Raw genomic sequence first — 144,179 nt, 5'->3', positions numbered from 1 at the left:
AGAACTGTTTATGGTGAGAGTAGTGAGACATTGGAACAGGTTGCCCAAAGAAGTTGTTGAGGCCATTCACTGGAAATGTTCAAAGTCAGGATGGACAAGTTTTTGAGCAACCTGATCTACCAAAAGTTCATTCTGCCCATGGTGTGTAGGCTGGGACTTTTAAATGTCCTTTTAAAGGTCCTTTTAAACACCCCTTCCAGCCAAGTAATTATATGATTCTGTGATATGTTACCCTTTTCCTCTTGTGAAGCACAATTCAAGACACAGCTTGAAACACAAGCCTAATGAATCATATTATGAAAATTAACTGGTAAGAGATAATATTTTTATTGGTTGCCTGTACTACATCCAGTACCTCAGTGGCTGGGGCAAGAAAATTTATATCGTGATAAGAATGACTGAGGTGAAGCTTAATTTTAAGACAGCAAATCATAAAATCTCTTTTAGAGGAACTGCAAATCATTTAATGGCAGTGAATTCAGACAAGTAAATACCACGCTGCTTCGGAGGTTATTGAGGTTATATTGGTCAAAAAGGGTTTGCCAAAACTATTTTAAATTATCTAGCCCTGGCTATTGATCAGCTGCAGGAGTCTTCCATAGACTGCTGAAAATGTGTGGCATTGCCGTAAGTAGATGTTATGGCAGAGGGATAAGCTAGTGTACAGACATTTTAACCTGGAGGAAAACCTTGATTATTTTGTGTGGCCAGCTATGAATACAAATTGCAGTACTGTGATTGCTGCTATGGGGAACATTCAGTCCACCTTGGCCAGACCCAGTACATTTGGCGTCAGAAGAGTAGTTATCCACTGACCTGGCATTTCAAACTGACTTGTCCCTTCTTCCTTTCAAATTTTTAGCTGATCTAAATTTATTAGTGATAACTCACTTTCATACTGTATTTTCATAGAAGGACATAGAGTAAAGTAGCCAAACTTTCCAAGTATTTAGAAAAATAAGATCCAATTAGGACTTCTCTACAATCACAAGAGAAACTGTTGGATTTTGAAGCTTTCTTCAAAAGGTAGGAATAGTGTACTGACTGCATTTGGAGCTGCTTGGTTCTCATTTTCTAACCTGATTTTAGTTTTCAAAGGAAGCAAAAAAACCCCAAGATTAGGTAAGCTGCCTTCTTCAGTTTAGTAAGGTTTTTCCTCATCAAAGTTTGGTTTAATTCATCAGTCTTGATGCTGCATACAAACACAGTTGATGTCATTAAAAATATTCCATTTCTAAAAAAAAAAACTATCTCCCCTTACCTTCAGGAAGCACAACTGAATATCTGCCCCTTTGTAAAGCAAATATTTGTTAATCTTTGATTTTAAATTACTGGAAAGAGTCCTCTGAGTCGTCCTCTTACAGAGATCATTCTTCACGAAATACCATAATACAACCAAAGTACATTCCACAATGCAAATAGAAGGTTACATTACCCTAATACTGATGATGGTTTACTTCAATGAGCAATTGTATAGTACAGTTTGTAACTTTTTTTTTCTACAGGAATATCTCAAGTAAACACCCTTAGATCTAGAATAAATAATGTTGAATGTTAGTCTGCCTATAACTTTCCAGTATTTAACAGGTTTTGCTTCAGCTCCTGAAGTAATTTCAAAAAAAAAAAAAAATCAGATCTTTATGGATATGGTTAAGTGCTTATCCTGGGAAAACTAAATTAAACCTCTGTCATATGATGAAAAATTTGGTTCACCTAATTGAGCATCTAATGAGTATGGATGGATTTAAGCCACTCACAGAAATTTTGTTTTTCAAAGCCTTACTCTTTAACATCCATTCAAATGGAGAAAGAAACACATTGAAATTATGTATAGACAAGCTTTTGAAAGAAAGGTTAGAAATAGGATTCTGATCTCTTCAGGAGGTTTCACTTCAAACTGTTGTGTCCTATATTGATAAGTGTAATTATTGCCAAAATACCCTGGCCCACTTTTGATTCATACAACTGCTTCTTATTTCTCTGGGCTTTTCTGTACAATATTGTGTACATTCACTAAGAAGCTGTGCTCTTCACAAGCTTTACTATTACTCTGATCAAACCAGCATGTTGTTTTTTTCCCTCTAGAATATTCAACTGGAGACTAGATATTGCTTTTTTACCATTAAAATGTCAAGCAACCAGGGGAAGGGGTGGATAAAATTTTGGACTCTTTCCAGATTACTGAAAGCTTTAAACCCTTGACCTTGCTCCTTTTGATAATATGCCTCTATGAATTCTTCATTTTAACAGTGTTGCAAAAGCCTGAGATGGGCACTTTAATCTTTTATACTCATTATTACACACCAATAAAGATCTGGACCCATCTTGTCTTTTGGGTTAGGATAAAGGAAGAAATTCTTGTAAAGTAAAAAGTCAGATATTTTTTTTGTCCTAGAGATCTCATTTTGTGGAAACCCACAGGCTTTTAGACAAAGGATTTTGAATGACGAGATTGTGTCCAAAGAAAGTTTCCAGCCAGTTTTTCACACCACACAGCTTGGTCACGTTCCGTTACTAAGACTTCATGTGGTTATCTATACTTGTTTCCTTCAATTCCACATTAAAAAAAAAAAAAAAAAGCCCTCTTGTACAGCAAAACCCTGATTTGACCATGTCTTTTTGAAGTTTGCACTAGCTTTTTGCCTTCAAAACATTTTGTTCTGCCTTCCCCTTCCTTTTAAATCACTACACTTTGTGATCCTGCCTACATCCATACCCTAATCCCTTCTTGCATCACCCTACTGCTTTTGTTTGTTCAGGATTTTTTTACTATTTCCTTTGTCTTGAACCAGGTGATTTCATTTAATGCTTTTATACCATTATCCATTTATCCTATGCCCACACTGAATTTGAAGATGTGATTGAAGGACATGGAGGCATGCTCATACAAGCCCTAATCTACCTGGTTGTGTTATGAGGTTTTCCCCTTCGGTGCAAACCTGTCAGTGATTTGAGTGACATGCTCAAGATGTGACTCTCTTCACCCTGAAATCTATGAGGCTACTTTCTCCCCTATATTGCTTCCAAAATTGCGCATTTTAGTGCTAGCACAGATATATACATATATATGTATCCCAAAGTGTGCCAGTCACCCTAATTCTGGCTGCATAGATTCAGGTACAGTGTATTTTTAGTCCAGAGTAATATGTGTCTTATTTCATTGAAATGGTTGTGTTCCTCAACACAAAAGAAAAATTTGACTCTGTGTCCTGCTTCCACATGATTCCAGATTATTGGCTAGGATTTCTTTAGTTCTATAGATACTTCTGAAAGTAATTTGGTGAAAAAATAAGCTTTTTTTCTATTTTCAGAAGAAATCAGATACTACACACTGGTCACCGATGTCTACTCTTTCTGAGTTTCAAAACATTTGGTAGCTGGAGTAAGACATAGGTGTGAACCACTGCTGGGCAGACAAACTGGATCTTTGATGTGATGAGTTGTGTAGACAGTGAGTTGTGCTTCATCTTCTCCCAATAGCTGGTATCGTCTCAGGCATGGGAGTATTTTCACACAGAAATCTAGATTTAGTGAAACACTAAATCTAAATAAATTTATATTTGCTTTACTATAGAAGACAATTTCTTTCCTGTGGCACTGATGTGGGCTTTCACTTGACTTGGATTGTTTAGCTATAACAAAGTTCAAAAAACTCAACACTGTTAATCTAAGGTTCAAATAAAACAACCTTAGACTTTCTCAGAATTTCCCATCTCTGAGGACTTTCATTTATCCTTTTCCGCAAATTATTCCATAACACGTACTGAACCTTTGTCCTTTTATTGAAATGAAATAATAGTAAAAAAATTAAACACACCATCTTCTCCTCTCCAGCTTGCAATGTAGCCCAGCAATATACTTTTACAGCTTAACAGTGCTAAAAGGTATAATGCTTTCTTTGTGGTCTCTCCCAGAGCAGAACCTTAGTCTTTGAGACCTCAGTCCTATGCTTTTGTTTAATCTTTACTAAATAAGTCAACCAGTATTATGTTTGGACTTTTCTCCACATATTACTCTTATATACAAGAAGGGCTGCAGCTGCTCTCAGGTGTCTTGTACCCTTTCTTATATTTTGTTATAATATTCACAATAAATGCCACACCATGGACTAGGAAGAATTTTCAGAGGTGGAAAAGGGCTTCAAATGAAATGATTGGAAATGATTTATGTATTGAATGTTATTGTTCTCATTGATTTTAAGAATCTCTGTCAGCTTATAAAGATGGAAAAACAATCAATAACAAACCCTTTCCATTTTCTCTAGGGAAAGGAATAGAGAACAGTGAGAGTGCCAGTCTCCAAGTCCCCTGCTGGCAATAACAGTTCAAGATTCTTGTTCCATTTGGGGAATACTTGCCTCCCAGATAGACTTAAAGCCTCTTGTACTCAGAGAGTTCCTCTGTATTTAAGATGCTTCATTTCTGTTGTTTGCCTCACACACAGACAAATGATCTGCAGTTTTGAGCTGCAGTTTTCACACTCCTGAAAAGAGGATTATGCTAATATTCCCTTTAGAGTAATCTGTAGACAACTGAAATTGTTCTTCCTAGTATTGTTCCTGACCACAGCTGCTTCCTCAACTAACTTCTTCTGCTTCTTTTATTCTGTGTTAAGGTTTTCCTTTAATGTTCACAGTTCAGAGTAGCATTCTCAGATTACTGTGCTAAACAGCTAGACTAGGCACACTTCTTATGAAGCATATTACTCCAAGGGATATTTGCTGGAGCAAAAGCATTATGATGGCAACAACTGTACTCCATGCTACTCCTAGGCTTTCTTCTTTTGGGGGGGATTTTTTTCCTAGGTATGCTTTCTTTTATAGAATTAGCTGTGCAATACCCATTTTCGTTGTTAATACTAATAAGAACCACTTCTGGCAGCACACTCTTTTGTACATCGGTCTGAAGTTTAAAAATAATTTGATAATCTATTTCCTTTCATGCTCTTATGGACAATATGATTGTGGTGCTATTGGCACTTTTCTCAATTTTGTGCATACAGGAGTTTTTACAAACTCCTGCAACATTATATTTCTTACAAAATTTAGATACATGCTGATCATTGTCTTGGCTCCAATATCCTCCTGAGCAGTTGTTAGAGCTCTGTCTTTTTAAATTAGTTTCATTTGCATGAGATATTTCATGTTTATTTATTTAAACCATTCTTGTTGCTTTGGAGTAGTGCCCACATGTTCCGGTCTGGAGTGTTTCTGATGCCTGCCCAACTTCTTTGCTTTTTCTTTCACTCCTTTTCTCTTCCCCCAGTTCTTTTGTTCCAGATTGAATCAAAGTCTGGTCCTCTTTGTAGGTTACTGTTCAGTTTTTAATTCTTAAATAAAATCACTAGTTTTTTGTAGTTTCATTAATTTTAAATATAACACCCTCAAAGACTTTGCTGTTACTTAAAATATAAAAATAGTCCTTAAACTTTTTCTGCAGCTTCAGCTAGCTTCCTGTTTAACTGCTGTGCCCATCAAGTGTGCCAGAGTTAGCCATTTGGTAAAGATATGGTTGATAATCAAAATATCTTTTGATTCTTGCAGATACAGAGTGCCTCACCAGTAAAACCTTTCCACCTTCCTTCCCTCCATACGTTTTTTGGTTATTACCCACTTCAGCTTTTCATTCTGGCAGTTTTCTTAGCTCCATTAATTCATTGCCCTGTGGGATTAAGCAGCGCACAGCGTTTCTAGTGCTTTATCCTCTGTGGGCTAAGCTCCCTGTCTGAAGCCAGGATGAAAATTCCTGTACTCAAATCCTGCTGTGGATGCAGCCAGTCCCCTTGCTGTGGTGGAGACCCTGTAACTTCAAACTGGGTAGTGAACAACAAGATACCAACTTCAGGCTGGTGCTACAGTTTTAGTGGTGTGCATTAAAGGTTTCAGAAATTTCCCAGGCTTCCTCCCTGCAGGGTGCAGCATCAAAGTATCTCACCTAGGACATCAGTAGCCATGTCAGTAGATTCATGGAGAGGAAGTATGTCAGGGGAAAGACTGTGGCAACATTCTGGTCTTGCCTTTGATGGCTGTTGCCTCCACATCTCTTTCTCTGTGTTGAGTGCTGTCCCCAATGATTTATTCTCATTGTCACTGGGATCCCAACGAAGACCCTTAGTTCCACATGCAGGGCCCTTTCATGGCCCTCAGATAGGAAAGTAACCACAGCAGAGCCAGCTTTCTTCCTCACAGCTGACTGAGTGCGAGCTTAGAAGGGAGGGGTAAACTGCTTGTAAGAGTGGAAGAGACACAACAGAGCCAAAGCTTCAGACAAACCCACAGTGTCTGCTGCACTGCTCACTGACTCCCTGCACGGGCATAACTTTCTGTCTCCTCTTTCCATCACCTTCAGCACTACCAGTTATTACATTAACCTCCTCCCAGCCAGCAGCACTGGTTTTCAAGCCATGTGTGACCTGCAAATACTGTAATGAGCAACTGCATTTCTAAGAGTTCCCTCAGGTGAAGTAGGGAAGGTTTGCATAGCAGCACTGTGCTCAGTAGGTTCAGTCTTTTCAGCTGCCTAATTTCCTTCCCCAAAGCAATGCAAACGTAAGACTTGGAAGAGTTAGTCTCCTTGTCCTTTGTTAGAAAGACTTCATAGAAAGAATATTTGATCACTTTAGAATTATGCACTGCATCAAGCTGGTGCTTTACCTGAATCAGTAGATCGTGTTGTATCTCTTCATGTCTTCCAACATATTTCTCTGCAGAGCATGGTCTCTTTGGTCTCTTGTTCTTTGGTTTTGTATATATAATAAAAACAAACAACTTTTAATAAACAACCATGTTAAACAACCATGTGTGGCAGGAAGAATGTAGCAATGAACCATGGGAGTTGTGGTCTCCCGGGTTCTCAGACAATATTTGATTGTCATTGGTTAGAGGGTCACGTGACATGTTCAGGTGTGGTATTTAAACCTTGGCAGTTTGAATAAACGGTAATTCTGCTCTGGCACCTGTTCGTGTCTGAGTGGGGTTCGTGCCTTGAACAGCACCTCAAATGGCCGTCCGATAAGGGACTTCAGCAGGTTACCGGCAACCAGGAGCAGAAGCTCTGGGGAACCTGTCCGGGGGTGTCCATATCGCCAAAACCAAAAGGAAGAAAAGAAAGAATTCAGCGCGCTGGGTTACCTCTGCAAAAAGGAACAAAAAAGGAAGAAAAAAGGACCAGAAGAAAGGACAACAGAGCTTCAGCACAGAGGTAACCAAAAATTGGCGAATATGGGAGGGTGGTTTACCCGTCAGGAGGGAAATACTCCAAAAATCAAACAAACAGCTGAAGCTATCTCTCAACTTTTACAAGAACAGAGCATAACCATAGAAGAAAGTAAGTTATGGGACTTGTTATATTGGATTTCGTTGCATGAACCTGCACTACCTCTGACTGGACCTTGTCAAGTGTCATCTTGGAGGAAAATAGGGAACAAAATTATTGAAAAAGCCAGTGAGGGAGAAACAGACGCCCTCAAGAATTTGGCTACATGGAAGGACATTATGATAGCCTTGAATAAGCACTACAGAAAGGCAAATGCACCCAGGAGAGTGGACTTCCCCCCCCTCACTCTTTTCCCCTCAACCCCCCCCCTTCAACCCCAGCCCCCCCTTCGACCGAGTGGGGCAGGGGGAGAATGCACGTTGGTCAGGGGGGATGGGGGGGAGGAGGAGCCCTTGGGGGGAACAGTGCAGTGGCAGCGTGTGGTGTGGAGGAGCATCGCTTGGGGGCTGGTAGCATGAGCATGGCAGCAGGGGGGGATGCTGGCTTTATACCAGCGCCCATGGCTGCAGTTGAGACCATGCCATACAGAGCAGCAAGCAGTGCTGCTGGAGCCGGGGACCGTTAGAGAGCAGCGCCTAACCCTGGACTGTTACGGAACGACTGTTACACAGCAGTTGCACAGTCAACGTGCAGAAGGAGAGTGGCACCGGAGGCACCGCCATGTTGCCCCTCCCGCGCAGCGGAAGTGAGGCCGCCTCCCCCAGGTTCAAGTGTTTCGCCGGGAAGGGGGGAGAATGACTATGATGGACAAATGGACAGCGAGTCTATAGAGGACACAGAAGGAGAAACAGCTTCAGGATTGGGTAGAGGTCCCTCCATAGGTTTATGGGATAAATGCAGGGAGGAAGCATCTCGTGCGGGTGATTGGAAAGTGGTAAATGCATGCCCTGTTATAAATCGACCCCGGCAAGGCCCCCAGTACCAAGCTTTATCATACGAGGTGATCAAGGATTTAAGGCAGATAATTAAAGAGAGTGGTGTCTCCTCACCATGCTGCCTTCCAGGCACTTTGCTATTCACTCAAAGCACATACTATTTTTTCCTTAACATCTGTTACTTTTTATTGTTTGTAACTAGATGTGAAAAGTTGGAAAAAATAAATCCTTTTTCAGAATTCCATAAAAAAAAAAAAAAAAAAAAAGGGGGAAAAGAGATATGGGTCTGTTCCCTATGTGTGTAAATCTACATTAACATTTCCTTAAAACAGGGATAATCACAAAGAAGCAATAAATGATACAACAGAACCAAAATAAACATATAAACAGTAACCAATACAGAACCAAAACTCCATGAGTCAAACACAATAAAGGGTTTAAGAGTGCATGTGTAAGGAGAGAATGAAACGGTGGCCACCGGAGTATGAATGGGAAAGTTGAGTGGACGCATGTATGTGTGTGTGAACGCAAGTACACTTTATAGCAAGACGTCTTAAACACTACTTCAAACAACACCACGTCAGACACAACATCTACAACCCAACACATTTCCCTTTTTAATAAAAATGATGCCATTACACAAAGTCACCCTCAGATAAAAGGTTATCCACACCTACAAACCCTGGGTAATTTGAGATTGTTTGAATATTTCACGAACCAATAAAGTTGTAAACAGTTCAATAAAGGCCTTGTGACGATAGGCCCTGTTTTTTATAATTAGTTGAAATAAGATTGGTTATAATAAGAATGTTAAAAATGTATTGTTTCTCAACTTGTTAATAAAAAGAAGGGGGAGATGTGGCAGGAAGAATGTAGCAATGAACCATGGGAGTTGTGGTCTCCCGGGTTCTCAGACAATATTTGATTGTCATTGGTTAGAGGGTCACGTGACATGTTCAGGTGTGGTATTTAAACCTTGGCAGTTTGAATAAACGGTAATTCTGCTCTGGCACCTGTTCGTGTCTGAGTGGGGTTCGTGCCTTGAACAGCACCTCAACCATGATTAAATTAAAATAAATATAAATTATCTACTTCTCTCCAGACTAGAAGCTGAGAGGTAGGAAAAGAATTATGTGTTATCTAGATTGCTGAATCAGTGGGAAGAAATATTCTTCCTCAAGAAGTTTTTCATTGTATTTCTGTATTTCAAATGCTTGTAGAAATAAGAAGATAGAATGAGTTATTTCATTTACAAAGATCCAGGGAAGATTATCTCCTTTTTAAATTGTGAGACTAGTAAATAAGATTAGCTGAATTGGTAAGAGCATGATGTTAATAACACCAAGGTTGTGGGTTCAATCCCTGTATGGGCTATTCATGCAAGAGTGGAACTCAGTGATCCTTCTGGATCCCTTTCAACTCAGAATATTCTGTGATATCTGTGAAACTTGTCTGTAGATTTCAGATTATTGCTTAAATGTCAAGATAAAATCAGTGAACTATCATTGAGTATACCATGATATCTTTTTAAATCACACTTATTTTGGGGTTAGAAAGCCACTTACTCTCTCTGCTAAGGGAACTCCTTTACGCAAAATAGATAAAATTAGGTTCACATGTCTTTATCAGGCAACATATCTGATCTTATAAAATAGTCCATGAGAAATACTTAGGTTTTTTTCATCAAGTTTGTCTGTAAAAACCTATTTTTTTTTTTTTGCGCAAGCACATTATTTAATGTAAAACATATCTGCTTTTAAAATAGTTTTTTTGCCTTCCTGCACAAAATATTGGTAAATTTTTAGAGTTCGGATTTCCATTTTAAAATTAGAGCAGAATGAATTGGAGCAGAATATAAACTGCTTTTCTGTTCAAACTTTAGAAGAAATACAGTTTGTCTAACTCTTAATAAAAAATGATCGCTCTTTCTGTAAGCTAAGATGCAACCAGCCTCCTACACATTCCTCCTACAAAACATTCAGTTTAGATTTTTGTCAACAACTTGCACACTGATTTGAAAACTTCCATTCATGTACAGAAGAACCCCTCATTTTCAAGGCGTTGTTTTAAGCGCATACTGCACAACCACCAGCAAAAGTTGGTGTTGCTTATAACTGACATGGTGTTGCTTATAACTACATCTCTATGTATTTATACATATGTGCACAGAAAATGGCATTTTTTGTGTTTAATGTTTGACATGAAGCCCTCCATTATTCCATGGATTTCAGACTGGGAATTGCAGTTCTTTATTAAATGAATGACAAAAATTTGAACTACATTGAACAGAAACCTTAATATAAAGACTAATCTGTTTCCTTTTTTGTATGACTTTCATTTACAAGGTCTCCCTTTCTTGAATTAGTCTCCATGAATTGATTGTTTAATGTATAACCAGTCTTGAACTTGTTCTTTTTTTGTGATGGGAAAATTAAAGTTAATTTTGTTGAAGTCATGGTGTTGCACATTTATCAATTGGTGATATTTTCAAAACCCTCATAGCAGCTGTTCTGCTTCTCCTTAGCAGTACAGAGAAGTCAATTTTATTTATAACATGCAGACCTCTACTCTGTTTCCTGTGAATAAAAAACTCAAACAAACATCTCCATCAATACAAAATTTTTCCTTTCTGGTTGTAGGAATTGTGTTCCATTTGCTGCGTTACAGTAACTTAAAACATACCACTTAGGTTGGAAGCTCTGAGCTTCTGGCAAAAAGGGATAGAAAACCAACAACAAAGGATTATTTCTCTGTAGAAGGCACACAAAAAGAATAGATGTAAAGACCTGTGATCTGTTTATTTGCTACAGGAGTTATATTTTAACCAAGTAACACAATACCTGTACCATACAATTACTTGAAATGTATCTGAACTTCACCTCTAGGCCTTTTGGTGGTACGTAGTGAAATTCACCTTTTGTCAGTGCCCTAGTTCAAGATTTATGTTTTTGCAAGGGAATTTTGCTCTATAAAGCACAGCTCAGAACTATATACTCATTCAGAATATAGTTAAAGCTTTTGCATTTACCTTCCACAGATTTTCAACAGACCTTTAGTAAAAGGGTTATCAAACACAAAAATCATATTAAGTCTTCCAGGGTTGTAAATCTAAATAAATGGATAAAGGTACATGGAATCATATAAACAGTATCAAGTGCTTATTATCAAATCAACTGCACAGAGGCTGTAGATTCTCGTCTACAGCCCAAACATAGATTGCTGACCAGTTGCAGAGCTACAACAAGCTACAACAGTAACTAAGCAATAGCATAAATTTAGACCTATTGTACTAATTTTGAATGGATCTTTACCCCGGATCTGTACTATCCAAATCCTTTCAAGCCTACTAGGATCAATTCAGTCATTCATAGCATTTTTTTTTTCATGCTCAGATGCCACGGATTTTGTTTCACTGGATGAAGTGGAATTTCACTGGAATCCACCAGTGAAATTCTTTCCTGTGCCAGCTTTGTTTTGTGCCCCAAGACAGAGCAGAGCATCATATGCCAGCAGGAGGATGGAAGAGATTCCATTCTGTTCACTCAAGTTTACCCACAAAATTATTCAAATGTTCTGAGCATTGAGCTTTCGATTTCCCAGTCCCTAATCTTGACTACATTTTGTCAAGCAGACAATTTCATTAACTATAATGAACTATATTATGTGAATTTCCTCTAATTTAAATAAGGGGGGGGTACCATTTTTTTCTTTTCTATTTTTTACTTGACTTGTTAGGTTTTCTTAGCTATCACTAATGGGTCATATTAAGTTTAGTTAAATCCCTTGACATGTGTGCTTAGGCATCATAGGAGTCTTGGTGGTTTAACATACAACAAAGAAGCTTTTCTCATCATTTGGGGACAGAAAAATAAATATAGATGTATAAGCATACATGATTGATGACATCAAACAGCCTGAAAGTACACAATATTAGTGAGCATGGGGAATTAATACACGAAACTTAAAAAAATTATTGAAGAATTGCGTGAAAGGGAGATGGCAAGGAGCTCTGATGAAAGAACTAGTTTTCTGGAAAAAGTCAAATAGGGAATTTTCCAAATATTGGTTTTAAAGCTGATGGTATTTAACTATTTTCATCAATGACCTTGGCAAACAGAGTAGGAGTATACTCTTACAATGTGCCAGTACCATGTATTCCTGTTTTATCATGTCATGGCTACATTCCAGCTAAAATATATAAAAAGCCATATGGATTTCTTTTCATTATATGATAATCTGCTGCTGCCAAAACAGTTTGGCTTTTGGCCCACTCTACGCCACTGTCCTTCCCAAGCACCCACACGGGGAAAGAGACCAGGACACAAATCTGATGACTGTTTTGGGAAGGCTCGTGAATATCCTGGGAAGACTGCAGCCTCTTCCATATAATTTGCTTTCCCAAGGGTCTCTTGGTGTCTCATCTTGAGATGACCAGATATCTGTATCGTGTGAATAAATTCAGTTACTTAGTTATCCCTGTTTACACACCAGACGCACCAGTTAAAGAATGGAAGCATGCATGGATTTCAGTCCAAAGAGGAATAAAGAGCATGGGTGCCCTAGCTTATGACCCACAGACAAGCTAAGGGAAGACATTCATGCCAAGGCAAAGAACAGGGAAGAAATCCTGTGTTCAAGTATAAACTGCCTCTGCTGCCAAAATTAACATAAGTTAAGCTACTTATTAAGACTTTGGGGGATCTCTGAGGACACAAGAAAAACATTTTCTATTTTTTCAGATGATGGTTTCCAAGTTTCCAAGTTTAAAATTATGAATAATCAGAAACAGGAGTGGAAAAAATAAAAAGGAGTCAGAGTCACGGTTTCTTTCCATTCAGGCTTTAAAAATAACCACAAATCTTTTTTCTCTGTATTTTTCAGGTATTTTATTTTCTTTACACCAAAGATTCAGATGTACCTGGACTCATACCTCTGATCTGGAAACTTTCTATGCGCTCATTCCAAATTACAGTGGGCAATTAGTTGGATGAGCTTGACTGACATGATATACAAGTTGATTACTCTGCACAACTTTTCTTAAGTTTTTGCCAACAGAATGAGAGGGTGATGAGGCATTGGAATAGGTTGCCCAGAGAAGCTGTAGATGCCCTGGAAGGGTTCAAGGCCAGGTTGTAAGGGTCTCTGAGCAACTTGATGTAATGGATAGTGTCCTTGCTCATGGCAGGAGGGTTAGAACTTGGTAGTCATTTAGAATCCCTTGCAACCCAGGCCATTCTATGATTCTGTGATTATATTATCCTATATCAAGCATGTTAAAAACATCTGTAACTCTCTATTCCTAAGTAACAAGAAAGTTTTTTTAGTGATTCACCTATTGAGTCATTAGAATGTATTTTAGTAGTAATGCAAAGAGACAACATGCACTCTTTCTTTTTATATAAAAGGGACATTATGCTTATTTATAAATTTTTATCTATGTATCTGAATTGCGCCTATTTTCCTAAAACCACTAATTCTCTTACCTGAGAATTATTCTGCATTATTCTGCATAAATTGGTGCTATTGATAAGAATAGTCATACAGTGGTCTAGGAAGTGGAATACATGTTTTACATCTTGTGGAAACAATTTTGCATAATAATTTATCGGATTGGTCAGATTTGGAGTGTATGTAGTGTAACAAACAGTGATCAATATATTATTTTTCAGAAGAGCACTACTACAGGACTTTATAAAAAGATCCCTAACCAGCTTTACTCCCCTGACTTTCAATAATAAATGGCTTAGGGTTTTCCAGAACTTTGTGAAGTTACTTCTTCATTTTCTACTCTGTGTTGAGGAATCCCAGCTTTTTACTCTTTCCTCATGTGGAAGCCACTCTAATCATCCCTGTTAGGCATCCATTAGTTTTAGTAGTTCTACTGTCTCCTTTTAAAGATGAAATAATTAGAATTTAAGACAACACTCAAGACAGAGACTTACTGGGTTTTTGTGCAAATTCTCAACAGTATTTTCTGGTATGTCTGGACTGTTGGTTTCGTTTTTCTTTTCTCTCCTTCTAACAATAAAGTCCAATGCTGTGATTTTATTCCTGTCTGCCGCTGAGCACTGGATCTGACATTTTCAGAGAAATGCAAGCAATTTTCTCAGTAATAGCTAATTTAGAGCCCATAATTTTGTGCATATATATAACTTTCCATATTCTGAAATTTATTACCCAGTCCATTTGTCCTGTTTCTGGTATATTTATTGAAATGCTTAATCCTGAATAGTATGTTTGATGCAAAAAGAATGCAAACCCATAAAAATATAGAAAAAACTTCAGTAGATATATATGTCCAAAATGAAAGAAAAGTTTCTGACTAATGGTATTAGCATGCCAATAAAGAAGATATCTTTAAGGGAAGTATCAGGTTTTAAGGGAAGTATCAGGCTTTAAGGGAAGGTAAGTTAAGGCTGAAGTATCAGGTCTACTAACATTGTTGATAGGTTAGTTAAAATCTGGACAAAATGTCATATTAAACCCCAGAATTATTTCACAGAAAAGACTCTATTTTCAAAACATCCAAGACTATGGAAATATTCATAGGATTTTAATCTTCATGAAGGCCTGAAGCTACTGAAAACAGAAAAGTCAAGACAGAAAGATTTGATACCACAGGAATCAGAAAATCAGAAAAATGACAAAACCTAGTTGAAATGAAAATCTTTTAAACATTATAATCAGAAGATCAATTGAATTAAACCTTAATCTGCATACAGAGAAGTAAGTGTACCATCATAACAACCATTAGCTTTGCAGTATCTCTGTTCATCATGTGATGCAAATATTGACATGAATTATGCAGTAAGCCTTTGAGAAAACTAATGAATGTTTCATACCACAAATAAGGTATTGCTCTATCTTTTCTTTCAATTTTTTTCCTAGGACTAATTACTAGCTAGGTGCCTACAAAAACATTAGCAGATACATTTTGCTAAGTTATAGATTAATCATAGAGAAGTACCATTGCTTATTTATGAGTCTAAAAAGATGAACTCAGAAATAACCAGTCATGAATCTAACAGAAATAGAACTGCTCTGGAATAATTTCTGAATATGATTAATTTGGTACCACAGTGTTTTCTTTTTGAACATACAGGCTTAGTCTAATGACAAATAGACACAGAGCTTGAAAGAAGCAGGGAAAAAAGAAAAGGGAAAAGAAACCAAAATAACGTCTTAACATCTCATTAGAAACAAAGAGCTAACAGAAAATCTTACAAAAGGACAAGGGTAGTGAAACAATAGAATAGAAAGACTACTGAAATATTTTTATTTTTTTTTAAAGGAGGAGAGGTTGGCTGCTGTAGTAGCTCTTATAACGACCTGTTGGGAGATCTGAAGATGGTAAGACTTCCAGGGAATAGGAGGATAAATGTAAATATAACAGTCTCTCTTTTAAAATCTTTGTGCCTTGTTCTCACCTCTATTTCTCACCTTGTATCCATTTATATACATTCGTGCTATGGGTACAAGTGTACTGATATTGTTGAGCAGAGACTTTTATGCTCTCATCATGGAGTAACTATGGCTTACTGGTTTTAAACCACATTTGTTAGGAGTTATGGATTGCTCTCATTCTCCTAAAAAATTTTCAGAAGGAGAGTTTTTGTGGTAAAAAGAACAGGCACCTGATGATGCTAACTAACATCTCCTCAATAGCTTGATCATATTGTTGATCTGATCTGTTATGAGAGGCTGGTGCCAAGTATAAAACTGTTGAAAAAGAAAGCCAAGAAATAGCAGTTAAGAATGAGGAAAACCTGAAGAAGGCAAAAAAAAGCATGATATCAGCTGTAATACTGATAACAGATGTGATGGGAAGAGTTCCAAACAAACAATTAAAGAGAACTAAAGGATGTCACCATGCAAGGGGACAATTTTAAATTATGCATACTCTGTAGAATGAAGCAGATCAGCCATCTAGGCAGCTGATACCAGGCTGATATGTAGTAGCTCACTTTTAGGTGTTAGTCATGCCCCCACAAGTCAGGATCAACTGTGTTCAGCAGGAACATTAGAGAATGCCACTTGAATGAGTCATTCACCTTTTAGTGAAATAGAGAATTAGCTTTTTCCCCACAACTCAAGCAGACTGTCAAATAGAACAACAAAGGTAAGTGATGACCCCTAGGCCTTTCTGGGTGGGCTCCCTTTGCACCAGAATTAACCATATTTTGTCATTTTTACCTACGGTGGAAAAACCCAACTCATCCTACTAGAAGATAACTGAGAATTATCCATTATATATCCCATCATCAGTTTCTGTCATCATCCCAGATGTAGACCTTCAGTAACCTATGACAAACATTCTACCCAAATTGGATAGTTGGTGAACAACTGCAAATCTCGGGAATCCATGACACACCAGCTAAAGTTAGGGTATACATGATAGCCAAGGCATGTTTGTGAGGCTGAAGAGCAGAGTCTCATGGTAAATACATACAAGTATAATACATGTATAAATTTATTTTAGTTTACATTCATTTTCTAATATATGTGCTATTTACTATACTGCTCCATCACCACCCTGCTGGCTAAAACAAATTGTCATAGAACAGAGTTTTCAGTAATATCTCAATATTAAATTAAAACCTTCTTGAGAGCCATACAACAGGCTGCTATTTCTAACCCAGCTCACATAATTTTTCATGTTTCATTGTTTTCAACAGCCACAAGACAAAATGAAGCGGGGACACCCCGGTATTTTTATACATTTTTAGATTTTACATATTTTGAAACTTCAATCCCAGGAAAGTACACATGAGACAAGTATCTCCTTTGAATATTCATCTAGATATAGGAAAATTTGCAAATTTGGATCTCTGACCTAGCCATTTGAGCCAGAATGCCTCCCACAGTTATGCTACATATGCACATTTGTTTGTTATAATTGTCCGTTCTCCTCTGCAACCCTAAAGCATCCCTGTGTATTCCCAGCTAAGGAACAGATGTGGTTTGTCATCTACAATAGGTAATATTCTAACTTGAACTGACAAAAAAAAATTAAGCTCCACTGTATAAGAGCTTAATATTAATAGATATTATTTACAAAGGCAATAAAAAATATCAGGTTTGCAATACATGTCAATATACATGTGGTTCTGCAGAGTTATAAGATATTCTGCTTTTTAAAAGTGGGATATTCTAAGAAAGAGAAAACTAAATTGAATCTGCAAAATCATCAGATAGCTTTCCAAGTTCTGTATAGTTGGCTTTCTGGTACCAGACAGGCTGACAGAGAAATAAGAGCTTTGTGTACTGGAATAGGGGTGGTATTTTATTGATGTGTACAGGAGGAACTTTTCTTAAAATTCACAGTCTAACATCCTTTCTTCTAACACTAATGGCTCATTGGAAACCAACTTCCCCTAAGTGGGGCACTTCTGTTACCTTGTTTACCTGTAAATTAATAACTGTATAAGAATGTTTATTAGATAACTAATGCTAATTGTATTAAGAATTACTTCCACATATAATCTTGAAATATATCCTGAATCTAATGATAATAGAATGATAAGATGGAAAAAATACTAGTTTCTAACTAAAAAGTGTTCCTTGGGGAAACCCTACATCGGTTTTATACTGGGATTTCTTTTAGCATTCTTAAAGGAGATTAGCAGAATTAAATTCACTGTGAAGCACACAGAAAAACAGCATGAATAGAGAGAATTAAGTTTATGAGGTGGCTAAAATGAATTGTAGGGGTTTGCAGTTTACTTACCCTACAGCCCTTAAAGTTAGGAGTAGCCACATCTGAATCCCTAGAAATTCCTGCAGGTATCTGGAATTACAAGACCACATATCTCTTTTGAAACCAGTTCAGACCATCTTGTCAATCTTCAGCTAAAGAATCCTAAAATCACAAAGGTCTGGCTGAAATAGGTGAACATTTACAATATATACTTACTACCGACTAATGTGAATATCAAATTGAAGGAGTCCTCTGAAAAGTGATCTGAGTCTTCTCACAAAAAAACTCCCACGATGTATGCCCTTTAGGATAAGGAAAAGTAGACTTATTCTCCACACGGCACTTGCATAATGACCTGTAATCTCCAGCACAGCTGAGAATGTCAGCACATAAGCAGTTTTACACTGCACGCAGCAAAGTCCGCAATGCAGGCTGCATCATCTTGATAGAATGGGAGATGTGAGAGGTAACAAATGTGGTCTAAACTCAGAAGAAGCCAAGAAAACCTTCATGCTAAAGAGCAACACTGTCAGCATCTCATTTATTTGAGGGGCAGCATGTTCCAGTTCCACAGTTTGAAATATATTACATCAGACTTAATTTGGAGAGAAAAATATAACTAGCCATCCCAACACACCATGTTTCCAACACAGAAAATGACAGAGATATTTCCAGCACACTGAATGGATGTGCCAAATGCTCCCAACTTCCTTGGAACCAGAACTAACTTGTTAAAATGCAAGTGGGTATGATCACAACACATAAGGCCTTTCTGGCTTTATTTGTAGGAGGCGTGTCCCAGGGATGCAGGGGACATACCGAGGGCAGGGGAGCCCAAGGGGACATATGCCTAAATAGACAACCCCATTGGTCACAAGGTCACATGGTGTTAGGGGATAAGAGGGAGCGCCGAGTTTGAATAAACCTCTTTGATTGCCATCTCATGGGAGAGCTGAGTCCATTTCTTTATTATATAAAGACCCATGCAACATTTATTATTGCAAATTATGGTTTTTTAGCTGCATTTTCACATCTAGGCTGTCAGATACAGCAATATTAAAGTGACTTGGAAGCTAGATTCTTCTATTTTTACTGGATGTGAACAGAAGGTTAATGGTGTTGCTTTTATATTGCATACCCTCTTTGTGAATCCAACAACATCTTGCCGTGATAGCTGCAAGCACTGATTATTATTCTTAAATTTGTAGGATGCATCTAAATTAGACGAAAATTTTTTACATAGGCAGTTCAACCTGTGCAGCTTTCTCAGGAAAGTTTTGCCAAGTGATAATAAAAAGTTGGAAAACCAGGCATGCAAATACCAGTAAGCATAACTGATAACAAGCAAGAACTCCTGTTATTTGCTACTGAAATGGCTGTAATACTGTACTGAATATACTGAATGCTACTATTGAGAAGACTCAGAGATTTTTGCCATTGAAATGTTACATTACTTGCTAAAAGATAGAGGACACTGAATTAAAGAGTCTTAACACAAAGAAGTAGAAATGGTAATGCTTTCTGTCCAAAACTCACAATTGCATTTACAACCCTGGAATATCAGGGGAATAATTTAAGGCATGGTTTTTCAGATGCAGTGATGACGCCACTGCTCTGGAAGACTGCTTGTGTGGTTGAACACAAAGGTTTAAACAGGTAACAATTTAGAAAATGAGCTGGAATAGCAAATCTCTCTACTATTCGAAGTGTCAACATGAGGACACTGACTTTACAGCTTCAGGAATGTAAATGTCACTTTATTTTGGCCTGCTGGCTTCAGACATAAACCTCATCATGTCTTAAATTACGATGACAACCATATCAAAATTCTCACATCCTCCCCTGAACTATATTGTTTTTTTTACAAAAACAGAGATGTGTAGTCATACAAGTTTGGCCATGTGTAGGCCTATGTTTAAAGAAATCCTGCACTCATAACTTTTTCTCAATTGCATTTGGAGGCATACTTACATTCACACAAGTCTTCTTATCTTGTTCGCTGTTAGTCTTCTAGCTGTTAGCCTTATCTTATCTTTCTTCATGCAAGGAATTTGGAGCAAACTGAGCATCAGGCTTGGAGAAAGAAAGCAATCCATTCCAAGCACAAAACTGGGACCAAAGCCATTGTCATGGCAACAGGAATCAAATGTGAATGCTCCTGTTTTCTATATTCTAGTATATATGTGAAAATAATAGAAGTCTAAACTGGAGGTGCAATATTCCTGGATTCAACCCCTAATTTATCAATTAATTCAGATAAATTGAAAGGAAAAAGTATTTAAACTGATTTGTGCACTAATTAATCTAAAGATACTATAACTTTTAAGAATGTGGAACAGTGTACAGGTACTATATAAAAATCAAATCTTTAAATTTCTTGTTTTCAAATAATCATCCACTATGAAGAGTTGTCTCTCTATATTATGGTGACAAAATATCCAGTTTTCCAAATAGTATGTGCTACATAAAATTATTGCCTGCAATTCAAAATCCAAAACAAAAATCTATGTCCCTGCACACTACAGTATACAAAACCATAAACTGAAAAAAGGTCACTGTAATCACTTCACTGAACACTCTAATAGTCACATGATTTTTAACTGTGTTCTTTCCCTTTGTTATTTCAAAAGCAGATTACACACATTTGGAAAGGCTTTTGGAAGAGCTTAGATGCAATGATCCTATACTGTAATCAATATTTGCAGAACACTTTCAAACACATTAAATACTTTCAAACACTATATTCTGAATGTATAACACATTAAATACTCAGACAGTATTAGAAAGTCTGAAAGTGTTTTAATTTAAAAGCTGGAACTCTTATTTGTTTCTCTTTCTACTCTACTTACCATTCGTGGTGATAATCACTGAAATGCTCCCATGCTTTAATTAAACCAAGTATCGAATGAAAAACTGTGATTCTGTTCTGCTGCAAGATGAAAGCTGTGCTCACAGAGAGAGAAAAAGTCATTGCAACAACTTTCAGCCACTGCTCATGCCTGTGTGCAAGAAGGTACATACATACAATTAGTCAATACAGACTATATTCTAGCACTGATCTTACAGTTCTCAGTGACACTGAGAATTGCTATATCACAGCCTCCAAAAATATTTCTTTTTGACTTTTGTCTTTATATCCTGTCATATCCTTTTGATCATTTTTTTAAATTTTTTTAGATGATCTTTTGACTCAAAGACTGCTGTGTCAAACCTGTTTGATCTCTTGATGTGAGATGATATTCCAACAGATAAAGCTGAGCCCCAAGTGATTAATCTCCCTGTGAACAATATATATAAATATGAGAAAAGGCTGTACAGGGAATGTTTCAGTGCACCTAAGAGCAGAATTCTCTGAGTCACTCTGAAGAAGACCTATTTATTCTCCTTGAAAGCAGAAAACGAGAGAGAAACTAGCCTTCTTTGGCTACAATTTGCCTTCCCACACTCGTAGGTGTGGTTGCTGCCACAATGGAATATGCTCCTGTATGAGACTACTGAATACTTTCAATACTTCTGCTTTTTGGTACAGTCTGCCAAAAACACATCAAAACACATCCTCTGCCTTATGCACAAGTCCCTTATAGTATAGAGACATATGTTCAAGGTCTCACTCCTAATTTTCAAAATTCCAATGACTTCAAACAGTATATCTAACTAAATTATTTCCATAGGAATTTGATGATAAAAACAAACTTATAATTTCAACCAAGATGAAACATTCAAATACCTGATGGAGATTAGACTAAGCTCTTTCTGGCTTCACCCACCAGTTTAAGACATCATTCAACGTAAAACTAAGGAAGATTGTTTTTTGAAATCTGGTTTTTATGTCTTTTCTTTTGAGTTCACAGGTACAAATTTTTGTAGCATTTACTCAGATTTCAGTAGCATTGCCCTTATATTAGAAAACTCCTTAATCAGACTTTAATGAAGATATTAAGATAAAACTTTGAGATCTACATGCAATTTAGACATTGTTTTGCTACAGGCATCAAAATAGCTATTGGTTTTTATCTCCCTTTTTCAGGCAGGGGCTTGTAATGGTTGTTCTTCTCAGAGGGAAACAAATCAAATAACCCCTTTTTGTAAAGGGCTTGTGAAAAGTTATAGTCCCATTTTCTCTACTCAAACCAAAACAATGATCACTGTGAGCTGGCGGAATCCATACACTGTTCAAATGACAGAAATCCATTTGTGCTTTCCAAGATCTCCAAACAAGAGTTTTGAGGTTGTCTGCTACTGCACAGCTCTGTGAAATGTTGCTGTTTGCCTACTAGATTGATGCTGGCTGTTGTTAGGCAACCAGATGCTGTATCCTCATCTCATCTTTACACCACTAGCTTGTGAAAGTCATCATGCCAATCCCCACTGTCCCCTCTACATCTGTAGAAGACCAAATGTTTCCTAAAACAGTATGAATTTTTAGATTCCAAATATCTCATCTTGCCAGGGAATTACAGGTTCACATTTCTCCCCTGGTCTGTAGCAGATGGAAAAATATGCATTCACTATAATCTTTTCTTTATATTTGCTAAGTTTCAATCCTCTTGTACAATTCAAAGTCATAGGTACGTTAACAGCAGTGCACTTTGTTACTCTCCCAGTTAGTTGGTCTTGGCTAAATGCTCAACTGGACCCATTATCTGCACATTTTCCACTGCCAAATTTACCTTTTCCCCAGTTTAATTCAGTCCGACTGAATTTTTTAGAAGTGCAGAATGTCTAACAATTTAAAATACTGACATAATCTTACAACCTTCCTCTTCCTTTCATGAGCAGTGGAGCCATGCTCTGGTCATCTGGTGTTCCTCTCTCCAGTCAAATACTTTACCTTTGACATTCAAGCATTCTCTCAGTGATCAGGAACCATTTTATCATGGATTTGACGGTGAACTGCATTTCTAGGATAGATTTCCACCTGTTGATTTTCCAGTTTCATAAATCTACTTAATTGACTCTTTATCTGAAAAAAATCAGCTGTCTTTGAGTGCAAAACATCCTACACCTTTTTTCCATCAGTAGAAATTCAAATATTTATATTTCTTCTAATCATTAGAGCATAGACATAAATCTCATCTTCCAGAGTAAAGTAAATCTTTTTCATAGGAAATATATTGTTATTTTCCAGAGGGGAAGTTACTCAACAAAGACTGAATTCAAAACAAATACAGCAGAATTTCAGATTTGCTGATTAGCAAGTGTTGACTTGTTCATTAGATTAGACTAAAGATCTCTGAAGTAACTGCAGACTTTCTCCCATAGTAACAGCAACTCAAACAGTAAGGAAAATATCTGTGTACTTGATTCTCTCAATACGTTCTTAAAGTAGATTTTAGCTTATTATTATTATTATTTTGTAGCATTGACATCAGCTTTGAAAACAGCCTTCAGACATGGTTTGAAGCATTATTTAATACAAGAGAAATCACTTTGTATTATCACAGCTCTGGCAATACCACAAAAAGGTTTTCCCTCTGCTCTTCGGATTACCTTCCATTTGCCAGTACCTACTTTTAAAGCCAAGAGTAGAATATAAAATTAAACCTAACACTGGCACCAAACTACTGCACATCAATGCCAATTGATAAAAATTCTTTTAATCTCAGTCTCCAACTTAGTCCAAATGCAAGGTAGCATTGAATTAGTGACTGCTTTCATTTTTAGAGGAGCTGTAAAGTCCTACCCTGACCACCCACAGTTCCACACTTCCCATCACAACATAACCAGCACCTTTTCAACTCCATTACTCTGTGACCTGATACCCAAATTGCAGCCTGTCACCATAGTCACGAGGCTTTGGGCACCTAACGACTTAGGCAGTGTCAATGTGAAAACAATGTGACTAGAATGCCAAATAAAACCCATGTTTTGATCACAGTTTGCAACATAAAAGAGAACTGGAATTCTATAGACTATTAGACATTTAAAATTAGACAATTTTATTGTCTAACTTTAAAAACCATGACATTCTCGGAGTCTGGTGAAATATATGTGTGTTGGGGCTGGAGAGGGAGGCATTTGCTTGGTGTTTTTAACTGAAACACAGGAAGATGACAAGGACTTCTATAATATTTCATACAGACTTTGACAAAGCCCTGAGGAGTGAGATGTCAATGCTGCTTCTTTTCTTTGGCTATTGATGTTTACTTAGGTGGTGCCTGCTTCACACTTACACCTCTACCACACTCTTATCAGGTCAGTGAATCATAAACATATATTTTTTTCTTGGATTTAGAAGAATGATCTTGAACCCTAGCTTGGAAGAGTTCTTTTGTTCTCCCTACTTAAATGTATGTCATCACCAATGAATGTTTTTAAGCATCAAGGAGGGAATGCTTTTTGCCTCTTGACTAGCACTTAACTTGATCCACTGTTTCACATTTTATATATAAAAAATAAAATACCCCACCACCTGGGTACTAGTTGTCAAAAACATTCAGAAAATGAACATAGATCCATTTCTGATCCATGTCTGCATGACCTTAATGGCTAAAATCTTCCAAACTATAGGTTTTATATTTCAGCTATGCTTCACATATTCTCTCTGGAAAGCTGTGAACAGCTTGCAAATCATGAGTTTCCCACAGACCATATCCTTAAAATATAACTTCCACAAACTCAAATTCTAAGGTACCTTTCCTAGCAGCAATTACACATTTATTAGCTATATTAAAACACAGTTTAATGTAATTATTAGCATCTTGGTTTATCTATCAAAAGCCCAATATCTGATAAATTCATTTTGTCTATTTGGAGACCAATTAGGTGAATAGGCTGTGGATTCTTGCGTCAAAATCATTTCAGCAAGTTTGCCTTACAGTTGCATTTGAGCTTTCACAGTTTCTTTCCCATGTCTACTAGCCAAGCAAGTAGATTTCACTTACCAAGATACAAGAAAAAGCAGTGGGACTGATTTTGTCACTGTCAAAACACACAAATCCCTTTTGGTGTGCAAACCTTAATCCTTTATCGAGGTGAAGGACTTCTACTAGCATGCTCCATTAAGAATGGAGCTGCGTTCAAACTTTTTACACAATCACTGTCTGTCTGAATTGCTTCCATTGAACTCATTTTGTTTAATTTATTTTAGCTTGGAATGGGTTACTCTTTTAAATAATTCAAAACATAGAGAACACAGATAATACTTCCTTTCACTGTCACTATTAAAGTGTTTTGTGTACAAAGGTCATCTTCTGTTTACAGAGCTGTGTGTCTACATTGCTGGCTGCAAGTGATTCAGAGAGCATCTGAATCTATTTTGGGTCTATTTTGCATTTTAAACTGCAAGACCAAACTAATCTTTAAACTTGCCAGTATCTGCATTTTTTCCCCCTGGAAATCTTCAGTGCTGCACAGACATCCAGGAACAACACTTCTGGTAAAAAGTTGTTCCTTCTCTCAGTTGCCAGCTATCACTGGCCTCCCATCTTTAACCATACATGTGAATCTAGTACAAGTTCTTGTTATCTAATGAAACCTTCCTTCCTCTTCACCAGAACAGGCCATGCAGAACCACAGAATGTGGCTGGGGTTGGGAGGACCTCCTAGAGCCAGTTGCCCACGACCATGTCCAGACAGCTTTTGAGGATTGCAAAGGATGGAGATTGAACAATGACTATGTGCAACCTGTGCCAGTGCTCGGTCACCCTCACAGTGAAAATGTGCTTCCTGAGGTTCAGGAGGAACCTCCTGTGCTTTGGAATGTGCCTGTCACCTCTGCCACTGGACACCACTGAAATGATCTTGGCTCTGTCTTCTGTGCCTCCTCCCTTTGTATATTTACATGCACTAATGATATCCCACTGAACCTTCTTTTCTCCAGGCTGAACAGCCCCAGCTTTTTGTTGGCCACTGATGTGAACAGGTTGACCTGAGAGGGACTGCAGCAGCCAATAGTGGGCACTCTCAAAAAGCCTTTGATTTCTTATTACCCAATCAAGACAGATAATTATTAACTTCTGGAAGATAGGTTACAGGTAAACTTGTGAACTGAAAGGTCCTGAAATGGAGATTGTATTATATCATGAAACTGAGGAAGAGAAAAACAGAGAATGCCATTGGAGCCTGTTCAAGTGGATTTTCAGAGGAACAAATATGTATATTTCTGAAGAGCAAGCTAGTGATGTGAGACAGTTGTGACAAGCAAGCAGGGCATGTGCACCATAAATGCTCATTGATGTAGACTTAAAACATGTAACTCTTAAGAATCCAGCACAACTCAGGCTTTGGCTGGCACTGCAGGTAGCGTGACCCCAGAAAGCTCTGTAGAATGCACTGGCAGGGCTGGAAGGCTGTGTTGTACATATTGGAGCTACAAATGCCTACACATTTAGCTGGCATGCCAAGAAAGGAGAAAGTAGGACAAAAGAAGTAAGAAAAATAGAAATAAAAATTGACTAGCTATCTGGGGAGACCACAAGTTATGCTGCAGGTCATGATTTGAGAGGAACAAAGGCATGTGCTTTCCTATGTGGTGGATGTGTATGACACATGGGGAGTGGTGGTGGTGGAGATAAAGCTGAGATTAAAGTCTCCAATTTAGTGATATCCAAAACAAGAATGATTTTTACATTGTCAGTCAAAGGCCATCACACTAACAGACACTGCATATCAGGAAGAAAACCTGAAGCTCTGAAATGTACAATCAAAAATATTCTTGCCTTTATAGTCCAAAGAGCACAAGTTTACATACATGATGGAAAGCTTTTTTTTATTTAACTATTTTCTTATTACTCTTACTGCTGTTAAATAATTTACTTAAAAGGAAGAGTAATGGAAATAATGCATTACTGAAGCTCTGTAGAAATTCTAGCATACAAAGGTTAGGTGATGCAATATGAATTTTTAATATCTATTAGTTCATAAAATCTGTATATTGAAAGACCAACAGGTTCACAACTTAATATTATAATTTACAGAGAAATTGCAGACAGAGAAACTTTGTGTCAGTAAGAGCACTGTCTGAAAATCCCAATAGCTCTCCATTGACCATGAGTTTATTCTAGACAGTATATTATTTTGATTTGTTCTCTCTTTTAGAAGACAAAATTAATACCTTTGGCTGATTTTTGAAATTCATAGTATTATGAGAGAGTAGTTAACCTAAAACAAAAAGTACAAAAAACTGAATCTCTGTTTTATATTTTATCACACATATATATATATATAACTCATCACAAATCAGATAACCCACTAAATCTGAGCAATAGTGTCACCATCAGTAAAGATATGTACAGAGATCTAGCATCTGTTTTTTCAAAGGCATACATCAGATATAGTTAATATAATTTCAAAAAGTAAAAGAATACATTATTGGTTGCTGAAATTAGTGGAATATGTTCTGCCTGCATGGTCGTGTTGATATTAATCAACTCCAAAGTAGGATGACCATGAAATTGTGAAGGGGTGCTTTAAACCGGACTCATACCCTTTTTTTTGCCTGTTACAGTTACATGTGCAAGTTACACTTGCATCTTGAAACATCAGCTTTAAAATTATAGGGATTTACACAGTCTGCGTACATGCATACTTTCATGTTTGTAGTTAAGACTGTCCAGTCCAACATCAAATAGCTTCAGGCACTGACTAAGAGTTATACTTTATTGTCTTTGCAAGTCATTATGCTCAAGCTCCATCAGTACTTTGGGAAGCAAACCTGTGATGCATCTATGCCTGTTCAACTTGCCATATGTAATTACAGTATATTATATTAGCATTATGTTATTTATTTTAAAGTGTTCAGTCTCATTACAGTTGAACTGTTATTTTGACTTGTTATCCTCTAATGGTATGTTTGTTAATTTACAAGAATAGCTTCCATTCCATTACTGTCAACTGTTTCAAATATAAATACTAATTCAAGTAAAAAAAGGAAAATTCTAGAATTTTACAGCTTCTACTATTTTCTGGCAAGTCAGTGCAAGATTTCTTTTGCAAAAGAGCAACCCATTTCCTTTGCACACTGTGCAGTGTCACTTGTTTATATCCTTGAAGTTAGCATCTATCTTCTTTTCTTTGGCAGCTGTGGAATAGATCGCATCTTTGATCAGGAGTTCATCTCACTACAGATCACTGTCATTCCCAAAAGCTACTGATACATGAGCCTTCTCAAATAAGGTGTTTTTGTTGTTTCTCTCTTTTTTTTTTTTTAATTTTTTTAAATTTAAATTTGCTACAGCCAAGGCATTAATGACACTAGCCACATCTCACAATAACATTACCTTTTATTAGAGATCTTATTTTACATATCCCCATAAGATATAAAACCTTCCAAGAGAAAATAGCAAAAACCTTCGGCTGAAATCAGTTTGTGTCAGACAATATGAGCAAGTAAACCAAAGACAATTACGATAATGGAATGTTAAAAAAAAAAAAAAAAGAGTACAGGTACAACTCTGGTAGGAAAGTAATTACAAGGTTTTAAACCATTTCTTAAACAGCATTGTCTTTAAAACCATATTGAAAGGTAAGGATGCTTGGCTCTCTTAACCAGTAGTTACAAACCCAGCAGGGATAAAAATCAAAAGAACCCCCAAGATAATAGAATTTAATTAGATGGCCAATTCACAAAAATACAGCATAAGAATTCATTAAGACTTGTTGGGGAAAAAAACCCAACCAAAAAACCAAAAAAACACCTGCAAGCCAACAACCCAAACCACCATCCTCACTGACAGCCACAATCCGAGCAAATTAAAGCAAAATTTATCATGAGACTTTGACTGGAGTTTTGACTTACTTAAGGATTTCAGGAAAGGATCCCGAATTGAAAGCTGTTGTTACACAAAAAATGCAATACAAAGGAACAAAGATTAAATCTGCTGGTTAAGGAAGATTCAGGCATCATGATTGTACAGCTAATGAGGAAAAAAAAGATTGAATGCTATACAAAGGATCTTTTGAAGGAATTCCAAGAGGCAAGATACTTTAAAACTTTATTGCATCAAAATTTTACTTTTCCGCCTAATAAAACTGAAATAGCATTTTGAATATTTTCTTGCACAGAACACATAAAAGTCCCTTAAACATTTTAATTCTGAAGATGCAACAAAATAAATGTTATGAGAAATTCCTGCTGGAAAGTCTACCAAGCTTTGAGTTCCAACAAAAAATAGTATTTTCAAATACTATATCTAAGAAAAGTTACAGTACATGTTTATTGCATGAAAACATCCATTTATTGGATCCATCTGATTCTTCTATTTGTGGTTAGTGTTCTTATATTCTTGATGTAACTTGCACCAGATCCTACTAAGTATTCACATTATTACAAAGCACACAGTAGATTGAATTAAGTAGGAAAATCTATACAATCTCAGAGATCCAACCTGGGACAATGCATGAAATATAAGTATGACCTTCATTTTCTTATAAGATAGCCTGTAGCTACATGATATAATTTGATGATCTTTGATATTTGATACAATTGTGGAACAACAGTGATGAAATTAAATACAGGAGGTGATATTAGAGCAAGCACATCTTTTTACCAATTATGATGACTTTTCATGCATTAGTACTGAAGGTAAGCAACGATGAATGGAAAAGTAAAGCATAACAGAGATATAGAAGAATGAGCTATGAAAATAAATGAAGACTAGAAAATGGGATCATATTCAAGTGACTGTTTATATATATTAACTGTAAAACAGCAGCTCTACTTACGGAAATGTTTTTCACACTTGGATGGCTTAAGCACTAAATGTGAATTAATATGAAACAAAGTAAAATTAAGTCTCCATTCTTCAGCAACATGAACACTGGCAATGTAACTGAGGTTGCAAGTTTGCAAGTTTGAAAAATGTTGTTTAAAATATAGGCACATGATTCTGAATTAACAGGTCACCACAGTCTGTGACATGCAAGTACATGTTTTGATAGGTTTGCAAATCATGTCCTGCTTACTATCAACTCTCTGCATCAAGTTGCAATTTTCTTGAAAGCAGCTGAATTTAGCCTTTACAGTAACTCTTTTTTGTCTGTGTTTCAGGTTATGATATAATATTAATACATTCAAATAGTCAAAATGTTCAGAATAAGATAGCACAATCTTGGTGCAGGAGTACGTAGATCAGAGGGTGGCCAGCATTGTCAAATAGGAGATACACAGTTTAAGTATTATATAAACTACTTTTTCCCCAAAAACACTAACACAGACACCAAAATTGTAACAAGACATATCAAAAAATAAGGCACATTTATTTTGATATGGTAATCTTGAAATAGAAAACTCATTTCAGAGAATATTGGTATCTAAATGAGTTTTATAAAAAATTTTGTATTCATGATAACTATGGACATTTCTCATCATGGTAATGGAATAATTGCACATATCCCAGTGTGTCAAGTAACAAAATGGGAGTTTTATTAAACATTTCCATTGCAAAATTACTTCATAGGTTCGTGTTTTCCTATTTACATAACTCAGGTGGAATGGTAGCAGTATTAAAATCTACCATCACTTATCACAAGTACTGCAGGCTTTCATTTTACCACAATTAATAATCCCCTTTGTGTTGAATAAATTGAAATTAATTGTGGAATAAATTGAGATTATTGTCATTTATATAAATGATTGTAAATATTTGGACATTAGCTACTACACAAGAACATTTTATCGTATTTTATTTCCAAGCTGCATCAGGACTTTCTAGATTGAGTTATTCATACATAAATGCATCAAGAATCAGCAAAGGAAGGCTGTTTAAAATCCAATCCCCTCTTTATGAAACTTAAAACACCAAAAGCATCATTAGTTAGCATTTAACCTGAGATTTAATCTGTTGAGAGGTTAACATCCTTAGAAATTTCTTCACTTGTTGTATTAACTTATACTGATGTTCCTATTTTATGGGGGGGGGGGGGAACCTGAATAAACAAAAAAGTTGCTTGCAACATGGCTTTTCACTGTGTGGTCAAAAAAAATTATAGAATGCATTTTTTTCTCACAGTATCCAGAAGCTGGAACAATATTAATCTGCTTCTTATTGCACATGAAAATAAGAGGAGATGTAATTGCAGATCCTTCTTCTCTGAGTATTAAAGCAAGATTTCATTTTAGCCGAATCCGGAACGTATTTATCTCCATAGAACTCATATTTATTTCACTTATATTTCTGCCATCTGGAAATGAATGCATCAAAGATAAAGATGTGGGTGTAAGACTTTCCACTCTGAATTTGTTAAAGAGCTTATGCACCTTTATCTGGAGGGGAAAGAAAGAAAAAAACAAAAAGCAAACAAAGAATTGTATTTAGAAAAGGCAGTATATATCTTAAAATTATACATCTCCTTACAGGTACCAGCACAGCAATTCACTCACTAAAGACTATAAATATTTTTAAGTACCATAAACCAAATACTATATACTAATTCAGAACTTTTTAAAAGCAGTGTTCACTTGCTACATTTCAAAGGAAGTTAAATGAATACATTAAAAACTACTAGAAATATTAAAAACCTTCTTGTTTCTTATTAAAACAATATTTACTCTTCTCCCTAAAGAAAATCCTAAATCTATTTTAAAATTTTATTACAAAATTGCTACAGATTAATTACCTTCCATTCCATCTATAACCTTCAGAAAAAAATTATTTATATTTCATAGTTTTACACATCACATCAATTCTATAAAAATCTTAAAATACTTAGATATTTGTATTGGGGTAGGTCATTTAAGAGAGAATGGGCAGACAAAGAACATGCTATAATAAGAAACAGTCACATAACTTGTGGGTATATTAGTAATATTCAAAAGCTGCACTTTGGAATATGTAACTTGATTTCTTTTACTTCATAAAGTTCTAAAAGACTATTAAAAGTTAATGAGATTAAAACTAGTTTACTTCTTGATGGTTACAGGGTTATTCCCACAAACCAGCAGATTCACAACTTTATCAAATGGAAAGCAGCTTTCAAGGTAAATTCTACCATTATCCTGAAAGTATAACTCTTGAGAAATAAATACCTAGCCTTCACCTACAATATGACTAAAGTATCAGTGTTTATGCAATACTCATAAGGTAAGCTGCCCATAAAATATCAGCATACCTTTCCCTGAGTAGTGGAACAGAGCAGACCCGTGTCTCTGTTTGAAAATCTACAGTCAAATCCCTTCCTGTGAAGAATCAGAGCAGCTTCATCCGATGGCTCGGTATCTACCTACAAATAAACAAGATAAAATATTACTCACAAAGTAGAAGTAAGAAAGACATTTTAGACCTCATAAAATTATCATTATCATACAGTGATACAGCCACTTATACCTTAAAAAATGTTCAGCCTAGATTCAACCCTCATGGGTTTTTTTGAAATTTATAAGACTAAACACAGAAAGAACCGAACTGCAAAGAGTTGAGACATTCAATGTACTACAGAACATAAATGTATGTTGTCGAGGTTAAAGCTCACTTATACAGACTTAGAATTGAAGTGTAGTCATCACAGTTGTATTAATTGACTTTCCACAAAAATTATACAGCAAAACTGAAAACAAAATGGAAATCATGTGAACTACAATAGTCATATTTAAATACTCAATGTGACTATGTTGAACAAACTTTCATGTTGCAAAGCTGCTCTCTAACACAGCTTAAGGTGTACAGAAAACTGTACACTGAAATAAAAATATGGAATAAATTTTATGGTTATCTATAAGATATTCAGTGTTCTTGAGCTTCAACAGACGTCAAAGAGTAACTCAAAAGTAACCAACAATCTTAACGTCCTAGTTTGGATCAAATCACTAAAACCACCACTTAGGGCAAATCACAGCATAGAATGCCTCAAATCAGAATCTTGTTTTCATATGTCAAAACAGAGTCACAGCCTACAACTGGATAGAACTTCTTTCATTTACACTAAAATGTAGAAAACCACTCTTGTACAGCAGGAGTAACAGCAAAAAATTCTTCACATTTTAGATCAACTTGCATGTAAACCAACTTCACACCACATGAGTGGCACATCACAACATACCCTTCATAGAATCATAGAATTGATCAGCATGGAAAAGATCCTTAATAATTCTAAGTCTTAACATTAATGTAGCCACTATCCAAAGCCATGCCAGTTCTTCAGGCTATTATCCTCTTACTTATTTCTGGTTTACTTGCTTTTGCACTGGTGCTTTTTCACTAAAGCTTCTGCCATGAGTTCGGTTCACTTCTGGTACTTCAGAAACCTATGCCAGTGAGCACTAGACACTTTGTCATGCTTTAGTTCTTGAAGGTGTACCAAATGAGAGGTCTTACCCTAACAGACTTTCCATATAGTTTTCTTCTCATAAAGGAGTTCTTGAATCAGCCTGAACCAGCTTCTTTGAAACCCAGCATGACACAGATTCAAAGTGCAACAAATCTGTAGCATTAAGTACTCATTCAAATAATAAAAAAATGGTAAAAACTGATAAACTTAGTGGTTTTAATTTTCCCATTTAAAATGGTAAAAAATTATTCAGCAGTATTTGGAATTGAAATGAGTTCCTTTTTAGTAAAACACTGACAGTAAAAAACTTGGCATAGTTTACAAATCATGACTAAAACTCAGTTTGAGAAGATTTCATGAACACAAAATAATACTGTCTGTCTAAACATCGGATTAGTGAAACATTAAAATTTAGACTGAAAAAGCCTGACTTCCTATGGGGTAAATTAACGTTAAAAATTACAAGCTAGTAATGGGTATCAACACTTCCTCTATTATCTTTTACTAATCTCCATAACAAATGCATGTATGCATTTCAAATTACGGCATGAATATTTAATCTCTCAAATTTTTAAAATTAAATATTATCTTAAGATTCAAAAGATTTAAAGCATAAAAGTAACACACAATTAATGACAACTTGAGAAAAAGGGTTTACTATATCTATGATATAGTATTCAACCTTTTATCATGCATATAGCAACCATGTGCAAAAAAATAAAGCTATTTTAACTCATTTTCAAAGCAGGTGTAAAACTAAGTCACAGCCTTCACATCTACTTCAACTTACCTGTTCTTATGTCATCTCTAGGTAAATCAGACTTATTGCATGCAAGCCTAAGGAATGTCTGAGCAAGGGTGAACTTAATTTACAGCAAATACACCTTCTAAACACAACCATGCTCACTGCACAAAACTCTGTAACCGATTCCTCAATTTTCAGTAAATAACAACATTCTTTACCTTGTAAAACTTCACAGCACTGTTACATAGTACAAAAATCCTGACCACTGCACTATTGAATCTCTGACTAGCTTTCTTGGAAGAGCTGCCAAAGTTTGATTTGATTTTGATCTCTCAGAATTGAAATGCAGCCTCTCATTAGGCCTTTAGATAGAAAAAAAATAAAATTTCTAGGTTTTCTCATAAGCAGTATGCCAGGGCAATGCTGCTAAAATTTTGAATGGAAAGAAAAAAACATTAAACTCTTTTTAAATCCAAAAATTTAAGGCAACATGACAAAATTATGTATTTATGTTTAGTATAAAGTGACAAATGTTCTCAGTTTTAAATCTTGAGGCCCAGTTTATTACACCAGGTAAAATCTGTGCCAAACTTCTTAACTGGAGATCTATTAAAAAATTCTTTAAATGTCTCATTCATAAGGGATTGGACTCTTCCACAACAAGATCAGATATCTTACATAAATAGCAATATTCTTTCTGATTTCTACCTTAAATCTTAATAATATTTTATTTTAATTTGGTACCCTTTTATGTGAAATTGTAATGGATTATGGAAAATCAACAGCTAAAGCAATGGAGAAATTCATATTTCTGGAAAAAAAAATTCATTGTGTCAATTAGCCAGAATTATGATACTTATCATTCAAATTCTGGGAAGATATAGAAAGGAAGCAGAAAGTGAGGAAAGATTTACAAAATTATTTGCAAAGCATTTTCTGCTGTGGGGAAGGACTGTTCTGTGCCTATAATGATGTGCTCCTCTCCTATGACTACTGCAAATGTTCACTTTGCAGTGGACAAAGTGAAGCTGCAGGCTCAAGAGCTGTCAATCAGTAATCAATGAAATATACACTTGTAGACAAGGAAGAGATAATAGTCTTAAATATCCTTATACCAATTGGGATAGTGGGGCCACTACAGCTCAGATAAAATCATGGAATTCACCTGCAAGTAGCAACATTGAACTAAAAAAGCAGACACAGAGCCACCCTTTATTTTCACAGGTTTCACAGCCAGATGATACAAACAAGAGGGGGAAAGTTTAGGCCTCAAAGAGGGAGAGGGAACATGTTCACGAAGGTCTACACCTGAACTTGATACGTTGAAGCAAATCCTCACATGAAAATCCTCACAGTGAAGTGTGAAACATCACTTCATGTGAAGACTTAATTCAATATAAGGTTTTCTCCAAACTTTTCAAAGGTATAAGACCCACAAAGTATAGGTTATTCCACTTTGAAATTCGAAATAAGAATCAGTCACAGCTGAAGGACTGTAGGTGAGACTGAACTACTAACAGACAAAGCATGAGAAAGTAAACAAATTCTTTAAGTTTTAAAATGAGGATTAGGACTTACAACAAAGAACAGATAAAGGGAATATAACCTGACGTTAATATAGATGAGTAGTTTTACCTCAGCCACCATGGAGACTCTAAAGGAGAACGGACAAGTAGTTTGTAACTATCTAATTATGGCAGAATGAAAAAAGAGATTTCATTGTGGTAACAGCACTTGTGAGTGACAATGCAATGCAGCATAAAGTTAACAGATTCACATTTTAAAAGGTGTTGAAAAACTGAAAAGAATTTATAGAACAGTTGCCAGAAGAAGGATACAAAACCAGTTCCTTTAGTTTAGGAAACAGATCATTAAATTATGGTAGTTACATGCCTTTCCTGCCTTTGCAAGGAAAAAAATATTGAGAACAGAAGAGGCTTTTTTTATTTGAGTTTTTTTATTTTTTCATTTGGAGTTTTTTTTGTATACCTACCAGAGATCCTGTATACCTCACAGGATCCAAGCATTACAAGATGATGTTAGAAGAATTAAACAAGGTCTTGTAAATAAGCTTAGAAGTGCTTTAACAATACAAGTTGAGTTTATAACCTTTATTAAAAACACACTTAGAACAAAGTCCAGTGATCTTAAATTTAATTCTTCTAATACAGAAAAGGCTGAAGTATATGAACTGTTCTCTCTTAAACTTTCGGAACACGTTGAAATGTGCCCCCTCCGGAGACAGAATACTGCACTATGCATATTCATATGTTGTGAAAAAACAACCCCTGCATTTCATATTACTCAGACACAAGCCTTTAGTTCTTGCAGAATTAACAAAAGATAGTTATCACATAGCAGTTTACCATATCACATAAAACCTTCAATAAATTACTTCCAAAGAATAAATTGTCTATATTAAAATGCTACATCATATTTTTGCTCACAAAAGCAGTGGTTTGACCTTACCTTTGACTGGATTGTCCTCAGATTGACTATATGCATGTCACAAGGCATGGACAACATGAGTGGAGAAAACGTATTTATCATCTCTGGGACACCTGACTCTGCATTTGTTGTCATTGGAATTACAGGATGATTTAAGAAAAGAGAGGTCATGTGGCTAAGAAGTGATGGAAAACTGACTGATGCCTTCTCTTCACTCTGCAAAATACAAAAGAATGAATCCAGTTAAGATATCTGAATTTTTAAACTCACTTACTTTATAAATTATTCCATTCATTGCCTAGAAAATTTTAATTTTTAGACTGCCCATTTAATTACGTTTGGAAACTTTTGATTGTCAATTAGTTTTCTTCTATTACTAGGTATACTTTCCTGTACACCATTAGTACATCTTCCAAAATTATGATTAGATGACATCTCATTTTACACCATTCTTTACCTTTCTGTGTTAAGACTCTGATGTACAAACAAGGTAGTTTAGAGAAAGAAACTAGCAACTACTTTAGCAAGTTGCTCCTATTTATTCAGTATCTATTTGAATATGGAGAAAAAAAAGCTAGTTTTTTGTAGGCTTCCTTTTCTATATTAATTTTCCGACTTGTATTTCTTACTTTCTTTAACTTGTATCCTAAATCCTTCATTCTATTCTAAATCTTTCTTCTTCAAACTATTCGCTGGAAGAAATAACAACTGGCATCTTTGTCTTGGTCCACACTGAAAAAGATTTCTTTTCAAATTTTTATGTCAATGTCATGCCAGCAGCAAGTGAAGGGACTCTCTCCCAACATTTCACAAATTTTGTACTTTCCCAAGTTTTGTATTTGCAGTGCTTTTACACAGCTGCAGAAGCTGCTTTACAAATCTGAAATTGCTTAATCCTACATATTCACAACAACTAACTAAACTCCATAGAAGCCAAGGAAAGAAAACAAAGGAACTTAAAAAAGGCAATTTCTGTTTTGGAATGTCAGTGAAGAAAAGAGTAGAAATGGATGAAAACTTCTTTTGCTTTTATTTTTCTTTTTTCCTTGTGTACTTAGTCAGATAAAATCCCTGCTTGTTTAGAGTTAAACAGGTGACATTTAATGAAAACTTTGCAGAAAGGTTACTGAAAACATAGTATCTTAAGCATTGTTATATTAAACATACATTTTATGACAGGCTAAAAAAATAGAAATAAAAAACAAATGGGTGATACTTTAAGCAAAGGGGAGGATTATTTTCCATCTTATAACAGGCAACCATAATGGTAATTTCTGTTTTGGGGTGTGTATGCATGTATGCATATTTATTTATACCTCTGGAGCAGCACTAAGTACAGCTGACAGTGAAAACATACCAGAGCTGAATCAATGCAAGATGGTAATTTCTGTTTTAGTCTTGGTGCTTTTCTTAGTAATGTCTAAGACTGTGCCTCTTTGGTAGCTACTAAGCACTGAGGTTAGTACTTTTAAATACCTATTATGACACACAAATTACTTTACAGAACTGATAACAGTTGATCGTTGCAGAGGATTGCTTCTCTATGTGTCTCACTACATTTATTTACATTGAATTCCATCTGCTATTTTACATCATCTTTAATCAGTCATGAGTTTTCTATTCCTCAGTTAGCCTTGATTTTTTTTTTTCATTATCTTAAAAAGTTCAGCATCACTGGTCAACTTCATTGTCATGATTTTCTTATTTTCCAATTACAGTATGAGCAAGCTTGCTCTACATACAACTAAATCTGAAAGCCTGCAGTTCAAATGACTGCATGCATGCTCTACCCACAGGGAAAATCTTCTTTCAAAGCAGAATTCACTTTTTGGCCCCAAGAGGAACACTGTTCACTCTGTTGCCATAGATGTGCTAAAGTCAGTCAAAATATTTTATTGTCATTTCTCTTTATTATTATTATTCCATCTTTTTTCCCCCTGTAAAATGAGTTGATTGCTTATATCTGAGAACTTGAAAACAGGTCTCCTAAAATATCTCACAAATCACACATGAATCAGAAAAATACTTTACCCATTCTATTTAAAACAAAATATGCAGGAAAAGTCCTTGCAAATGGTTCCTAGTTCTAGGCATGTTACCTGAGAATACGCAGAAGAGACAACTGCCATCCAGGAACAACAGTTATTCAAGATAAGCTTTTCATTTTAAACAATGGGTATCCATACTCATTTGAGATCAGTAAATTTGCCTAAACAGAATTCACGTTCAGCCATTTCCTCCTCTGCTTTCAACCTCTGCCTAACATACACTGCTAACATGTTCAAGGAAGAAATGCCTGTCCCATACCCTACACAGTTGCCTTCAAATCCAGATTTCTCAGATTTAAGGGATTCCAAGGAGATGGAAAGAGAAAGAAGGGTGAGCCTTCACAGAAATAATATTTCATTTTGTCTTGTCTTTCTTTAAAATGTTTTATTTATGTGCAAATCCTCACAGTAAGACATCCCAGATATTTGGAGAAGGGCCACAATTTGTTATGTGAAGAGTGATTGAAAAATCATTCTATTGAGCGCAACTTTATGCCTGAAAGAAGGTGCTTGCTGAAAACAAATTGAACTCATTTAGATGTCCTCATAATTTCAGTAGCAGATGTTCCTCAGAAAACGCCACCAAGGTAATTTCAGATGAAGAGAAGTGACATCTTTCTGAAAGCTTCTGCTATACGTACAGAAAACCACTGTGTATGGAAACACAAGCATGCCATCCATGAGTCAAAACTTTGCCCAAATCCCAGAGACCCAAGTGTAAATAAAAATGGGAGGCAAGTTTGCATATTGTCTGACACAAAAGTAAAAGACTGCCCATGGTAAAAGTATCAGATGAATCCTCAGCCTTGTCAAGGAAAGGATAGCACAGGGAAGGTCAATCTTCTAGGCCTGAATCCTTAGCCTTCTCTAAGACTAACAGAAGCAATGAGAATAAAAAAGATGGATTTAATATAAAGATATAGTAGGTTGTATTGCAGTTGAGAATCCAGGAAAGCTGGAAGGAATGTCACAGGAAACTTTGAAAAAGAATGTGGTTGAGAGAGAATATGGGCAGTGGGACAAAATTGTCAGATAACCCATAGCAGAACCAGAAAACTCGCTCCTCAGTTCCTAGATTCTTGAAATAACTGAGGATTGCTGAGAAACACAGCCTTGAAAGACTCTAGCAAATGCTAGAACCAGAGATTATTCAATTTGGCTGATTTTTGTTCCCAATACGTCTCCCCATAATAAAACATAATGGGCATTATCCCTCATGCATTATCCCCTTTGAAACTAAGACTTAGGTGGAGATTTTATCTTGAGTCCTGTATTGCTACATGTGGAACAGCAGTCCATTTTGGATGATTGCACTAACAGAAGTGCAGTCATTCACTGAATCTATGTAATAGCAATGGGAATGGAGAGTACGGAAGGTGTCAAAAGCTGCCAGAAGACCAAGGGAAAACTGTTTTTGCAAACACTGTGAAGACAATGCTATCACAGAAGATTGAGAAGGGACACTTCGAATCACACTCCCCCCTAGGTACATCACAGTCATGAAAGGATTGGAGTACATCTTTCCCCTCTCAATCTACTGATCCAAAATTTAAATAGGACTCTTGGGAAAGAGACATGAGAAGGGTTTGCGCATGCAAACAATATATTTCGAAGAATAATTACTCTATACACACCTTCACCATGTGGATGGCTTTCAGCAGTATCCTGCTGATGCTAAGTAGAAGATATAGTCCCACAGTCTCCATCTAATTAAAGTACTACTCTCTCAAAAGTGACATTATTTCCTCAACTTAAATGACAGCATTTATCACTCAAAGCGTGAACGGAGCTCCTCTGGCACCCTTACAAACATTAAGTACTGGTAACAATCTGACGAATGCCAGATCATGATGCGTCAGCTTAATGAGCTCTAATCGAAGTAAATACTGCCTTTTTAACCACCCTACAGTACATTCATATACACTTATCCAATTGGAAATAGTCCATGTTGAAATACAATCACTTGAGTGACTCTGCAATACATGTAAACAAATAATTTAGGATTTTTCCTTGTCATCAAAAGTAAGGTGAATAATTTTAAACTTTTTGTTTTGAGGAAAAATAAACCATACTGCAGTATAAAACTATCTTACAATTTGCAACAAGTTCTAAGAATAGCCTCATCTATAAAAAGTGCCTTTATATCAGAAATGAGTTATTTTACTGATAATCACAGAAATAATAGAAAGGATTGGGTTGGAAAGGATGTTCAAGTTCTGACCCCTCTGCCTTTGGCAGGGATGCCACCTACTAGATCAGGTTACTCAGGGCCCTGTCCAAACTTGCCTTGAACATTTCCAGGTTTGGGGCATCCCTGCCCTGGACAAAGCATTTCAGTGCCTCCTTATCCTCTGAGTAAAGAGTTTCTTCCTAAATCTCCCTTCTTTTAATTTAAAACCATTCCCCCTTTTCCTATCATCATCTGCCTCTGTAAAAAAAGTCACTCTCCCTCCAAGAAAAGACTCAGAGTGTTTTCTGGAAAGAGTCTAAATTGAGGAACTAATGCCTTTAATTAGGGGACAAAACCACTAATCGTTCTTGAAAAATCACTTATTAATTGAATATAAGAAATAAATGGAAAATAATGTAGAGAAGAAAGTAAAGATGACGCAGTTGATAACTGGACATGAATTGAGCTAATAGAAAACCAATGAACTTTTCAACACAGACAAGTAGTCTAAAATTTCCCATATAAAAGGAGAGAAACTGAGGCAGACAGTATATCAAATACATATCTTGAATATTTGCTCCTCCTCTAGACTTTTCTCTGCTATAAGAAAAGTCACAAAACAAATTTAATTATAACAGTAAATCCCCACTGGCACCTGAACTACCTGATCAAACATGCTGAAATGCAGATGCTGACTTTGGGTGTAAGTTCATTCAAATAAAATCTGGAAATAGAGAGAATTCTGGGCCTGCAAGATCAAGGGATGCAGACTAAAACAGTTTGATATCTAACCACTTAGATTATTCCTGGAAAGAAAAAGTCTCTCATTCTCTCTCATTCTGTGTGAGGAAACAATTTATACCAACTTTCCCTCTCACCAACACACAGCACTCTTCAAAGAAGAATGTTCCTGGACTGGAAAATCTAATCTGTGGAGTGAAAGACTTTTCAGAGCATCTTTAGTCCCAAAACATATGGAGACAATATTTTTAAATATCTCTTAATCATAAACTAGCAACTGAAAACAACCAAGAAGGTGAGTCAAAGAATCCCAAAGACAAGTATGGAAAGAAAAATTTGTTTCTTTCTATACAATTCAAAGATTGTATGAATCAGGATGTTTGATGAAATGCTGCTTCTGCATGAGAAACTGATCCTGTAAGACTGTGCTAGGCTGCTTATAGGTGAGAAACAAACAGCTAACAACATTACTGATGATGTGAACTTCAATTTTACAGCATGACAAAAGTAAGTGACAAGTAAGGGCAGATACCTGAGCTTTGAAATTGCATACACTTTACCCCAAATGCAAACATCTTGAATCCTTAGCTACAGTGCTCACCACTTGAGGAAGAAGGAGTCTTTAAACAGGAACAGAGTGAGAAAATTGCACAACATTCTATACACACATTGCCCTAAAACTCCCAATTTAGAAGAGAAATTCAGATTTTATTTTGGACTGACACTAGTCAAGTTAATGCAATTGACATGAAGCAGCGGTAAATGGTTTCAAGGTAGCTACAGGTTTTACATGCAAGACTGCCTGGCTGTTATCTCACCAAGTGAAAATCAGATGCAGTTGCTTTAAATTCATTCAAAGTTGCACACTGTAATACAAAAAGAATAATCAAAGTCTGACAAGTTCTCAAAGTGCTCCTGATATGGATGAATCATTCCCTTTCTTCTGAGGTCAATATCTGGAGCTAGATTTTTGTGTAAAAACTCCTTGTGAGTTTGAGAAGGAAAGGAGAAAGATGTTGGACAAAGGGCCTTAGGCCCATGACACAACAAACAGCAATTAGCCACTGATGAAAATTGGATTAATTCTTCTGAGCTGAGTAATTCCTTTTCAGTCCCAGAGTGTGATGTTCATGTATGCATCTGTCAAAGAAAGCACTGACCATCACTTCAGGTAGCTTTGAAAATGGCTAGTGGTTCCAGAGGGAATTTTGTATGGAAATCAAATGAGGTGATAACAAGATCTTCTCTGAGCAGTGGGATTCAGAACATTTAAAATGTCAAAGCTCTGCAAGATTCTTCAACAGAGCAATCTTAAGGTAATCTCTAAAAAAAAAAAAAAAAGCATGTCCTCTGCAAAAAATTAGACTTTTAGGAAAGGCTGGATAAGTTGCAACTAGACATAACAGCCACAAATGTGAGTACTGAACAGGCAGCTATCCTGAAATCTTAAAAAGACTATAAACAAGAGTACTGATGCCTGATTATCTTCTGCTACACCAGAGTATCAGGTTTTCCTGAAATACTGGGGGCAAAAACCCAGATGAATATAAGGTTAGAATTGTTAATCTGTACATTTTTGTCAACAGTGACATATCCATCAGTTACGGTACATTTTTGCACATCAAAGCATTTTTAATTTTTTTTTTGGCCATATGTTTCATGTCCTTTATTGAGAATGATGATCTGGAATGCTGAGGGTCTTTTGATAGCTATTGAAGTGACCAGCAAAGGAGGACTCATCTAAGCAGAGTAAATCTGATATTATCTCTTTACTTGAAGGAATGTAAAATTTTCTATCAATTCACTTGGAGGGTGTTACACTGGAAATGCATGTCTGCCACACTAGGTGAAAGGAGTTTTTAAAGAAAAAGTGGAAATTCCGAGGTACCATAAAATATCCACAAGACTGCATGTTCATTTCGTGACTAAAATCACAACAGATTTTCTGTACTGCCTGTGCATTCTCAGCTGGCACTAAGACTGCAGATGAGGAAACCTGGGCCTCCTACAGATAACCAAATCCAGGGAAATTTGGATCCACAGGAGGAACTCTTCCCAGTCTGCCAGAGCCAAATATGGTAGTCTCCAACACCAGGGGACTCCTCTCGTTCCAGGCTGATAGATGGGATCCTGCTGTGGTTCTGTGCCTCCAACATCAATCAGGAGAAAGGCAGAGCATTATTCCCATTAAGGCATATATGTAAAAACATGGCCAGACATACACATCAGCACAGAGCAACACCTTTGCCAGAACCCACATAAGCAGAGCACTTGGGTAACACAAGCAGAACAGACAATCCAAATCTGATTGTGCCTTCCAGCTGATCAGGTCTGGAGTTCACTGGTTAAAGACCCTCACTTTCTTGATTTGTAAGTTAACTCAACAACCACTGATCCCTCAAAAACCAGGACTTTAAGCCTATTTGAGATGCAGCTCTGGACCTTAGGCCTCCAGATTCATCAGCTCAGACTTCACACTCTTCCAGGTGCCAGCCCCTTACCCGTCAGCTTGCATTTTGCTAGCTGTTTACATGCACACATGTAAATTATAGGTCTGACCAGCAACTGGAAGCCAGTCTAATGGCCTCTCTCCCTCCAACAACTGTCACACAGACCTCTTAGTCTAGCTGTTTCCTAGTCTACCTGATGTTGGCTAATGGTTCACACAGATTCAGAAAAGGTTGGGTACTTGCAAAGAAAGTAGATTTAATAATACAGAATGAGCTGTGGTGATCAAGCACTGGTCCTAATCAGACCCTTTTTTTCCTTTTTTAACCCCTTATTTTTCACACTCATTACTCCTCAATCCTTCTCTTTCCTCTCCTGTGTCACGGCCACTGAACATTCCATAACAAACCTCTTGTTTGAAAAAAAAAAAAAAGTCCCAAAATTCTCTTAGACTAGGGTTATTTCTGCTGATCCATCTTGTTCGGTTTCACACCAGGAACAGTCTCATTTTCTCCCTTTCATGGTCTCAGGAGCAGTTAGTGCTCCACTGCTCCACCTATCACTGTTCCTTTGGTGACTGTCAGTTCCTTGCTTTTAATACAGTTAGTCTTTTATCAGATGCCATAACAGAAATCGTGTTCTATAAAGAGATCATTTGAAGAACAGGTGCTTGCTGGTCTATGGAAAAGTGCAGATGGTGAAGAAAGTATCTAGTCACTATGACCATAAGCACATCACCATAATTCCTGAGTTCAGTTAATATGCAGCCATCAATATAGTTAGATGAAAGCAAAAATACAGCATAACATGCTTTCTTTGATAATAAAAGTAATAAAAATAATAATAATAATAGTAATTTGTACTTCAGTTAGAGACTCTCCAGTTTTATTTGTTCTCCTCTAATTCTTTTTACAGTGCTTATATTGTTAATAATGGCACAGGAGAAGGGACTTAATGCCTAAATAAATAACCCATGCTAGCTCTGTGAAAGGGGCATGGTGCTAGATCAGAAATTTTCCGGAGTTTTGATGAGGAAGTAGTCAACACGCTTGCAACAAACATGGGTAGAGCCCTCCCCAAATCTTCGTTCGTGAAGCCTAGCCATGAGTTAAGCAAACTGATGATAAAGATAAAAACTACACAATATCTACTAACTTTTGCCCTGCAGAGGGCATTGAAAGTCTGTTCCTCATGTAAAGTTCTTGCTGCTGATGGAAACTGCTTGTTCCTTGTGCAATGAGTTTGTTCCTGGGGAGTTATTTCATTAGAGAATTTAAGAAGAAGAAGAAGAGGGAGTTGCAGACTTTCTCTCTCCTTTAGGGAGGATCAGAATCCTACCACCAGAGTTTGCAGCAGGCATGAGTAGGCCCTCCTCGAAGTGGTGACATAGAAAAGTTTTTCAGACCTCAAACTGCACCAGCTTAGATAAACTCACAAAAGACTACAAAGAAGTCTACCCTCTGGCTTTGGTGAATTATATGAGCTAAAAGTAGAGGGGAAAAGCTTGAACACTATGCATACTACTGAGGTTAAATTCTTTCTAACCAGAACTAGCAGACAGATACACACAAATGAAGACAGATAAAACCAAACCAAGGAAAGTGATTCACTGTTGAGACGTACATAATTTATGAAAAAAAACCAAAAAAGAGACATAGCTGAAAGCCCAGAAATAAGGAGAAGGCAGTCCTATGTACTACCTACTTGAGCCGTGAGCCAGCTACAAATGGTTGATGCCTTTTTACAGGATGAGAATGTTTAGCCCCTACACCTTTGCACAGTAACACATGAATGGAGCTTGCAGACAAAACAGCCTTTATTTAAAATCTTTCTGCAACACATCTTTGTCACTGTTTCATTAAAAAAAAAAGATTGTTGAAGGGAATTATGCTATAAAGTGCCCTGACATAAAAAAAGGACAGTGTTTGCCTGAAAGCAGATAGTATTTGTAGATAAATAAGAGATGGAAACATTATTCTTGACTAGCAGACACAAAGTTCCTGCATAAGAAATACAGTACAACCTATATAGTAGTAGCAGTAATAATAATTTAGTGTTTTAAGCAAAGCTGTAAAGAAGTAGCGTATACCTGAATATGTCTCCAAATGAAGCAAGAAACTAGTGTTCCCTCTTTACTAAATATATGTGGTAAGGCTCTAAAGAAGATGCATTGGGTTCTGTGTGACACCAAGAGGGAATGCCTTTTTTTTAAAATTTCATTCTATATTTTATTTCATTCACCATAAACCCCTAAAACCTTAACATTCAGGATTTTCTATACATTTGATGAGTTCACTGTGGTAATTACAACTAAAAATGATATTGGAATATCTGAGCTTGTCACACATGGGCTTGAAAAAGCTTTTAAATTGTAATAATTAGGCCAATGTCAAGTTTCTGCTTTTTTGAAACATTAAGTAATTATGTTTGTTAAGGTGCAGTTACATATAGCATAGCAATGCACAGTATGTAGTATATAGCTACCATGTGAGGCATGCACATGCATTATAAATATGCCCACCAAGGAAGTGGCAAATGCAACAGAATAATCAGGCAGAAGTTGCTGTATCACCAACCACACATTCTCAGAGAAAGTGGATACTGACAAATATTTAATAAGAAAAAGAGAGTAGTTGTATTTAGTGGAAGAAAGGGAGTTTGACTATCTTCCCACATATTTGTGATTTTATTTACTGCCTGTATCACTGTTTCGTTAAACAACCTCCCCCAAACCACAGCAAATATTTGACCCACTGAATTTTGGCTATGAATCCAGTTAAATCAGTTGAGCAACTGAAGGCAAGGTATGAAATACGAACCTGAAGAAGAAACTATATGCCTGGTGTGGCATCTTTTCTCCAGCTATGTCGCTGATGAAATAAATGTATATTTATACTCCCTATAAATCCTATTTCTTTCATATTCTTATATTAATACAACATGCTGGGGTTCAGAAAGTAAAAAGGTATTTATGTTTATTTTTCCAAAACTTACAATAAATATAGAACAGTCTATATTTTCAAAAATAAGCATTTACTATTTTGACAGGCAAGTATTGATAACAGTACTCAGTTTCATTCTCAGCTAAATATTAATCCCTCCAATTTAAAATTGGAATGCACTCAGTTCTTACTTAACAATCTGAAGAAAAAGAAGGTTTAATATTAGAAGAGAATTCGAAGAGATATTCAGAGCCAAAAAATGCTTGTAAGGACAAAATGAACATATAAGCAGAATTGGTTACAACTACTAGGATTAAAAGACCTATATAGAAATAGTATCAAAACACAGCAAAAATCTCTGAGCCCTGAGGGACACAATTATCAATAAATTATGTGAGTATAATGTAAAGTGAAATGAGATTTGTCCAGCTCTTACTACATACACAGCTTACTTAATGAACAATACTGTCATTCTGAACAAACCTTTAGTAGTATCCAGCTTAGGGAAAAAAGTAACAACATCCAAACAAACAGAGAATGAAATCCAAACACCTCCCCCCAAACCCTCCCACACAAAAATGAACCCAAAAAGACAATTGTCTTCAACCTGAAGACAATATCAGACAATATCAGAATGAGTATTTATGACTGATTCGATGGGCTAGAATTCAAGAGCCAAAACTCAGGTAGCATTAGGATTAAGAGCCTATTAGAATACAGACAGAGTATGCTAGCAATTATTATGAATTATTAAGAATTCTCCTCTATCTACCTGCCAGACAGGTGCGTCTTACACTTGAGGACATTCACGTGGTTTGAGTCTGCCATTAAAATTTACTGTTCAGGGCGGGGAAGTATTTCAGAGATATAAATGAAAAGAAACTTTTGGTTGATACTGTCATAAACAAAAACAATCACAGTAATTTCACCAGTGATGCACATTTATTTTAATTTATTTTAAAGAGCTGCATATCTTACACTTCATATACTCTCCTTTTATGGGGAAGTATCTCAAAGAGTAGAAAACGTCCTGTTCTTCAGAACTGTTTTTGAGAAAAGATAAAATAAAATATTTTGGAATATACATTAGGAAAAGCTTGTACTGGCAAAGATGTCAAGTGATGAAAAGTTTCCCCTCCAATGGCTTTCATGATTCCTCCAGTCAATAGTAAAATAGGGTTTGACAACAAAATCAGGGTCAGTATATGAGTCACACTGTAGCCGAATGCATATATAAACTGCATATAATTTCATCATCACTTTTTCTGACATGGCTATTTTTAAGTTATTATAACAACTACCTTCTGAGTAACAATGCACTAAAAAAACATGTTTGTACATTTAACAATAAAAAAAGGAGGCTACTACCCTTCCTTTAACATATCTGAAACAGTAACATGAATCAGAAAATGTTACGGATGTTCAGATAAATTTCAAAAAACAAAATTCTAGAACACTCGATATAGGAAATGGGAATTTCAGATATAACACCAGAAAGAAAGTGTTTCCTTGAAACATCTTTCTTGGTTCCTGGGGGTTGTGCACACTGTACCAGCTGGGACAATAGCACCTCTTTGGCTGTGACTCCTCCCTCATAGCTCTGATTCCACTTCTCTTCAAGTCTCCGCAAGAGTGTACAAGAACCAACTGTCCTTAAAGTCAACAGTTCTTTAAAACCACACACAGCATAAAGAGTTATGGGGAAGGGTAGATGCAGAAGCACAGGTATCCAAAACATCCCAGAAATTTTTTATTGTAGCAGGTAATTACAAGCCCTTTCTCCTTTCAAAGATTCTCAGTAATTTGCACAGAATCTTTCAAAACTGTAGGAAAGAAAGGATTTTAACAAAAAAAGGGGAATATGTTGTTACTCTACTGAGATGATGCCTGCCTGGTACCCCAAACAAACAGGCAAATATATGCAAAGATAAATGTAAATGTTTCACTAACTCAAAAATACCAGAGTTGTTTAGGTTGCCTTTATTCTAAATTGAGGTAACCTAAAAATATTTTCTGATACAGTGTTTTGGTTTGAAGTAGCAGTGCTTTTCTGAAATTAAACTTACGGTCAACCCCACTTCACCAGGCACTGTTGCAGTTTGCAGAGGAGTGTATAAGGAACAGCTCTCTATTAGAAGGAAGTAACCAAGAAGCTTCCTTGGAGGTATGGCACCAAACATGCTCTAACCCATCACATCTCCTTTATGGCCTGAATGGATGACTAATCTTTTATGTCTGTTCTGACACAAAAATAGACCTGCTTTGAGCAGGGACTGAACTGGAAGACTTCCAGAGGTACCTTTTAGTGAGTTATTTTATGGTTCTACGGAAAACACTAAAACTGTGGTGTCAATGCACGCCCCATGGCACTAACTAATTTGATCTACTTCTGTTTTTTCAAATTATTTGATAATGTAAACATAGATTTCCATGTCCAGTAATTCTTACTTACCAGCTTCACATTCTAATTTAATACAACACAAATTACCCCAGGTACTAAAGAATTTTTTGGTGGCAGTACAGTTCTCTCTGTAGGTTTCTTCTTGTAAGGACAGATTAACCTGTGCACTGCTCATTGTTGTCAAAGTTAGACTGCTGCTGAACTCAAGTTAGCATGGATAGTTGTACACCCCACTGGTAAATGCAGTTAATATGCAGCCTATGTTATACATGATGAGGAACTAGAAAATCAAAATGACGTGTACAACTGTCAATCATTAAGTGGTGAAAATTAGCTTTAAGCTTGATATTATCATCCTCTCACAGTGGTTAATGACATCCATTATAAACCAGAATTAATTCCAATTTATCTGCATATTCATTAGCAGCTCAGTATACAACCTCTCATCTTTAGCTATGCAACGATTTTAAAATACACTCAGTGCTGTCATCACAATTCCACTGCCTCAGCATGAAGATGTACTTCTTGTTTCGTCCTTATCAAAAATTATAGGAAAAAAACCAAAGTGAGAAAATACAAAGAACTGAAAAAAACCTGAAGTTATTCAAAAGACTAAGACACAAAAAGACAAAGTGAGATGATCTGTGCAAGTATAAAAAACCCCTTAAAACAAAATGGTCTCAATTTTCCTAGAATCGTAATGAACTGATAAGGTTCCTATATGTCTGGCATCTAAATATTTCCACTTAATTATTATTTTCTAAGAATATTAAATTCATAAGAGGTTTTCTCTTTCTACCCATTCAACTGAATTAATTTGTCAACCTTTGTTCAGACTCAGTTAACACTGTTAAGAAGCAGAACTCATGCTCGTTAGCAATTTTTTAAAGGCATGATAAATAAAAAGGAATTAAAAAAAAAAAGCGAAATTTCCACAACCAAAATTCATACATTGAAGTGTGAGTGAGAAAGTAGATGCTGCAGGATTTGCGTGAGGAATAGAGAAAGATGAAGTCTTTACGAAGAGCATATGCAAGCCAGAGGACAAAACTTGGACTTGGAAGATATGTTTCCTTAGTTCTACAGCTCAGGGAATAATTTCTTTACTGAGTTCATTGCTGCTGCAACAGAAATAAATATTTATATGTTAATTAGCAAAAAACAAAAAAATCCAGACAGTGAATCCTACCACATCTGTCCCGTGTCTTCTTTCCAACAGAAGTCGGAAGACATTAGCTGTAATCTTGTTATCTTGAACACCTTGTCCAAGGCCACGGTTATCATCCTGCATAAGTCGGCGATCCATGATCACTTCCAGCTGACCTAAAAGAGCAATACAAGGATTATACTAGTAACAAGAATATGTAAAGGTTCTATTAAACATATGAAAACTTCTCTGAAACACCACTTATTAAAAAAATCATAATATTTCTTAAGTATGGAAGAGGAAGAACTGATCAGTATTGTCAGGACTGATTATCAGAACAGTTAATACCATTAGACCTCCCAAATATATTTTTTCCTTTCTTTGCTTTTGTTTCACAGTTGAAGGCAGAAGGTAAAATAGATATTCAACAGGAGTATATAAACACACACAATGCCTTCTTGTAAGGTTAATTTCACTTGTGGGAATAGGAAAGAACTTTGCACTAGATAAGCACTGAGTATGAAGTTCGGTATATATATGAACTGCAGCACTGCCATACAGAATAGCTCTTTAAGCATGACGTTAAATCATGAATAGTCTTATGGACAATGAAGTTCACCTCTTTTCAAGTATGTGTCTCCAAAGGGAAACCAGCTCAGGGCATGTAATTAGACTGTTAAGGTTCTTGTACACTGAATCTTCAAACAAGCGTACTTGTTTCCTAAATAAAACTGGACGACTGAAATACTTGTATCATGAATAAGAAATGCACAATTTAAGCTTCTAGAAAAGGTTCTGCTTAGTAAGGCAGGTTTTTTTATACTTCAATGTTCTACAAACATTTATCTGATTTTCTTAAATACTTGTTCTTCCCTTCCCTCAAGTAAAATCAGATTTTGTTTATCCAGGACAGAGGTCAGCTGGCAATGAGTAAGAAAAAACCTGCTATTTTGAATTAAGGTACTGTTCATATCAATCTGAGATGGTGGGTTATACACACTATGTCAGACCTACTGAGGGTGCTTGCCTAAATTGTAATGTTTTTGAATTTTCTTCCATGATCCCTTTGAGTTCCTGAAGGGCCTTCAGAAGAAATGTCATAAAGTGTATGATATTCAGCAACTACTGAACCTTCAGCTGCATTCTTTTTCTTTTTTAAGGAATCCAATAAGACCTTAGGGCAATGGTAGTAAACTCAGTAATTTAGTGAAATATGATTTAATGATAACAAGTTAGATGAACACTTTTTTTTTTTTTGGTAGAGAGAGAATAAATATTTGATGTTGATATATCTTATCCTCGAGTGACTATTATAATAGAGTTTGTCAAAGAGTGACATGGTTAAGAAATAAATGCCATAACCAGGTATGGGACACATCTGCTTCTCTTTTATTTAACTGGAGTAGGCAAAAAGCCTCTAATGTCCTCTGACAGATTTGAAACAAGTGCTCACAGAAAGTCAGTTTCTTCCTGATGCTTAACTGCAAAATGTCAAGCAGTGGTAGCCTTCCTTAATTTTATGACAGAAAGCGGGAGTGTCTGCGAATTTAGATGATGCGTTATTCTGTGATGCAGGGACGAAGACTGTTAAAGAGCAAATACAGACACTATTACATGGTAACAGAGCCTCTGCACACTAATTTAGTCCCCAATACCTATGTAATGAGTGCATACCAACATTTGGTAGTGTCAAGTTTATTCGCAAGATCAGGCCAATAGGAATTTGGTTTCCAGCAAGGGGAGACAGGAAAAATGTGGTTTGGGCCTTCTATCCTGTGGTCTTGGTACAAAAGGCTGGTATTTTCGACGGTAATTTTATTAAAGCATTAGTCAGCGTTAAGTCCTTGCCCTAAAATACATTAGGTTTGCTAATACTGCCACCAATACAGCATAGTATTCACCTTTTGTCAGAACAGAGTATCTATAATATTTTTCTTAAAAGGAAGTGGGAAGTAGGTTTTTTGCACAGTTTCTGACAGACTTTTTTCTCATGAGTATTCATTGCATTGTTTTTCAAAACCATATAAATTTAAACTGGCAATATCTATTACAGCAAGGAATTACTTATCTTAAGTTATGAATTATATACCTTATTTTACCCACTACTTCTAGTTTTATTTGAATACCTCCCGATTCTGACAGCAGTATAGACTCAATACCTGGTCTCTGCTTCCAACTCTCCCAGCCATTCATCATACCCTTCTCTGCTCTGAGGGACAAGACTGTGTCGCTTTTGGAATTCCTAATATGAATTGATTTTTGTCAACATATTCATCAGCTCTTTCAAATACTCCATTAAATTTGTGAGGTATGCTTGTTGACTCTTACCCAGAGTCATATTTATCCTTTATTTCACTAACACTAATCTTTAAAAAAAAGCTGCTCTTGTTTTTCCTAGAAAGGGAGTTAGGTTATACTGTATATAACTTAAGACTAGTGCTGTCTATTCCAAAGCAAAAAAAACTGAACAAAAAACATGATCAGCATCATTCGTAAGTCCTCTGTACTGTACCAGGGCAGTACAAAAAGGAACAAACCCTTTAGTTTTGCTGTTTCATCCTTGAGTTCCATCAGAGTTCTTGGGTGAAAAATACCTGGTTTTGAGAATTTATTGCTCCTTTTGTCTTTTTCACAATCTTTTTCCTCTGCCCCTAGTTTGAGATAGGTCTTTCATTGAAGTTGACAGGAACTCATTTAGGAACAAGTTCTTCCTCCTCTTTCACAGACATATTCTAAAACGTGTCAGAGTTGGAGAAACTTATTTCCTTTCTTCCAATGCTTGCAGGTAGGTTTGGTAATCTCTGAATTAACTATTTCAGAAAAACATGAAGGATAAGCCTTTATCATATCTATCATTTTATATTTACCATTTTTCAAGCTTGCAACACCTAGAGACTGAGCTGAATGGAGTGTCAAACGAACACCAACATCTTGAATATAAGCCATTGTAGTCATAGGATAGATATTTGCTTGAAGAGGCAACTTGCTCATCATCAGTCTAGGCTGGATCTGCAATATGGACACAAACTTCAATAAAGTACATTCTTTTTGTGCATATAAACGTCAAAGACATTTTTAAACATTTATTCCATGTGCCTTGGAAGAACAATCACCATGAAAGCACTTATTCCACTGTATTATGTAGCTTTTTGGAGATTTGTGGCTAAAATTACCACTTTGGAAATGATAACTTTGGTGTACTTTTAGATCAAAGAATATTTTAAAAAATGTGAAAGATCCATCAAGGGAATCTACGAAAAAGATTATCACAGTTATAGAATGAGAGAAAACCTTCTCTCCTCTAGAGAGCAAGCAGTGAATAGATTCAAGCAGAAAAGGAATTGTTGATTTATAATATGAACTTATTAAAGTGCTACTCAAATTCTTAAATGGTACATGACAACTGAGTAGTAGTATTAAAATTACACTTAAATACTCACTGTCTCCAGCAAAATGCAGTACTACACCATAACTGGAAAAACAGTAGTCTCTTATTCAGCAGGCAAGGCTTTCAATGTATTTGGAAAACTATTCTTAGCAAGGAAGGAAGGTAAGGCAAAACAATATTTTTTTTCCTTTCTTTTGTGTGTGCTGCAGGGTTGAAGTTAAGACAATAGCCACACTATATTTCATCAGATTCATTATCAATAAAACCTAACACATCTGAAAATACTTCGCTTATTTACAATTCAGCTGCAAGGAGCTGTTCTCTGAGTTGCTGGTCCTTATACACAATCTGTTATTGTGCTATCCAAAGGGCTCTAATTAAATAGAACACGTAGAGGAAAAGAAGGCATGGAGATATACAAACAACTACATGGTGGCTTGTCATAACTTGCCTTTCTATAATTCTTAAGTTAAAAAGGATATAAAGGAATATTCAACAAACTCCTTAAAAGCAGTTACTTCTTCATCTGGTCTACATCAAATTTTATACAGATAAATATTAAAAAGCACTTCTCTTAAATGATTAGTGCAGTTTAACATGAGAGTTTGATTAATCTAATTCAAGATCTTTACATTCAGAAGGATTTAAACAGTCAAAACCTGACAACCTAGGCTTTTATAATTAATAGATGACAATTACCTGATATCCATTAAGATCAGTATAGAATCTATTTCGACTGTTAATGTCAGATGAAATTCTCATTGCAAGCTCACGATTATATTCTCCTCTAATGTCCACAATATTGGAAACTTCAAGAGACTGTCCTTCCAAACCTACATGAAAAAAGATGCATTTAAAATCTCTCAATTTTTAAAAGTGATTGCCACGTACGAAAGAATGACTGTGTTTCCAGAAGACAATGACCTAGTTTTGCACTGTTAGTTTTTGTTTTTCTGTTATACCTAACCAGATATTGGAGGCCAGTTCAGTGCTGTCTTTAAAAGCAGCTAATATCCTGGAGCAAGACCTGGTCATTCACAGACAAGAATGAAGTTACCTACTTCTTGATAGAACTGTTTGCCTGAGCATGAAACTGTGAGCAACTGTTTTAACCATGAGAGGGAGAATCTTTCTTTAGGACAGTGAATTAAGAAACTGTGCTGATATGACCACAACCAGGACACAAAACTTTGTTGACAGGGGAAAGATTCCTATTCATTAAAAGAAGGATTAGGTATCTGAAAATGCCAAAAAATTGTTCAGTGGGATTATTTTTTTCTACAGTGCCTAGTACTGAAAATTAAATACCTTTAATAATAGCCTGACCTTTTCAAACAGTTCAAGACACAGTTTGGAGCAGAACTGTACCATCATTCAGCGTGATCACTTCCATCCTTTCTGTAATCTAATGGGACTAACAATTGTGAAAAGAATTCCACCAAGCAGAACAGAGGTATGTATTTTTTATCTCATCTGCTTTAAAATCTGAATGCCACTTGCAGCAGTACCAGCAACTGTTAAATTGTTAACATTTACCAATGGTTATTATAATATAGTGCTAAATGAAAAACATTCAGTTCAGGTAATTACTTCTATTTTCCCAAGCCTAGTCTGGAAGAAGTAGATTTATAGGCTCCACTTTTATGTTCTTAGTCATAGATTTTCCAACTATTTAAAGCAGGACTACAAAAGTATGAGGACATCGCACAAGGATAAAGTAGTTTAGCTTAGAATTTTTAAATTACCAGATTCAAAATTACTTTGTCTTTTACTACTACATAATTTGAATTAATACAAAACTACAGTTATGAAGATAATAAAACATAAACTTCTGATTAAAAGAAACAACAAAATCATGTTGATATCAAAACTAGATGCCAATGGCAGCAGAAATTAAAAATCACTCAGTTGTCAATTACTGAACGGAGTTGTCAATGCAGAGTATTTTCTGCTCAAAATAACAGATTTCTAAAGCCAAAAGTGGTAAAAGCAGTGTTTTACCAAAATTGTTGAAGAAGCTGTAGGACTCAGAAGTATTGTCCAACAGTTGGATTAGCCACACAATCAGGCTTGCTCCCCCATGGCAAACAGGGTAGGTTACAACAGGACACCAGGTCTTTATTTAAAAATAAAATGTATGTTTATGCATATACAGCTATTGATTTCTTTCCACATACTTTGTTATTGTACCTACTTAGTAAGGCTTCAAAATATCTCATTTTAATTGAAATAATGCTATATAAATAACTTTCCTTACAAAGCCCAGGAAACAAACTTCAGCAAAACAATGATGCAAAGTTATCAAATTTTAAATTTTGAAAAAGAAAACTTCGCATGAAGAAATCAAAATGAAAACACGCCAAAAAGTGAACAGAAAATACATAAAATACATTTTGCATCATTTTTCCTTTTAAAAGCTGTACGCATGGAACAGGACTTTCACTGTGATGACCGAATATCTAATTGCGTAAGTACTGAAACATTGTGATGAATTAGAATTTGTCAGGAAAGAAAAAAAAAGAAAAAACTAGAGAGTACACTCACAAAGAAAGATAAACAGATCATCATCAACAGATGATGTCAATACCATTTTTGAAATCTAAGAGAAAGAAGGAAAAGAGCAAGGAAGGCTTTCAAAGTACTTATAGCATCATTATTTGGTTTTGAAGGTGTTTAAGAAAAATAATTAAATACTATAAATAAGATTTTAAAAACCACAAAGACAGTTTTGACACCTATGGTAAAAGTAATGCTAATACAAAACATTTGTAAGTTCCTTCCAGTGTTGAAAACATCAACCAGTGCTTCTTTATTCCAGTAAATACAAACAGATGAACAATGGAAAATGCATGTTTCTTAATTACAGAAAGATACACTTAAGCATGTTAACATTCTAGAGGAAAATAAATGTATTCAATTGCACTATGATTTCCTCCCTCTTTTATATTTTTAACTGGCCAATTTAATCAAGTTTGGAACGGTATAGACTTTCCAAAATTACTCTTTACCTAGAATGTTCTTGGAAATCAGCACCCGAACAGCAGAGAAACAAAAAACCAAAAGCATTACTGAAGAAAAAGCAAGCAAAACTGATACAATGTTATGTCCTAAGAGCAAATAAGTTGATATTTGGTGCTGGTGCCTCTCAGCAGACACAGTCAACTCTGTCATAAGCTCTTCCAGGCAGATGAAGGACATAACAGAGGAAGCTCACAGATAACTAAAGCCTACAGTTGTGAAATAAACTAGACTTCTCTACTAATGCCACTAATATTCACCCTTACAGTCTTTGCAACTTTAGAGAAGATATTGTTGTACCTCAGTCAGGAAGCTTGAAACTATGAAAGAAACCACATCATCTCCAAGATATTTCTATTTTTTTTCCTCATTGTCAAAATTTACAGTTACTTACAGCACTCAGATGACTCAGTAAAGTTTGGAGAGGTACCTCCAACAAATCTGTTGAGTTTACGTATACCATGACTTAATGACCACCATGATACTCAGAGAGGAATCATGATGCACTCAACCCATAAAGAGTTCAGTTTGATGAATTTTACACTAGTTCAGAAGTGCACTTAAACATTAAAAAGGCATCCGAGACTGCAGTGGTGAAAAATAACTGCCAAGAGAGACAGAATTTCACAACTCTTACCCTGGACTTTATATAGGCGCATGGTATGTGTCACATGGTGAAAAAAACAAACAACTTCTGAGAAAATCCTTCCATGAGCAACTCTTATTGTAGGTGGATCTGTAAAAATGTAAGGCTACAAAAAGAAAAGAGAAAGTCACAGTAAGTATTTTGGAAGTTTTGCATAAATGTAGTGTCAATAAATCAAAGTATTTAATAAATACTAAGTAGTATTTTATTTTTTACACATTTTTTTATTTTTTACTGTTCTATGTCTAAGTCTAGTCTAAAAGTTTAAAATCAAAAGATTACTCCCAATTTCAAATTCAGCAATTTCTCCTTAGAGTCTCACTTTTTCTTTAGCTGAAATTAGGCTGTCTCATTACATATTTCACAGGTATTTTATGAGGATTAATGGATAAAAGGTCTACAGACAAACACACTAAGGTATTAATATTGCATACATCTGGGTTGAGCTTTTTGGCTATCAAAATCTTAATTGCTAACCAGTAATCAATTACTATACTTCCATAATGGCTAACAGTTTACTCTATCAGTGGTACACCCTGCACAAGGAAAGCTGCCTCTACCTTGTCTTATGGATCAATTTGCATATCCTTTTGAAAGAGAAAGCTTTTTCTTTGTCAGAAGCAGCTACAGGGGCCAGTGGAGGTCCTTGGAATGCAGGGTAGGGTTGGGAATCATTAAGAAATGTCAATGAGGACTATGGCTTATTACTAATGCCTCCCAAAGAATAGGACAAATTTTGCATATAGTCAAATCAAAGAGATGAAGAAAACTGTTTTTCCATGTAATCAGGATATTCTGGGTCTTGACTAGGCAAATGATGACATTTTTTAAAAACAGTTGATTCCAACTAAACTGTATACACCAGTGGGAAATAGATGGGTGGCTGCAAAGGTAAAAAAAGGGTTAAATATTGAGTGTGTACAATGCCAAAACTGAAAATACAACACATGCAACTACTATTATAAGGAAACAGCTATAAATAAAGACTTCACTCAAAAAAACCCCATCCCAAATACTTGAAAAGCATGTTATGCAGAGAGATCTAAGCAGAAAGCTCTCAGAGTGTGACTGTCTTCCTTCTGTATGTACCAATGTCATAAGGACAGATCACAGTCTCTCTTCAAGCAACAAAACCAAAGATCAAATGTATCTTGAGGAAGGGTGGAAATCAAGCTTACATATATACAGACACATGTTAGAGAAGAACAAGTACAGGTAAATATCGTCCAATATTCTTTGAGCATGTAATTGTATGTATATTTACAGAGAAGATTTCAGGATGTATTGTATAAAAGAAGAAAGGAAAGAGACTTTCAGAGACTAAAAGCTTGCCTTCTCTATTCACATACATACTCTTAGATCTTCAGACAGAATACTGTTTAATAAAAGCTTTGCCAGTGCTCCAAGAAACAACTCTGTAACTATGAACTACAGGAATACTTTGTTCAGGAGTTTGAAAGAGGAATTATAATTGCTTACACTTTGATAAGATGGTTTGGTTTAGGGAGAGACGTTTTTTTTCTACTGACCACCTTACCCAGTTCATCAATACAAACTCCAAAAGAGTGTTTTGGAGTTCTTGATAGTCTACATGAAAAAATTATTAAATACTTCCATGGGGTCTCATCTTGTCACCAAGACAGACAAATGTTATCCATTATGAAAAATCAATTTGCTAGCTGAGAAACACAGGAGGAGTATGGTATTCAGAGGGCACATAAGCCAGATGAACTAATATGTTGAGATAAAGGGAATTTGAAGACCAGATCTTAGGTTAGAATTTGAGCTGGCTTTTGGGTTCTCTTATTTCCATGAAAAACTCTCAAGATCTGTAACTGTAGACTGAATTTTCCCCTTTTGGCAGAAGAGGTGCTATCTCCTTTTCTATCACACATAGGTAGAGAAGACAAACTCATTTAATCTGTGATTACATACTCCTGGAGTTAAAAATCCCACAGAGGAATGGGATTACTGACCAGAAGTTGGAATAATCAAACCCTTCAAAATTCTACCTGCAACACGAAGATACTCAAGTTAGCAATGATGGACTGAAACATCAACTAAAGGAACTCCCAGACAATGAACTGAGAAAGCTGAGGTCTTCAGGACAAGCAAATATTCTCAGCAATTTACTTAGGAGAATGTTACTTACTCAAACATCTTATGGTATTATTTCTGTTGTTTGCACGAACATTTCTCACTAGGACTCTCACTGGAGCCAACCAGCAAAATGGAGAGGTGCTAGACGAGTAACAAAGGAATATAAAAGGCTGTGCACTTAGTAGAAAAAACTACCTGAAGTAATTTCCAAAACCGAACATTGAAAAAACAAAACCAAACAAACCAAAAACCAAACGAAAATAAACAAAAAAACCCCACTCCACAAAACAAAATGAAAACATCACTTAAAGGAACTCTTTTCCATTGAGCTTTTTAGTACAAAACATGATGGTGAAATTTACAACAGCTATTAAAACACAAAGAAAGCTGAAATTAGATGGATTTAACAGCTCTTGGATTCTGGGCTATTGCCACAAACACTAAGTTCACACAAAAGAGTCTCAAGACTGCACAGTTAGCCAAATCAGCTTCTCTTCTGAAGATAAGGTAACCACTCGCATCATTCTGAACTATACAGAAAGATGAGTTGATAGAAAAGGAATTGTAATTTTGCAGATACTGCCTGAAACTAATGATTTTTAAAAAATAATAATTCATAATTTCACTAGCACATGCATTGAGAGAAATGTATCAAAACCAGTTTGCAAGCCCCTAATTCAGACACAGTGCTAGGAAAAGGCACAAAGGAGGAAGATGATTTACAGACAAGTTCTTACTGATACAATGAGTGGCAATATGATGTATACTCAAGTTCTGAAGGATGACTGATGTTTCCTGATTGTTGGGTGAACAGGAAAAATGAAGGAAAAATATGGTACTGACAGAACAGGAAACTCTCCTAATTCATATTTAGTGGTTAGAAAAGCACTAATCCTGGAAAGTGATTTGTTGATAGTCACCAGGAGACATACTATAAAGAGATAATTGCCCAGGTTTGCCTCACCAAAAACACTTCAATGAATCAGGCTTTTAAGCAGGAAAACATCTTTATGCATTGAATGTGCAATTATTCTCATGTCATCGTAAAGATCCTTGGAGAGATGCACAGGCCTGTGAAATGATCTTCGTCCTGGACCTGAACCACAAAGGTACTTTTGACATGAAAATGTGACTGAGAGGCCATGTGGAAAGAACAAACAACAACACTTTTTTGCAAAACCAACTTGACAAAGCCCCAGTCTGAATTCAGTTTTAAGTCTGCTTTGAAAATTATCTTGGACTAACAGACCTTCCAGCACGAAGGAATTATAATTAGTCACACCTTAAATTAGGAATAAAAATATTTTGGTCTCATATCCAGTGGTTGGTCTCAAGACTTCACATTCTACAGAGTTAAAATAAATAATTGTTACAAAATCTGTTCCACTCAGCTCCACTGGAATGAAATTCATTGTACAAGATTCAGCAATCTGCTGAAGTAGGTTTTGTTGTGTCTGGAAAGCAGTATTTTTCAGAAACAGGATAACAGAAATATGGGTCAAAGGGTCCAGAAACCATTTTTCTGTACTCATATTCAAGAAAAATACAACAACCTTCCTTTGAAAGAAAGTGGGCAGGAGGACTGGGGAGTAGGAAGCTAGAAATCTTAACACAGAATACTTAGAGTAAAATAATACCCCATGGTTTCCTAAGATGTCTTAAAATAATCACAGCAGGTTCTAGAGGGTGGAGATAACTAGAGAGATACCTTCACCTAAAGATTTACTGGCTTGTATAGAAGATAGCATGGCATATTGCAGCCTGAAAGTATGAAGCATGGGCAGTAAACCTTTTCCCTTGTAGTCAAGTAAAGCACTACTAACCCTCTTAGTGTGGCCAGGAAATTTCTGTTGATGTGGATGGCAAACTATGCCCAGGGGAAAGTTTTCCAACACAGGTGAATTGCTCTCAATAGGTCTGAGATTTTAAAAAAGAACTCAAGACAAAGCCTTCCAGAATAGTTGTTTCTCAATAGCAGATTACCTTTCATTTGGCAGGATTTGAGATTAGATTGGGCTAATCACATGTATTTTAACTCTAGCACTAGAAATCCTGCAGGGAAAAAAAAAGATCTCTTTTCTTATATAATCTGTTAGTACATAAGTACCTATGGGAGCTAGTACATACGCAGAATCATACACCTAGCTGCCTGAGGGAGAATCAAAATTTCCTGTGTCTACAAAAAAACCATCACTTTGATACTGAAAAAATTATTTGTGAAACAAAAAAATCAACTACTCACATTGATCCCACAAGCATTTAGCCTCTGACTCTTTGGAAAAAAATCTGCTTTTCTCTATTCTCTACGGATATTAAAAGGGTTCGTAAAAAGTCATCACATATTGTCTTGAATACATAGAAGAAAATCTAGACATCTAACTGTTTCAAAGCTTATTGAATACTGTTTTCTTTTCCCCCCCAAATCTAAAGACATACAAAATCACAAGAAATAAAAACATATTTTTCCTTCATAGATGGGATGCTTTTGTTTGTATTTGTTGTGAGGTCCAAGCAAATCCATTTCTTCCAAACCTTGATAACACTGTTAATGAGTAAAGCAGCACTGCCAGTTAAAAAAAACTAAGATGCTGCCTTTTTCCCTGGTGCTTTCCTTTTGCTCTATTTTGCAGAAAATACAAAGGCACAGTAGAAGGACTGTCCTACCTCTAGAGCTGCAGCACGGAGTCCCTGCTCTGTATCAGTGTTCTGGACTTTGCACTGGTGTCTTGGTCTGAGAGTGCTACTGAACTGGTTTCACAGTTTCACTCTTTGGAGACAGCAGGGTCAGAATATCCCATTACAAGACCCTGTGCCACAACCCCAATGGCAATGTTTTCCATGGTGTCATATACCCTAAAGTCCAGCAATTCTTTCAAGAGCAGTGACAAAAAGATACCAGTGCTCTGTGTAGCTTCTATTTAATACTCTGCAAATCACTGTCACTAACCCAGGTCTCTGCTGATGTCCAGGATGGTGCTTATACTAGAGGCCTAACCACTTCTTAGCAAGAATGCACTCGTTGCAGCATTTCAGGCTGGTTTTAGGTCACCCACGAGGATGATAAATCAAATGAAACTCCTGAAAGGTTTAGATCCATGGACATTACACTACACAGACCACCACTTATAACAGTCTACTGATGACCAGAAATGCATTGTATCTGTCTATTGTTCTAAACTGCAAACCTAGCATATTACAGCTCCGAGTTTCCAAAATTAAACTGGCAGAAGAACCCAACAGCAAAATGTCACTATAAGTACTATGGTTAGACAGATGATTAAACTAAATGAAGAAAAAAACATCCTGATTATTGCAGAACTAAAAGTAAAGTAAACCCAAAGACTATCAGATGACAAATTCACCAATTAACGAAGGCAAAGACAGGATATAACTGTACTCATATGAAAGGAAAATAATCCAACACAAATAACAATAATTCTTTGCAAATTTTGCAGTAATACACAGCGTGAGTGGGACAGGAAAAAAAGAAAAACAAAACACCTAGCCAAAAATCAAGAAAGCTCCTGTAATCTACCCTACTGCCAATTCAAAGAAGGATTGAGAAAATGTTAGTCAATCTATATCACACTGAGAACCCTGAACAGATGGTGTTTCTTTTCAGACAGAAAGTGTTAGTTTAAACTGTTTTAGAAACTACTATAGAATTATGTTGTTATTCCCAGTGGGACAACTTAATTAGTGTTATTAAAATGCAAGCCAAATGAGCCTTATGGTGAGGCATAATATTAATGAAGCAGAATTTTCAGGAGCATCATGATTTCATTTTTATTGCATAAAATGTTACAGAAGCTGAACACTACCCTTTTAAATGTTAACTAAAAATGCACTTTAATTTAATTTTTCTTTTCTAACTCTGCTTGCAGACATGTGACAGACTTTTTCTGTTTAAACCACAGCATTTTGCTACCTAGATTTTTTCAGACTATTTTTATAAAGCAAATAGCTTAATAGTGTAGTTAAAACTATATAACTGCTAGATTTAGTGATTATTGCTTTTACAAGAAAAAAGATGAATTATCATATATAATGAAAGTAGTTAGTGTGACCATGCAGCAGGTGAAAGGTAAAAATTAAAAACCATAACCAATATTTTTCAGGTATTCACAGATCAAAAACACCGACATGTAAAATTAAGAATAAATAAACCCTGTTTAACATATCTGAAGTAAATAATTATGAAACTGAAGAAACAATTATGAAATAGTTTAAAAGTCTCAACTCACAGCCCTCAAAATGTGTGCTTCTAGGAGAGACTGCTAAAAGAAAAGGAAACTGCTTTACAGACACAACAGGAAAAAAAACAAGGAAGCCTAACACCTTTCCCTGCTAAAAAACCCTAGAATGATTACTCTTGCCTCTTTCCTGAAGCAGTAAACATAGAACTCCCAGTTTGCCTTATGCATGCAACTTAGGTTTTCACAGAAGAAACTTAGCAGAAGAAATATGCCACAAACTAGCTAGCTTCATAAATGTTCATTATTTTATCATTTGCTTTCTGAAATATCACCTTTCCAGTTCCAAAAGGGGTATAGTAGAGTCTGTATGGTAATTAAGTTAGTGTAAAAACACTGCCATTTCTGAATTTCCAGTTTCAAAAGTAAGAGGACTAGCTGTTACTCTTCAGTAATTATACAGCTAAAAATACAGATAACCCCAGGCAACTAAATCAGAACAGTTGCTTCCTACTCTGTCTTTACATTCACCAATTGGGACTCAGTTTCTTAATTACTGTACTAAACTAAATATGCTAATATCAGCTTGAAAAGTACTGTGCTCTGAACCAGAAGCTCCTCATTCATAATAAAAAATATTAAAAATCAGAAAAATAAAGAAGCAGAAATTACTCAGCATGAATTTCACCAGGAAAAGTGACTTCTTTTATGGCTGATGACTTCTTTTATGGTATGAATAATGGTCACATCTCACTGGATTACTTGCAAGGGTAACAACTTTTTTGGTGAATCAGAAATATTCTTCATATTTTTGCATTTCCAGATTTCTACTGTATTTTTACTCTGATCCAGAGTTATAAAGTATGGACTCTTACCAATCATTTCAATAACTAATGTCATTATGTCTATCCACACAACTTTTATTTCAGTTTTGAGAAAAAACAGCTCTTCCAATCTGTATTTGCAGAATGCTTCAAGTTACTTCAAGATTATAATCTCTTTGCAAACAGAAGGTTTACCTTGGCATCTCCATCTGGTAAGAAGAGATAAGCTCCACTTTTATCTCGGTTACTTGTAGTTCCATACCAAGCAAACTCCACCTTCATTTGATGGTTTTTACCATCTTCTTTGGTATTTATTTTCTAAAAGGACAGAGATTCGTGTTTGAAATAGTTGACACACTTAATTTCCCACAAATAAGTATGGAAATTCTCAAAAAAAGTAAAACATAGGGTTTTGAAACAAAATGCAACACACCTCCAGTAATCCAGACATTCCTGAAAACCACAGTTTCATGTATGCATTTTCTAAGATTATATTATCTGCAGAATTCTCCATCTCTTTTATCTTGAAAATTCTGTCTGCCTTCTCCTGCCTACTATTCCTTATGTATATGTTATAGTCAGCTAAGACTGCTTCTGAACTCTCATCCGCTGAAAGCTGGTAAACTCCAATCCCAAGAGGTGGTAGATGTGCCACAAAAGAGATCTGTCGGGAGCAAATAAGAAGCCATTACTAAAAATAGCAAAATAACAACTGTTTGCACTAAATTTATGCTCAGGCAAACTCTTTTTTTTCCTGAATAATTTTAGGATGGTTGAATTTTTCCCCACACAAATGACTATGAATTTACAAATGACATTCCAAAATTAATAGCTGAATGCTAAGAAGAATTAACAAACAAAAATATCTGCATCACTAATTTGCCCAGTATCAAGATCACCATTATATTAGTGCAATAATAATTTTGAATCTTGTTAAGAAAAAATATTAGCTGTAATGTGTGGTTCTGAGCATCTTTGCTATTTATTGGAGATGCATGTGTACTGGATCAAGTGCACACAGATCTTACTTACAAGTTTAAAATTTACATTTAAAAATACAAAAAATTTAAATAACTAAATACAAGGCAAGTGCCTCATTTTCAATCTCTGGTTATTTAAGAGCTATAATCTGCAGAGAAGAGTAATATGCCAGGTACATCTCCAAAGCAATTTGCTTAGAATTTGAGGTCCAGATAAGTAATTTTATTTCCTCTTCCTCAAACAATGACTGTTAATTATTGTGCTGGTTTTGACTGGGATAGACTTAAATTTCTTCATAGTAGGATATATAGTGCCTGGTTTTAGTATTAACCACACTGATAATACAGGGATGTTTTAGCTACTGCTGAACAGTGCTTATGCAGCATCAGTCCTTTCTGCTTCTCATGCTGCTCAGGTTGGGGGTGCACAAGGAGCTTGGAGGGGACACAGACAGGACAACTGACCCTATCTGACCAAAGGGATACCCCAGGCCATGTGGTACCACACTCAGCAATAAAAACTGTGGGAAGAAAGAGGAAAAGACGGATGTTCAGAATGATGGCCCTTCCCAAATCACCACTATGCGTGATGAAGCCCTGTTTTTCTGGGAATGGCTGCCCACAGGACACAGTGAATGAATTCCCTGCTTTACTTTCTTGTCTGCACAGCTTTTGCTTTACCAATTGAACCATCTTCACCTCAGCCCACAAGTTTTCTCACCATTACCCATCCAATTCTCTCCCTCATCCCACTGGACCAGTGAGCAAGTGGCTGTGTGGGGTCGAGCTACTTAATTGGGTTTACCTCCAATAATTATTCCTTTGGGACACAACTGAGAGACACTTATGGAATTATCTTTGCAGGAATATTATCCTGAAAGAAGTTCTTATGTCAAAAGGAACCAGAATGTAAGCCTGAAAGTAATAAAGTACTATTACAATAATACACCACTACTGTATCACTAGGAATTTAATGAAATAAATTTCTGATGTGGACAATCTTCTATAATGACATATGATTCAAAAATTCTCAGAATCTTTGCTTCAAAAAAAAATCCAAAGGGTGGACTCAAAGACATATGTCTAGCTCAAGTATCTGGAAGAGAGAAAAAAAATCAGAATCTAAATGCTTAAGTCATTGCCCTTACAAGACCTTCCAGCTGGAGTGCTTGAGAACATACAGATTGTGTGACTGTGTGTATAGACCATCACTTGAAGAAAGAATCAGCTTTAGACAGTTAAGGGAAAAGACATACATTAAGTATTTTCTGTTCATGCAGCTGAAACTCATCCTTTAAATGTAATACATCATATCACAAAAGTTTACTAACTTATCATTTTAAGAAACATTAATGCTAAATCCTTGTATGTTTTCTAACTTTTTTTTTTTTTTGCTTAAAACAACTGAATGGTCTACAGAAGATAGAATTGCCAATACATAAAGTATGGTTTTCATTTTCTTCAACTATGAAGTTACAATATCTGTCAAAAATACTTTAATGTTTTTTACTTGAAGTAGTGTACCTGATATGCTTCATGTGATATTGTAGTTGCTCCATCCCACACAGCACTAATCTGGACAGTAACAGGTTTTCCCATTGGAGACAATAATTTAACTTTGGGTGAATTCACATGGACTGAAACCACTGAAAATCGCTCTTGTTCCGTGGGATTATATATCAAAAGGTATCTGAAAAAACATATTTACTAAATTATCTCTTGGTAACCAAGTTTCCTCCTTCAGGTTTAGTACTACTGCACATATATTTTACATACAGAGCATTAAAACAACATTAGAACAACAGGTACATACCACAACAAATAAATATACAAAACATAGCCAGGAAACAATGGATATTCAACATCAATTCTCTGCAGGTCTTCTTTTCTTAATGCTAGTACTTCCGCAAGAAATTTTGAATATATCTTACCAAAAAATACATTAATTTATCCTGTTAATTACTAAAGAATTTCTATTACAGTTGCAAGCACAATCGAGATATTTAAGGGCATTTTAAATTTATTTTTCAGGTTGAACTATTCAATTCTCATCCACAACTGCCACCCCTTTAACACAGTTTAGAAACGATGAAGTAATAAACAAAACTTGCTGTACAGATATATATATATGTGACATATATTCATTAAAGGAGGTAGTTTGTCTCTGCTCTAAAGGAAAGTACAAAATTATTTAAATTATAATTTACCAACATTCATTATGGCAACTGTTTGCATATCTTCACAGGTGTATATGGAATAACTATTTTTTAATGTAATCTTATGCCTTTTCTTCCATTTGAATGCAGATTATATTATTAACTAAAAGAATCAGTCCTGAGTTGAATAGACTTTATTTGCCTATATTTTTTTTAATTATTATTACAGGTTCATAAATTGTAAGTATAGAAAAATGAAATTATACCAGAACATTTGTGCCTCACGCACCTGTAGGACTATCATTGTACTTCATGTCTTTTCATTGACAAGCTCAAAGGATGCACCATTTACAACCGTTTTCTGAAGTTTCCCTCTATTCATGTCATCCTTTAAACAAAGAACAAAAATTCTATCTTCTATCTTCTTGATCCTCCCCACTGTAAAGCACAATTTACTCCTCCATGAGTATCTTTCAACAGTTTCCACGCTACCCATTTCTTATTTATCAAATCACTCCTTTAACATTTCTCCTGAGTAGATTCTCCTCAGCACTCTCTGTTCTATTTCCTATGCAGATACCTCAGGATTCAGTCTGTGGTTTTCTTTCCCTTCAAATTTAATTACCCCCTTCCCAGATCAAACCACTTCACCTAGCATTGTCTCCTTCCACCCAAACTACAAATTTGTCACTCAGGTCTTTGACTTAAAGATCACCTGTACCTTGAACCTCTTCCCATAATCTCACATTCTGACTGTAACTCTTCCAGGTTCCTTACTTGAATATTTAGTTGCTCTGTGCTCCATTATTCACTGGCACTACAGCAAAACTAAGGTCCTGTGAACAAGTTACTTACATAACTAAACCCTTTAATCTTTTCTCTTTTCCAACATTAGCTCTGTAGAGACTGAGGGTAGCATTCTTTCTACACACATGCCAGAGGACAGTAAGTTCTCCCTGGCACCATAAACTTTGGCAAGCAGTGGACAAAACTGCTGAGATGACACTTTGGAAATAAGGAAATAATAAAACTTCAGGGTTGAGAGACAGCAGCAAACTGCTTCGAGGTAATAAGGAAACACACATCTAACTCCTCCTTATTCTGAGACTGAGGACTTCTACACAGTTATGCTGTAACATCAGACTTAAATTAATCTACCACTATACCAAGAATGTAATACAGACAAACAAGGAAAATCCTTCCTTTTTCTCTGTAGTGCTGAAAATTCTCAACTACTCTTTTTTCATCCTGTTCTTTGATTTTTTTTTTGCAACACTAATTTTAACAAATGCAGTTTTGCTCTACAGATATGCAGAATCCTAAGGAGGCTATTGTTTTCCCCTTATCTTTTCACTGCCTTCCTCTTTTTTCCAGTGTCAGACTTTGACTGGTAAATTCCACAGCACTTCACTGCTACCCTATTATCTCATAATCAGCAGGAAATGAAAAGTCAACTCCAATTTCTCATTAGCTGAATCAACAAAAATCAGAGGTTATATTACCTTTCTATATCAAGAACCTTTGGATTACCTGCCATACACAGAATGAGTTTCCAATAAAAATTATTTTCCTTTCAACTCTTTAGATACCTGTGCTGAAGGATTGTTAAATCATGACTTCTATGCATAACAACAAATTTCAATGTATATTTGTGGTCACAACAAAGAAATGCTTTGGGATGCTCTCTTTTACCCTGTTTCATGTTGAAGACTCCTACATTACCAGACAATGTAACAGTTAACCATATTCTTGGTCAGCTTTTGGAGTCTTTAAGAACTTGTCCAAGACTTTCTTAGAGCCTCTCCAAGACTTGGGTAGGTTATTTTACACTTCTCCTTAACTGGGGTTAACGTTCTTTTGGGATAAGATTTCAAATTAAATGTTTTGGTTAATCTTAATGATTTTTTTGTTTGGTTTGGTTTGGTTTTTAAACAACATTTGTGGAATCAAAACCTAACTAAACCAACACCGGTCTCAGTCTCACCCATTAGAAAGTAGTAACAGAAAAAAATAGAATAAAATACTTTTTAAGAATTTCTCATATTCCTTCAAAGAAGAAGGTAAGAACTCTGTCAGGAACAATACAGATTAAGAGATTATCCAATCCCAAAGCTCAAAGTAAATCCTAATTCTCACCTATCAGCAGAACATTACAAAAATATTTTATTTATTCAGTTTGTTTATACAATGGAATTCCTCAATTCTTATGCCTCCAAGTAAAATGTGAGCCTATGCATATAATAAATTTTCAGTAATGCTACACATCCTCATTAAATTTAAATTATCTGCCAAGCAAAAACATATTAGTGCAAAAATATTTCCAGGAACTTTGTTCACCTTCCCACAGATATAAACATGTTTCACAACTTTAATTAGTCGCATGACAAATTTACCCATGACAAAAGACCTTAGGAACTGCCATATTATTATTATTATATTTCACCAGACTATTTTTTTTTAATTTGGATAAAACAAAGCTCTTGTTATATCAAGATACATACATTTTATACCTTCTTGAATCAATGCATTATGTGTGTAGAGAATAATAAGGCAGTGAGATGAAGCTACTAATGACAGGGCAGATTTTCATCAGTTGAAATGCAAGCATTTTGCCTAGATGCTAATTTTTTTTTTTGAGATATTATTCCAGCAAAACTGAAGTATTTATACTAAGTAAGATGTAATTACTGTGCATATGCAAAAGCACTGTCTAATGTAATTAAAACACTTTTCTTCCAAAGTACCATTCAACTCTCACCCTTAAATAACATCCCATTATAACAATTTTAAATTTTATATGAAACAAAAGAGCTACACTTCACTCAAGCCGTATCATTGCAAACAATGTCATACAAAAAAGTTGAGCAAAACTGCTTAATGCATTACAGTTACATTACACATAGAAGCATTATTGATAATAATTAAAGGGTTTCTATCCCATATTTTAAGGTAAAACCATTAATATTACTGTCTTTCAGAAGCAGCAAGCAAATATTTTCTTTTCATTATTCAGATCACTGGTCCTTGGCAATAGCACCAAGAAAACTATTAAAGTTCACATCTTTCATCCAGTTAAAGAGTGACAGGGTTTTAATGCTTATTGGTAAACTTCATATAAAAAAATTTTATCTGAAATATTTTACTTTAGAAACACCATTATGGCCAAATGTCAGTCATAATTTCTTTCACTTATTCAAGTAATCTAAGAATTCTGAAACTATTTTAATATAAAATGTACTGAAACAAAAGGAAATCATATAACTTTCCACAGATAACACCATGACCAGTTCACTCACAGAGACCACATATTTCATCTGTGCACAGGGAGCACAACTTAACTGCTCTCAGCCCATCAAAAAATGAGAAATGGGTGCAGATTTCAGATCTTAATCCTAAACTGGATTAATCATAAATATTTGCAATTTCAGAGAAGCAAATCCTAACACCTGTTTTTCAGACACTTTTGGAAAGATATGTTTTGAATTTTTTTACCCCATACTTTTTTGGGTGTCTCAAACTCAGAACTGGTGTCTCTTAGTCATACAAGCATGACCACTTTCCCTAGATAAAACCTACCATATACCATTAATAAACCCTATTAAATGCACACATTCAAGTATCAAAGAATATTTTTTGACTATTCTTTCCTGCAATACAAGATTTAACTTGCTGTGGAACATTTTCAGCCAGAGTAAGAAACAGCCACTCTCCATTCTTATTTCAAATACTTTCATTATTAAAATATCAGGAAAACATGTAAACCGGTGTACCTTTATTTACAGGCAAAAATACTAATAAAGATGATTCAGATCTCTAACAACTTTAATCTTTGCCTCCTAAAAGAATATTTTTTCTTAAACTGAAAAGTTTCATTATTTTAAAAGACCATTGTTTTCTGTTTCACTGATGTGCATCAATATATGGACACATATATTGATATAAACATTTACCAGTAACACTAAATTACCATTTTCTTTTAAAGTTCATTCAATGCTGCCTTCACAAGGGAGGCATTCAACTAATGCAAGAAACTACAACTCACTACTAGTAAAAGTCAGAGGGTCACCAGTGACAAAGGCTTATTCAGACCACCTCTTCCATACGCTTGGATTCACTACAGCTTAAGACAACAGCTTTCATTGCTCAGCAGAGGATCTTTATTCAAATAAGCTTTGAAAAACAATTCAAAGCTCAGACTGACCAGGCTTACTAAAATTTCTCTGACAAACCCTCTAAGACAGATTGGAACATTTCACATTATAAATAGTTTCATTAGAATCAGTTCCCTACACCCACATGCACAATTTTAATGCAAAAAGTTACAAGAACAAGATCTACAAAGCTAGTTTCTTTCACTCTTCTCCTATAGAGGCTAAGTTAAAACACATTGAGTGGTGAAAAAAAAAAAAAACGCAACAAGTACACCCAAAACTGAGAAAAGGTACAAGCCATGAAGCGAAATGATATAGTAGATCAAAGGCCTTCTACTGAAGAATGAAAGAAAACTAACAAATGCACATAAATTCTGAAATATCAAGAGGAGCAGTAATGAAAACACATTAAAATGCTTTAAGCTATAGAGAAAAGGAATTAAGTAACTACATATGTTAAAGGTCACCAGAATAACTGGTGGGTTAGAAATCAGAATTCAGCTAAAAATGTATTCTGAGATCTTGGCAGTAGATGGACTTCGATAGACTAAGACTTTAGAACTCTAAGCAAAACTGAGATTCTCTAAAAAAAAAATCATCTCACTAGGATGATAAAGAGAAAATCAAAACTGTTTCATATCTTAAAATTGCAAGAAAAATTACTTTGAAAGATGTGAGAAGAGTTAATAAGTAGCAACATTTAATTACTAAACAATGATGTGTATAAGGTGGAAAGAAACTAGGGCTTAGTATTTAAACTGCATAAAGCACTTCTTGCCATGATAGCTCCCAAAAATACCATTAAAAAATCTGAATTATGTGGCTTCTGATGTATGTTTTGAAGCTTAAAAAAAAACACCAAACAAAAAAGTCCAAGAAATACAGAATTCTAAAAAAATGCTATGAATTGACACACACAAGCCCTGGGTGGTCCATATCTTTGGGGATGGAAGTATATGGAACGAAAAGAACAACCACCTACTTAAACCAGATATTTATCTATGCATTGCAAATATGTACAACTTCCCCTGAAGACTTTCATGATTCTTGCACTGAAGCCCAAGACAACATGTACATACTTATTTTCCTCATTTATTTAATACAGAATAAAACTAAAAATAACTTGACCACAAAAATTCCTCTCCTGTTATTTAAAAAGCTCTTTCCTTGCTTTAGAGGTCCATGGGGAAAAACTTTGAATCAAACCTAACCATAACAATTCTGGAAAACTCTGAATATTTTCCCAATATACTCAAAATACTAGGTAAAAAAAAAGTTATGTCAAGCTACCTATCTCTGTTCAAAGCACTTACGGTTCCTCACATAAGATTTGAGGCTTCCTCAGTCAAAAGCATGATTAACATGACTTTTTAAGTAAAGGTCCACTCATTCATTTTGTGTACCTTTCTGCTACGAACTACTAAAGATTGACAAAGCCCATAAACCAATTTTTCTGAAAATAAATGCCATATATACAACTTTAATGATTTTTTTCTTTTTAATAAGGGGTTCAGGATATTATCTGTTCATACTGACTTTTTGGTTATACAGAAATCAGATATTTTCCAACATCTCAATCCATATTCTGTTCTTAATATTCTTTTAGGAACAAGACTCGTCAAATGTCAACTGTGCAGGCTCATGATTGTGACACTCTTCTAGACAGCAGATTAATGCTTTTTTCCTAAAACTCTTCTGTCAGTTACTAAATTGAGCTTCAGAAACTGTATGTTTTACAGCATTTCAAGACACTTCTGATTCCTATTCCAAATCCAATTAGTAAGAAAGTTATGTAACAGAGAAAGTTTTGGACAAAGTCATTCAAAACCTCATGCATGAAAATCATGCGACCAATCCACTTTCCAAACATATTGAAGTCTGATTATTGTTTCTTTTAAAGAAAATTTGGCTCTGAGAGTATTTAAACTATCTGTATTTCCCTCTCTGTAACATGAATATTTATTTCTGAAATGTGAAAAAGTTCTCATGATTTCATCCAAATTATACTTTTCTTATAATGTATTTTTTATTATATTTTATTATGCTATTCAAAACACTGAACTCTATTTCTCTGTGCACCTTGCACTATTATCAGTGACATCTGGCCCACAACCTTCTTTTAATAGAGGCAAACCCTACGAAAAAGAAGGAAACAAAAAGCATCTAAATCAGTGTGTCAGTTAATTTTGCCACAAGAAGTCCACAGTCCCCTGAGGAATTATTTAATGTATTTTTGAAGAGATACGCATGGATACTTTTCCAATAGCAGAGAAATTATTTTCTTCCTAGTTCTTATTCTGAAAGGGAACAAAATCAGTAATATCCGTTAGATGGAATCATTCTGCATCAGAGGTTTTTGTGGTTTTTTTTTTCCAAAAAGGGAAATACACTTCCATGTCAAGCCATACCAACTAATTTACAGAAAAAGAACTTCTGGGAGACAGGGAGACGGAGGAGTGTGGAGAGGTAGAGGGAAAATGAAGGATTTTCCAGTATTAGGAAATTTCTTGACCCTTTGCATTCCTATAGAGAATTGATCTGTTTCTGTTAATCTACATAGTTATTACACTACTCCATAATCCTCACATCATCAGAAATCTACCTTCCCACAGTAGTGAAAACAAAACCTACAAACAACAAACCCCTCCACAAAACCCCACAAGCATTACTCTATAACAGTAGGTCTGCCAAGTGACAAAATAACATTTGTCACTTGGAAAAATGGAAAAAAAACAGAGGAAAAAAACCTTTTTATCCTAAACAGGAAATTCCATTGGCCTGTATGACAAACAGAGTATAAATTGTGCTTGTGCATTAGGGACAGCAACTCGAAGCAGAGATGTTTTTTTATTAGAGCAATGAGTTTTCATATAAACATCAGGCAACACTTCAGATCACAGGAAGGTCTTGCCTGCCTTAAACCAATCCACTTTTCTCTTTTATTCCACTTGGTCAGGCAGAAGTCTGTGTACCAAACAGACTAGTCTATAATCTTACATCATGCTAGGTACAACAAAGTATCCTATTTTGCTATCACTCTCAAGACTAAATTGAAGAAAGGAATTAAAATCTAGATACTAACAAAAAACCCATTGGACTAGAAGGTTGCTGTAGCTTGACCTCAACCAAAATGAGAATTCAGTAGGATAAACTTTGACAAATGCTGCAATCACTGTTCTTGAAAATATCCAAAACTGATTATAATGTTTTGCAGCTCAAGAACCAGTTTTGTTAATATACAATTGTATTTTTAGTTACTTTAAACAACATTTTCTCCAAGTATGTCTTCATTTTTTCCATTGCAAGTATAATACAACTCTTTGTAACAAACCTCTATGTATTTATCTTCTTCATTATCAGTCTTTTCAAACTAAACAGATTATGCTTTTTCAACATCTCTTTGGTTGCTTTCTTTGAATTAGTAATCATTTCCTGTTCACCTTTCAAGTCTCGTCTCTCAAAGTATGTTTTCAAAAACTAGATACTTTTTTCACTCTTCATCACTTTTGAGTATAGCACACTATTTCAGCTGTATTTTAAACAGAATATTTCCATTTCAATCACCCAAAAGCAAAATTGCTTTTGATACCATACAAGTAACACTCTCAGTCTGAACTTCTGGAATGCCTAGTCTTCTTCTGCATCACTATTGTCTATTTGATTAGTCAACACATTATTCTTCCACTTGCCTGCTTCATTTCATTCTCTGACTACAAAATAATGCCTCCAGTTTACTAAGATAGTTTTAAATACTAATCCTATATAGAGTGTTTGTTCCCAGTATGACTCCAAATTTATAATCTATTTATGATTACTCTATTAGCATGACTGACAGAAAAGGAAACAACTTGTGACTTTATTATCTGACCTAAAGAATTCCTTGTTTGTATTTGGCTTCGCTTTGCACAAAAAAAATTCCCCCCTACTCAGATACCAAATTATATAATTTGAATAATATGTGATATCCAACATTTATCAATGAAAATTTAAAAAATAGCTAGGTAACCAGCTGTTGAGATACAGTAGATACTGAAAACATTACGATTCATAACTATACAATCCAAGACATTTTATCAAATAAAGAAGTCTTTTATGAGGGAAAACTTATGAGATATAGTGTCAGATGTAAACATGAAATTTGGGGGAATGGGAGTATGTGTGGTTTAATAAAAATCAAATTAAGCTAAGAGTTGTCTATTTAGTCTCTATCTAGAGTAAAGCAGGTTATCCCCAAAAGAAGATCCCAACAGCTTCCCAAGAGGCTTTTCATTAACTGGATAAAGCTTAAAGAGATTTATCAGCTTACCTAACTGGATAAAATAAATAATGCTAATGTGTTCCTCTGCATCACATTCAGATAAGTTTTTTCATTCACCAATACTGTCACAGATGTAGCAAGAAAAAAAAAGTCAATTTACATCTAAGGAGCAAATTGTAATCCAATTAAAATGTATATTATAGAGTAGAATATTAATCTTGAATACATATAATCAAATATTATCAAATATGAAGAATACTAAAATCTTTTTTCATCTTCCTAATAAGACATCTTTTGCAGTTTATGAAAAATATCATGCAGAAGAATTAGTAGGAAGGTAATCTCAACCTGAAACTACAGGCACACAATATAAATTTGTGCTGCTTTCATAAGGTAGAAAACAGTGGAAACAGAATCTATTATCCACAGATCAGCTCTTCATTTCAATATCCAACTGGTGACATCAAGAAATAAAAAAGAGATACTATTAAAAAATAAGTAAATTCACAAGAATTCAGTAGAGACTAACACAATGTAAAATAATGCTATGATTATAACACTATTTGAAGAACAAGTTAAGCGTGTAGTTTAGAAATAGAGCTATGGTAAAATTAAATATTCTTTCTAAAAGCCATTGTGGCTGACAGTTTGGATTAACATACAAATAAATAAAAACATGATCCTGTGCTTAAAAAAAGTTCCATTATCTTAGTTTGACATTTCAGAATCACTCCAGGATTACCCTTCCTACTGACAAACCCAAAGCTGAATTTTAGGCTCATTAATGAAGGGGAGAGAACTCACACACATGCATTCCTATGAATTCTCTTTTTTTATAACTCTACAGATAAATCTTTATAATATCCATTGCTCATGCAAAAGGCACAGAGTTAGGCAGACGACAGACACATAATCCAAACCTCCACTCTCACAGGCAACAGGAACTTTGTATGTCTTTCTCAAGAACAAACCATGGAACACCCTCAAGAAAACAGCATTCACAATAAACAGACAACAGCACAGCAAGAACTACAAATTTTGAGAACACAAAAATATCAACATCAACCTAAGACAAGACTTTTAAACGTTATGTACCTATTACATATGCCAGATACAAATACTTCCTATATGATTTAGATGGATTGTAGTGGCACACATATCCTAATCTGGAGCACATAACTACTCTCCAGTTAAGGATAAAAGGATTAAGCCCAAAGGCACTATTTTAAATTTGTCTTTTACCACAAAGTTGTGAGGTGTTCTGAGGTCCAAGATGGGCTTGAAGCCCCCTGACTTTTTCAGGATCAGGAAGTACCTTCACTAAAATCCTTTCCTTGTTCCTCTTGTAGTGCAGGCTTTATAAATCTGCATTTAGAAGGGAAAAAAAATCTGGTTCAGAAGAGCAGAAAGACTTTTAAGTATTCCATATCACTTCAGTCTGTGCCTTGTCTTGGACTAACTACAATATTGCCTCAAAGTAACTCCAGTAAAAAGGCTGAAGGGGTCAGTGTCTGGAAAAAAAAAATAATACACAAATGTACTAATATAAGGAAACGTGTATATCCTACTTCCAAAACTGCTTCAACAAGTACATGCATATCATGCAGATCTTTCAGTTCTATTCAGTCATTCACTAGCATATTCCCTCGTAATGATCACTTTGTTTTCTGAAAACAGAGGTTTTTTCCCTCCCCTAAAGTATGTATAGTTTATCTATTTCTTCTGTGTTTCATATGACACTTTCATTACAGTGTTCTCAAAGAAAACCAGAAATTTCTTATAAGACCTAATTGTTGTATTTCATTTTACTGTTATAATTTTTATAGTAACTGAAGCATCAAACACCTTTCACAATCTGACTGCACGGGTACTGCAAACTCCAACAAAAAATGCTGCTATTCTGTGCACTGAAATGAAAATCAAAAAGTTGTGCGGTTTTGAAGAACTTCAAAGATTCTACAGATCCTACAAACTATGAACTAATTTAGTGGTTTAATTTTGCAATGGCAAAGATAGTTCGTAAACAAAAATATTTAGAACAGACTGTCATTGGTTCATCAACAATAAGACAGACCAAAAACTGAAAAAAGTTTGATTTATAAGAATTTTTATCCACTGAAGAAGTAATGATTAAAAGTTTGAAATGTAACAACTTTCAGAATAACTTGAATTTAGAAGCGTAACAATCAAAAATTCATTCCACAAAAAACTCTGGACTACAATTAATTGCAAATTAAAGCTACTTTTTTCTTTTTGTTAATGAAAATTTATATAACTCAAAAAATGTACCACAGTTCAGTTTTAAAGAGTTATCCCTCACATCAAAACAGGCATTCATCTCCTAGCTTATTTGTTGTTTCATTTTTAGGGTTCAAAGATAATCTTTTAGAGAGATGTCAAATACCAGTGCCTGGAGTCAGTTCTGGGATAAGCCTGCAGGTAGTATAGCTAACACAAAAAGTAGAAAACTCGTCCAGTACATAAGGAAACCTCTGAAAAAACTGTTGTGACCTTATAGAAAAAAGAGTGGGAATAAAGAGATCAGTGTGCTGTAAACTCTTCCATACCCCTCACTTCCAGTCCCATTAGACACTGTCAATGGAGAGTGTGCCAGTTTTGGTCATAAAGACAGTTGCACAGCTAATTTCCACCTATAAAACAGAATGAATGTATCATGTATCACGGTTTTGGTTTTGTTCATTTTGAAGTCACCACTTTTACCAGAATGGTTTTTTAATGAAATATTTATTTCAAGTTCACATTAACTGATGTTTCTAGAGTCAGACAGAGTCTGGATTATCCTGTGTTAGTCAACCATTTAACTGCCTTTGCAACAGCTCTTCCTTAACAAAAATCAAGGAGAATGCTTTTTAAATACTCATCCGATTCAGTTAAAATGACCTTGAGTTCACTACAAACAGAACATGCTCATGGCAGTAACAAGTCACCTGAAATCTAGAAAATTGATCAGGCAGCTGAACATCAAGAGTAACACTTTAAAGTAATTTAAAAAAAAATCATTAGGTTGTATTTAATCTAAGCAGTCAGAATACTGGAAACTAAAAGTGAAGGCTCTTCACATATAATTTTCAAAGTGTTTTATAATTTTTTAACTTCTTGAACATTTGTATTAAATGTGTGTTTAATACAAGTGCTTAATTAAGCACAACAGAAGCAGAGAGTGTTAAGGCTTGACTGAATGAATATTCATCCTGTCCACCTTCCTTAAAAACACGAATACAGACATTTCACTTTAACAAAAACATAATAAGGTTGTGCATATTGTCATCCCTATTTCACCCAATAAAAAACTAGAAATATTTGTTAGGTTAGGGTTCATTTGTTGGCTTATTTTTTTTCCTTCTAGGGAACAAGTGTCCATATTAAAAATGTACAAGTTGCCACAAATACTTCTGAACTCATCTTAAATGTTACTGTATTCTTTCTTGTTTTCTCTAAACTTTTTTTTTCCCCTCACTGACAATTCAACTCTTTTTTTTCCAGCTGTTTCAGAATATAGCTGGGAATACATATGCTACAGAAATCATGCAAGCATAAAAGGTAATTGAAATGTACCTTATTAAACTGCCAAATGCTGTTGGAGGGTCCTCTCCTCGTAACTTAGGTTTAGATTGATTGTACTAACAAGGGCAACACAGGTCAAAAATCAGAAAACAAAAAAAAAAAACCCACCACCAAACTTAAAGTTGCCAAATGAGAGTATTACCCCAGTCCAGTCACTTCCTAAGCTCAGAAAGACACAGTTATGGTATATCACACCAACAAAGCTTCCTTCTCAGAAAAGTTATTCTTGCTGTCATTATCCAACCAAATACAACAACATACACAGTGCTCTGTCAAGAATTTTTGTGCATTATTCTTTATCACACATTAAGCTTAATAACATAGCTTTAATTTCTATATTGTAGTGTTGTGTTGAGAAAGCAGTGGGTACCCCACCTCTGCCAAGTGAATTTTTTAAAAGATAAGCAACTTGAAAAATCTTGGAGGTAAATCAGGATTTTCTTTCTCAAAAAAAGATCACAAATTTTGGACCTAAGAGGTTAGAAACAACTTAAGCCAAAACTTTATTAACTACAATCTTATGCCAAAACCTGCTCATAGATACTGAAGTAAGGACAATAGCCCAGCTGATTTCGTATCCTCTATCTCAAAACAAGAAACTTTCTTTTATAAGGTGGATATCAACAAACTGCTTGGTGCTTTAATAGATCTTTGAAGAAATAATTGATTACAGCGCATCCTCCTCATAAACAACCACCTAGGTAACCTAAATATTTCAACTAGCAGAAATTGTGTCTGCTAAGCTATTAAGGTAGCCTGAATAGAAAGATATATCATAATGTTTCTCTAAGATTAGCTGACAGACATTATTTGTGGGAAAATTATTAGAATTGTTGGTTTAGCACTAAAAATAATCCTGGATCAATGATTTTTAGAAATCTTTCAAAATCACAGTTTCTTCAGTTTGGTTAGGATGCCTTACACCACGCCTGTAGAGCACAGTGGAGCTCAGTACTGAAACTTCCTGGTCAGGTACACAAAGGTTCAAAAGTTAAAAGAAAATGGGGAGGAAAAAAAAATAAGTATGATTGCTATTGTTAGGTCTTCTCACTCCCAGGTTCACCATGTTGTGCCAAATGATACTACTAGAAAATCCAAGCTGGTCCAAACATTTGGGTGTGTATTACACTCCCTTGCAATGCTGCCTCCAGGAAACAATGTAGATAGAACTAAAAGGAAAGGCTAAAAAATCCTCCCATTCACACTGTCAACATATCCTTCATCTGCTACTAACAGCCCAAATGGGACAACAAGACATTCAAACACACCCCACCCTGCCAAGTCCAGTGAGTGCAAGTCTTTTGCCATTTGGGAAGTATGACCTCTGGCAGACTACTTCTAAAAAACTATAATTATATTAAAGGACTGGGCACTCATAGAAGGATGAACCAGCAACCAATTTATCAGCTCACTCGTGGGCTTTTTCTCCAAGACGTGCAGTAATTTCAAATTTCAAAACAAGACAGAAGTAGTTTCACATCTAGTTAGACGTGGAAAGATTCATTTTTCAGGTGGAAGTAACAATTTTTTAAAAAGCATGCAACTTCATTTAGCAGTTGAAAGGGATGTAGCGTAATTAAAGACTATAATTTCAGTATTCAAAAGTCATATCAGAAGACCACCTAGTTGTTCTAAGGTGACAGAGTAACAGTAAGATTTAAAATACTCTGCATACCTATTTAATTGAAATTAACACATTACTTTTTAAATAAAACTATGGATTCATAAAAATAAGGCAACAAAGCACTTCAAGAGAAGAGATGCCCAGGTGAGGGCAGAAACAATAACAAATATATTACAAATGACACCTCAGAAATAGTTTCAAAGATACTTCTCAGCTACACAACAATATGGAGATACCTAACACTAGAACAATAAATACTGAAAGATAGGTCTTTTCCTGTTTTCTTTTTTTCCATGTAATCAAGTTTTACTAAATCTCCTGCACAGCCTGTCAGATCGGTTTTCACTACTGACTACAACTTTCATGAGCAGTGAAGAGAACACTTACATAAAAACCACCAAAAAGGAAGGTTTGATGAAAGACACAAAAACATACTACCAACTACTTTCTCGGAGAAAAGCAGGTTATATTTGCAACTAGTAAAATAAGAAGAAAAAAAAACGATTGAGTAATTAATCAGATTTTAAAATTATAGGCAATATGAACCAAACTCTTATAAGAATAACCAATTTACAATACAGCTAATTTTCAAAAGTCTTGAGATAGAAATGCAAAAGTACCAAAAGCTAAATAGCCAATTAAAGAAAAGTAACATCTTGACAGTTACATTGACTTAATTTCTATCCCATATAATGATATATTAGAACACACTAGCAGACAGAAATCTAGAGATTTGATTATAGAGACATGAACAATAAAGACTACTATGAACAGAAGATAAGCGAATAATAAAGTCTTAATGAAAATCAGTATTTTCAATCTGCTGATGCTTCAAAACTTTAAATGAAAAATCAGTTTCTCTCTTAGAAGCCTCAGACTTTGAAGTTTAAGTGCCGTAATCCTTAATTATAGATTTATTGAGTTGATTTTATGTTTCTACTGAAATTAACATTTCACACAAAATTCTACTAAAAATCTCAGATGCACAGTCATAATAATCACACACTAGATTTAATCAAATGTTACTGTGTCAGCTTACATACAACTTTTCCCAATGGTAACAATGTTAGTGGAGATTCAGACTACAACCAGAGATAAAGTTAGAAGCCTAAAAAGACTAAGTTCATTTTTATAAGCGAAAACAGTTTAACAAACAAGATATTCAAATGAAAATTTCAACAACAAAGAAAGCATGAAGTAGTGTACACTTAAGCATTATTTCTGAAGTGTTTCCAAAATGGAAATCACTACAAAAAGAAACAGGGTTTTAGTCAGCAATATCAACATTCTCTTACAATATTTCTCTGCCCCTTCTCCCTCACTTATTTACTCTCTTTATTCTATCTCCCATATTTCTGACTGCACAGTCCTTGGAACATCAACCACATCTTATAAGCCTATATGGTACCTTTACATTATCAGACAAGGTAAAATTAGCAATTTTCTATCATTGTTCTCAGTAAGTTAGGACCAGTTTAGAGAACAACAGCAAAAGGTTGCTACAGTAATATTAATTTTAATGTCATGAATATCTATGTAATGCACAACTAAGAGTTTAAAAAAAAAAAAAAAAAAAAATAAAATGCTTGAAATGAATAAACACCAAAAAGGGAAAAACTTACTCAGCATACTATGCAGAGAAATAAGTGGAACAGTGGATGCCAACAAAAGGCATATCAGGAGGTGAAAGGGGCACAGGGAATATTTCAACAGCTAACCTAGGCAAGGAGAGCAAAAGCAATAAAGCTATCCTCAAATGGCAAAGAAAGTCTAAATTATAACTTCCCTCCATCAAGTGTTTATATACTATATATACAATCCTCTAACAGTGAAGAAACATGAGGGGATAATTTTGAAAATGCTGAAATATTTTAGTTAAATAAACATCTAAGAACCTGAGTCCTTGGCCGTTTTAGATAACATTAAGACAATTTATTAGCATCTATCTAGCACTCCAATAAGAGAGTAAAAGTTCCTACTTAAAAAATAGTACGCTCTAGAGAAAAGCTTATATTAAAACACATTATGTACATTTAGTGTCAGAGGACTGAAGACAGCTTTGTCCAAAAGCTCACAAGGACTAAACTTCACTCACTTTTCAAAGACTTAATTAGAACTTTTTAACAGTAGCAGTTATTCTGCTGAATAGTCAGACAACTTCATGAATTAGGTAAGTTTTATTAGCTTGCCACTTGCTAGAACTAGAGATATTAAATACCAACATCAGCAAAAATAGCATTCACTGCTTTTTAAATGAATCTTAAATCTTCCATTCTATGAGCAAAAACCATGTATTACTTGATTTACACACAGCAGCTCTCATACCCATAGGTCTTATTCACTTCATTAGGATGAGTCAACTTTTAATGGATGTGTAAGTTATTTCAGGTAGGATACTGAGTGTTCATGGGAACAGCTGAATGTCAGTTTCAACCAAATATTCTACAACTACATATAAATTAAAAAGAAAGCCTTCTTAATACAGTGGAAAGTTGGAGTTAAGAGAAGACATTGTCCTAGTTTACCTTTTACTTGAATTCTTAAGACAATACAGTATTTAGAAATTGTGATTTTGAGGCCTTATCTAAAAAAGGTTTTGCTCCCAATGTTAATTGCAGCACCTGAAATTCTGTTTAATTAGAATTCTCTATTGCTTCTCTCAAGCATAATTTATTTAGTATTACAATGTTCTAAAATCACACAGAAACAGAATACTTGCTTCAGATGTGGTATGTGAGAAATGCCTATATTTTAGCATGTTGTGCCCTCTTTCAATTAGACATAACAGTATTAGCATAATATCCCAGACTATTTTTTTTTTACTTCTAGTTCTACTTTGAGTGAAAATTGAAAGAAAAAAAAAAAGGAAATGGTATAAAAAGCTACTTACTAGGTAATGAAAACACATACATTGCTAAAAGAATCTCAGACACTAAGTAATACGTAAATTATTTACCTTGGTTGCAATGTCAGCTTCATAACTGTCTTGTGTGGCAAAGAATCTTGGGAGGCCTGAACATCATCCTACAAGAGAACATATTTGAATTTGCTTTTGAATACATTTAAATGGATAATATAGGAACTTTCTCTAATTTATGAATTTTGTGAAGTAGAAAACCATGTTAACAATACCATTAACCAAAGCCTATTTTAGCACATTACTCAGGATGATAGACCCCTACACTTCATAAAATAAGTATTTCAGATTGACAAAAGAAAGAGGTTCAATTTGGCCCATTCATTGAGAAACCCTTGTTTTCATTAAATGCCTTAATAGATGCCAGTATCACATTTTTACCCGTTGTTTTCATTTTTGCATACAAGACTTCATAATCACCAACTTCTTTCAAATTTTGCAAATACTTATCATACATTTTTATTAACTTTCCCTTGCTATAAATTGACCCTGAAACACCACACTGCTGTGTATTTATCACCAGGATTCACTGTCTAGTCTTCTATCAGCTCTTGTTGTTGCCTTATATTGTACCTAGAGAAAAATTTCAAAAAAAAAACATAACTTGAGGTGTGGTAAGATTTTTATGTGATATAAATTATGTGAAGAATTATTTCACAATACTGAGATCTTACTTTTCACTGGCTTCTCTCTTTTCTTAAACGCAACATGACCCAGGGCTCATTTCCACCGAGAAAAGGTAGAGACAAGACATTGCTGACACTGTTGCATTAGTCTAAGTAAGAGAACAGCCAAGCTGTTGATGAAAAATGCATTCCTTTTAGTTCATACAATGTTGACCACTACAGACTTTGAAACTGAAGTGCAAAGTTCTCAGTTTCTCAAAACATCCTCAAAATTATGTTTTTCAAATCCAACTATTGTCACTTACATGAAAATTTTCTTTCTGCACTTAAAGAAATAAGACTAATGTACAGGAATGGTGCAATAGTTGCACAGCTTTACTTGTACAGTTTAAATCTCATCCTATTGGTTGGGTAGTTCTGGAATCTCTTTTTCAGTGTATTGCCTTCCAAACCATCTAGTTTTCATTTTTTTACTAATATAGAGTCTGTAAAACTTAACACATGAAGTAAGAAATACTCAGTCATCAACTAAGAAAACTGTGACATGCTTTTGCAAGTAACTAACAATTAAGAATAGTAGGAAAAGTACAAGTAGTGTCATTCTGGAGTCCTTTCATCATATCTTATTTACAGCTTCCTTTTTTCTGGGCTTCAAGAAGGAAAACTTTCTTCTGGTTGTACCTACTACCTGCTGGAATGCTGCTGCTACAGTCCCGCGCTCTGTTCCTCTATGTTTTTTTTCCTTCTTCACCCCTCAAAAACAACATCCATTTTCAATCTCAAAGTCTTCATCATTTGTCTTTCTCAGCTCTCTTCACATTCATTCTGAATGCCCATCTGTGAGCAATTCTTGATGTCAGCTTCCATCGGCCACCAAATACCATGATTCTGTACTGTAAAACAAGTGCCTTTGAACTTTCTACTTGCTCAAGGTTTGCAAAGGCTCTTGTAAATATACTGAAGTTAGAAGTCTACAAATCCCACATTAAAAAGCTTTAGTTGTGATATCTGATGTCCTGCAGAGATATTATATTTATGATATGTTGCAGATACTGTTTGTCATACAGATAAATCATAATCTACTTCTGTAATCTCCTTTTTTTTAATATTTTATATATATATAATAAATTCATTGAAATAAGAACTTTTATTTTAATTTCTGCTTTCACAGTGGTAATGATAGGTTTGACTTAGTATGCTCCTAGGCAATATACAATTTAAACAGCAATTAGTACTTCTACAATGCAGTGGTATTAATCCAGACTCATAAAGAATGGGAACAAAGAAAATTTAGTAAAATGTAACATCATGACATCCTCCAATATAATTCAGAGTAGAAGTAAAAACTTCATTCCATGAATGACTTCAAAATATTTTTACTTTCTGAAGGTGCACATTCAATTTGGTAGCCTTTCCAAACAGGAGAAAAATTATGTATTTCTGGCACACACCCAAATAGCACACACATACAGCATGCATATATATACATATATATTTGTATAAAACTCATAAAAAGTATAAAGAATTATTTTAGCAATTTTTTTATATATACATATAATTCAAGAGTAATTCAAGAACATGTTTTGTAAAGGTGCTCTTCACTGTAAAACAGGTCTCAAAATGAGAAATGGGGAAATGTTGCTGACTTTATCATCCATTTCATTGAACATTCCTGTTTCCCTGTTTCAAATAATTTCAGCTAAGGCAAAAAAAAAAAACGTTTTGTCTCGCAAATTCAGCTTAGGCTTCTGTTTGGGATGAAAATTTTCTTCTTCCCATATTTTTTAACTTACAAGTCAAATTACAGGACTGTCTACCATTATCTTGTGGCTGGGCTTCACGAACGAAGATTTGGGATACCATTATATATTCACTGACATATGCATATCATCTAAGTCATCAACAAATTTATGCCCACAAGAAAATTAGAACACCTGGGTTTACTATCTAATTCACAAAGTGGAACAAACTAAGACCCTTTGCTTTAGATGTGTGGGCTTTTTTTCAGCAATAACTGCTGAAATGTTTGCTTTTTACTTTCTAATACCTTCAATTAATACGAACAGTGATAAGAAGAAAATTTTTGAGAAGGGATTAGCCGCAAATTTAGTTCTGACTTTTCCAGGTCACTCAAACTGACTGTATTGAAAAGACGAGATCACTTTTAATTTTCAGAAAAAATCAAGAAAGACAGCTCACCATCTTCAGGAATGGGGTTGATGCATCATAACTATAAGCACTTTTATCCTTTAGGACAAGAATATGAGCAGAGTCAATTATCACTTTCTTCAAGTTCATTATTGAATGAAAAAGCCTGTTAAAACATTTAAAGTCTTAATTAGTTTTGAGTTGCTTTTATTCAATGTGGTAACATCAAAATTTAAAAATATTAAAGAACTCAACAATATGAGTTGTAGAAAAGCAAATGTACTTTTTAATATCAATATAGCATGAAATAAGAACAGTTAGTTGCAATGGGTGACCAGGCTAAAAAAAGCAGAAACATTCAGAATTTCAGTACATTCCTGCCTTGCATCGTGAAAGTGAAGTAGATCTAACGGCTGTTATACTATAAAAGGCATACCCTTAGAATACTTTTTCAAGTACGTTTTCAAAATGCTAATCTTATGAAAGTTAGTGATTATGTTTGACTTCCAGTTTCTGTAATGGAGACAAGCCTGAGATGCTGGTCACAAAATCAAGATTGCATTTATGTAGGATTTAAAAAACAATCAGAAACACAAAATTTAAATTTTTACTATGTTTTCCATTGCTTCAATTCACACAATGCTTACTAATTCTTAAATACAGAGGGCTGAGCAATTTTATTTGTAAAGTAAAAAAGTCTTTATTTAACTGTCTCATAATCAAGTTCATTGCACATGCTGGCACTTTGATTACACCTATGCTTCAATAGATTAAAAATTTATGAAATTTAAAAACACTTGTCACAAAATAGATTAAAATAAGGAGTATTTTAGATGTATTTAAAACAATGATTTAATTAATGAACATGCTGTACTATCAACTGTCTACCCTCATCTACCTCAATCAATCAAATTTCCTAGTTATTAACATTCCAATATGTAACAATTTTCTGAACAAACCCATAAATAAAGCATGTACATACACACAAACCCATATATCATACAATCTTCTTAAAAAAATTCTATGAAGCAGTTAACAGAATAATTTGTCAGTCCTGAGAAAGCAACTACCCACTAGCTACAACAGTAAACAAAACCAGGTAAGTTAAGTAGAAAACTGTCAACATCAAAAAGATTTCCCATATTGAAGGAAGGTAAATTAGAGGGTGTGGGATTTTCCAAGGAATATATGCTTAAATTAGCTTATCTCTTGATCATTGTTTAAGAAAGACAAAAATAATCTCCTATATAACAGTTACTGCAAAAAATAACAGCTGTAATTAAAGAAATCTCAGTATTGCATCTACCTAGCTTCTTGTGAAACCTCAAAAAATTTGGATATTGGATTCCTACTTAGAGAATTAAAATAAATGAAGAGCATGGGGAATCAGATCCACTTCTCATGCAGAGCACCACTACACTCTCAGCACTGAGAGTGTTACTATATCAAATCTGTATCTCTGAAATAAACAGTTCTGTTCCAAAAAAGCAAACGGAAATTAAGTTTATATATTTATAGTAAATTACCTAGTGCCATAATCCACAACTACCCAATCTTTGGCTGTTCCTGTAATAGCGTCATGATGCTGAAAGAGTCCAAGGTTCCTCCTGGCTTCTGCCAGTAATTTATAGTTATTCACCGAAGGAAACACACTCATCTTCTCAGATTTACTGGACTGTACCAAAGCCAAGGAGTAGAGAATTTCAGCTGCCCTGGAATTGCAGAGAATAATCAAGTATTTATATAGCGTTAAAAAGTAAAAAGCAACACACATTTTACCCAAAGAATAAACTGATGTTTCACGTCTTTCCTCATGCATAGCTCCAAGAGCTCTCTAAATCTTGCACATTTCAGCCTGTTTCTAGCTTCATACAGTAGTTTCCTGCAGAGCTTTAAAATAAAAATCTGACAGCACAAACTAACATACCATTTTCACAAATGTGTGAGGTATAAAGATTTGGCCTTCAAATATCACAGTATGGATAGCCTGCCTTAGAGAAAACATACAATTTCCATTTTAAAAGAAACTTATTAATCAAATAAAATTGCCTTAAATAAATATATTAATCTGTACAGTAGCTAATATCTATTCTGCCATTGGCACTTTAAGCAAACTAAATTATTCTAAGGACTTAAGCACTTCAGGCACTTAAGCACTTCACTGCTCACTACACATTCACCTGAATGGTGATAACACTGGATTCAAAAACCCTTAGACTGCATAGAATTCAGAGCCCTTCTCTTCTACATCTGATGCAAAAGCCTAGCATTAAAATATTACCACTAAATTCTCACTTGGTTTATGAGAATCTAAATTTATTTTACAAAAAATATCCCCATAATTTCCAGTCATTATGAAAATTTTACTAACAAAAATGGCTGCAGAAATTCTAGGAAAACATCTGTTAACTTTTTTCCTATCTTCTTTTTCTCAAATGTTGCAGTTCTATTTTTGTACATCTGATATGTGTCAGATTCCTTTTCAAAATTTATTTAAGATTAATTAAGGTTTCTCAAGCATTTGATGAAACAAATACAATACAAGTTGATGTTATAAAAAGCAAGTAAAGAAAAATAACATATGTTTTTGAAACGCTAACTTCTAAGCATGTAAATAAAATAAAAAATAAAAAAGGAAAATACATTAACTTTTACATTTACCCAAGCTGCCAGTGAGTGCATGTGTTCAGTTTTAAACTATGTACAACAACAAATTTAACAAACATACTCAACTATTTTTCAGACTATGTATTGATATGAATAGTTAACATGAAAAATACCTTTGGATTCAGTTTAGTCTCTTTGTCTTTATGCAACACATAGGTGATAATTATGTAAAACCTGCAACTAGCACATACCCAACTAAACTGAAATGTGCACTGTAAATGTAACACCCTAATTCATTTCCATATTGTCAATATTTGAGGAATAGGATGAGATTTTGCTCTTACAGGTTAGGTAATTGCTCAGACACTACACACAAAATCAAGGTGATAGAAAGCTATAATTCTTTTTTTTTAAATTACTAGCACACTTGAGTTTAATCACAGTAATTTAACTGTTGCTTAGTTTAAATTCCTACATCTATGCATCCCTCCTACTTTGTTCTATTGCAGCTTAACTTGAAAGGAAAATGAAAATATTTTAGTTTAAAAAAAAAAAAAAGGCATCAGATGCACACTTATCCAGTGAATAGATCCTGTCTGAAAGCATTTTACCTTTTTTTAAAAAACTCTGAGTTAGCCCCTAAACGCTGACCTAACTGTAGCTGTAAAGAGGAGAACATAAATCAAAATGCAGGTTAGATTTCCCTCTCCACCATCCACATGGATTCAATTTTACTTTCTATTAATGGGGAAGACTCTCAGATGCAGAATTTTCCTTTCAGGTCTCAATATTATTCTAAACATTACAATGGTCAAAGATGGCAGACAGCTAGAAATATGACACTGTATTAGCAAACACTTCAACTTAAAAGTAAGCATCTCTGGAATACCTTTCCATAAAAGCTGTATTAGGCCTAGATTTTCTCACCTCTATTTCACACTACTGCAGATCACCTAAAATAGTTTCCACAAGTTTTCCACTTTGCTGTAATTTTTCACTATCTCTTTCTGATAGGACACTGCAAATAGACCAAAATCTGCATCACTAGTTGCTCAAAGCCTACACTACATTACTTTTAGGCCCAGTTTACATCTAACCTAAATAAATAATTTTTCCAAGAATTTCTGAACTCTAAGATGTAGTATTTTCTATTCATCTGTACAGTCAGAAGCATCACTGCGGCATTTGTCCTGCTTCTGAATTACTTTAACAATCAGTTTTTCTGCAGAATCACTGTATTTTTCCCCCGCTTACATCACTAAAGAATAAAAACACAGAATGCGTTCCTAACTTGTCCCCAACTATGCTGTTGTTCTTCCTATCTTTCCATTACTTTAAACAAACGTTTGGTCATTGACCTTATCACCCTTTAAACTACTTCATCCATCTCTCATTTAAGATTAAAAAATCAATTATATCTCACATCAGCAATTATGTCAATCTCCATTACAAATTACTTAAGCTTACATGTACTTCTTTAATACATAAACCTGAAACTTTTTTATAAACAGGAAAAACCTAAAAAACAACTCTTTTGTTGCTTAAATGGGTAGTTATCATAGTAGGCTCTGAGGCTGAACGCTATTTTTTGGCTATTAAGTAGCAGTGAAATACCACTTAATTCTGACATTGCTGGAACTCAAAAGCATTTTTTCTTGGTAAAGAATACACACACATGAACCTGTTCATGGTTCATTCCCCCACAAACATATACATATACTCAAAGTAGCCAAAAAATACTATGGAAAAATTAATCACAAGGTTGGAATCAGGACTTGCTGATCACTTCAGTAGTATTTGAGAACAACTTATTTGTTTGGAAGGAAAAAATACCACTGCATTTCTGTGAATTTACTAATAAAACAGATATACCAACAAATCCTTGTACCAAGACCTGCATTTGGGGCCCATTTAGGCTATCCTTACTGTAAGTAAACTTAAACAGTGCATTTCAAAATCACTTCTCCATCTGTCCAACAGATTTAGAGTATGGTGCTGGTTTTGCCTGGGGCAGAGTTAATTTTCTTCCCAGTGCCTGGTGTGGGGGCTGTGTTTTGAATTTGTGCTGAACACAGGGTTGATAATACAGAGATATTTTTGTTATTGTTGAGCAGGACTTACACAGAGCCAAGGCCTTATCTGCTTCTCATACTGCCACACTGGCATGAGAATTTGGGAAGAGACACAGCTGGGACAGGTCATCCCAAAAGACCAGAGGGATATTCCAGACCATATGGCACCATGCTCAGTATATAAAGTGGGGAGGAGGAAGTGGAGGACATTTGGAGTAATGGTGTTTGTCTTCTCAAGTCACTTTTACACATGATGGGGCGCTGCTCTCCTGGACATGGCTGAACACCCGCCCTAACAGAGGAAGCTGCGAATTAATTCCTTGTTTTGCTTTGCTTCTCTGCGTGGCTTTTGCTTTACCTATTAAACTGTATCTCAACCTATGAGTTTTCCAGCTTTTACCCTTCCAATTCTCTCTCCAGTCCCGCTAGTGGGAGAGTGAGAGAGTGGTTGCTGGGGTTTGGTTGCTGGCTGGGGTTAAACCACGACAAGCACTCACAAATTCATCTCTCCTGTGTGTCAAGAAGTATGTTACAAATGTACTAGACAGCAGCATTTACCGTATGTAGGATTCCATAACTCTATCCAGGCGTTTATAGAAGGGTCGTGATGTAAAGTATCCACTCCAGTAATGATGATCTCTGTCTGCATAGGTGAAGAAGTCTCCACTTAAAACAGGAAAAAACGAATTGCTGCTCTTTTCATCCAAATTGCTTTCTTTACGCAGAGCTTCGAAGTAATCTGATAAAGTTCCAAACTGGGCCTGAATGGAAATTAAAATTACTGTAACAAGGCTCCATTTTCTTTATTTAGAAATACAAAGAGAATGCACATGCTTGGTTTTATATACATTTCAGAAATACGCCACTCTTCCAGCAGAATTATAGCAGAAATCCTATCCTAAAGATCTTTAAAGTTCCCCTGCACACTATTCAGACAGGCTGGATAGCTCTTCCAAAAGCATTTCAATGCAGTACATGAAAGAGATGGACTCATTGAAGCAGGTCCAGAAAGAGTCACAAAAATAATTCCCTATGAGGAAAAGCTGAGAGAGTTCGGGTTGTTCAGCCTGGAGGGGACAAGGCTCTGGGGAGACCTTACTGCAGCCTTTCAGTACAGAAAGGGGGTTTTTAAGAAAGATAGGGGCCGGCCTATCTTTTAAGAAAGATAGTAGGGCCTTTTGTGCTAGGATGAGAGGTACTGGTTTTAAATTAGAAGAGGATAGATTCAGACTAGATATAAAGACACTCAAGGTGCCCAGAGAGGTTACAGATGCCCCACCCTGGAAACATTAAAGGTTGGATTGGATGTGACTCTCAGAAATCTGGCATAATTGAAGATATCCCTACTCATTGCAGGGCAGTTGAACTAGATGGTCTTTAAAGGTCACCACGAACCAAAACTATTCTGTGATTCACGAAATAGGAATTTTTTTTTTCTAAGGATAAAGAGGTATCTAACTGTCAAGAAATAAGCGAAGCATTCTTTCTTGTCTTTGAAGTAAGTCTCTAATACTCAATATTACCTAAGTAGCTGTCTGGACTAAGAAACTTAAGGTAATGCAATAAGAGTATAGTTGTTCTAATCCTGTGTTTTTAAAATGAACTCTCTTATGCTCCAGATCTTGCTTAACCCAAGACGAGTGTTGATCAAAAAAATTAGCATTTGCTTTCAGAAGCTTGTTTGGTTTGGTTTGTATTTTTTTAACTATGTAAAAAGAAGTTGTATTTAGAGATGTAACATGTGAGAATACAAAAAAAAATTCACTGTCTTCGGCTCATTTTTTAAAATACTCAGACAATGTAATAGCAGACCTTTGCAGGGCAGGTCAAAAGATGGTACCCTCAACTTTGAGGAGACCAAAAGAAAAAAAAAAGGGAAAGGGATTGATGTCGGTGTTGCTAGTATTGAAAGATGGTGTTATAGAAGGCATAGATGGCAAACTGGATTTTGAATGAAAGTGAAAAAAAACAATTACTAAAAGCTGGAACAGCACAGAAAATCATGTTACTGGAAGTATCCTCACAACAAACTATAATGATAATACCTCAAATTTATATCAAGTCATTTTTTCCCTATTATTATTTTTTTAACAAGCATACAATGTAGCATGCTACAATTTACAACTCCAAAACCAAGCTTTTGGGAAAAATCTTTTAAAAGTGACTTGGAATATAAGGACTATCACTGTGACAATAAAGACATACTTTCTCATCACGTTAAAAAAAACAGTTTTACTTCAAAATCATTCAGAACATCCAACTATCTGTTAGATGGGTACAACATGAGAACTTGCCACTTAAAATGGCAGTAAAGCAAAGAAAGATAAATATTGGCCCAGAAATCCCATCATTAGTAAACCTTGCCTTAACAGGTACTTCTATGACACTTGGTCTTTTCCATCACTATCACAGGCACCTACAAGTAGAATTCAGAAGAAAATGAGAAACAAAATCAATGCATCAGGAGAAGTCAGACACAGGTGATCTCAATTCTGTAGGTTGCGTTACATCAGAGGAATAAAACCTCACCAGAGGAAGTATCAAAGTCAGGTGAATGGAAACAGTGAAATAAGCTGGCAGATTCCTCTACTGGCATACAAAAAGACTCAACCTAATTTACGTATAATAGATGTAAAGGAGATCTCAGAATGGGAGATTGAACTCCCCAAGATCAAAATAGGTATCTTTCACAGCAGTGCACTACATACTTTTAGAACTATAGAATAGCTGCTGGCAGAAGAATCTCAATGCTAACAGACATATCGACTAGATAAACACCTTAAAGAGCTGTCGGAAACAGTAAATCTCTCGTAAGATCAGAAAGGCAGAGTAGTCCCTTGTGTAAGTAGTAATATCCTAGACATCTCAGCACTTAAGGAAGAAACGTGAACTCTTCTTCTATATAATCTCAGTTCTTACGAAGCTGAGCATGATCTGTTACTTGCCTGTGGAGTTACATTCCACTAGGGAAAGTGCAGAAGAGTGTGAAAGTTCTCCATTTAAACTCATATCTTCAAGGATAAATTACATCAGTTTAGAACAAAACAAGTAAACAAACAAAAACATGCAAACATAAAAAACCCAAGCCACAGACAACACACAGGACAGAAAAAAGAAAACAATAAAACTCACAAAAACACCCCAAAAAACCAGAGAGATAAGAAAACCCTAACTAATTGAATAAAATGAAAAGGAGAAATATTCCAATACTAACAGTACTCCAGCTGATCAAAGTACTCTAGGTATGAAGTGGCAGACCCAGAGGATGTCATATCGTTTTGTCTGGATATTAAGGACCAGAAAAAGGGTTGGGTACTTCTGTGAGGTTCACAAGGGCTAATGTGATTCCCAAGACATTCATCCACACAGGCACACCGAGGCTAATGAAGTAGACTGTTGGAGTCCTTGAAAATGGGCTGAGCAGAACCTGTACAATAAGAAACTTTCAGATGTATCAGGAGAGGAGTGGTCTTTAAAAGAATGACTTCAGAGCTAGAGCCTTAAGTTTTTGCCCAGACACAAAATCATCCAGCCCAGATTAGTAGGAACTACAGAAAGCATGTTGCTGTTAGTATCCAAAGAGCGACTACCTGCACAGTACATCCATCTTTGACAGGAGTAAAGCTAGCAATAGCAGCAAGCTTTAGTTTTAAAAGATGGGCTTTAGATTTAAAAAATTTGAAGAGTATAGTCCAGGTCTATCTCCCTCCACTAAGACACAGTAGTCATTCACATACATCATGTCACCCACATCCCATAGGTAACATGCAAAATCCAGCTTTCAGATAAGGTATAATCTCAAGAAATCATCCTTCATATGCAGAATACAAGTCCAGAAGTCAACAGAAAGAACTAATGTACTTCAGGCACTGCTCAAACACACAGTTAAAAGAATCAGGGGAGGTCTCAGAAAAGATGAGGGAAAACAGATGCATGCACGAACCAGATGAATGACACCAGACCTGGGTTTAAAAAGCCTAAATGTGAAAGCAGCAATAGTACACTCTAACATGATACTCAAAAACCCCCCAAGGTCGTGGTCTCCTATTTCTTATTGACATGCTGAAAGATGAAGAAAGGTTGTCTGAGTACATCTATAGAATAAGGAGTCTCTAGAAAAATCAGCTTACACATTAGAATATATGAATGTGTGTATTAACACTCAAACATAATTAATGATTTAAGGTGATATCTCATCTGATAATTGTGTTAGTATACTCAGTCCTTCTGTAGCCAGGGCAGTCTCAGATTTTATTGTATTCAAAAACATGAGCCAGAAATGGTGTCTCTTAGGACTTTTTTGTTTGTTTGCTTTGGGTCATAAAACCAAGACGACCCAAATAAAGCAGCAAAATTCACTTGAAATTCTAAAAAGAAAATACAACAGTTTTAAGTAACAAAGCCTGATACCCTTAGTTAACAATGTCTGAAGCCTGTGAAAAAAACAAAGAGTGCTAAGAAAACAATCAAACCTAACAGCTGTTCTCCAGATTAATCTAGTTTGGGAATTATTTCTAGTTTTCAAGCAGATATTACTAATAAAAAAGTTTTTGTTTTGGGGGCAGAGAAGGTACTAAAGGTAAAAAATGTAATCTAAAAAGGCAAATTAATCTGCTGTTAAAATGTCATAGTTGAAAAAAAACCCAAATCCAACTACAATTTTTTTTTTCCCATGAAGAATCTCAGAATACTGGGAAATACTGTTTTCTCCACCAACCAGAAAATGTGCCGTGTTTACCTTAACATGCCACTCGGGATGAGAATTCATGTAATCAAACAGCTTTTGATAATTTTGGTACTGCTGATCCCATTCTGAGCTCTCAGCATAGCGGAAATCATCCCCCAGTGGAGCCAACAGAACTTTAGTACGGAAAAGCTTTGACTTCTTTCTGTATTGATCTAAAATAATCCAAGCCCTTGAGAAGGAAAAAAAGAAAAGAGCAATTCAGAAACTAGAAGAAAATTCAGCATTTGGTAAAACAATTCTTAGATATCACGTTGTGCATTAGGGTGACTCGTTAAACAAGACATACAAAAGTCTCTTTTTGTAATAAAAAGCTGGATGCAATCCTCCCCACTGGGAGAATATTCAACCTACTATTGTTGTGCTAATTAAATCCTTCAATAAGCTTATCAAGCTCCATCTCAAACAGTCGGGCAGTTTGGATCAACTTGTTCCCGTGCTAAAACTAACTTACAGTTCAAATTATGTTTACCTGCTTTATATTTAGATAACAATCCTAATCCTCTCCAGCCCGTATTTACAATAATAAGCAAGCTCTTCTCATCCCCTCTGATAATTTGCTTTGATACTTTTCTTCATATCTTCATGTCCTTGACAGAAAAACTGCCCACAAATTAATCTCAGAGGCACACCTACTAACTATTGGATGGGTAAACTATCAGTTCTGTCATTAAGCAGCAATATATTAAAAGTCACAAGTCTGATATCTATTTCCCCTCCTCCTCCTCCAAATTACAATTATTATCAACATCTTCAGATGCTGATCCCCTCTAATTAAAATTACGTAACTAATTTTCTGAGGAAATACAAACTTTATTAATATATTTAAGAAAACAGCAATACAAATTACAGTGTTTTAAAGAGAAAATAGCAAAATCCAGATTCCAGTGAGTTTTTTTGTTTCTACAGGTATTTTTTATAGATGCTCCAGCAAAATCAACTTTCAACCAATATTCTTGAAGATTTATTATATTATGCAGATATTATGCAGAAATTCTACTCCAATATATTTGAAACTCATATTTCTTTTAACAGCATATCAAGGCTTACTTATTTATCAGAATACAGAAATACTGAATAAATACAAATTTTGACTGTATTCGGAAGGAGAAAAGGGCCACAACATTAACTTTAGTTAAGAATCTACAGAGTTCTACTGAGACTAGAATTTATGCAAAAAGTGGCTTCCCCCTGTTCCCCGTCTATTATTTGATTTATAGTTCAGATTACTAAGTATTTGTTGTTGAATCAGTACTTTCCATGACTTTGAACATGTTGTAAATTTTAACACAAAAACTTCCTAACTGCACAGCTACCAGAACAATTGGCACAACACAAGACTTTACAATGCTTTCTTCTAGACCAGTCTAACTCAAATTTTCCACGTGTAGTCTATGGTTAAAATTATACTTTATTTTTGAGCCTCTTGAAAAATACAAGTTACAGTTAATAGGACATTTGACTTTGACATCTCTCTTCCAAGTCCTCCTCTAGTTTATTTCCAAATCTACTGCAAAAATTCATCAGTATTGCTGTTCTCCCTTTCTACTCATAACTGTGAGTTATCTTATTAGAAATTTTTAAGGGGGCAGCACAATCTTCTTTCAATTGCAAACCAATTTCAATTGCGAAAACACCAAAGAAAAATTAGATGTCTCATATATCCTGTTAAGTTTCTCTTAAATAACTTCCTAAATTGTTACTTCAGAAAGGAGTGAGAAAGAGTCAGAAGAAAGCCCCAAAGAGAATTTGGTGAAGACAAAAAATACTTCCAGGAAAAAAAAATATTCCACTGAGTCCCATGAATTTTTTACCCTTACAATTCCCCCATGAATTAGCATTAGATACATTTTGATATATGTTTATCCTGCCTACATGAGTGAAAATCTAAAAACAAAGGAGATCAGAGATGATAAACTTCTTGTTTTAAAGCTTTCAGATTATCACTGAATGATTGACACCTTCCACAAATAAATAAAACCCCTTTGTATCACAAGTGTGTTCTTTTAATGAAAAAATTCAAGTGTTTAGCTAAATACATACGAAAACAATATGGCTGGTTTTGCCTCTTCCTATGTCAAAGGAGGAGGAGCAATAGTCACCCAGAGTCCGTGAGAATCACAAGAAATTTTGCAGCAGCTATAGCAAGTCCTATGTGACATGCTTGACAGTGTTTATGGCCTCATTAGGGACTCACTCTTCAACAATTAGAAAATCTGCAACTAGAAAAATTCTTTCCTATTTCCACACATGGAAGAGAGAGACATACACCAAAACGAACTCTGCTTCCAAAAGCAGGCAAAACCCAACAGATATTTTTTATTCCTAGTGTGAAAAGCTTCAGCATTTAAACATACGGACAAGAATGCAGCTGCAAATCAGGGCAAGTGCAATGCTGTTACAAAGTGTAATTAAACAAGTACAAGCTTTTCATTAGGTTGCTGCTTCATTCCTTCTTACTAAGTCACAACTTCAGTGGCAAGGCAATGAAAAATCCAACAATTACTAGCCTGAAGTTTTCAATTCAACATCTCTTGAATGTATATGTAAGGCCATAATAGCATTGAAATCAAATGCAACAGTCCCAGATGAGTATTCAAGATCTGGGTTTTATGAATTTTATTTTATCTTTAACACTGAAGAAAAGTCAGTGATCTAAACCTGGTCTCTAAATTAATCAACATTTTTCAAATCCATGTCGTGTAGATCTCCTGTATTTTTCCAGTCTTAAAGCAATCAGAGATGAGGGACAGATTAATTAGTGTTTTATAAACTTTTAACCTCGGAAAGCTTATGATGTAGAAATAGATTTTCCAATTACTTATTACACCTCTCATCACAACAACTGTAAAATGTGTTATTACAGAGGTCAGATCAATGAGGTTTTTGGCTGTTTACAATATTCCAACATTTTCATAAAATACAAGTGATGTTTTAGCATTCTCCACCAAAACATCACTTTCTGTGTTTTAGTGGATTTGTTTGAAAATAGACACTAAAAGTGCAGTTTCAGTGTTCCAAACTCAAAGACCAGTGTTTCCAACTCAAAGACCATGTGTAAGTTTTACTTTTCCCTTAGGCATCTAGCATACTGCTGTTTCAATTCTGTTAGACACCAAAACTGTTTTTATCTACCAAAAGCTGATGCAAAAGATTAAGTTTCAGAGACCATATTGAGATGATAACCTCTTCAACTTGATCATATGTTCACTACATACCTGCCTCATTTATCTTATTCTTCAATATCCTTTGACACGTGAAAGAACCATTTCTTTTACAAGATCTAATTTAGATTGTTATACAAAGGTTGCATCTAGGAAGTGCAAGGATAAAATAAGATCTAATTAAAAAACAAGACCATTAAAAAAACTATTCCAAGCAGACACTCTAAATTTTATTTATAGCCTCTACGTTTCAGGTATTTTTTAAAGAAGTTGTTACTCTTCTGAAAATATTTGTCCCAGTTAATTGCGATACATAGTCAAGATTTGTCTTTCTACAACTTTGATTTAAAAGACATACGAGCTTTCCTTCACATTTTATAAGCATTGAGTGTGTCATAATGATTCTTCTACTTTTCTGTTGTCACCATTGGTTTTTATTTCTTTTTTTTTTTAAATTACTTTTTCCTATTATCACTCCAATTTCCACTTTAAAATATGACAATTGTAATGTATTCTGGTTTATTTTGGTTTTATCTTCAATAACATTTTGTAAATGAATTTTAATGATGAAGTGAAGTTTTCATAATGCTTTTCAGAATTTATCCTCATAAAAAAGGAGATGCATACTTGACATGCAGACAACCAATGCATCATCACTTTGTCATCACTTATAAACTTCAGCATCAAGAGCCAAAAAGTCACCCTGCTACCCTTAAATACATTTGTTATATTCAGCAATTTGCACCAATTGTAAACACCTAAATAAATTTCTAACTCTGGAAATTTGGGTTATTTTGAAGGCCTAAAGATAGCAACAGGACCATAGAATACAAGCATTTACTGGAAAAACTTCTTGCAGTTCTAGTTTTCCTTTCTTTTCTTTTTTTTTTTTTTTTTATTTCCCCCCGCCTCCTCCCAAAACTGAAAAGTAGTTTTGTGAAGCTATAAACTTGATTCTTGACACAGTGTTTCTATTTGAAAACTAAAACTGAGGCTAATAGGATTTCCCATCATAAGACACCTAAAACATAGGACTCAGATTCATTTAAGGTGTGCACTTCAGAAAACCTAGGCGACACATTGCCACGTTTTTCAAAGATATACCATTTAGGAAATATGCCACTGTTTGTAGTTACAGTATACTATACCATGTTGCTCTTGCCTGAAGTGTTCCACTTGCAGGGGACAGATCACTGCTCATAAAATTCACAAAAACTACAGTAAACCAGTAACATGACTACAACCAGATGACTATGTTCTACTAAACAGATGACAATGTTCTGCCTGTCATTCAGAGATTGACTCATGTATCATGAATAGAAAAGAAAAAAAAATTCATCCTTCTTAACTACAACCTTCCTTCAAATTTCACTGACAACTATGTTCTGAACTGAGGAGCAAACACTACATTAAGTAATAGGTAATATTTACATATTACAAGTTTTTTTTAAGAACTTGTACTGGTTTTGACTGGGGTAGAGTTAATTTATTTCACAGTAGCTGGTATGGGTCTGTGATTTCGATCTGCACTAATATTTTAGATGTTTTAGTTATTGCTGGGCAGGGCTTGCACTGAGCCAAGTGCTTTTCTACTTCTCCCCCCGCCCCACCAACAAGCAGGCTCGGGGTGCACAAGGCGTTGGAAGGGGACACAGTGAGGACAACTGACCTCAACAGACCAAAGGGATATTTAATAACTTGTGATGTCATCCTCAGTATATAAAGCCCATGGAAGAAGGAGGAAGCAGGAGACGTTTGGAGTGATGTGTTTGTCTTTCCAAGTCACATGGGATGGAGCCCTATTCTCCCACGGATGGCTGAACACCCGCCTGCCCATGGGAAGCAGTGAATTAGTTGCTTGGTTTGCTTTGCGTGTATTTGCAGCTTTTCCTTTACCTATTAAATTGCCTTTATCTCAACTGATGAGTTTTCTCACTCTTACCCTTCTGGTTCTCTCCCTCAAACCCACCATGGGGTCAGTGAGTGAGCAGTTGTGTGGAGCTGAGCTGTTAAAACACAACAGAACTACATAAATTCACCAAGCTATGCTACGTATCATCTTTAACTAGCATAATTCCGGGTTTTTTTAAATTTATTCCCTTGGGGAACACATAAAAACTGTACCTGTGTTGAACATTTCCAGCATGGATGGCTTCCGGTGGAACTCTCCAAGGACAACTTACTCTTCCTCCAGGGAGTCGTTTGAAATCAAACTGGCAGCAGATTTTTGGGTCTGGACCACACGTATGAGGAACATCATAGCTATAGAAAGGCATCATATGACAAAGAATATCTGTACTGGATCCCAAATCTGAAATTAAATACACAGAGTACACCTTTAAAATAAACCTTATCAGATTTGCCAAAACTAAATTAATTCCATGATCTTAATCTGCACTAAAAACAGCAGATCAAGACAATTTCTATTTTGAATATCTATATCTTAAGTCTACCTCTGTATGTACCTTATATATAGAGATGAAAAAACCACAGATTCAACCAAGACTGGGATATTATAACGATTTTCAGAATTTTGGAGGTAATCAAGCATATCTTTCATACTTTGAGTGAATCAAAACAACAACTGAAAAATAAAACCCAACAAAACAAAACCAAAGAAAAAATCAAACCAAAAGTCAATCACCTCATTAGCACAACATTTGAATTAGTTGAAATGTTCCTTCTCGTACACTTTATTTCCACATAGAAGGAAATAAAGGAGTAGGAGGAAGGAAAAAAAATGAAAGCAGAGAAAGAATTTTCCACCCCTTATATTTTTTTTATGCATACTTGCAAGGCACATGAGAGAATGAAAATAAGAGAAAGTAAAAGCACAAATGAAAATGAAGAAAAAAAATTGGAGGAACAATAGCAATAACACAGGTTTTTAACACCTTTCCAACCTCGCAGCTATTCTCATTCCCTTTCTGTTATTCAAAAAAAGGGGGAGAAAACAAAAAGGAAAAGAGGAAAAAGTTAAGCTAGATGAAAAACTTTGGATTTTTTTTTAATCAGAACAGCAAGTTGAAAATTTTCAAGTTTAGACTTACTCCTCTAAGCCTGTTCTGTAAAAATTTCCATAGTATTTTTTCAAATTCTCGTTGCATTTTACCTGGGTAAATTAACAAAATAAACTGACATAAAGGAAAAACATATACCCCAGTTCTGTCTCCAAAAAAACTCTAGTGTCTTTTGTGTCGCAAAATGTTTTTTAACTGAATAATGAACTCTCTGTATAAGCATATTGGAAAATCCTGTGCGTTTCAGAAGGTAAGCCATGGTTGGTGAATGCCCAAAAGGATCAACTGCCCAGCCAGACTTTGGTTTTACTCCTGTTGACAAAAGAAAAAAGCAAAAAGAAGAGAAAGTTTTACTTTTGACTCAAAGAAAGCTATACCAATAATTCAAATCAGACTACTAAAGATAATATTTCCAAGAAGATATACAGTTAACTATTCAGTCTCCTGCACAACACCCCCAGCAATTAACAAGATAGAACTAAACAGATAAACAATTAAACAAACAAATAAACAAATCAAATATCTTATAAGCAAGACATTCTAACTAAATAAAAATATTCAGGATTAGTACCCCTTGTTGCTACACTATTTCAATTGTGCACTGAACATCTTTACTTGGAATCATAATGAAACACATCTCCCTTTTCAGTTTAAGTAGCTTACAGATGTTAAAATTGAAAAAGAAAGCTGAAGGAAAATGAACAGATGTAGATGGATTGACACTGTAGCTTGTTGAAATTTAACTGCTATTTAAATAACATTAATCTTTTTTGGTTTCAGAACTAACTCCTGTTTTGATTTATTAGTTTGGTGATCAATAGAATCACATTAATGAATACTCTCTTTTCTCTGAACTTCATATAGTAAATAAAGAACCTACATCTAACTCTTAGTTCTTCAGCATAGTTCCACTGGCACTTTTTACCATCTTTCCAAAAGAAAACAAAACAGTAAGGAATGCAATACCCTTTTATTAGGTCTTTCCTCCCCCATCCAATTATGTCAAGCTGTGTTTATGGAAATAGCAATCTAAGAAAAACGGTGGAACAGCTTTCCAAAATAATTTCAGTTAATTGCATGAAATAATGTTATTATTAAAATCACTGTACAAATATTTTCTATATATAAAGGCTTATTTCTACTTATGGAACTAAACAAAAAATCCATCCCAAAGCCAGCAAAACAGTTCAGCCAGTGTAACTGCAGTCAGTAATTCCTCAAAGTTGCAACAGCAGCATTTTTATTTTTCAATTATAAACAATTCTAACATTACAATCAGTTTAGGGTTTATAACTACTACTACTACCACTGCTACATCTAAATTTCATATTTACTTTTTTTGAAAGCTTTACATAAGAGAACCTAATGAATAAGAAAGCCTGCAGAACAGATCCAAACACATGAAAGAAATGTAAATTTTTCATTCATTTTAAGACCTTTGTCATGATTTTCAAAACACTGATATGGCAACTGGAAACTGCTAGTGATACCAGAAATGGTATCTAAAACTCGGCATGCTATAGGTGTTAATATTTTGTTATGCCAATATTCCACGCATGTCTTACATTGATCAAGACAAAATGTTATGACATAAAATTGTTCGAATTCCCTTTGCCCAGGAACTTCTATCTGCAATCACAAATTGCAAATACTGGACTCCTGCAAGTGGTCTGATTTATTCTTTCAGAAAAGCAAAGTAAAAAGAGCCTCCTAAACAACTCAAAAGAAAAAAAAAACAAAACAAAACAAAAAAAAAAACCAAACCAGACTTCTTGTATTAAAATAGTTAAATTTTAGATCAATATACATACCAAGGTTCTTTTCTAGCCACTGATGTCCTTCTATTAGTTGGTCAATTATAGCAAAATAATGAGCAGAGGCTTCATCAGACATGACCCATCCTCCTGTTACTATTTCAAACTGTCCATCTTTTATTAACCTGAAAAATATGTAAATTTTGTTCACAATCTTCCATATGAAAACACATTCTTAAAAATCAATTTCTGTATACCCAGCAGGTATTTACCAGTGAGGTAATGCCAAAATCTAAATTACTTGTGCAACTTCCATAATTGGACTACATTTCTTTAATCAAATTGGGAATAACGAATAGTTGAACAGTGACATTTTAATGCCTCTGTGCAATGAAAACCAGCTCTACTGCATGTGCCATATTAGATACCTTTTTTTAAAATCAGGAAGAACACTGTTTCCTGTACAGATTACAAAAATAAAAATGTATGTGCCATGGTACTGAAGGCCAGTTGAGCAAGATGCCCAGACATTGCACATTTCAAGCACTACTACTATCTCCCCATCTTTGATCTAACATTTATTTTAGAGTTTTAGAAAGCTGACAGATCTTAGAAGTTTATTGTCTCTATAAAGGCTTTACATCATCGCACTCATTAAAATGCCTTCTTGAAACAGATCACAGGATAATCCAGTCTCTCTATTGTCAGTGAACATAACGACCACATTTCCAACATCAGGTTGTCCTTACAGTTTCAGCATTTACATTGTACACCAGCATATAAATCTTCAATGGACTCAAGAAAGAAATACAGTGAACTTATCAAAACTTAGTCAAATCATAGATAATACCCATAAGAGTAATGAAAAAGATGGCAAAAAAATAATCTCCAGGGCACTTCTCTGAGTTAGAGCAGCTTAATCAATACCTGACTCCTCTGAAGAGAGGACATAGTTACCTAGTGACTATCATTTACTGTTTATTGTGTTACAAGAGACCTTTTTAATGTCAAAAAACAACAGCTGTGCTATAATACTCTTGCATTGTACATAAATTTTTAATGACTAGTTTTCTACGTAATTCCCCAGATTTCCAGCATTACCTAACCTTTACAGCTGTGAAGATCTAACAGACTTACTATATACTGCAACACATGCATGTTGAAGCAGGGCATGAGAAGGAGGGCATCACAAAGAGAAGCCAAGAACTGTTAGTTCCTATCTTAAAGCAAAGTCAAAAAAAAAAAAAAAAAACAATCACCACTTCCTGAAAACTCTAAACTAGATCCTTACTTCAAGTTTATCCAAGAAGCCTGCTTTCTTGTCTCACTATCTAGGCAAATCTTTTACTTCTACATTACCTTTTGACTTGTGATTTTAAAAATAACTAAGAAGAGTTTAGAATACATACTACTTTACCATTAAAGCAGCTGAATATTTATAAAAAACTCCACATACTTCAAAACAAACAAAAAACCCCTCATTTCATAATTATTAACATAATTGCTATAATTGAAGGAAAAAAATACATAAATAGCTATTATGAAAGATTATATTTATTCCACGGCCAATACTTTAATGTGACTGCAAATAAAGTTTGTAATCACAATTTCATTACAACTTGAATGCTATCTTCATGGCTGTACATGGAAACAAACAACTCAGTAATTTGTCTTCAATTTTCTGAACAGATTTCTATTTTGTAAGTGGAAAAAACCCAAACCAAGTCCAAAAAGTCAGAACTGAAGCAGACATCTGTTCTAGCAATTCTGCATCACAGTAAGTTGAAATCTCAAGTTTACAGTGTAGTCAAAATACATAAATCTTGGAGCATGATACATGGAAGATAAGATATAGTTCAGCGTTCAAACCTTTTAACAGCATCCTTTTTTTGGCTATCTATTCCGTCCCACCATTTTGAAAAGTAGGAAATCTCGGACCATATAAACTTCCTTCGATTGTCTTCTTGCAGTTTTATAACCATGTTATTTAAAATATGCTGTGTCTGATCTCTAAAGTAATCATCAAAAGTCTTCAGCCAACCTAAGAAAAAGAAAAAATGAAATTGAAGTTGCTTTCAACAGCCTTAGAGAACTGCCTTCTTTCCGCTCCCCACAAAAACTTACGTGAAGGTTTTTCTTAGAAAACTGAACTTTATGTGCTGTGAACAGCTTTAAGCGCTAAACTTCTCAGGAGTTTGATTTTACAAAGTTTAGATGTTTTATTTCTTAAATTTATAAATGTATACTGGATTATTAGGCTTTCTACTTTGTAAAATAGAAAGTTTGATCAACGGAATACATGGAATACATGGGCACCAGCAATCGCGAATTTTCTTTTTTTTTTTATTTTTAATTTAAGGAAAAATTAAGTAATTGAAAAGGAAAAAGTACATATCAGCAAACTGATCTTCCTTGAGAAGTTCCATTAGGTTTCCTCATCTCTCAGATCAAGAGGACTGTAGCATCTACTGACAGATTATCTTCCCAGTCCACGCCCTATTCCCAAAACACATAGAGATACTGAGAAATAAGCCAGGAATAAAATTCTAATTTCTGTAATTCAGTATGTCAAGAAAAACTTGTGAGCCGCCCATTTCCTACATTTGGTGGGTCAGACAACAGTCTGTGTTCCAAACGTGTTAAAAAAACTAAGAAGTCATCTGAAAAGTATATCCAGATATCTGGATAGCATATCCATCCAGCATGCCTGGTCAGCAGAAAACAACCCTGGAACTCCATGGTATATTAACAGCATCAAACCTTTATGCCTAATTTTTCTTTTATCTTAACACTGCAGATAACTTCATAGAGCTATACAGATTTACACCAGAGAAATGGGGACTATCTTAAATAGTAAAAAATTGTTTAATGTGAGTGCTAGTAAGGCAAAGTTACTGATGTTACCAATAATTAATGAAGTGTCAAAAAGTATTATTTAGTCCTGAGAGGTGCCCATACACTTTCACATGGGTGGAGAGGCAAGAGAAAAATCTACTTTAGTCACTTTCAATAACATTTAAGTGTTGCTTTATACTAGGTCTGTAACCACCAACACTGAGCAATAAAATACTCTGATCTGGTACACATATGTTACAAAGCTCACAAATCTCAATTCTTAAATTATTTAATGAGAAGTCATTACCAAAATCATCACTGCTAACAGAGCAATAGATGCTAGAGGTGTCTTTCAACCCCTTGGGTCATAGCTGAACATCATCTTTCAAATCCAGCTGTGCTGGTCGACAATTTCACTGTCCCTGAGCAGAGTTCTCCTCTCTGGATTTTAGCTGCCTAATCCACTTCAGGCAGTCACAAGAAACTGCTGTTGAACCATGTGACAGCTGACATAAGGGCTTTGCCAGTACAGCAGGTTGTATGTTCGGTCCTTAATCTGCTCCAGAAAGAAATGCCACCTATTTGATGCCCCTAGTCTCACACAACAACTGGTTTGAGATTAACCTGCGCTGCTTGAGTCCCCCCCAGATCAGACATTCTACTGAGGTGCTCAAATCTTCCTCAACTGCCAGCAACTAAAAGACAATTATGCCACCACTGATCGAGAGTGTGAAGGGGACTCATTCTACAAAAGTCTGAAGGGAACCCATTCTCAATGCTTATTTCCCAGTTATGGGTAAACACACTAGCTGCTGAAGGGAGAAGCATAGACCCCAACTTTCTAGGCCGTGGTTAAATTCAAATGGAAGCAGTTAACCCAGATTGAGCAGAATTTAGTGTTTCAGAGCATCAGCACATTCAGTCATCCCCCCCCCCCCCAAAAAAAGAACATGGAACCTAGACCCACCACCTTCCCTATGGATTCTGTTTCTTAGATTCATAGAATGGCTTGGATTGGAAAGGACCACCTAGTTCCTACCTACCCCCCTCCAATAAGCAGGGATGCCACCCACTAGATAAGATTGTTTCAAGGCAGTTTCTTTGCCTTTGAGCTGCATATTCTCACTAGCATAATTGGTTACATGAGAAGTTAAAGTAACCTCAGATGAGAAAACATAACATGTAATGAGAATTTAAAGCCTCTGCAGCTAATATCTTTACTGATCCCATTTCTTGGTAAATATCTTTTACATACATTGTTACACTACAGGTTCATGATGCCTTAAGCTCTTTTTTTCCAGAATGCATTTCCTTTGCACGATGCTTTTTTAATTCTCTGGGAAAGGAATAATGTAACCATTAGCTATACAAGAGATTTCAGACGTTTGTTACAGATAATTTTTCCCTCTTTCAAGTGTAGTTTCATACTCTAGGCAATTGCACAGAAATGTCCTTACCAAAAGTAGTATCAAGTCAGGAGATTTCTATGATAACATTCTTTGCAAAAACAAACAATAACCAATCTCACATGATCACCTTTGGTGAAGAAACATTTACATTTACCAGGATTATCTCTCAGTTTAAGTCTATTAGGTATCAACTGAGAAGCCTAAACATACTGAGAGATATTTAGATTGTATGTATGAGGAGATGCAGACTTCTCGCTTTTAGTTGCTGCTAGTGAAAGCACAGACAGAATTTTATAGTAAAGGCATGAAGAATTTACATATTAAGAAGGAAGACTTAGGAACAAAAACCAGACAACAGTAAGGAAGTCAGCTCTTAAAGGTGACTGACAACAGCATTAAGACTTCAGGCAAGCCCTTGTGAACAACATACGCCAGAAAAAAGCTGCATCAGAAAGATGGGAGACAGCACTCATAACTTCAAAGAATTCTTCAAACCCTATTATTGAAGGGACAGTCATGAGGAGGACTTCTCTCAGATGAAAGAATAAGTATCTTACTATAGATTCAACTCATTACTCCCTCCAAGACAGATGTATGAATGCTTGTAAAAATACAACTCTTAAGCTATGTTCACTATGGCCTGTGTTTGGAAGAGGGTCAGAGCAATGCTGGAAAGAAACACAGATTAAGCTTCCTTAGACGGAGCTCTCAGGCGCACCAAGAGGCATCAGTCATAAGTAAAAATTAAGAAATAGACAGACACATTACTTATCTACTTCCTAGGTAAAGAGGAAATTCCTACAGAAAATTCCATGACTGATAACACAAAAAGTTAAAGTGGAAAAGGTGTTGGTGAGGCTACCTCTGGTTATGAAGGAGTATTTATGCTTTATCTGTCTCAGAAATTTAATAATCTTGGTGACCCACAAACTTTTATAAAGTGGGTGGGAGGGTGAGTGGTTTTGGTTGACTTTTTTTTCAGTGGGATTTTTTGGTTGGTATTTTTGGTGCTGTGACTGTTGTTTACTTGGGATTTCTTATTTTTTGGTTGGTTTGTTCTGTGAGGGTGTTTGTTTGGGGTTTTTTACTGGTTTGCTTGGGGACTTTGAGGTGGGGGAGTTTTGTTGGGTTTTTTTTTTGTTTGGTTAGGCTTTCTAAACACAGACAACCCAAACCTGATAGAGAGGAATGGCATAGAGAGGGTCTCTGGACCTGAAGAAAACCCTCTGACCTTCCAAAAGATACTATAATATTTCAGGAATCATAGCAAATATATAGTGAAGCTCAAGGCATTTCTCACTGAGTGAGCTTAGTAACTTTCATCCTATTTTGGAGTCTAATAAGAGATGTGTCCATGTTCTCAGCAATTCCTCTATTTTGAGAACTGTTTCCATAGAAGTAACACAGAGCTGTTCAGTCTCCCAGTTTCAAAAGACACAAAGCTAAAAATCTGGAGACTCTGATGAAGTCTCCTCCAGCACAACCTGATATTAAGAGCCTTTGCTATTGGCCAGCTGAGCTAACAACAGCCTCCAGATCGTACGCCCTGCTTGGCACACGGTGAGGAGGACTGTAATTTGTAGTGACAGATGGCAGTATCTACCAAAATAATCACAGAATCATTTGGGTTGGAAAACACCTTCAAGAAAATCAAGTCCAATCATTAAACCACCACTGTGTTCACCACTAAACCATGTCCCTCAGTGACATATCCACACGCTTTTATGAACACTTCCAGGGGTTGCAATTCCACCACTTCTCTGGGCAACCTGTTCCAATGTTAACAACCCTTTCAGTGAAGAATTTTTTCCTACTATCTAATCTAAACCTGCCCTGGCACAACTCGAGGCCATCTACTCCTGTAAATCACTTGTTACCTGGAAGAAGAGACTGCTCCCCACCTGGCTACACTACACCCTCTTCTCAGGTAGTTGTAGTAAGTGATCATAAGGAGTAAACAAGTTGTAGTAAGGTCCCCCTGGGCCTCCTTTTCTCCAGGCTAAACACCCCCAGTTCCCTCAGCTGCTGCTCATCAGACTTGTGCTCCAGACCCTTACTCAGCTCTGTTGCCCTTCTCTGGACTCGCTCCAGCACCTCAAAGTGAGGGGCCCAAAAGTGATCACAGGATTAGAGTTGTGGTCTCACCAGCACCCCATACAGGGGGACGGTCCCTGCGCTGGTCGTGCTGGCCACACTATTACTGATCCAAGCCAGGATGCCCTTGGCATCCTTGCCTTCTTGGCCACCTGGGCACACTCCTGGCTCATGTTCAGCCACTGTCAAACAGCAGACCCAGGTCCTTTTCCCCGAGCAGCTTTTCAGCCACTCTTCCCTCAGCCTATATCACTGCAGGGGGTTGTCAGGACCCAACAGAAGGACCCAGAACTTCACCTTGTTGAACCTCAATACAACTGGCCTTGGTCCATCAATCCAGCCTGTCCAGCAATAATCTTGATGTGAGAAGATGTTCAGTAAACTCAAATTTCTCAGATTCCTCAGAATCAACATTCAGTGGGTCACTTTTGGGAAACAGAACTGGTGCTACAGGATGAACCAAATACTGCTAAGGCACCCTGTGCTAAATCTTGTCATACGCAAAAGGTGTTGGCTCTGAAAACCTACCACAGCTGATTGTAGGAGGCATGACTCAAAGCTAGACATGAAGTAGAAAGCAAAAGGCTAGAGGTCAGAAAGCCAACAGTTAGCTCCAAAGAGTCCTTCCATAATGGCAATAGAAACTGGTAAATTCCATATGGGTAGTGAGACACATCAGTGCCTCAGACACATCAGGCACCATAGAAGAAACCAGCCCAATGTTTAGAAGACAGTTACTGAAGGTGTATAAATCTAATAAAAATTAAATAATTTTTAAAACAATTTAAATTACTAGAATCTGTAGAAAAAGTGTCAGTAGAAATAAAACATAAAAAATAAAAAAAATCAGTACCAGGACACTGAGCCCCTACTGAATCTCATGACTTGCATAGACACTGGTAAAGTTTTCTGTTTTCCTCAGGACATTCCCATGCAGCTCCCAAGCCTCACGCTCTTGAAAAATTGCCTCAGCCTACACTGTGCACCGAGTCTTTGTTCAATTTAGTCAAGTTATTCTAGAAGGACAGATGTAACACCAGACCAGGCAACTGGTCTCTAGCAGGATGCCAACAGCCTGTTGTTAGGATATGATCGTACTAACTTCAGCAGAAATGACACAGGTAAACTCCAAAGCCCTTTCTAAGGAGAACCAAGAGAATGAGAAGTTCTGTATAGTCCTTTGGGATAGCTTTGGATTTATTAAGTGTCTGTACAGAGTTTCTTCTTTCTAGGAAAGTTTTTAGAACTACAACAAGAGAGAAAATAGACACAGGTTTCAAGACATTTCTACAGATAGGCTGTTCAAAGTTAATACTGTGATTATTTTCTTTTTACTATATCCATACTTCATTAATTTAGCTGTCATAACTGGACAATACTGTATTGAAGGGGTTAATAGTGGGTCTATTAGCTCCCAGGATGAAGATATTGACTGGGCAAACTTTCGTGTGTATCCTTGATGGTAAGAAAGTCAGTATGCAGCCCTAATGAAGAAACAAAGACAGACTGTAAAGTCAGTAGGCCTAGGATGTGGGAACTGCAATAAGCCCTTGAGCTTTGCCAAATGTATCACGAATAGATCCTAGCCAATGAAAATGCTGTTGCTTGCTTACTTAAAATAAGGTTACTGCTTGATGCTAGCAAGGAGTATAAAAAAGCAGATGAGAAAATAAAGTGGAACTTTAGACATGTTTTCTGCACATAACTGACCCCTTGTGTCTTTATCGGCTGTCACGACTCTACACCGACATCTGGTGACCCCGACGTGATACTGCATTACTGACCATTGGGCGAAGGATGGTGGTGACGGAGCTTGGTGTAGCTGAGAGCAGTGAGGAGACCGCCTGGGTCCAGACCTGAGAACTACTGAGAACTACTGACACCTGGAAAATGTGAGCCATCAAGAACAAAGACTGTGATAATGGGGAATCAGATTCTAAAGAGGAAAAGTTGGTGCTGTCCACTTGGAAGCACTTCCTAAAGTGTAAAGGTGTAACTGTTGAAGATTATGACTTGAAACATTTGCTGCTATGGTGTCCAAAGCAAGGCTTTGAAGCTAACACATGAGTTGCTTTTAGAGTTAAGACTTGGGAGAAGGTGGAGAATACACTCTGGAAAGAGGTCTATAGGGGTACTAAGAATGCTAAGGAAGTAGAAGGTTTGCCTGCCACCTGGCATATATTGGTTGAGACTTTAAAAGACTGGCTTAATGAACAAGTTTCAGAAGGTATTCAGTTGCCTGAAACAGAGCCTTTGTCAGATACAGAAGGACATGCAGGGGAGGAAGGAACTTCAGTTGCTGCAGCATCGCCACTTGCTACCTCCCCCTCTGATGATGAATTGGGTGCTTTAGCAGATAAAAAAGAAACAGTGTGATGTCTGGATCCACATACTAAAAAATCTACCAAGGGTCCAGCTACAAGAACCCCGAAAGGCTCAAAAGTTTGCTATCCTGCACCCCATGAGCTAGTTAAAACTCCTTGTAAATACAAGTCCCCTACTGCGATAGTCCCTTACCATTATAAGACACCTATAGAACTTGTAGAAGGATTTAAAGCAAAGCAAAAGCTTGCATCCTCTGTTCCTCTGCTAGAGGAGAACGAGGAGGAGGACGAGGACACTGATGAAAACAATGAGGATGATATACCTAATAAGGGCTTGTATCATTTGGCGTCAGCCCCCCCCCCAGTAGAAGATGCAGACATGGAGGAAGCTGAAAATGCCTCTGTCCGTAATCGAGCCTTACAACCTGTAGATGGGGGGCCCCAGTGCCAAAAGACACGAACATTGACTGATCCATGGACTTTGCCACCAGTAACTGTTACAGCAATGGGAGACGGTGCACGTACAAGCTGCAGAAAGGGGGGAATGGGAGTTGTTAGACAAGATCGGGCACCCCTCACAAGCTGTGAATGATGCTGCCTTTGCTCCAGGAATAGAGCCAGGAGTAGAAGCTTATCCTGTGTTAAAAGCTGTTCCTAACTCTGGCAAGCAAGACGAACATTATGTATCTGCTTGGAAGGTTATTCAGGATTTGCAAATGTATGTAACAAAATATGGTGTAAATTGTCCTGAAGTTATGCGTGTGATTCGTGCAATTAATGCTGATTTGCTCACTCCTTATGATATTGACCATCTAGCTCAAGTTTTATTTGAACCTGTACAACACCAAGTGTTTAAAACTAACTGGCAGAAACAAGCAGAAAGAATATCTATGGGGAATATGAGACTTCCTTGCAGGGGATCCGAGACTGGGTGTAGGAGTGGAAGCTTATATGGGAAAAAATTGTTTTAGCAATCCTGACTTACAAGCCCAGTGCGATCCTGTCGTGCTACAACAATGTCAGCAGATGGGAATGTTAGCTCTGACTAAAACTATGGAACTTGCTTCCCCTCGTCCTAGATATACAACAGTGAAATAGGGACCGAGGGAACCTTTTTTACAGTTTGTTGAACATATTGCAGTTTCATTAGAAAAGCAGGTAGATGATGAAATTCTGCGTCAGGCTCTCCTAAAGCAGTTAGTAAAAGATAATGCGAACCAAGATTGTTAGAAAATTATAGATGCATTGCCAGGAGACCCATCTGTGGCTGATATGGTATCTGCATGTTCCAAAGTGGGTACTATAGATCACAAAATGACTGCCCTTACTGCAATACTGCATCTTACCCCTCGATACTATAATTGTGATAAAGGACACCTTAAGGCTAACTGCCCTGATAAAAGCAAAGGGGAAAAGTCAAAGGTCTTACCTAATCCTCCTGGAATTCATTGTAATCGTTGTGGAAAGCCAGGGCATTTTGCTAAACAATGCCACTCTAAATATCACGCTAACGGTCAGGCTCTTCAGGGAAACAGGAAAGCGAGCGCAGCTGCCAGGAGGTGCACTCAGACACAAGAACCTTCACTGCAGCAGCACAACCCGTATGCAGCCCCCCTGATTTTCCCCTCCAAATTTCAGTGCTCATTCTCTTTGAAAATGCTAGATATGTGCAGATAAAAGCCACTTACATTCAAACTACCATGTCTTTACTCAGATCCACTTCAAACAACAAATTACATTGTTAGAGAGATACACAGTAGTAAAATCTAATATCACTGAAGTTGTGGCTTTCTACAATAACAACCATCAGCTTCTCATGTTCAGTGTACATGTATCAGAACTATACTGTAGCAGTATAATTCACTGCTTTGTGGTAAATTTTACAGCAATTTCAAAATAAAGGAACATTTCTCCATTTTAATTATTACAGTTAAAATCCACTTGGGTAGAAGAAGTGAAATTAGGTAGGCATACCTAGTTTTCTGTTTAAATCTAGACTTTATGTTATCCCACTGGAGGTTGGGGGTGTGTGCAAAACAGTAAAGGCAGTGTTACAGTCAAAAACTTCAGATTTACTATTGTCACATCTTCCAAAAGCATACTTCTTTAGCACAGGCTAAGGGTTACATATCTGTGACAGTCCAAAAGTCAAAATAAGAACAGCAAATAATGCAGCAATGAATAAATTGAATGGGTTACCAGAAGAATGAACACAGAAAATTCATATTACATTCCAATTTCAACATTGAAGTTCTACTCTGGTTAATAATTAAGTAGATGTACAATTTATATCATAACAGATATAAATTTGAAGTCAATGGTACCTAAATTATACATCTGATTAGATGTATAGACTTAAATGTAACATATTAACTAATATACTTCATAAAACCCCAAATCTTGACAGAAATGGCAACATATTTCCTAATTCAAAAGCCTCTAAGTAGTCAAATCAACACAATTAAAATATTACCTGGGTCGTTATGGGAGTGAGGCACAACAAAAACTTGAAGTGGTTCATTGTCCCATTCATTTTCATTGTATGTGATATCAAATCCTTGTTTCCAAACGCCACCATCTGGATTATCAAAAGGAAGAATGTCGTAGACATCCAGCATCTAAAAAAAAAAATCACAGCATATAAAACATGAATTCAGAAAAACAGTTCTGCTACTAAAAACCAAAGCCATTTTCAATGAAAATGGACAAGCTTGTTCATTACAGAGGGAGAGATAACGTGCCAAATGCATAGAAAACTGACAAATGAGAGCAACTTTCAAGTCACACAAGGACACCCAAGACACAGCTGGCAGGAAGGGGAGCATTTGGCAGGCTCTATTCTGAGGAAACTGAAATTGATTAGACAAACAGTAGGATTAAGAGCCTTAAGACACAAAAATTATGGCATCTTACAATGGCGTTGGGCAGGAAGGTATGAAGAGGACTATATATAAAAGCACAGTACACTAAACAGGAATGCAGAAAATGAAGAAAACAAGCAATAAGCAAGCAGTAAGAAGGAATAACAGCATAAGAGAGATCGAGGCAAAAGTCAAGTTCACAAAAGGGAACTGAAAGAAACTACCAAGAAAAAACATTCATAATGATACCCAACTGCTGTAACAAAGCTCCTTGTATGTTTACTCTTGCCCAGTACAATAATTGTACAGGAGAGGACAAATGAGAATGTTACAAGTAAATAAAACAACTCTAGAATTACTTTAGCAATTCTTATGAAATTTTGGGAACACCACACAGCTCCAAAGAGAGTCTACTAATATGAGTTTTCTGGCTGGTTTTGGTTGTTTGGGGTTTTTTTATGCTCTGGTCTGCTTTTAAGAAAGAAGACAAGATATAAGCATGAACTGTCATTGGACAAGCCTTTTCCTGACATTCTAGTTTAAAAACTAAATTTTAATTAGTTCTAACTCTATGTTAGAATACAATTAGTCACCTGACAAACTTTTTGGAACAAACAATTTCTCTCCACAAAAAAAGCCTGTATGAGTCATTTACTACTTTAACATCACAAGAGTTAAAACTTTTCAGAGGCAAGCTGGTTTCTGTCCTGCTAGGAAACTTAAAAAAACTACACATATCTGAAACAAACATCTGACTAAAGAAGTTAAGGCCTTGTGATGGATTTCGGCCCCCACCCAGCTGCTCTCTCACTCTTCCTCATCAACAGAACAGGGGGAGAAATAAGATTAAAATATGATGTGTGAAGATAAAAACAGAGAGATCACTTACCAATTACCATTATAGAAAAAACAGACCTGACTTGGGGAACGGTAAATTAATTTATTGATAATTCAAATAGAATTGGATAGTGAGAGGTTAGTCCCTCCTGTTTCCCCTCAGTCATTCCTTCCTTTTCACATTTTTTGCCTGCTCCAGCATGGGGGCCCTTCCACAAGCTACAGTACTTCAGGAACTCCTCCTGTATGGGTCCTCTATGGGCTCCAGTTCTTCATGGAAATATCTACCTGCTCTGGCATGGAGTCCTCCACAGATTTCAAGGAAATACTTACTCCACTGTGGTCTCCCCCACCTGCTCCAGGGACTAGAATACCTTCTCTGCTTCCTTCATCAAAGACCTTGTTCAACAGGGTTGTTTCTCTCCCTTGTTTAACCTTATGCTACACTGACACACAACATTTTCCGCTTTCTTAAAACATGCTGTCCTAGAAGCAGCACCACCCTTTGCTGATGGAGGGTTTGGCTGTATCCAGCGCTGGGTCTGTTTTGGAGCTGCCTAGAACAGCTGTGCCTGGTACAGGACAGCACTGGCCTCTCCTCATACACACCACCCCTGGAGCCCCTCACTGCCAACACCTGGCCATCTGCACCCAGTACATTCCACCATCACATCCATGAAACACTTAAGAAAAGTCTATAAAATATACATTCATCACATACTCTTCACAAACTCCACTTATATTTACAAAAAACATTTCTAACACTAAAATCAAAATGACATAAGAACACTGAAAAAGTGGAAATTTTTACACATACACATATACAAGATAAAACTCCACTCCTTGTTCTTTTACCTCACACCGACAACAAAAGATCTTTGGACAATAATAATTAATGGAAAAAACAGGTGTAATACTTGCATATCCGGGCATTTTGTACTGTCAGCCTGAAGGGCCCAAATAAGGGTTATGATGAAAGTAACCCAATGGAAAATTTTCTAAATGCGCTATTTTAGGCTAATTTATATTTTATATAAATAATATATATCACATAATAGATTATATATATAATATATATATAGTTACATATACAATATATATAATTATATGCTATTATTATATATTTTCTCAATATGGTATTTTCTAAAATCTCAGTTTGAGGAGGAAGCATATCTTTTCTCTGCAATGCAATGTTCTGAAAAAAATGTAAGTGCATATTCTGTAAATTTGCCAGTTAACAATGAATGACGTCGTTATATGTTATAAATTTCATAGGGGAATTTTTCTTCCCCTGTTCCACTCTAAGAAAAATTGGAGTGAGTGTGGGGAAGGGAGTCAATTAGCTTTACAAAAGATCTGGCTGAATTCCTAGCTAATGGCCCATCAGAGAGGCTGGGGCGAGGAGGGAGGCAGATTGGGGAGTTCGCTCTTGGGGATGGAGAGGGGGATCTGCGTGCGGGCATTTGGAGAGAAGGCCTGGAAGTTTTTTCTTTCTGGCTTTTCGTCCTGGTGAGGTCAGACCACCAGACTTGGTCGGCTCGCACACTGCCTCGTGACTCCAGCCGGGACCTACTGGGCTTTCATCAGAGAGGTCTGTGCTTGCTGGGAGAGAAGGGAAGAGCCTTGGAACACCGTCATCTGGAAAAACACAACTGCAGGCCCTACACCTTCAGTGATCCAACAGCACCCCTGCAGGCCACGATCAGGACTGCGCTAAAGGACAGAGAAGTATTCATTCAGACCTTTTTTTTTTTTTTTTAGGACTACTGTCTAGTTTTTTTGTGTTCTGTTACTGTTTTTGCCAACATACATATATTTTTTAATAAAGGGTTGTTATTTCTTCTGTTTTTTCCACACTTCCTCGATTAAAGCCCCTTAATTTTGAATTTACAATTGCTGAGAGAGAGGAGTTTGTTCTCATAACTCATCCTCTTTAGCAAACATTCCAGTCTCCTCAGACTGAGACAGGCGTTAAGACTGATAAAGTCTTTGGACATTTCAACCATGAAAACGTATTTGTTTAAAAAGCAGTAATTGATGGAATTCCATACATTCCTGGTTTTTTCTCATGGATAGGGCCTGAATTTAACAAGGAACTTTCTGCAGTCTGCAAGATACCAATTTTTACAGCCCATAACATAGATTATTTTTCCCTAAAATCTACAACCTTACAGTTATCTCAAACCATGCTTATATGACTATGAGCTCAAGAGATGGAAACTGCAATTCAGAAAATAGGTCTTGGAATCTTAATCAACAAGTTGTCTGAAATAACTGCTTCAATGACCTGACTTGACCCATCATCTAGACGTTTTTGCTGCCTGCCAAGGGCCTGGCTCCTGTATATTGTAGTGGAACTGTTGAAGTTTGTCCAACTCAGTGACTACTAGCCCTTGTTATTCTTTCATGTGGGTACCAGTGATACTGCCAGAGGCAAGCCAGACTGCATCAAAAGTGACTGCAGAGTTCTGTGGGTAGTAATCAAGGCCCAGGTGGTGTCCTCTGCTATCCCACCAGTGAGGGGTAGGGGTGTGAGAGGAGGATACTGATAGTATAGATCAATAATTGGCCTCAGAGCTGCTGTTTGAAACAGATTTGAGGATTCCATGACCATGGGAACCTATTTGCAGATCTGTGTCTGCTTAGGAGAAATGAGATCCAACTCACTAAGTGCACAGAGGTACCTTTGCCAGAAGGATGGTTGACCTATTAAAGACACCTTCTGGCTAAGAATAAAGGGGGACAGAGCAAGATACCAGCAGTCCTGCAGAGCAGCAATGCTCAGGAACAATGTGACACGAAAGGATTTTAAAAATGTATAATAATTTAAGAAATCAACAAAACAGGGTTTAAACAGGGTCACGTCTAACATCTGTAGGTGAGCAAGTAAGTGCCTACAAGGCACAATTACAAAGAAATCCCCAAAAGCCTTTCTGGTAAATCAGCATGCTGGGATGGCTCACTGAAGTACACTCAAGGGAATAAACATGGTGAGTGAAAGAGTGCTGTGTGCAGCTGCAAGCCTATGACCTTATGATAATGGTGACATGGTGGGATGACTCTAATGACTGTAAAGCTGCAATGGAGGGACACAAGATTTTGAGGAAAGATAGGCCAGAAAGACAAGGAGGGAGCATTGGCTTTTATGTGAGAGAACAGTTGGTGTGCATGGAGCTCTGCCTGTGGGTTTGAAGCTGGAAAGGGATAAAACCACGTTTGCTAGAGATAAGCCTGCACACAGCACTCCAAAATTTGAGCGTCAGTCTGCTAGCAAGGTCCTTCAGTCTGCCATCTAATTGGAGTGGAGGATGGAGATCCATGTGACACCCATGTGTCCATCCAAAGACACAAGGGTAGAAACTACAGAAGTACCTAAGAATGGTCACATAGCAACTAGGGCTTCCCCCCAAAAAAGCTGGAAGGAACAACAGCCCAACTGAAATGCATCTACACCAATGCATACAATATGGGAAACAAACTGGAGAAGCTGGAAGCCATTGTGCAGCAGGAAAACTATGACACAGCTGCTGTCACAGAAACATGGTGGGATGACTCACCCAATGGGAGTGTTGCAACAGATGGCTATTACCTCTTAAGAAGGGATAGGCAAGGAAGAAGAGGCAGTGGGGTAGACCTGTATGTGAGTGAGTGTTTTGACTGTCTAGAGCTTTATGAGGATGACAACACCATTGAGTGTTTACGGGCAAGAATCAGTGGGAAGGCCAAGAAGACATACCTACCATGGTGACAGTCTGTTATAGACTACACAGGCAGGATGAAGAGGCAGATAAAATATTCTCCAAGCAGAAGTCTCACAACTGCTAGTCACTGTTCTCATGGGGGACTCATGGAGTTACCAGATGTGTGCTAGAAACACAACACAATGGAGACAAATCAATTTAGGAGGTTCCTGGAGCGAGTGGAAGATAACTTTCTGACACAGCTGGTAAGAGAGCCAGCTAGGGGATGGACCCACTGGACTTGCTGTTTGCGAACAGGTGTTGTGGTGGCCTCAGTGATCAATCAAGGAGAGTTTTCAACTACTGGAGAAGCAAGGAGCAGGACCAGCAGAACTGCTGCCACCATGGGCTTCTGGAGGGGTGGCTTTGACCTGTGTAGAAGCCTGGTTGACAGAATCCCTTGGGAGGCAGTCCTGAAGGGTGAAAGGGTCCAGGAAGGCTGGACATTATTCACAAAGGAAATCCTAAAGGAGTAGGAGCAGTCTGTTCACATGTGCCAGAAAACGAGCCATCACGGAGGACAAGCCTGGCTGAACAAGCTTGCTGAACTCAGGGCTAGAACAGAGGAAAAAAAGAGAATTTATCAGCTTTGAAAGAAGAAGAAAGTCACTCCAGAGGACTACAAGGATGTTGTGAGGTTATGCAGAGAAGGAACAAGGCCAACTAGAAGGAACAAAGGCCAACTAAATTTGAAGGAACAAAGGCCAACTAGAACTTAATCTGGCTACTGCAGTGAAAGACAAAAAAATGTTTCTATAGATACATTAGCAACAACAGGAGGGCTAAGGAGACTCTCTATCCTTTATTGGATGTGGTGTGAAATGTAGTGACAAAGGACGAGGAAAAGGCTAAGGTACTAAATGTTTTCTTTGCCTCAGTCTTGAACAGTAAGACCACCTGCTCTTCCGGTACTTAGTGCCCTAAGCTGGAAGACAGAGATAGGGTGCAGAATCAAGGCCCCATAACCTCAGAGCAAATGGTCAGTTACCTGCTACATCACTTAGACACACAAAAGTTAGGTGGGGACTAGGAAAGCGCTACAGAGAAATTTGGACAGGTTGGATCTATGGGATTAGGTCAATTGTACAGGGTTCAACAGGGACAAGTGCCAGGTCCTGCCCTTGGATTACAACAACCCCCTGCAGTGCTACAGGATGGGGGGAAATGGGCTGGAGAACTGCCCAGAAGAAAAGGACCTGGGGATCAGCACGCAGCAGTGTGCCCACAGGGGAAGAAGGAAAGTGGTATCCTGGCCTGTATCAGAAACTGTGTGGCCAGCAAGTAAGTGATTGTCCCCTGTACTGGGCACTGTACTGAGGCACCTCAAATCCTGAGTCCAGTTCTGGTTCCCTCACTACAAGAAGGACATTGAGATGTTGGAGTGTGTTCAGAGAAGGGCAATGGACTTCAGGAGATCAGAGTCTGAACACTCTGCTTGGCAAAGTCCCACAGGATAAGGCCCTGAGAAGGAAAAGGGTCCCAAGAAAACTGGTTAATATTCAAGGATAACCACTTTCAAGCTGAAGACAACTCCATACCAGGAAGTCAGGCAAAAATGCCAGGAGGCCTCCATGGATGAAAAAGGAGCTCCTGGCAAAATGTGAACACAAAAAGGAAGCCTACAGAGGGTGAAAGCAGAGACAGATGGGAGCGTGGTGGATTGACCCTGGCTGGATGTCAGGTGCTTACCAAAGCCACTCTATCACTTCCCTCTGTCATTGGACACGGAAGAAAAAAATGTAACAAAAGGTATGTGAGTTAAGAACAGGGAGAGATCACTCACTGATTACCATCACAGGCAAAGCAGACTTGACTTAGGGAAATTAGTTGAACTTATTACTAATCAAAATCAGAGTCAGATTATGAGAATTAAAACAAGTCTTAAAAACACCTTCCCTGGAGTACTGTGTCCACTTCCAAGTTTATCAGTACAAGTGACATGGACACACCGGAAAGAGACCTGCAAAGGGTTACTAAAATGATGAAGGAACTGAAGCAGCTCTCACAGGAGGAAAGACAGAGAGATGAAACAGTTTAACTTAGAGAAGGTTTGGGAGGATCTTATCAATGTGTAGCAATACCGGAAGAGACAGTGCACAGCAGGTGGAGCCAGGTTCTTTCCAGTGATGCCCAGTGACAGGACCAGAGGCAATGGGCACACACTGAAACACAGAAGGTTCCTCCTTATAGGCTACAGGTGACCCTGCTTGAGCTGAGAGTTGGACCAGATGACCTCCAGACGTCCCTCCTAACCTCAAAAAAATCAGTCAGTTTGTGATTAGAATGTTAACCAGAAGCAGCAACAAAAAAAGCCTAGGAAAAAAAAATAAAATACTTCCACTGTAATAAACTAAAGCCAGATCAGGCAGAAATCACTACTTATGCCAAGACATCCAAAAGACAGAAGTCATTTTTGTCTTTCATAGAACACCATCATCAGTCAGAATTGTGCAAAGGATAAATTGCAAACTACATCATCACTGGAACAAGTTACATGACTGCAAGTAAAGAATAAGTTCCAAATTCCTAGTCAGTAAAAGCAAAAAAGGTTAAAGAAAGTATTTCACAGACATATTTTAGTTTCATGTCTAAGTATAAAATACTGATATAGAAAGAAAGGATTTTGTTAAAACAGTACACAGATAGAAACTGAAAAAGAATGCTGCCTGTCTTCATTATAGTTCCTTCAGAAGACAGTCATGTTTTCACAAGCTTTTCATTAAAACATCTGAAAATTTATCGGTTGTCTTTTTTTCCCCTATATGGGCCTAATCTTTTCCTACGCTGAGGGACTCAAGCTGCTGAAGTAATGCAAATCTTGTGAAAAAATCACAACATTTCCCCAGTGAATACTAAACTATTGCACAGAAGAAATAAATGCATAGTTTGTGCCTCTTCAGATTACCTTTTTAAAGAGTGACTCGTCTCATTTTTAAAAGAAGTAACGTTGCTAAGCCCAATGTTAGATGCTTCAGAAGTTGAGAAGGACAAGGCAGGAGACACCTCACTGTATTATTTAAAAGGTCTTCCAGCTCAGCACAATGGCTATCAAGAATTCCATCTTCTCTGAGCACAAGTGCCAAATATTTCTTGAACTACTGAACTAAAAAAATCATCGGGTTGTATCCATATTTAATCGAGTGTTTTTCATTTTGTTGGTTTTATTACCTGTCTCCATTATTCATCCTTTGGAAAAAAAGTGCCCACTAATCTTGCATTTGAATTGAACTATAGCATTCTCAAGTCAGCATTGTTTTCAGTTTCCAGCTCTATGACAATTTCCTACCTACTTACAAACATCACAAGTAGCAAGTATACAGTTTCTTGATTTATAACTCCTCCATGAAAAAGAATTTTTTGGTTGTCTCATCCAAGCATCTTTTGGTCTCATGTTTTATGAAAATACATCTCTTTGAGAAGCAAATCCCAGTAATATTTCTCACTGAAATATCAAAGTTTTTTAATCCCTATTAGAATGTCTTCGCACATTGTTTCCCCCTTGTGAGGACTATAATGAATTTCCACAACTTATTCAGTGAAGACTCTTCTGCCTTCATTCTCTAATGTTGTTTTTTATCCAAACACTATGTCTCACCTATATTAGCACTTACTACTTTTTTATCTCTCATACATCCTTCTAAGAGACAAACATGGGAAAAGCAATGTCCAAGTCTGTGGGTTTAAGTTAACATTTACGAATGTTAACTTAACACTTACAAGCTGTTTTAGAATTCAAAATATATTTTTTTGTTAAAATGCTCCAAATAATTATCCAAAGTGTCTCAGATAAATTAACTGAGCTTACAGAATCCATCAGGGATGGCAAAGTATTAAACAGTAAAACTGTATTCAAATACAGTAATAATATAGTAATTTAGATCAGCTTGTTAATATGGTGTAATAGGAATTCTGCTAAAGTCAAGGTCTTGGATTCCATAACTGAAATGTGGGTCACACTCACAGGATGAGAAACTGTACATAGAAGCAATATTAAAGTGACTTAGTGATGACAGTGGATAACCTGCTGAGTACAAGGTACTAATGCAATGACACAAAGAACATTAAAGCTCTTTTTTCCTGTGCAAGGAAGAAAGTGTGAGTATGGAAACAATATGTTTTCTTCTTGATTACATGCAAATAACCTTAAAAGTAGAGAAAATTATCCAAAAGCAGTTTAGCTACTACAGCTTCCCATTAGCTAGATAGTAGGCATATTAGCTGATAGTAGGTGCATGTTCTGACATTCTGCAAAACATGAGAACAGTTTAAGAAAAGATCTTTTTGCTTTCCGTTCATAACAGGTTAATATGCCTAAGAATTTAAGACAACAGATTTTTACCTCAAAATTCATGATTCTTACTTACTAGAACTTATTTTTAATGCATATTAAAAAAGCACATCATTTAATATGGTAATAGACTGCATGATGAATAACCTGTTAACAATGCACTAACTTGAACACACATAATTGTAAGTCCACATGCTTCACTTCCCTGCACAGAAGTCTGAATGTATATTAGAAACATGATCAGATATTCAGATATTGCCTTTAAAAAGCCTATTTTCTCTGTAGAAGACATATTAAGGTGGTGTCTATCCTTGAAAACTTTAAAGGCATTAAGCATGATACATCAGAGGTTACAACTGGTCTAATAGCTGTACTTATTCTTCTGAAGTCCACAGTCTTTCTCCTGTAATAGAAATACTTTAAATTCTAAAATAAGAAAGCTGGACTTCAAAATTTAATCTTTGCTTTAGAGTACTATGAATATTTATAGTACTCCCACAAGGCTCACAAAAACAGTACAGATCACAAACTTCACAGAGTATTCTCAGTGCTCCTGAATCACTCCATTAAAAGTGAATATATAAGAGTCCATGAACTCACAAGCATCACCAGAAAGAAAAATAAATTCAACTTGAAGTGTCTGACTTTAAAAAATTCAACCTCCCCAGTTCATTGCCAACCAGTCAACATGGTAAATGTTCCTTCTTTCTGACCAAAGTGCCTACACAAACTAGAGACACACAGGAAGGCTGAAATACAGAAATGACATTCAAAAGGGAACACAGGACCCAAGATTTTCTCAAAATTATTAATTCTTGAACATTCTTTACCTCCTCATCAAGACTCTACTTATATATTCCTAAAAAGTAAATTCTATTTAAATCAAGACTATCCACTATTTCTAGTTTATTTTTCATCAGTTTTAGAACAATTTGGAGAAACTGAGACTCTCAAATAAATTATTTCCAAAGAACTGAGGGGACAATAATCTGAGCATAATCATTTTGGTTTAATTTCTTTAAGAATTTTAAGCTTTCTCAACTGTTGGCTCTTAATAATCACTAATCAATTTCTAGACAGTTTTTTAAAAAGGTGAAAAAGGAACAGTTTCATAACATCTGGTAAATACAACAGTTACTTGAACAACTCTATTATGTCTAAGATTAGGATCTTAGTACCAAGCTTTTAGCTGTAATTTGACATTTTCGGAATTAAAAGGTAATGACAGTTGGGACTCCAGCAGAATAAGACAAAGATTTACTGCTTACCTGTACACCTGAACCATGACTTCCCCTTTTAGAAGCAAATAAACAATCCTCAGAATCAATGGCAAACAAAACTGAAGCAGAAGGAAAGAGCTCAGAAACAGATCCTTGACTGAAGTTTATGGCCTCTGGATTTTTTTGACCATCTTTTACTGATTCACTCAGATTGATCACAGAATCTCGTATGTTTGAAATAATCTCATTATTTTCTGCCAACAGGCGTTCTAAATGATCTATTTTTTCTTGCAATATTGAAAGCTGGCCCTAGGGGGGGAAAAGAAAAAAGAAAGTTTAATTATTTCTCAGACAAATTCTTGACAGAATTAAAAAAAAATTCAATTCCACAATAGCATGTGATCACACAAAAAATTACAAAATATATTTATTTTATATAAAGACAAAGTAATAAGGAATTGACCCAACATATGAAACTTTCCCTTTTCAGTATAAGGCAAAAGAGCAAAAGATACATTTTCCTTTATGAACTTGAATTCACAGCACAAGATTTAATCAGTGATATGAAGATACTCTTTAAAGTCACACTGTTTCAAGAAGCAATTACACCTACTTCAACTTCTTTCACATCTGTCATAGATTCACAAAAATCTGATCTTTTCACTTATCAGAACATCAAACAGAAAGTCAGTTTTTACAGTCAGTCACATTGTGATGGGATTAACAGGATGTAAACATTTCAGGGTTTTCCTGTACATGTAAAACAGTATTTCAATAAATACCAAGTTTCTTACTTTCAGTGAAAGTTAGAGAGAAATAAACAAAAGCACTTAATGGGAGTAAAAGATCCCTTAACAGCCTGTCAGAGGAATAATCTGTAAATTGGACCATTACAAACATCAAGAAAATCCTGTAAAAGAGAGATCAAGCTAAGAGCATTTTTAGTCACAAGGTCATCTGACTAAGCAACAGGATTTTGTAGATGATTCCAGTGTGCACCCCCATAGGAAGGCTGCAGAACAACATCAGTGAGAACTGAAAGTCAGCACATTTCCCAAAGCAACTCAGAAGGAGAGACAGATTCTACACAGCAATTTAACAGCATCTAATCACTGTATTGTTGGAATATAGGAGGGAGCATAGCCAAACAAGGTACCTCCAAATGCTACTCCCCTCTCATGTAATAGCCACTCCTTCCAAATTATTTGAAGTACGTCTTTTTTCAGGCATGAATGAGTTAGCTTTTACAGAATTACAAAAGGCCAAATTATTTAACATAATTTAACATGATTTTCATCCTAACAGTAATTTCTTTATTTCCTCAGAATGACTTTAACATAACAATAATAAGAAACTATAAGAGACAAAAAAAAAAGAACAGTCACTTCCTATTATTAAAATTGTGGTCACCCCCCAAAATATACAATGTATAATTAGATATTTTTGCAAGCAGCTGTTGTTAAAACAAAACCTTCTACAGATTCAGGCATCTACATTTTACCATTACATTCAACACAAACAACATTGATTCAGTAGACAGTTACTCTGTCACTTATGATTTTAATAACTTTTTCCTAGCACCAATGCCTTATTTTCTTAGGACTATAGTATAATATTAGAAACAACATCTGTACATGACACATTTTTCCCTTTTAACCATAATTCACTTGAAGTATTTGCATTTTCCTTTTCAGCCACTGTGGTTTGTAAAGGATTAAGCATCCTTTCTAATATGATGTGTACCTTCTTTTAAATTCTGTTCACTTTGAGAAGCCTGTAGGAATAAAAAAACACCCCTTACCAAGGGATACCAATCAGTCTTTTGGATTCCCAACTGTCAGTGCTATAATTCTACCATTAGAATAATTCTATCTTTAATTCATCCTTTTATGAAAGTTCTTTGTAATTTTGCAAATTAGTATTTTTTTTAGCATGTTGGTAAGCTGGTCCCCTCATTTTTTGGGTTGTGTGAAGTGCTGGCCCACTGCTTTGTTGCTGCTTGTTTATTTGTTTCTTAGATTGATACATCCTGAAAACAAACAAAGATTTTAGAATGTCAGATCCTGAAAACAAACAAAGATTTTTAGCAGTCAGACAGCTATTCCTTTCCCAAAAGAGCAAAATACATTTTGACAACAGAATCAGATTAAGCTAATTGAGATGTAGGGCCAACATCCTAGAATCCCAATAGTTTAAAGATAAATGCTACAAACTTAGAAAACGGATGAACTGAAAACAAGAAGAAATTCATATGCAGATGATGGAATACTGGAAAGAAAAATAAATAAAAACTCAAAACGAACAGACTGTAGTCTCATGCCCCCTGGTGGCACAAAAGAAACAACCAGATGGAAATCTCAAATGCTACATCAAAGATACTGTGCGCACATTTCTGTCTAAAATCAGTGTTTTCCCTTGCAATGATGTTTAGGATTTATGAAAGGTTTCTCTACACAGAAAACTAACAGCCTATTATGCCACTCACTCTAAAAATAACACATATAAAACAATACCCGATAGGGGCTTTACAGGCTGCCCAACATAGACTCTGATCTTCAGATTCCTAGAAGCTACAGTACAGTTGCCACCTATACAAAGTATTACCTGCTTCACTGCCCATGACTACAGTTCAAACTTACAAAGTGTGCAGCTCAAATGCTGTTCACACCTATCCCACCACCATATACACTGCAAATACAACTATGAAATCAGACACCTGATTAAAACTTATATTCTTATTCATGTATGTTTTAGAAATATTTTACCTTTCTTAAACAAAAAGATATTTATATTGCTTAGCAATAGCTTTTCAACTACCTGGTCATATATTACACCAATCTTACTTATATCATCTAAACAATTATAATCTCTCTAGCACAATAACAGACCCAGGGGGGAAACAAAAAATATTTTAAAACCTCAGGAAATATGTGTTTAGATTGATCCTCTCATAAACTGCCAACCCCTAGGAGACAGATATGAACTTCTGATTTGGAGGTCATGTCATATTTCCTATCTTTAGACAGACCTTTGATTTAACTTGTTATACTTTAAACCTTCAAATATCTGTAACAGGTTCTACCAGCTTCTTTGTAAACCAGGTTCCCTGTTTAAAAATAGTAATTTGTTCCCAGATGACCTTCAAACAACTTCATATGTTGCTCCATACATCCAGAAATAATCTAGCTGCAGGGTTCAAGCCTACCTAGCACACTGATTTTCCGGAGTCTGTTAAAGTATATTACTCTAACTTTTGAGGTAGATCTACCTGGAGAAAGAAATCCTTACAAAGAGCTCTCAATGCAGAATTTAACAGAGGACATTAATACAAAAAATCCTGCTTTCTTTTCTGAAGACTATGAGATACATCATGTCTGTCTTTGAAAGCATTTAAACATGCCATGTACTAACTCAACTTGAATGCTAAACATGAAATAAAAAACTATAGTTAAGAACACATAACTGAGACCTAATGCACTACCCAAGTTAAAACAGACAGGCAACCAAATTTTTGAAAGCATCGAAATATTTTCAGTTTTGTTGTGAAATACCACATCCATGAGAATTTACTTTAAGAAACAACAGTGTCACAGACTTGAAATGGATCCCAGCCTTCATTCAGCATGAAAATAATTAACATCAGGAACCCATTCTCAAGGTTAAAATTTCACATGCATTCAAATTATGCAAAAGCTAGGTCTATTTTCATTGCACAGTAACCTTTTCACCTTACTCATGTTAAATAGATATCACCTACTCAACAGTAAAAGGATTTTAAAATATGACCTAAACATGGAAAATGCTGACACTCTTCAAAACAATACATTTAACACATGAAAATAAATTCAGTTTCAACATTTTTAGATGAAGGCAACTGACTTACTTCAAATGTCAAGGCCAAACAGTACCAAACAGTAGCAAAGTTACTACTAAAGCTCTTTCATCTTATTAATTATTAGTAACAGATGTTGACTTACTAGTAAAACAGATTAGAAGTATGTTACAGGGGACACTATATACATCTAATTAAAATATAAAACATACAGATCCTCTCCATTACTAAAACCATATTCCAGTGTTTTGTTTTAAATTAAGCTTTCAATTTTTCCATGGTTTTCTTTTTCTTTTTACCTGAGCAGACATATACCAATTTTAACTTAAACAGTACTATCTGAAATTTTGTTTTCTACGTGGCTTTGTAGATACTGGATAGCAAAAGTTGGGCTAGCTGCACAAATCATAAACATTAGCAGACCTACTCCTGACTTTACAGCATCAAGTCTTCTCATAAAAGAAGCAATCCTGACCTAAGACTTTGAGAAATGCCTGACTGCAAGGAAAATTGGAGGTATGCCATCTGAGTAAGTGTGTCCTAGTCCAAATGAACAACATTAAAGGATGCTCTGTTAATCTACACACTTGTTTTAATACAAGGAAAATAAATATAAAGTTATGAGAATCACTTGGCCTACACAACCAGTTAATAAGTTTATAACAACTTCAGTGTAAGATTCTTTCATTTCTCTCTATCTTTTAACATTGATGAGTGTGCAAATTAAGATTTTATTAAAAAGCAAGAAAGGCAATCCTCCTGTTACTTCACAGCAAAGAAGTATTTCTACAAGAAGTGCAAAGGAACAACAAATCCAATAGTGCTGAAAGTAGCTACAGCTGCACTGGTAGAAGAATGGCATCACATGAGCCAACACACTGTGGTTACACAGGATTGGACTTAACCAACAAATCCTTCCATGTAAGGGCAGCACAGATCAGCACGCCCTCCTCCCACTTGGAACAAAAACTGTCCATACCTGTTAGCTGCACTGAGAAACCTGCCATTACCACCACATGAACCAGCTACATAAACAGCTCCTTATGCTTCAGTCAGTCTGAACCCTTCAGTGGTTTTCATGCCCCAAATACTCCAAAGCAGTCTGCTTTCCCACTGCCCTCTGCTTGCCCTTCTCTGTTTGCTTCTGATGCCAGTCTGACTTGCAGCAAGGACTCTCCAGAAAGGAGCATGCTGCCACCCAGTACAAGGAGGGAAGCCCAGCAGCACAAGGAGAGATCAAGATGTTTTATTCTGGGGAAGTGGAGAGTGGACAGTTTCTCCCATGTAAACATTTTACATGGTAGAAAAGACACTAGTTGCAACTTTCATTTCCTGAGTGAATGCTCACTCTTTCCCTAAATGCAGTACCTTCCAACACTGATGATCATTTCCTCAGGAAAAAGACAGCTAGCTCAAATAACTGAAGAGAGAGTATGACAGGCTCACAGATGAGATCATCTCAAAGAAATAGGTTGGCAGAGGAGAAATCTGCTTTAGAGACTTCTTATGTTACCTCAGCTGGAATTTGGTTATTTGTACCCAGAATCAGCCAGCAACCACCCAGTGTTTGGTTCAAAACCAGAAAGAGCCCATTTTCTTTCTCCGGCACATGAACAAGTAGGAGACAAAGGAACTGGGAGTGTCCTATATAAGAGACTGGTGCACCAACAAAGTGTGATGAAGAAAGCGGAGTACCACAGTGAATGGAGCTCTTCAAAGGACGTGGAATTCAAGATCTTTGCCTATACACATTTATTACAGCAAGCAGTGAGAAAACTGGACTCTGGCTGCACTGAATGGTAGTCATCTTAATGGTTTTCTGCACCAGTCTTTGTCAATTACTATATCCAGGTACATCTTTGGAAATCATGTACTAACTTTGCTAAAATCTTGATATAAACCTCTGAAGAGATGCCAGCATATCAAGATAGTAACACAAGGAAGCATTCACTATCAGAGCACTGTACAGTGAACAGAACATACTAAATATAGAATTAAATGGTCACCTCCTGCACAGAAAAAACAAGCAGGTAAAAGTCAAAAATGCAACCTGGTGTAGCATCAAAGTTTAATACTTGAACACACTGTTTCAGCATGTATTCACTTTGCAAGGTAGGACATAGAACAAAAAACAAGCATACAGTGCACCAGTTAAAAGGACAATTCAAGGTCTGAAGACTTTATTGATCTGGGCAGAAGGCGTAAGTGCATTCGTGACAATGAAAAGTACATAAGTAATCCTCTTAGTAACTTCCTACCTTTAAAGTATTATTCAAATAAACTCATTTTTTATAAAGACACTGGAATTCTTCTGAATTAAATAACTACAAAACAAAAGTCTGTTCTGTTAAAAAAAATTAGGAAAGTTCTGATTCAAAAGTGCAACAGCTGACAGACAGATTTTAAGAAGTTGATGGACTTCCACATTTTGCTTTACCAGAGGCAGCAATAACAGGAATGCTTAATGTACTATTGTACTAGATTTAAGTTTCATGTAATTTACAGAGACAAATATAAGGCATGCTGTTAGGGATTAGTTTTGACACAAGCATCAGTGATCTGAAGGCAAGGAGAAAAGAAAGGGAGATAGAGAGAAATCTAAAAATACTCAGTTTAAAGTCAATTAAACTGAAAAATGTCCACTGTGACTGATACATTTCAGTTGCATTTCCTTTTTGATTTCCCTTCCTACCTTAAGCCAAATCCTTATTTAAATGGCTACCAATACAAGACTGAAGCACAGCTCATATGCCATTAGGAGTATGAGCATTTTAATAACGGTTATTTTCATTTGAACAAAGTCAAAACTTAACATGTTAGAAAAATAAAAGCTCAAAGTAAGAATAAACTAGAAAACCTCTCTCCATTTAGTTTATACAGTTATAGTTTATACAGTTAAGTTAGGCATTGACTCTAGGTAGCAGAAGGAACTGCTCAATTATAGCTAGTGCTACTACTCTGTAAAATACATTTTGCTCAACATTTTGCACCAGATTCAAAGCCTGTAATTGAGGGAGGCTATTAGCTTCTGCTTGACTGCTGCTTAGCCAGAACTTTACAAAAAATGAAAACGCTCTGTGAACATTAGGAAAACAAAGAATTGTTACTGACCTGTAATTATGTTCATAAAGAGGGCTGCTCCTCCTTTGCAATGTACTACAAGCTGAGAATAAGTAATCCTAAATTTCAATTATTTTGCACTCAAGATATTTAGGTGACATTCAAAGGCTTTTAGATTGTGAACTTACTAAGGGTTTTGTTTGTTTGTTTTTAAAATCAGTCGACATGTTTCAAATCCAGGAAAATGATGATTTTTGGATTTTTTCACTCAACATTCAGTCTCCTTAGATGTGAAACTCCTAAGAATGCTAGTAAAAGTCACTGCATCCATAATTTCTCAGTGCCCAGAAGTCAAAAAGTGACAATTCAAAATATGCATAACCTTAACGATCACTATTCACATTTTAGAGTAAAACAAATATTTCCTAAATGCCTGCTCACACTGCTTCCAATGTTTCTGCAAACACAAGTCCTGTTGTGTGTGACACAACATTGACTGGAAAGCTCCCAAACAAGCTCATGAAAACACACCAACTACTCCGAACATGCAACTTCAAAACATGTCCGTGTAAGCCACTGATTTCAGTTACTTCACTGTGGCAAGGTACATAGCCAAACTCTGTGTGGAAAAGGTGTTTACAGGGTATTTGTGGGGCAAGGTACCTACCAAGCATCAGCTGATACACTGCAGCTACAGAGGACTGACTGAAGGCAGAGCTTCTTACAGTAGGGGAAGTGCTATCGCCGCAGCACTCCAGAATAAAGTTCACAAGGCGCCTTTGTTCAACACACAAATCAAAGAACTGCTGGTGTTTCTGCCATGTGTTTAGTCCTTATTTCCTGCTATTACTGCTCCACCCTTCCATGATTCATATTTTGGCCAAGTGGTACTACTGTCAAATTATTGGCAAGTTCAGATGAAATAACACCCTGCACTGCAACAATCACCACTTGTGCAATTTATGCTGAAGTATTTGATACATTGTGTAGATGCCTTGAAAGCATGATTCCAGTAAAGAAGCTTTATCAGTACCACCAAGAGCCAGGATACCTAATGCTTTGCTGGAAGGACATTGGAAACAAACAAAATCAAAAAAAAAAAAGACAAAACAAAACCAACAACAATAAAAACATACACCAAGCCAGCTGGTTTTAGAGGAACTGTACTCAATCACTTTAGTTCGATGCAGTGCAATTAGTGAGTCCACAAAACCATAAAAGCAGTTAGCACACATGAGATCAGAGTAAGCTTCAAATAACAGTAGTCGAAGAGGGAGGTGGTGAAGAAAATACAGAGGGGGTAAAGAGTGGGATCTTCAAATAACAAATGCTTAGGAAAAAGAAAATAGTAAGCATGGAAGTTGCAGTATGTTTGTGCTTCGACTTTTAACAAACTTTAAAAAAAAGAACAAAGATAAATTAAAGCAATCACTTGGTACCAATCCAGTTATTTACCAGAATAATGGGAGACTTGACTATCAAAAATGTATTTCCAGAAACAATCTTGCACACAGGGGGGAGATATGTCCCATAAAAGCTAAACCAAGCCAAGTGAAAGTAGTTAGAGGAAAAAGTTCAAGTTCAAAGCATTACCTATCATATACTGACAGAGGATGCTGCAATGTGTTGCTGTTTCGCCTTACTCAACCATAAAATTAACTCAAAATTAACTTCCATGTTAAAAAGACCATACATTTCTGAAGTAAGACACTCTTACAAATCCTCCACTTAATTTTGTTTTTTCAGTTGGACTTTTAAAGTGTGTAATGCATGCTAAGGTGCAAATGTAGAATCAAAAGAAATATTTCACAGCCTTCTGTAAATGAACAGCTTTCATGGATCTTAATAGCCTTCATGGATCTGTTCTAAGTCAAGGTAAAGTTAGTTGAGAAAACAAGCCATTATGCTAATGATTTTTTTTTTCTATTTGAGTCCAAAATCCAGAGTAGATCAATATGGGCGTATCAGTATTTGGTATTCCTCTGTATACCATTACACAGGTTCTTCAACATAAGCTGCTTATGGACTTACTCCACTAGAGACTTGATTCGAATGTAGTTTTCATTTAGCAGTTATCAATTTGGCCCACAAATCACTTGTAGCTCACACTTGCTGCACAAGAGATATCACTGGACTAAGCACTACTTTGAACCTTGCTCCACTCTACAGTCACACAAGATTTCTCAGAAAATTCTGTGTTGTTGCAGACAAAACCAATACACTTAACCACTTTTTCTACTATGTTCCACTAGAAGAATCTTACACAGTGATCTGTACTGACAATGGGTACAATAAACTAAAAATAAATAAACTAAGACTGTTCCTGCACCTTGAGCTCATCCCTGTGTAATGTTGTAACGTGGTACCCAGCCTGAGACAGGACACTGGGACACATCATATTCTGAGACATGTCCTGAGACAAGAGCATCCTATGGCTAGGAACAGGCTCAGAAAGACAGAGCTTGTGATATGGCCATTCTAAGAATAATACATGTCAGACAAACAGGCAGGATTCATGAAGATACATGCAGGAATTACAAAGGAGAGGTCAGTAAGTCTATAAGTACCTATTCTTCCTGGAATTAATAGGGACTTCCATTGTATGGCAATAGAGAGATCTTCTGGTATTATGATTTCAATGCACCACCAGTGATGACAAGGCTATAAATCACCTTACCTCAAGTTCTATTAGAGCTGCCCCTATTGCCACCTTAGCATGGAGAGGTGTGAAAAAACCTCACTGTAAAACTGATTACTGATGCCAGCTTTTGCAATCCAAACACTGAGAAAGACACAATGCCACTGCTGTGTCCCAAGCCTGACCACAGGTTCTGTTTACCACAGCAGTGAAAATCATTTAAGTATTTGTTTAGAGAGCACATAAAGCCATCTGCCTATGGATATTCACCCATCTTCAGAGATCCTGCCCAAAAATTATTTCTGCAAGACATTTCTGTTGGTATCCTTGAACTCTCAAAGTGTTATGCAAGTTCTGTAAGGGCAGCTCTTGACTCACTGGCCTACACTGAGAAGCCTGAAAGAAGACAGGTTCACAAGACTGAGTCCGATGCAAACTACCTCGAGAACAAGGCACCTTGTCTGAAAGAAAACGTGGCAATAAAAACGAAGCAGCAATTCTAATAATTAATTTTACTACTGGCACTAGGTACCATGACACTAACAGGCAGACTAACAGGCACTACCAGCTGAAAAATCAGCACACTGCCAGCACAGAAAGAGGTATGAAGTAAATCAAATCAGTAAAATCTGAGGAAAAAGGAAAAAAAAAAAGGGCTTGCTTCCTCTTTCTAAGTCAAAAAATACTGACCTTTGTTATCAGAAAACAGAATGCCTTCTTAAATCTACAAACTGCTGCCATAGTTTTTCACAAACAAAAACAGCCTGAAGGTTTTACATCTGTGGCTAGTTTCACTTACAGTTCTCTGAGCTTTGGCAACACTGCACTGACACAAACAGTCATATGAGGTAGTAGTATTGAAGCTGTTTCTTTCAAATATTTCTGGAGGTTTCTATTCCACTTTTCATGGTTTGAATTTATTTTAAACTGATATTATAAGGCTATGAAAGCATTTGCCAGATTTCAGAGGTTTCATAGGTACAACAAAGTGAAAAATTTGTATCACATGAGTAGCAAAAGCAAATGACAAAATCATGTCAATTTCACCTTTAACTTTCTCAAAGAATAAAGCAATAAGGAAGGAAAAGGTGTTCACCCAAAGGAAGGACTAGTGATAGGCAGAAGATTCTCCAATAAGAATAAGAAGCCTCAAAGAAATTTAGACATGGAAAAAACAAAAAGAGTAAACACTGACAGACTGTTCTAGAAGACTGAGAGAAAGGAGGAGGATGGACGGAGAAATATTGGTATCTAACTGACTAGATCACATAGAAGGAATAGGCCTAAAAACAGATTAAGGTCCCAAACGCTTCCTCACAAGAAAAAAGACCATGTTACACCTCAGACCATTGTAGAATACAGACAGGAACTTCAGCTGCAAGACAGTGACATGTCTAATAAGTGTTCCTTATTCACTCAAGTATTTCAAATCAAAATCGAACATTAAAAAAAGAAAAAAACCACACCAATGGATGAGCTTTCCAATACTTCACCTGGATTAAACTCAGCTAGTGAAATAACGACACATTAAGTGATTTCTTTACAGAAGTTACCGACCATATCACCAAAGCAGCACTTGTACTTAGCTGTTACAAGTGTAACACGTGGCATTACTCGCCTGCTGGAGTTACATTTTGAATAGACACAGCTGCTGTAGCCAGTCTTTTCTTTCATTCTTCCATCTCCTAAGCTTCTTCTTTCCTTTCTCCTCATTCCTGCAAAAACTAGTGGCTGACCTTTGAACTGTAACTTGAAGGAAAAAGGGTAGAACAGATCTGCTCTCTTTCTTTACATTTAAGTAAAGATTTTTATCTTTACCATTAACAAAATGGTATCAGTAATTACTTTTGCATTAAATGAAACAATAGTGGTTCTAACAGAGAGATAACTGTTATTTTTTATACAATCTTTTGGAGTTCTAGTCACTTGAAGTGAATTCACTGCAGTACTAGAATAAATTTTCATTTGTTTCCAATAAAAATAAGTACCGTGCAAGCATAAATAGGTTATAACTTCATTGTCTGGGTTGGGGGGTTTTTTGTCCAGTACTATAAAAACACACAGCTGTTTGTACCCAGCAGCATTCTGCTATTCTGCACAGCATACCATGCCCTCTCTGAAATACATGTTTCTTGTCACGGCCAAACATTCCTTATCACAACCGCCACGCACAGTTTTTGAATTTCTCCCTCACACAGACAACGGAGGAAAGTGAAGAGCTGCATCTTTCAACTACGCGGCGCAGTCGGGTCAGCCGGTTACGGCTCCCAAGTAAGGCACAGCGGAACGGAAAGCAGCAGCGAAGTCAGCATTTCTCTAAACCTACCTGTTGTTGACACGGCTGAGATTCTACTCTCGGATTCCCAGCTCTCCCTGTCAGCTCCTGTTTCCAGCACCGCTTCCTACAGCCCAGAGTGAGCCCCGCACCCCCGCTCTGCTGCCCGCCCGAGGAGCCCCCGGGGCCGCGGGAGCCGCACCGCAGCCTTCAGCTCGTCCCGCCGGGGCGAAGTGGGCTTGTCCCCCTACCAGGCCGGCCAGGTGGGCTGTTTCCCGCACCCCGCTCCCCGCACAGCCCCGGGCCGGGCCGAGCCGCGGCAGCGCCGCCCGGAAGCTGCTCCGCTCGCCCCCCGCAGCCCGAGAATCTCGGCGCGGAGAGAAAGGAGCCCCGCTGGCGGCACCGCCGCCTCCCTCTCTCCGCCCACGGCCGCCGCCCCGCTCACCTTGGGGAAGGTGCCCTCGCGCCGGGGGCTCTTCGGGTGGTCGAAGTGGCCGCGGTCTAGCATCAGGTAGAGGGAGAAGATCACAACGCAGAAGACCGCGCTGCCGAACACCGTGAACTGCCGGCTCAGCTTCATCTCCGCGGCCGCCGGGCCGGCCCCGCCGCACTCCTCCCGCCGCGGCCGCCGCGCCCGGGCCCCGCTTGGCCGCCCCGCGCTCGGGGCCGAAAGTTGTTCCGGCGCGGCAGGGACCGCGGGCGCCGCCGCCCCCGGAGAGAGGCGGCACGGACTCTCCTCCGGAGAAGTGCGAGAAGTTGCCCCCCGGCCCCCCCTCCCCCGCCCGCCGCGCCGGGGCGAGGAGCCGTGTCGAGATCACCCCGCCGGCGCGGCAAGAGGCGACACGAGAGTTTCCGGGAGCGGATCGAGTTCTCCGGCAGGAGAGCGCTCGGCGGGGAAGTGGCGGCAGCCGCGGCGCGGGGCCGACCAAGCGACGCTGCTCCCTGCCTCCTCCTCCTCCTCCTCCGGCCGCCTCCGCGGCCGCCCCGCTGCTCCTCACTGCCCGCACGCGGTGCAGGAGTCCGGCACCTCCTCCTGCGGCCAGAGCGGTACCGGGGCCGCCGCCGGAGCTCCCGGGGCCGCCGCGCACACGCTCAGCGCCGAGCGAGTCCCCGCCCGGCCCCGCCGCCGCCGGAGCCGCCACGTCACGGCCGCGGCCCCACCCCCGCCGGCCCCGCTGCTCCAGCCACCGGGGAGAGTCGCAGCCGCCGCCCCTCCCGCTCCCCCTGGGGAAGGAGGGGAGCCCCGCTCCTGCTCCCCACCTCTGTCTCGGCGCGGCGGGACCGGCCAGAAGCCGCCTCCTCCCCCCGGACGGCGCGGCCGCTCGGAGGCGCCACTCAGCGATGGCGCCGCTCACCGATGGCGCCGCTCCTGCCGCCGCCCCGTCGGCCGTCGTTGTGTGGCAGCCTCGGCCGCAGAAAGCGGGGAGGCTGGGGGAGGAAGCGGGAGGGATGCCGTGGGACTCCGCCGTGCTGCCCGGGCCTTGAGACGGCTAGGGGGAGAAGGAAGAGAGGGACAGAACGACCCCCTGCATCCGCGTTGTTTAGCAAAGCCCCCGACGCACCTTTCCATAGCATACCGGTTGCCCATGGAACAACGGGCACGTTTGTGAGCCGCTGCCAAGGTCCGGCTTGTGTCAGGCTTTTCTACGTATGAATAAGTAGCTTCATGGAAAGCACCGCTTGTTCCTGAAGGAATGGGTCACAGCTGGAACGGGCCAGTTCAGGGCTGGCCGTTCAGGTAGTGCCACTTCTCTGTTTTGTAGCTTTTAGCTTCTAGTTCTTACAGATTTAATCTGCTCAGTTTGAAAAACGTCCATGCCTGGTGTCTGCTCCTGGCTAATATTTCGAGGAAGTACAGGCATATCCTGGAAACACGTTCTACCACTGTGTGTGCTTCTTTTTTAATGACTGTCATTGAGACATACCCCTATGACTTAAAGTCAGAATGTATGTGTTAGCGTCACTACTTTATTTTCTTTTTCCATTAAAATCATCCTCACTCCACCACCCCCCACTACCCTCTCCCAAAAAAAAAAAAAAAAAAAAAAAAAAAGAAAGCTGGTAAAACTGTAAAACTGTAATAGTACACAAATATTTGGCCAATAAATTTCAACAGGCCTTTGCAGGAGCCAAGAGGCTTATATCATTCCTAAGTTTTTCCATGTTTGGAGCTTCTTCCAATATCTTACAGAACATACTTGAGCATTTGATTATTCATAACTTCTCCTTCTGTCTCTCCCACCGGACAAAATGTTGAAGTGTTGGATTCTGCCTTTGAAGGGCCGTACAAGACTGCTGCAGTAACTGGGTATGGGCATTAAGAACTACTGTGGTTGCCAAGGGCAGGGGAACCTCAGGCTATCCAAGTCATACCAGTTTGATGCCAGAACAAGTAAGAGATGCCCAGGGCCTGGAGAGAGATCACAGGTCAGCAGGAGAACACCTGAAGGGCAGCACAAAGGAATTCCAGCCACTCCAGCCAGTAAGTGGGTTTGCAACTCAAATGCCTCTATGCAAACAAATGTCTTGTCCTGTTGGAGTGCATGGATGGATGAGGATGGAGGTGAATGAGGAGCTGACCAAAAGCTTATAGGTCAGGATTAAAGGGAGGGAAGGGACAGGTGACATTACAGTGAGGATCTGCTACAGGCCTCCCATCCAGGACGACCAAGCAGATGAATCCCTCCACAGACAGACAGGAGCAGACTCACATTCACAAGCCCTGGTCCTCATGGGACCCAACATCTCTTGGAAGAACAAGAAGTTCCTGGAATGCTTTGATGAATCCTTCTTTCTCCAAGTGATAGAGGAGCCTACAAGGAGAGGTGCTGTGCTGGACCTTGTTCTCACCAACAAGGAGGGGCTAGAGGGGAATGTGAAGCTCAAGGTCAGCCTGGGATGTAGTGATCATGAAATGGTGTAGTTCAAGATCCCTGGGGCAATGAGGGGGAAGCACAGCAAGTTCACTGAAATGAACTGCAGGAGCTGACTTGGCCTCTTCAGGGATCTGCTTCATAAAGCACCATGGGATAAAACCCTGGAGGGAAGAGGAACACAAGAAAGCTGGTTAATAGTCAAGGATCACCTCTTCCAACCTCATAAGTGATACATTTCAACAAAGAGGAACTCAGGCAAAACCACAGGAGGCCTGCATGGATGAATTTCTGGATAAGAAGCAAGGAGGTTCTGAACAAACACAAAAACGAAGCCTACAGATGGTGGAAGCAAGGGCAGGTGTTCTGGGAGGAATACAGAGAACTTGTCTGAGTAGCCAGGGATCAGGTTAAGAAAGCTAAAGTATTGCGAGTATTAAACTTAGACAGAGACTTGAAGGGCAAAAAGAAAAGCTTCTACAGGTATGCCAGTGGTAAAAGGAAGCGTAGGGAAAATGTGGCCCCTCTTCAGACGAAAATAGGAGACCTGGGACATGGAGGAGGCTGAGATACTTAAAGACCTTTTTACCTCAGCCTTTACTGGTGAGTGCTCCAGCCACACTGCCAAAGTCACAAAGGGCAAAGTCAGGCACAGGTAGAGTGAAGAACCACCCATTGCAGGAGAACATCAGGTTCAGAAACATCTAAGGAAACTGAAGGTGCACTACTCCATGGGACCTGATGAGGTGCATCCACAGATCCTAAGGGAACTGGCTGAAGAAATGCCTAAGCCACTACCCATCATATTTGAAAAGTCATGGTGATCTAGTGAAGTTTCCACTGACTGGAAAAGGATAAACATAAACATCATTTTTAAAAGGGGAAATGAGGAAGACCCACAGAACTACAGGCTGGTCTCACTTCAGTGCTCAACAAGACTATGGAGCAGATCCTCCTTAAAAGTATGCTCAGGCACATGGAAAACAAGGAGATGATTGGTGACAGCCACCATGTCTTCACTTAGGCCAATTTGTGCCTGAAAAATTAGTTGACCTTCTACAATGGGTTTACAGCATTGGTGAATAAGGGAAGAGCAAATTACATAATTCACCTGGACTTGTGTAAAACTTTGGATTCTGTCCCACATGACATCCTAAACTGGATTATATGAATGGACCACTTAGTGAATAAGGAATTGTCTGGATGGTCACACTCAAAGAGTTGTAGTCAATATCCAAGTGGAGACCTGGTGGTGTTCATCAGGGGTTGGTGAAGAGCCTGGAGAAGAGAAGGCTCCAGAGAAACCTTACAGAAGCCTTCCAGTACCTAAATAGGGGCTACAAGAGAGCTGGAGATGGACTTCTCACAAGGACATGTAGTGATAAGACAAGGGGGAATGGCTTTAGACAGAGAGAGAATACCACAGAGAGGCATTAGTTATCAGGTGGCTAAGAGAACAAATGTCATAGAAAATGAGACCCTGTTCTCCTCTCTATTAGAGGATTTCTGGGTGATAGTAAGTCATATGAACTGAAAAACCTGCAGACAGCTGGTAAGGATTCTTTGTTTTCTGGTTCTTTCTCAAGATATATGTGATCTAAATTGCAGAAACACACGTAACTTGCATTTGCATCTGAGGCTAATGAAAGCAATGAGTTTATCCATTTTCTTACAAGGATCTTTTACAGATAAAACTGTGATGTTTTATTAAACTGTGATTTTTTTAGACTGCAAGGAAGTTACCAATTCTATTGTCACTTCACTGTTTCGGTGGTGTATATGGAGTAATACGAGAGGTTAAAACTTATGATTACAGTTAAACCATATATCGAATCAAAATAGTTTCAGTGAAAGCAGTCTGAATAAACCAGGGGTCAAGTGGAAAGTACTACCTGGTCTTATACTTTAAAGCTGTGTCATAATGTATATTTGCCTGAGGGGGCAAATCCAGGTTATTTTACAGGTGTGTCACAATGCACAAATTGACCTGTTAGTGTTGGTTTCTTTGTGTTTGATTTTGCAACTCTTCCTGTTCTTACGGTTGGAGAATTTCCTTAGGTGACCCTTAAGATTAGATATTGCTACCTGTTTAGATACATGCTCTGTGCTATTGTGTCAGATACACTGCAGAATTGTAATGTTTAATACCTGATACATAAGAATGTATTCTCTGTAGAATGAGGGACTCATATTAAGTGGTCTAAGACTGACACTTTTAGTCTATCAACAATAAATCTGTTTTGGGTGGTATCAAAGACAAGAACTACAGTTCTCATTTGGTTGTTTTGGTATTGTAAGTGTATCACATATATAGATGTGTATATATATATATATGGATAGTACACTTTGATGTACAGATACAAGTGCCTAAGTGCATAAGTGAGAAGAATATACCTTTATCATCATCCTTCACCAAATCATAGATTTGCTTAGGTTAAAAAATGCCTCTAAGACCATTGAGTCCAACACCACTGCATTCACCACTAAACCATGTCTTCAAGTGCTCCATTCACAGGCCTTTTGAACACTTCCAGGGGTGATGATTACACCACCTCTCTGGGCAGCCTGTTCCAATGCTTGACTGCCCTTTCAGTGAAGAAATTATCCTTCATATCCAATCTGAACCTCCTCTGGCACAACTCGAGGCTGTTTTCTCTTGTCATGACACTGGTTACCTGGGAAAAAGAAACTGACACCCACCTACCTACAACCTCCTCTCAGGTAGTTGTAGAGAAGGGCAAGATCACCCCCAAGCCCTCTTTTCTCCAGACTAAACACCCCAATCTCCCTAAGGGACTCCTCATAAGACTTGTCCTCCAGACTCTTCATCAGCTTCATGAATTTCTGCAGAATCCTTTCTGCCCTACTTTGCTTTTTCCACTAATGCTAAGCATATGCATTCTTAGGAATGAGATTCTGTACAAATGGTCACAGCGAGGAACAATTCTTAGTTTCATTTTCTTTAGAAATTTAGCTCATCTGAGCATACACTCCTTCTTTTTGTTTTCTGCTTCATTAGTTTTTCAAGTTCTGGATGCAATAACCTACATTTGATAAAGATGTAATAATAAAACCACTTAATTTTGATGCTTCTGCAATGTCAGATCAATCACTTCTATTTAAATACAAATGAAAAATCAACCAGGAAATGGTTTAGCAGTGCCTTATTGCCTACTATTAAAATCATGCTGCAGTACTTGCCGGTCTTTGCATTTATTGAAGGTGTAAGGCTCCAGACTGCAAAAATCAATCCACTTTCCAAACAGTCAGGTCATTCTTCTCTAAAATATTCGTAACTAGTGAAGGAAAATAAGACATTGCTTTCACCTCCATTGAATTTATTTGCTTGTTTTTTGTATATAACTATATGTTAAATGCTCATGGCTTAAAAGTTAGACTGCATTGATCTGGTATAGATCTTGAAACTATAACAGGGTGGAGTACCAGGCAGTTAGCAATATCTCTCTCATTTTTAGAGCTGAATTGCTGTAGAAATTTGATTTTTATAAGGTACTCGTATATACATATATATATATGTATGTATGTATGTATGTATACTCTCTTACATAGAGAACTTCCCCCCAGCTGCTTCTGGAGTGCATTTTTTAAATATATGTTTACAGTTTATGTCTTTATGTAACAATACATCATTTAGAGAGGGAAAGTGGTGTGGTGTTTCTCTTAAAATCCAAATGTTGAAATTGTATGTATGCAGAAAGCTAACATGGAAGCTGGCAATCGATTACATCTGTTCTGTCATCCTGATAGGCAAAGTAAC

General features: G+C 36.6%; 1 protein-coding gene across 1 annotated transcript; it reads right to left on the bottom strand.

Moving 5' to 3' along the window:
* Nucleotides 1–28,767: 28,767 nt before the first annotated feature.
* Nucleotides 28,768–138,262, bottom strand: MAN2A1 (mannosidase alpha class 2A member 1). Its single transcript, XM_051782576.1, has 22 exons — nucleotides 137,974–138,262; nucleotides 125,772–126,032; nucleotides 115,251–115,395; nucleotides 105,985–106,156; nucleotides 104,173–104,300; nucleotides 102,500–102,673; nucleotides 101,466–101,652; nucleotides 96,172–96,349; nucleotides 91,992–92,194; nucleotides 88,281–88,466; nucleotides 86,806–86,920; nucleotides 84,020–84,087; nucleotides 66,814–66,979; nucleotides 64,743–64,973; nucleotides 64,505–64,627; nucleotides 57,184–57,298; nucleotides 54,228–54,361; nucleotides 53,008–53,149; nucleotides 50,183–50,316; nucleotides 36,265–36,459; nucleotides 31,896–32,006; nucleotides 28,768–31,050 (listed from the first exon to the last, which is right to left on the bottom strand). The coding sequence occupies exons 1-22, from the start codon at nucleotides 138,106–138,108 to the stop codon at nucleotides 30,898–30,900; spliced, it is 3,456 nt and encodes a 1,151-aa protein (XP_051638536.1). The 5' UTR covers nucleotides 138,109–138,262; the 3' UTR covers nucleotides 28,768–30,897.
* Nucleotides 138,263–144,179: the final 5,917 nt, after the last annotated feature.

The sequence above is a fragment of the Manacus candei genome, unplaced genomic scaffold (genome assembly GCF_025592945.1).
Source record: "Manacus candei isolate 608988 ecotype Guabito, Panama unplaced genomic scaffold, ASM2559294v1 h1tg000016l, whole genome shotgun sequence".
NCBI lineage: Eukaryota > Metazoa > Chordata > Aves > Passeriformes > Pipridae > Manacus > Manacus candei.
Note: the sequence above shows the minus strand (reverse complement) of the source record. Positions and strands in the feature narration are given on the sequence as shown.

Coding starts and splice junctions, on each gene's coding strand:
- MAN2A1 (XM_051782576.1), bottom strand. CDS start 138,108: ATGAAGCTGAGCCGGCAGTTCACGGTGTTCGGCAGCGCGGTCTTCTGC. Junction 86,921..88,280: donor GTTGTGGATTATGGCACTAG/GTAATTTACTAT, acceptor ATGTTTTAACAG/GCTTTTTCATTCAATAATGA. Junction 31,051..31,895: donor GTTCCACTACTCAGGGAAAG/GTATGCTGATAT, acceptor TTTCCCCTCCAG/ATAAAGGTGCATAAGCTCTT.